This window comes from Prionailurus bengalensis, chromosome C2 (assembly GCF_016509475.1).
Source record: "Prionailurus bengalensis isolate Pbe53 chromosome C2, Fcat_Pben_1.1_paternal_pri, whole genome shotgun sequence".
NCBI classification, from domain to species: domain Eukaryota; kingdom Metazoa; phylum Chordata; class Mammalia; order Carnivora; family Felidae; genus Prionailurus; species Prionailurus bengalensis.
In genome coordinates this window covers 136,341,129-136,485,307 of record NC_057350.1, presented here as the reverse complement: position 1 = coordinate 136,485,307, position 144,179 = coordinate 136,341,129, and the positions used below count along the sequence as shown (strand labels likewise).

Here is a 144,179-nt window from a genome sequence, read left to right as displayed (position 1 = left end):
GTAGGAAGGCACAGAAAATCACGTTGTTCCAGTCACAATAAGAGTCACCTTCTAGGGAGGACGTTTTAGAAAGTGATTCTAAAAAGTGGTCCACAGACTTCATCAACTGCCAAAGGGGTCCATGGCATTACAATTTTTTTTAATTTTTTTCTTTTTTTATGTTTATTTTTGAGAATGAGAGACAGAGTGCCAGTGGGGGAGGGGCGGGGGGGCGCGAACCCACCAACCCAACCGGCGAGGTCATGACCTGAGCTCAACTCGGACACTCAACCGACTGAGCCACCTAGGCGCCCCCCAATTTTTTGAAAGTAAAGAATCTCTGATCTAGGTCAAGAAGATGTTTTCTGAGAAGATAAAAATCAGCAACACCAGCTCAGGAGGTGGGCAAAAGAACTGGGAGAGAGCAATAGTTGTAGGCAAAACTGAGGGCTTGTCAGAGTTACAAACACACACACACACACCATCACCCTTACCACTGTGAAAGACCTGTGCCAAAATACCATCAAACCCTCGAGGAACAGAGCATTTCTCTTATTTAAGTCCTTTTAGCAATTAGAGAAAGTTAACACAAACAAAAGAACATGCACCAATTCACTCCACAAATCAAGTAAAATGGCCGTGATATCAAGACTGAGAAACGTATGTATGTGCTGGACAACCATTGAAGCAATCTTACTTCTACAATTTCCTCAACGAAATCAAGAAAGCAAATAAACTTCCACCAGTGTGGCTAGAAAGAGGATGGGGAGGAAAGACAGGCATTTGAGAAGGTTTGTAAATTGGTATAGGAAGGTTGACACTTCAATTTTCTCTATGTTAAGAAGCACCACCCACCTCTGAGAGGAAAGCTGGAGAAGACTAGGGGAGCCTGCCATCGGAACGGAATGGAGGCAGTTGGAAATAACTGTGGCAGACAGTGGGAGGGCGATTTAACCAGAGAAATAATTAGGATTGCTGGGTAGTGTTGAGCGTCTATTGCCGCCTTTGGCGACATTTTCTTTCTTTTTTTTTTTTTTTTTCCATTTACATTTATTTAATTAATTTTATTTTTACTGAAGTATAATTAACATACAGTGTTATATTAGTTTCAAGTGTACAATATAATGATTCAACAATTTTATACAATGCTCAGTGCTCATCGTGGTAAGTGTTCTCTCTTTAAAAAAATTTTTTTTTAATTTTTATTTATTTTCGAGAGAGAGAGTGCATGTGTGTGCATTAGTTGGGGAGAATGGCAGAGGGAAAGAGAGAGAATCCCAAGCAGGATCCTGCTCAGCTCAGAGCCAGATCCCAGGACCCTGGGATCATGATCAGAACTAAAATCGAGTCAGGTGCTCAACCAACTGAGCCACCTAGGCACCCCCCACTGGGTGCCCTTCTTAATTCCATTCACCTATTTCACCCTCCCCCTCCCCCTTCTCTGATAACCACCTCTGTATTTAAGAGTCTGTTTTCTTTTTTTTCTTGTTTGTCTCTTCTTTTTTCTTTCTTTCTTTCTTTCTTTCTTTCTTTCTTTCTTTCTTTCTTTCTTTCTTTCTTTCTTTCTTTCTTTCTTTCTTTCTTTCTTTCTTTCTTTCTGTTAAATTCCACATACGGGTTTTCTTCAACACAGTTTGTCTGCTTGGCTATCAGCCATGGAGAGTTGTTTTGAAGATAGAAGCAGAAAAAGAGAGTCCAATGACATAATAACTATTTAATCTGGAAAAGGTGAGAAGTGAAGAGTTTATGCCAATAATCTAGAGATCTGGCTGTTGGAACAGAATGGCCTGGTGGAGAGTTATTGATAAGGAAGATTATTACATATTTCTATTATGGAATACTATGCAGCAATTTAAAAGAATGAAGTAGGTCAATATGCAAAACTATAAAACTCCCCAAGATGTACTGTTGAATATGTTGAATATTGAATATGGAAACCAAGAGATAGAAATGTGTGTGTGTGTGTGTGTGTGTGTGTGCATTCTGCCAAATCCAATTATAGGGAGGAGGGCTTATAATTTTTTGTTTTTATTTTACTTTCCTATGGTTTGAGTTTGCCACACCTAGCATGCATTTTAATTTTGAAAATATTTTTTAAAAAAGCTATTTCCGTGTTGGAAAAAAATGGTGCGCATAACTCCATCATACAAAGATACTGCTGTTAACACTTCTATTTGTTTTCATACAATATTTTTTGATGCAAATATCTTTTCTTTAACAGAAGGGAATCACATTGTGCATACTGTTTTTAATCAGCCTTTTCTACCTTTTCCATAGCATTAAATATTTCTCTAGTATCATTTTAGTGGCTAAATAAAACCTCGTTGTTAAATATTTATGTTTTATTCAGTTCTTGTTTCTACCAAAAACACTTCCATAAAAATCTTGTAGCTATAATTTTGCAAACATCTATGACTATTTTCTTAGCATGAATCCCCCAAAGTAAAAATGCTTGTTTAAAGGTTTTATGCAGAATTCTGAGGCATTCAATAGAAATGTCCAAACTGCCTTCGAGAAAGATTTTTAAAATTTACCATCTCACCAAGAGCATATGACTGGGAATTTTTTTCCAACACTGGGAATATGATTTAAAAAAAAAAAACAACTAGATTTATCATGAAATTAGAATATTTTTTCACTCTAATTCTATATTAAATGGCATTTTCAAACTTGAACACATTGTAATACTGACCTGAATACAGTTTGATTCTGCGGGATACAGAAATCAGGGCACTATTTATGTACTTTTTGCAGACTTTTTCCCTAAGCTTTTCTTCTTTGCCAGTCAGTTACACTAAAAGATTAAGGATTAGGTTTGAGAGTCTGGTTCCAACCTCCTTCGATGTAAAATTATTAAAATTTAAATATAAGTTTAAAAATTGTGCATTGGACCTTTGTGCCATCGAAGAAGGTCAAGTTCAAGCCCCTTATTTAAAAAAGACCTCTCCCTGAGAGATCACAAAAGGAAACCTATTAACATTACATCTTTCCCCTTTCTTTTCTTCTTTGTTCATTTTAAAACAAGGCTGATACTGACTGAAAGCTAAAAAATGCAGAAAACAGTCATGGCTTATTCTATATCGATACGGCATCAAAGTTGAGTATGCTCCCACTGAACTCACTGGACACGATTATTAGTAGAAATCCTTGATGAATTATCCATCTAAACAAAGCCCAGCTGTTTTGTTTTCTGAACAGCACTGGAGAGGACCCATTAAGTGATGCCAACTTGGGCACTGTGTGTTTCTATTTTCAAACAAGAAATTCAGAGTTTGGTATGGTTGGAGCTTGGTTACTAAACATTCTGTTATTCCTATAAAAGACAGTATAAGTTTTCAAACAGGAATGCCGTTTGAAATGCTTCAGTGCGAACCTTTGAGACTGTGAAAGGGTCTTTTGGGAAGAAAAGAATATATATTTGCTTGTTCTTGCTATAGTTGTGCTGTATGCATGCAAATAAAATAATCTACGGAGAGAAGATGGAGATGATGGTTGCAAGTGATTTTATTGTGTAGACACAACCATATTCTTCAAATTAATTATAGTGACAGTGTGAACTTTTATTGTTCATTCTCTTATGAAAATTGTAAAAATGCTACAATGCTGAAAAAAAGAGTAGTTGAGGGAGATCAAAGAGGATCAACAACAATTGAAACCTCTGGTGTCTCAGCAGTTATCAAAGGAGATCACACAACTCTTAAGACATCTAATACTTATTTATTTCATTAAAAAGCACACAGTTGAAGTCAAAAAAGAAAAAACAACAAGGTACCACAGTAAAACACTATTTTTGTCTGTAATTTCACCCAGGATCTTTTCAAATACTGAAAGGCCTCTATCTCTTATTTTAAAAATAATTACAAACCCTAAAACTAACCTTTTGCCATATCTACTAATTACCTATCCGCTGGCCTATTTCTTTCTTTCATTGCCATGTTCCAGTTATAAAAGGTCCACGGTAGCCATGTCGATTTCATTTCTTCCCAGTACAACGTTTTGTAATGTATCAGCTCTACCAAAATATTAAGGTGGTAGTTTCAGTTGAGTCACCACATTAGAGTAACGCCATCAGACAAAAGAGGTGCTAGACCATATGGAAATTTACAAAAGAGGGGTGCTGAAAACTACTTGCAGATTTCCTGGAACCCCTCACCCATGCCAAAGTTATAAAAGGTTCAGGTTTGGGATCTGGAAGCAGAATCTGTGAGGGGGATAACTGGAAAGGGAACTGCTCCTGGGTCCAGCTCACAAGAGGTGGGGAGTTAACCACTCCTACCTCCTTTCCCAAACCTAATCCGAGGGGCTTCAATGAGACCTTCTAAGCTACTGCTTGACATGTGTTCCTTGCAGTTGGAGGACACAGAGCACCTTCCTTGACTCCTGTCTGGGAAAGCTAAAGGGGCTTGGGCAGCACAGTGGGAACAGAACGGGCATTGCTGGTCTGGGAGGCGATTGTGCTTCCCACTGACAAGAGGTACAAGGTGCACAAATCCCAGAGTAGGTGAGTCAGGCTCCAGTAATTAAAACTTCTTCCCAAAAGGACCACAGAAAGCGTCTGTGTGAAGCAGACGGTTGAGGTAATTAAGCACCGGGTTGGGGCGGGGGGTGAGGGTGGCAGCCAAAGGAGACACTACCACATCAAGGGAGTTTCAGTCAGAGAGGACAAGCGGAGGAAGCTCTAAAGAACCGACCAAAGTGTCTATGAGGGAAAGTGTCACTTGTAAATGTCTGCCAGGCATAGAGAGGGCATCAGCATCTTAACATGGTACTGCTTCTCTGTTTCCGGCCCCTGGTGATAAAGTCGTGAGCAAGCTGGAGGACGAGGAGTAGCGGAAGAAAGAGTTAACTTTAAATCAAGTTGGATTCCTATCAGGACTGGATACACTAATTTCTCAGATGAGATTGTAACCAGAAGACTTTCAGTTGTATGAGAAAGAGCAGAAGAGTCAAGGAGCCTCTCCAAGTTTCTCAACAGGAGCAAGGGAAGACCACCTGAGCGGGTTTAATGCGCACGCAGAAAACATACATAAATCGCTTACTGTGATTCCATCGCACGAGTCCTAAATGCTCCATTTCTCTTTCGAAATCACTTTTGCAAAAATTGCCAATAATCTTTAAAAGGCAATGTAATGTGATGAGAAAATAAAGGGGTTTGGAATCACGAGCTCTGAAATAGAATTCTGAGTTTGCAGCTAGATAGTTGAGAGTCCTTGGCTAAGTCATTGAACCTCTCTGAACCTCATTAAAAAAAAAAAAACAACAACAATCTGTGTATTTAAGAGGTTAGAATAGTTCATCTCTAAAATTATTTCTTGGTCTTAATGCTATTTTAGTTTGGGTTCTCAAGAGACAGCCCCTGAGACAAGGATTCTAAGCATCCTGGGAATTCCTAAGATACTTAGTAGAGAAGCAGAAGAATGAGACAGGAAAGGAAGCCAATAGTGGGTGTGTTATCAAGCCAGTTACCACTGTGAGCGACAGGAGCTCGATTCCACTCTGGAACCCAGGGAGGACGTGTAGACCAGCACTGTCCAATGGAAACAGTAGTTTTAAATATTCTAGTAGCTGCCCTTAAAAAGGTAAAAAGACACAAGTGAAATTAATTTTAATAATTCTTTAACCCGTTAAACTCAATGGCTGAAATCCAATGAAATATCATATTTCAACACGTAAAAATTATTAATGAGATGTTAAAACTCTTTGAATAAGCCTTTGAAGTCAATTTTATGCTTATAGGACAACTTGACTTGGACATTAAATTTTCATCTTGATGTGCAGTTAGATTTTGCAAAATTATAGCTGGAGAAATACATTCAAATGGCCACGCTTTTCCAAATATACTTGAAAGTGTTCCAGTAAGTGAGGAGAATCATTTTAACTTAAATTAATTAAAATTAAATACAATTTAAAATTTAGTTCCTCGGTCACACTAGCCACATTCTGGATGCTCAATGGCCCCAAGTAGCTAGTGGCTACTGTATGGGACACAGATGTCGAACGTGCTTCAGAGTTATTCTATGTGAGGGGCAAAGAAGCTGGGGAGTGTATCCATCTCACGGGCCATCATTGGTTAATGGCTGTTTCTGGGGCCGTTGACAGCTGTGCTCATGACTGAGCTTGCTTACCACCAGAACAAAGCTTCTTGCAGAGAGGTGCAGGTGTTCACAGTAGAAGCCTTTTGCACGTAGAGGTGAATGCCAAGGGGATGTGGGCAGAGCGCTGACGGTGTCTGCTGCGCCACGTGACCTCCATTGTGTCATATGTTGTCGTTGCGATCGATTCTCTTCTTGATCTCTTGGAGGAATGTGACAGATCCATTTTTTGTTTCCAGTATCTCTCACAGTCAAATCTTTCCTTCCACTGCCATTGGTGGTGTACCGGGTGTCAGAGGCCCTGCCTTACCTAGCATAGTTTGCCACATTTGCAGCACTTTCATTATTGCTCATGGTGCGGTAATTCAGGCACGAAGGTGGATGCCGCCATATATTGGGAGCCGTGGTATTTATCGTGTGGCATGCCCCACCCTAGTCTCCAGAACCAAATCCGACATTAGGTAGGTTCCAACTTAATACTCCAGGACTTGGCATTTAAGTATCTCTACCCCTAGTTCAGCTAGAAGCTTGCTCTCGAGACTCTTGTACCTATGAGACTCATTCAGATTTGCACCATAGTTGATTCTCTGCTCTCTTCCCTTGAGCTGCAGCTTGGCTAATGTCTCTATTCCCTAATCTCAGGCAGAATGCAGTCCAACCGGCCAACTTTCCTGGTAACTGTGCCCTACCTGCTTGCCCCAGAAGCCTCTAGGTGCCTTGTGGCTCTGTCCCTACCCCCAGCTTTACTTTTTGGTGCTCCCTGATCTGTATCGCCTAATGCTTTCTGGGTTGTGTGAGGCTAAACCCTCTGTAAACCGTGTTCTGTCTGCCAGACCGAAACTCCTCCCATCTTTTCCCTCCTGGCCCGTGCCACCTAACTGTCAGAATTTCATTCCAGATCGCTGCCTCTACTACCCTATCCCATAACTGTGCAGTTAACCAGGTCATGTAAGATCACAGCCCCAAAATAGGATAACAACTGCTTTTAAGCCTAAATTACTGCATATAAGCTATTATCATTTCTCCTTTTTTTTTTCTAATCTATTCCGCATTATGAAGTCAGGTTCATTTCTTAAAATCTTGTATTTGACATGCCAAAATTTGCTAAAGAAAATCCATAACTGTCCTAGATGGAGTCAGGTGTTGGGGAGACAAAAGAAACATATGACAATGTTCCTGACTTCAAGTAGTTTTCAAGCAAATTTGAAAGGCAAGATTCGTATGTGTGACAGAATTAGCAAAGAGTGGAGAACAGAGATTGGCAAACTTCATCTGTTTTAAAGGGCCAGAAAGTTAATATTTTAGTCACCGTGGGCCATATATTCTTTGCTGAAACTACCCAGCTCTGCCCTGGTAGCATGAAAGCAGCAACAGGCAATACATGAATGCAGGGGCATGACTGTGTTTCAAAACAACTTCACTGGACACATTTAAATTTCATGTAATTTTTCCATGCTATGAAATATTCATCATTTGATTTTTTCCAACCATGTAGAAATATTAATACCACTCTTAGCTTGCAGACCACGCCAAAACAGGCAACGGGCAGGATGGAGTTAGCTGTCATCGCTTCTCAACCAGTAGTGCAGAACATAAGTAAGTACTTAGCTGGGTGGTTCAGATCCAGTGATACAGAAGTTTAAGAAAGAGAGACAGTCACTGAGATACTTTTTAAAGAGGCTCTATCCGGTCAGCAATAGCATAATCCAAGAGAGATGAGTTGAGTGCGATACGTTAGTTAATGAGTGATGGGTCTACACTGAATAGAGCAGAAGGTCCTTATTATCGACCAACTGTGGAGTATCTGTTGGATATATACACTTGGCCTTAAAGTTGAATAAATAAAATGTAGGCATTGTTTCTTCCCCCTAGTCTGTTCTTGTAGAACTGCTGTTAGAAAAAAAAAAAAATGGAACCTTCTTCTTCCAGCCTTCACAATTCAAACTCTCTTCTAAATTTTTCTTCTCTGTACTTCTTTGATCTTTATTCTGAATTCCCTCAGATCTGTTTTCTAGTATCTAATTCTCGTTATCAATGGTGTCTAATCTACTGTGTAATACTTCCATTGAGGTGTAATATCAGTGTGTTATTTCTAGAAGTCCATTTTTAAAATCTTCTCTTTTTAGTTTCATATTGACTTCTTCTTTAGTTACAGTATCTTCTTTTTCTCTTTAAGCAAATTAAACATACTTTATGCTAGAGATTGTTTTATTTTCTCTAGGGTTTAGGGTGCTAATTCTATTGTTTCTCATGATTATTTGTTTGTCTAGGCGGTTTATAATTTTGATAGTAAACTAATATTCAGTTTATCTGAATACCTGAGAGACCCTTGCGCTCTGGATTATGAAAGCATCCCTATAAAGTGGCTTTACCCCTGTTAAGCCCATAGGGGTTTTACCCATTCCGTAACAGTTTTTACATCAATTTCTTGGCTTCTGTACCACATAGGTAGTATAAATTTGAATTCCACAAGCACAGAGAGTGTAGGCTTGGGTGTGGTATCTTATGAGTGATGATTTTCTTACTTATGGTTCCTGGCATAAGGCACACTTCCTGGACACCTCTCCAGGCCAGTGGTTGATGTTTTCCAGTCCCTCTAGCTTCTTAGCTGACACAGGCCTGACCCTTCACTTCCTGTCCCAGCAATGGCATTACAACTTCACCCCCCTGCCTTAGGTCCGTGGGTCTCATGTCTATGGATCATTGCTTTGTTCTATCCATTTGATTTTACTATGTATTTTATTTATTTATTTTTTAAGCTAACTTATTTATTTTGAGAGAGGTAGCATATGCGTGACGGGGGAGGGCAGAGAGAGAGGAAGGAGAGAATCCCAAGCAGGCTCCGCGCTGATAACACAGAGCCTGATGTAGGGCTCAAACTCACGAACTGTGAGACCATGACCTGAGCCAAAATCAAGAGTCAGATGCTTAACCAACTGAGCCATCCAGGCACCCCAACCTATGTATTTCATTAAAAATGATTATATTTTATCCATCATTTCTGTACTTGGAGGACAAAGAGAGCCTTACAATGCATTTCAATGTGACAAATTCTTGTGAAGGCCCAGTGGTCTTTATTTCTAAGAGGAGGAAATAAAACATATAAGGACTAAGAGGATGAAGATTTTAATTTTTTTATTAATTTTTTTTAACATTTATTTATTTTTGAGACAGAGAGAGACAGAGCATGAACGGGGGAGGGGCAGAGAGAGAGGGAGACACAGAATGGGAAGCAGGCTCCAGGCTCTGAGCTGTCAGCCCAGAGCCCAACGCGGGGCTCGAACTCACGGACCGCGAGATCGTGACCTGAGTTGAAGTCGGATGCTTAACCGACTGAGCCACCCAGGCGCCCCGAGGATGAAGATTTTAAAGGTGGATGGGAAAAGTGTAAAGATGCTAAAAAAGAAAGATCCCTCCAGAGACACAGAGGATTGGGAGTTCTCTGTATATGGATATTTTGTTTGTCTTTAAACTTTTTATTTAGAAATAAATATTATTTATTTATATTATGTTAACATCATATTGACAGAAGACTTGCAAAGATAATACAAAGTTGCCACACACCCTTCAAAAATGCTACCCCTAACTTTAGCATCTTATATAACCATGGTACAATGATCAAAAGTAAGAAATTAACATTTCTTATGGCACAAATACCATAACTAAATTACAGACTTTATTCAGAATTCACCAGTTTTTTTTTTTTTTTTACCAATGTCCTCTTTCTAAAAAAATCTTTTTTAAGGTCTATTAAAACATTCAACAGAGGCAGAGTGCAAGTGGGGGAGGGGCAGAGAGAGGGAGACACAGAATCCGAAGCAGGCTCCAGGCTCTGAGCTGTCAGCACAGGGCCCGATGTGGGGCTGGAACCCATGAACCAGGAGATCATGACCTGAGCTGAAGTTGGATGCTCAACCAACTGAGCCACCCAGGCGCCCCACCAATGTCCTCTTCCTGTTCCAACGTCCAACCCAATCCAGGGTTTCACAGTGTATTTAGTTTTTGTGTCTTAGTTTTCTCCAATCGACAGTTCCTCAGTTTATCACTGTCTTCTGTGACCTTGACACTCTCAATGAGTACTGGTCAGGTATTTTGTAAAATGTCCCTCATGTTTTCCTGTGGTTGCTCGTGATCAAACTGAAGTTATGTATTCACGGGAATGATATCACAAAGGTGAGGTGCCCTTTTCAGCACATCAGATCAGGGTGTGTGTTCTTTTACCAGCACTGTTAACCTTGATCACTTGGTTAAGGTGGGATCTCCTATGCTTTTAATGACTGTAAATTTACTCTTTTTCCCTTTGTGAATAATAAATATTTTGGAAAGAATACTTTGAGGCTATGCAAATATCTATTTTCCCCTTGAACTTTTGCCCACTGATGTTAGCATTCATAGGTAGATCCTTCCTACAGCAGTGTTACGAGCGTTCTAATGAGGACTTACTGTTTCTTTCTTTCCTTTTACATTTATTAATTGGAATTCTTCTGTAAGGAGGAATTGTCCTTTCCCCATTATTTATTTAATAATTTATTTATATCGGTATGGACTTCTGGGGCGCCTGGGTTCAGGAGTTCAAGCCCTGCATCAGGCCTGCACGGACAATGTAGACTCTGCCTGGGATTCTCAATCTCTCTTTCTCTGCCCATACCCCACTTGCGTGCATGCTCTCTCTCTTTCTCTCTCAAAATAAAATAAACTTATATATATATATATCTCCATAGGGACTTCTGAGTATTTATCTTATTCTACTTCAATAACCAATATTTTATTTTGTGGCTGAAACAGTTTCAGCTTTGGTCTTTGAGAGCTCTTTCAGACTGCCTCCTGTGTCCTCTCGACTTGCCTCCGTCCCTAGTCCCGCCTTACTTTTTGGGACTGTAAGACCCTCCAGGCTCAGCTTGTATTATCCCTGCCCCAAGAAGCAACCATTTCTCAAGGACCTATGTAGATGTTTTAAACCACAGGAGCGGATAGTTTCTTTCTTTTTTTTTTTTTATTTTAGGGACAGAAAGAGACAGAGCATGAACGGGGGAGGGGCAGAGAGAGAGGGAGACACAGAATCGGAAACAGGCTCCAGGCTCTGAGCCATCAGCCCAGAGCCCCATGCGGGGCTCGAACTCCCGGACCGCGAGATCGTGACCTGGCTGAAGTCAGACGCTTAACCGACTGCGCCACCCAGGCGCCCCAGGAGCGTATAGTTTCAAAGGCTCTACTCTCATCCAGGAAAAGCACAGGGTCAGAAAAGAAGCTGAAGGATCGTGGAGAAGCCCAAGATTCAAAGGTTGAGTAGAGAGGGGGCTGGGACCCCACCAAGGACAGTCAGAGAAGTGGGAGGAACTCAGAGCATGGAGTCCGAGTAGCAAGAAAATACACCCCTCAGCTTTAACTTTGGGGTCCTGCATATAGCATGCTACCTGTTCTCTGCCATCTCACCTCCCCCCAGCCAGATATCCTTGTTGTTCTGTTGCCCTGTGGTAACCAAATCCCTAACTCTGGCCAAACTGCAGTAAGCGATCCCACAACTAACAAATTCAGCCCTGTGGACTTGGAACCTTCATCTCTATAACTAAAATGTCTTTTCCTTTCTTCCTCAGGCCCCAATCCCACTCATCTTTCCAAAGTCAGGGCAAATCACATCTTTTCCTGGAACCTTTTCCCAAACTTTCCTCCTATATTTATCACTTGCTTTTTATAAATACTCTGGTTCTTATCTCCTCAGTTAACTTAGTGTTTTTATTTTTTTTTAAATGTTTATATTTGTTTCATATTATTTATTTCCCAACAATACTGAAGCTCCTTTAGATCAGGGCTGGTATGCTCAGTCGTCAGGAACATTTAAATACTTAATAGACATTTAATAAATATATGTCAGTTTAACATGCATATCAATGAATCAGCTACTATACTGAGTCATCAAGGAAATAGTTGGGCACTGGAAGATTCCAGGAGCTGTCTTATCTATGCAGGAACGTTAAAAACTACTCCTTAAGATACAAGGTTAGAATAGCTATGCAAATCGCTTGCAGCTTCCATGATATTCCAGGAAAATGTCACCTGGGCCTGAGCAATTCCTACTTCTCACCAGGAAATAGTTCATCAGGATATTTATCTACTAATAAAGTAAGTCACTACAATATTTTACATGACCCTTTCTTGGTTCGTTTTAAAACAACTATCTGATGTGTTTCCATTTTTAAAATCAATTACCCGTTACAGAACGGTTAACATATAAAGCTATCAGATTTTCAAAGGACAAGTAGGAGAGTATTAATGGAATTCACTTATTTTTAAAGGTTAAATATCATTGTTTTTCTTATTAAAAACCATACATACATGTTGAGAAAAACCAGAAAATATAAACACACATGAACAATTTCCATAATCCCAACACCCAGAAAGATATGGTTAACATTTTTTCCCAGCTTTATTGAGATATAATTGACCTGTTAACATTTTACTGTATAACACACATATGTACATATGTATGGAGGTTGTGTGTATATGATCATTTCATACAAATTGTTTTCTAACTTACTTTTCTCACCTAATACTTCATGTGTCTCTCATCATTAAATATGTGCTGCATTATTTCTTTGTGATGATGAACAGAATTTTATAGGTTGGCTGTATAATAATTTATTATACTAGTCTTTATGTTTGGACACCAGAGCATTTCCAATTGTCCCCCAATATATGCCATGCCATGGCGAACACTGTGTTCATAATACCTGTGAACACACCCATATTTCCTTAGCATAAATTTCTTCTTCTTCTTCTTCTTCTTCTTCTTCTTCTTCTTCTTCTTCTTCTTCTTCTTTTAAGTTGGCTTCATGCCCAGTGTGGAGCCCAACACAGGGCTTGAACTCACGACCCTGAGATCCAGAGTCAAGGGCTTAACAGAGACTGAGCCACCCAGGTGCCCTGGTTAGCAGAAATTTCTAAAAGTGAATGCCTCTGTATGAATGACTACACACAGTTTAAGGTTTTTGGTTTTGTTTTTTACATGGCCATGGGCCAAAGTTGTGTCAAATGACCATCTAAATCAGTGATGGATAGTTAAAGCAACTTTCAAACAATATATCATGTCATATTTTTAAAGGAACTACGCTCACTTTTAGAGAGTCTTTAAGAAGATGATGAAATAAGGCTGTATTTCTTTTTTCTATTATGGGAGTGCCCTTTTCTCTGCAACATTGATTAATTTTTTAATATTTTGCTTTCTGATATAAAAAATGCAAAACAACACACATTATTTAGTGTGAGTTGCAAAGAAAGTACAAGGTCATCTGAAATAAAGAAGTCCAAGGGGGCATGGCTGCAGCTAAGGAGAACAATAGTGAAATTTATTAATTAGGCTCCTATTTATAAATCTCCTGTCAAGAACAATTATTTTTTTAAGTAGGCTTTCTTGCTTTCTTGGGTATTATTAGTATTATTTGCATGAAAGATATTTTGCACTTTTATTTCAGATTCACCAATTTTTCTTATACCCAAGAATCTGGCTCAGCCAACAGCTGAATGTGCACAGATAATTGAGGGATAGCTGTCACATTCAAAATAAAAAATTTCACAATGGAAATGTGGTCAGTAGTTATGTATTTGTACTTATTTATACGCTCACCACTGCACAAAGAGTTTGAGACAAGGATATGTTTCAAAATGATAAAAGTAACAAATAAAAAAAATTAAAATTAAAAACAGACCGACAAGGCCAAGAAAAAGGAAGATACGAATCCATCAGCGTGAAAGCTCTGCTTGAACTTTAAATTTGGTTTCGTGAATTGTTGTTTCCTGTTTGAGACATAAGTCTTTGTTGCTAATTCACATATCAGATTTATTTCACTTGAAACATTAAAATAGCAATTCTCTAATTTCCAATTATTAATATTCACTTCAAGAGAAAAATGAACAAAAGTATTGAGAGAAGTGGCTGCTACATACACGTTCCCGTATCTACGGATACGATCAGATAGCACAAGGTAGGCGATGGTTACTTTCCAACAATGGCAACAGTTTTGAAAAACCAGTCCCCTTTCTCTTTCAAAGATCTGAAAGGCAGAGGGGAAAACAAACCTACATTTTTCTTTCACTCGCCTAACATCAATCATGGGTGACTACATCTCTGCAAGGTTGCTTTCAATTGAACGGTCTTTAGACTAATACTGTATTCCTGAAGTATTCTTAAACTGATACTGTATTCTTAAAGTATAGAGACGATGAAGTTGGCATCTAGGAAAAAAGAAACACTCTATTGATCCCTGAAGAGACATTAGGGAAGCCAAAGATCGCATAAGCAGTCTGTCTGCCAGTGGCAACAGTGAAAGGGAAAGCTATTACTAAATAGGACTGTGCCCACCGGGATGCAGGAAGCTGCACACTAGATCTCATTTGCTATTTGCAATATTATTTATATTTTCTGCAAATTGGATAATATGTATCCGTAAGACAAGCAACATTGCTTCTTAAACAAAGAAATAGTGGGTCAAAGAACTAATAAGTGATTAGCAAAGCCAGATCTACTTTGGTCAAGTTCATCACAACATTTATAAATCGTGTCTAAGAATACCAGAGGGCCCATAGGTCCACTGAGCAAGGCTTCCAGAAAAACATCTCAGTTTAAATGCTGAAAAAGACAGTGAAAGTGCATGTGACACGTTGGAAGCTCCTCATGAGGTGGGGGTGAAAACATGCCGATGCACAGGCCTCACACTTTATTCTCTTGTAATGGTGTTTTGACTGGCATGAGTTGTCCCGTTGATACAGGCCAATTACCCGTTTTCCTAGCTTGAAGAGAACTTTCGGGGGAATTTTTTTTGTAGACTTAGCATATGCTTGAAAAAACGATATACTATTTTCCAGGAACTATCATCATTGGAAACGTTGGAGGAGGGAAGAGATTCATATACATTGGCACTGTACAATTCAGTAATTCTGAAAGCTGTAGTTCCTCTTTCATAGAAAATGTTGCATTTTTCCTGTGTAGTGAAAGGGAATGACTACATACAATGCTTCTTAGTTGGGGCTTCAAATTAAACTTCAAAAACAGCTTTACATGTCCAGTGACCTCCTGAATAGTCCTGCTTTCACCCCATCTCAGTATGTGCAATAATGTCATACTTTGATTAATGTGCGTCTTCTTTGTTTTAACTGCTTTATTTCTGGTCTTACTGTGCATTTCTTATGTGTCTTTAAGCCTCTGGCTGGTAAGCACTTGCCTTATGCCTACTGTGCCAAGGAAGAGGAAATTCCTCAGAAAGGACCCTTGACTCTTGCTACTCAGAGGCCAGCAGGCTGGCATTATCTGGGAACTTACTGGAAAATCAGGCTAATTTGGGATCCCCACCCCAAACCTATTGAAAAGGAATCTGCATTTTAACAAGGTCCCCAGATGAAGCAAATGCAAATTAAAATTGGAGAAGCATTGCCTTAGAGCACATTTCCTCTTCTCTGCTCAGGGATTTTTCTTCCTGGCTCTCCTTCCACTTAGAAAGAAATGTGGCTGTGTGAACAGTGGCCCATTTTCAGATCAACACAAAATAAAGGTGACATTTTGAATTTATATTAGTCTACTTTCTATGTCTTCTCCATCATCTGAAGATACCGCTTACAAACTTAGTTTTATTACAGCAAGATTACAAAGAAAGGGAAAGAAACAGTTAATGCTCAGCTTACAACATCCAAAATAATTTTTTTTTATTCTGCAAAAGAAAAAACACTTGAAACTAAAGCTTTTTATCTTTATCTAGAAAAAGATTTTATACCATCCCCATTTCCCCCCCTTTTGCAGATCACAAAGCAGGTGGATGCACATAGTAGGTTTTTTCCCATAGGATAGAAAAGATATCTATTACCTAGGTCATGAATTTTTCCCATCATTAGTTTTATTTAGAAATAACTGTATATTTACAGAAGAGCTGCACATATAATACAGAGTTCTCATATACCCTTCATCCAGCTTCATATGATGTTAACATTTTACAAAACAATGAAACAATGATTGAAATTAAGAAATCAACATTGGTACAATACTCAGACCTTATTTGGATCTCCTCAGTTTTTCTACCAATTTTCTTTCTTTTCCAGGGGCCAATCTATGATACCACAATGAATCTAGTACACAAGTCTCCTTCTCCAAGCTATGATTGTTTCTTGGTCTTTTCTTGTCTTTCACGATCTTACAGTTTTGAAGGGAACTAGGAAGAAGTTTTGTAGAATGCCCCTCAGTTTGGTCTCATGTGTTCTCATGATGAGAATAAATTTATATGTTTTGGGAAAGAGTGTCAGAGAGTAAAGTTAGGCCATGAATGTTCACCCTTAATGTACGAGGATAAACTGTGGAGGAAATAAAAAACCAGAAGATCAATTCTTCTGGTCCCAAGAGATGGTAGAGAGAAAAGCGAGATAAAAGTAGGGTAAGTAGATAAGATGACATCAAGGTTCTAGTATTCAATATCTCTTTCACAGATACCTTTCAGGAGCTAATCTTCAGGGGAAGAGCAGCTTTGTAACATCTATGTAAGTAAAGGGTGACTAGAGGCCAAGTGGATTAGTGGCTCACTCCCAGATTTAGGCTCTAAGCAATGGTGTGTTGGTAAATGTTTAACAACTGGCCTTGGGGAGGTGGAGATGAGAGAGAGTGGAACCCTGATTTATAATGTTTGCTCATTTCTAGCGTAAATACTCCTGCCTTGGCTGATTGGAAGCTCTCAACACGGTATCACCGAACAGGGCTTACAAGACCTGTGTGGCAGTACACGATTATACAGTATTTCTATCACACACATATGCTAAACATAGATTAACAGTCCAGCGCGGTAAAATAAATAGGAGGTGATGATTTTGTGTATTGGCTACCTTTGCTTTTAATATAACTTGTTTAAATGTATGTTGTTGTCCTTTACCTTTTAATAATGGCCACGCTGGACAGCTGGAAGGCCAAATTCCTGAAAAATTAACAACTGGCTGGGCTACAAGCTCCTTCCAGCACTACACTGCCTCTAGCGGTCTCTGGCTATTTGGCTCAACACCAAATCCCAAGGGGCTCAGAAGCAATGGTACAGAGGCGGCAGCAGATGGATGGATACACGGGACTCGGGAGGCATTCCTGCCTCCTGATGGCCTTTATGTGGGAAACAGGAGTGTCTGGAGCTTCTTACTCTCCCATGGAGACTACTGGTAGACTAGTGGCGGTCTAGGAGCAGGGACAGAGGCCGTGAAGATAGACCTTGGGTACTAAGGGATGTGTTCAGGGCTATGGCAGCAGTCGTGAGGACCGGCACACATCATTCCAAAAGATCAGGTGGGACCTACTTGCATTTCGGTGGTCCCCACTCCAGGGAAAGAATGAATCCAGCCCCTCAATAGGGAGGATCACTGAGTATCTACAGGATGGTGCATGATACGAGGCTGTCACAAGGATAAAATAAGACCCCCTCCCCCCCCCCCCCCCCCCCCCCCCCCCCCCCCCCCCGCCTTGCATACCCAAATGCTATCTTGGGAAAGAGGAGGAAGAAGGAGGTGAAGAATCTGAGAAAGACTGAGTCATCTAAACAGCATTACTCAAAATGTGGTCCATGGGCCAGTGCCAGTCGACAAACTACTACTGGTCTGAAGCAAGATAAATACAAGTGAGAGCTGCTTCTTAGAGATTTGTATCACAGATTGACCTTGCCAGGACATCCTAGCATGTGACCAAAGGACTTGTCTTGTGGAACAAGATACAGACCATTTCAGATGTGTTGAACCAGCAATGCGAGCATGCTTGTGCCACTGCATACCGGCCATACACAGGAAGACCGGGTTCTGGATCCAAGATAGAACAGAAGATCAACCAATCTGAGAAGCATTTTAAATCTAAGACCTTTGAAACCGTCACCTTTGGGAGGGAATAAAATGCCGAATACTTTGAATCAGAGGTTGTAAAGCTTGTTCCTCCAGACCAGTTATATCAGCATCAACTGGGAACTCCTTAGAAATGCAAATTCTAAGTTTCTACCAGATGTACTGAATCAGAAACCCTGGGGGTGGGCCCAGCAATCTGTGTTTTAACATGCCCTCTAGGTGATTCTGCAGCGCGTTCGAGTTTAAGAACCCCTGGTTAGAATGTTTAAAGTCAAAGAATTATGTTCAAGCGGGAAGAAAATGAAACACTATTAATTAAGTGCAAATTATTCCTGCTAGAATGCAGAGCTGGAGCCCATGAAGATCAGACCAGGTAGAGAAAAAGGGAGAAAACTGAACTTGCTTTGCATATCTGAGCAATATGCAAGTGAGTGAAGGCCAAGATGCTAATGCTGAGACTTTTAGTGGGTGATCCTTTTTTCTTCCTCTGCAAGCCTACCCACAATGCTGTGACTCCGCATTTCACATTTCCCAGCCCACATCAGCTTGTTTTTGTTTTTTGTTTTTGTTTTTGTTTTTGTTTTTACCGAAACAGGGTCACGGTAACAGGTACAGAAGAGTATTTCTCCAGCTTTACTCTCGCCACATAATAGCTGGATTTCTGGCTTTCCCACATTCCTACAACTACTACTATTAATAGTTCACGAGGCCCCTCTTGGCTAGTTTGTGTCATCTGTCCTTTTACCTCTCTGCTCTCAATTCCTGGTACTCCTTACTGTGTAACCTTCTCAATGCTTCTGCTCCTTGCCAGGTCCGGTTGATACAGTTTCAGTATAGAATCTGGCCGACCTGGACATTTGCCAGATCACAGCCAAGAAATTCTCTCTGCTCCCTACCAGTGCTACCTTTTCTTCCCCAGGGCGCACAGGATCTTCTAAAGCAGTCTTTCTCAACTCATGTGCCTGCAGATCACCTGGGGTTCTTCCTCTCCGGCAGGTATGATCCTGCAGCCTTAGTGTGGGCCTGAGAATGTACATTTCTAACAAGCTCCCAGGTGATACTGATGCTGCCAGTCTGTGGACAATATTTTGAGAAACAAGGTCTAGAGCGGTGACTTTTCTGCTGTCACATGGTCTTCAACACAGGTGAGGGAACACAGTTGTAGGGTGACCAGCTGCCCTGGTTTGACAGGGATTGTCCTGAACACCCTGTGTCTTGGGCAAACCCAGATGATTGGGCATCTGAGCAGTCCTTCTCTGAGAAGCCCTCATCCTTCTTCTCCCCGCTGTTTCCCCACCTGACGCTTGTATCTTGGGCTTCGAGACTCTTTCTTAAGGTAACTGTTTCCCCTTGAGGCTCTTCCGTTTTTCCTCCACACTGCCCTCCCCTTTGGCAGACCTGTCTCCACCAGCCCTAAATACGGAGCTGCATTTTCAGCCAGGGCAGCTACCTAGGCCAGTCTTAGGGAGAGCTGCCCATTTATCTTGGTCTGGAAGGTTCCACTTGAGGTTTCCCCACAGCTGGTCAGGACTAAGAGGGCTCTCCAAGATCAGTGAGGACTGGTATTTGATATATTTGACAGCTCAACATTCTCATCCCGCTGGGTCTCTGCAGACCAAGCAGGTTTCTCCAGTGCCTGGGGGCAGTGCCTGCTCTGCTCTGCCTCTTAGCTGATGATGTGCATATTATCAGGAAGTAGGAAAAACCAAAATCTGTCACTCTGGGGCTTGGCAAATACAATGTGTTTTCCAGTATCTCCAATGGTCCTTTTTACATTGAAGCCATAAATTCTTTTAGGCGAAGCTCCAAGACTCATCATCCTAGAAATACAGGTCTGATTATATCCATCCACAGCTAAAAACCTTCATTAACACTGAATGTACTTACAGGAGAATAATTTCCAAAGTCCCCATGTTAGTACAAAGCAATGGTTCTCAAAACTTTACTTTGTCTCAGAATGATCTACAGGGATTGCTAAAACACAGACTGCTGTCCCTACCTCTGACTTTCAGACTCAGCAGGACTGGCTGGTGGACCAGGAACTTGCATTTCTAATGAGTTCCCACAGGATACTCATGCTGCTGGTCCACGGACCACACTCTGAGAACACTGCGTCCATCCATCCTTCCATCTAGCTATGGATCATACTCCTAACACTCAGCTATACTGCATATTTTCAAAGACAACCCTTTATTCCTCGTTCATTTTGTAGGTTTTCCTACTCTGCATCTTTGTTTTGTTTCCTTCATTGACTTATTCATTTATTTTCTCACTTATTGTCATAGTCGGCTCAGGCTGCTATGACAGAATACCACAGGCTGGGCGGCTTAAACAGCAGATGTTTATTTTTTCACAGCTCTGGAGGCTGGGAGGTCCAAGATCAAGGCACAAGTACATTCAGTTCTTGGTGGGGGCCCTCTTCTTGGCTTGAAGATGGCTGCCTTCTCACTGTGTCATCATGTGGTGGAGAGGAAATGCTGGTATCTCCCCTTCTTGTAAAGGCACTAACTTGAGCTCCACCCTCATGACCTCATATAAACCTAATTGCCTCCCAAAGGCCCCACCTCTCACACTATCACATTGGGGGTTGGGATTTCAACATATGAGGTTGGGGGGTGGGGTGGGGCACAGACATTCAGTGCATAACATTCACGGATTCTTTAATTCCATCAGTGGTTCATTGTTTCATCAAAACTTAGCCCTCTTGGGGCACCTGGGTGGCTCAGTCGATTAAGCGCCCGACTTCAGCTCAGGTCATGATCTCAAGGTCTGTGAGTCTGAGCCCCGTGTCAGGCTCTGTGCTGACAGCTCAGAGCCTGGAGCCTGTTTCAGATTCTGTGTCTCCCTTTGTCTCTGACCCTCCCCTCTTCACGCTCTGTCTCTCTCTGTCTCAAAAATAAATAAATGTTAAAAAAATTAAAAAAAAAAACTTAGCCCTCTTTACTGATGTTTACTTGGCAAATAAAAATGGCAAATATTTAAGGTTTACAGTGTGATTTTTTTATATATATACTTCAAAAATTTTTAAAGACCAACATAACAGGCCCTGTCAAACATTCTCATGGCATTTATGGTACAAGGGAAGAGAGAAAAAATTTACCCTTTTGATTCACAGAGTGCTTCAGGGTTTCCAAAGAGATCTCACATGCAGGCTCCCCTTTGATCTTCTCCAGACCCCTAAAAGACCAGCGGGGCAGAGATTATTTTACACATTTCACAGATAAAGAAATTGAAACCCTAGATAAAATACTTTCTCCTTCTAACAAACGAAGATAATATTTCGTTTCTCTAATGGCATTTAATACATACATACATACATACATACATACATACAACCTCTTTCTAGACTCCAATCTCCATGAGAATACAATGGGTACTTCACTCTCCTTTTTGTCTCCCACAGCACTTACTTCTTAGCTTATAGTAGATGCTCATTAAAACTCTGAGAAATGAATAAAAGAATGAAGGTTGGAGGGATAAAAATTCCATTTATTTTCTGAATCAATGATTACATTCATAAAATAATCAATGAAGAATAATATATTTGAAGATGAAAGCAGAGTTCTGTGTTATGTATTTATTTTCTATCTAAATAAACAGTGGTAGGGAGGACTAGTGTTCGTGAAGTGATTGCTGGTTGTCAGGTGTTTCATGTTATAACATTTTGCCTTCATAACCTAACAGATTAATACTATCACTCCCATTTTCAAGTGGAGATACTGAAGAACAGAACTGTTTAGAAATATTTGCAGATTCAGACACAGATGGCATGTTAGAGAGGGGGCTCATCTCAATTCCGTTACCTCATGTGGCAATATGAACACTTGAAATAACCTCCAATAACACTATGACAATAAGAAATTGTCCAGCATTTATCTACATAAGAAATTAATCTTGAGGTCATTTTTCAGTAACATACTCTCTCACCTTATTATTGACTTGCCATTGATTCACCATTTGCTGGTTGAATCTCGTGATTTATTTTCATAAAAGGGGAAAGGAATTTCACTATTACCATGCTCTTCTCATCCTTCATGGGACCAGTCATCACTAACTGTGAAATGTTGACCTGTGATTTAGACAGTGAATGTCTTAACGAGTAGTCTTGTGTTAGAACATGACTATTAGGAAAGAGAGTGGGAAAGGTTTGGGGTAAACCCTGGAACAAAGTGGGGGTTTGTGTGCAAGCTCTTTAGCAACACTGTAAAACTCAGACTCGATTAGAGCGATTTGTTAGACATTTACCATAACAGACAGCTGAGAATTTTTAGAACGTTTAAGCAAAGGCCACTGACAGTGAACATCACAGGGTCTTGACAGAGGCAAGGAAGAGACAGACAACACTCAGGAAACAGCTAACTCACCGAGCAGGGTTCACACTTGGGTTCTGCAGCCAAAGTCTTACAAGAGCAGACACGTGCAATGTCCTGAAAACCAGAGACACACGTCAAAGGTGATCATTCTCACAAATGTGTGAAATACCAATCTGCATCCTTTTCTCTTACAGGTAATGCATTATTCTACCTGGCAAGCACCTGTTCATTTTTAATTGGCAGGGGTTATTGCAAGGTCTTATCATTTCATTAGCCATTAAGACAGCTAACAGTAAATCCTGGCATCTAACAGATCTTTTTTTTTTTTTTTCTTTTACAATTTCAATGAAACTGTTTTAAGGAATGAGGAAATTCTATAAAAATTTTCCAAACTTTTTGGATCGGCCAAGTGGGAAAAAGTTTTGAAGCACATTTTCAGTCCCTCTGGGGTGTTCAATTCAGAAAAATCAAGTTACAACAAGTGTCCTATTTCTTAAACAGCTTTCTGTTGTTACTTGGACTGTCAGATCACGGAGCCGGTAGAAAGTCATTCATTCAGAGAAGGGTAAAATTGGGGAAATAGATAAATATTTTCTCTAATTCACTGCTGATAATGTTCATGTAATATTGGCTTTAAGGGGTAGCTTCAATCACTCTTGTACAGGTCTCAGAGATGTGACACAGGCAAGGAGGCTGAACTTCTCTAACATAAAAAACACATCGGACATTTGATTATCACTGCTTCTTGGAAAGGGTTCGGAAGTGTCTCCTTAGCCAATGGTTCTTGGTTCCTAGACATCTCTGCATTGGGGAATTCATAGTAAGGACAAAGATCTATATACAGAAACAAAACTTGTTGCTAATGTATGTGCCTAGCAAAGGACTGGCAGGGGGGAATTGTCATTTTGTCTGGTCACTCAGGGTCTAAAACAATGAGTCCTGTTTGCAGAATAACAACACTAGATCATGCTTACATACTTCAGTTTCAGACACTGTTCTAAATACATTTTAAGCACATTTAATCCTTACAATTACCCTATCAGATACATACTAAAATTATCCTCATTTTATAGGATAAACTTAGAAACTAAGAAACAAAAGTTCAACAACCTGCCCAAGGTCACATACCTAGTAAGTGGTGACATAGGCACTCTGGTTCCAGAACCCAGGTTCTTACCCAATAAACTACTACTTTTTACATATAGGTAATGGTATTTTCTATATGAAGCATAATATATATGTATATGAAACACATCATTAAAATTTTGAGAAAATGAAGAATGGAAGAAGAGAAACAGAAAACTAGTGCTACTAACCTCACATAATTGTTACTAGCCTTTGGGGATATTTGCTTCCCATCATATTTGCACATATATTTTTTATTTGGTATAATTCTAGGATTTTGATTTTTTTCCCTCTTCGTATTATATCAGAATTATTTCGCATGTTGCTAAAAGTGTTGGTGATGCTCATTTTTAATACCTGCATAATATTACATAGACTGGGAGTATCACTTATTTGGCAAGTCTCCAGTTCTTAGCTATCTAGGTTGCTTCCAAAAGCCCAGGGCAGGTTCAAGTGCAAGCTGTGGAGGCAGGCAGCCTCGTTCAAACATTTGTTTCTCTACTCACTAGTTCCATAATCTCGAGCAAGTTACTTGACCTGTCAAGGTTTTATTGTTCTCATCTATAAAATGAGGGTATTAGTGGTAACAACCTCTACCTCCTTGGGTTTTTTGTGAGGATTAACTGCATAAATTGAAGTAAAGCACTTAAAACGTTGCACCCTGTAGTTAGTATAATGAGTAATTCTATAGTGAACATCTTTATACATAAAACAATTCACAGTAAAAAAATTATTTCTGTAGGGGCGCCTGGGTGGCTCAGTCAGTTGAGCATCCGACTTCAGCTCAGGTCACAATCTCGGGGTTTGTGGGTTTGAGCCCCGTGTCAGGGTCTCTGCTGATAGCTCAGAGCCTGGAGCCTGCTTCGGATTCTGTGTCTCCTTCTCTCTCTGCCCCTGCCTCACTTGTGCTCTATCTCTCTCTCTCTCTGTCTCTCAAAAATAAATAAATGTAAAAACAATTTTTTTTTAATTTAAGAAATTAAAAAAAAATTATTTCCGTAATAGATATTCCTAGACATAAGATTACTGGGTCAAAACATACAAATTTTTTTGTTTCTTTTTTAAAAAATATTTATTTATTTTTGGGAGAGCGCAAGTGGGGGAGGGGCAGAAAGAGGGGGACAGTGAGTCCAGAGTGGGCTCTATGCTGACAGACTGACAGCTGGGAGCCAAATGTGGGGCTCAAAGTCATGAACTGTGAGCTCATGACCTGAGCTGAAGTCTCAGCCCCAGACTGAGCCACCGAGGTGCCCCTCTTTTTTGTTCTAATATCTGATTTACATCACCAAAGCATTTCCAAAAAGTATTACATAGATTTACATGCCACAGTTATGTAAGAAGAAACCATTTTCCACTGTACCTTGCTAACTCTGGGTACTAACATTAAATTTTCTATTGCTTTGCCTTCCAGTTCATCAATCTGTTCTTCAGCTGTTTCTAATCTGTTCTTAAACCCATCCATTGAGTTTTTAATTTCTGTCAGTTTACTTCTTAGTTCCAGAATTTCCATTTGGTTTTTATACAGTTACCAATAATATGCAGAAATTCCCTATCTGCTCATCTAATTTTGTTAATTTATTAATTACAGATATTTTAAAGTCTGTTATCTGGTCTACAGGTATGACTGGTAATTTTATTGCCAGACATTGTGTATGAAAAATTGTACAGATAATTTGAGCCTCTGGGTGATATCTTTGTCAAGTGGTGTTTTACCTTCTAACAGGTAGTTGTGTAAGTGAGATCTCTCTTGGATTGCCTACTCTCTGGGTTTTTGGCTTCTCCAGTCCTCTCCACCTTAAAGCTCTAGGATGCTTTTAAACAAATATTTGCTAGATTTTATCCAGGTTTCCCACTTTCTCCAGAGGGTAAGTTTATCTAAATGAAAATAATCTGTATCAGCTGGGAATGGAAATCCTTGACATTAAAGTTAAAATAATTGATTAAGCCTAAATACAGCTTATTTTTGTTTTAGTATATATTCAATTGATTATCAGTAAGGCTGAATGTTTTTATGTTTGCAAATGTGTTATATTTCATCTTTTGTGAAATGTGATTTTAGTCTTATCTCATATATTGGCTAAATAGGATTCTATTTTATCTCGTGTATTAGTTTTTAGCTGTGGAGTTTGTATGAGCTTCTGTTAATAATATGATAATTAACCCTTTTGTTATGTTCAAATAATTGTACCTAGCCTACTGTTTGTTTTGTTGCTATCTTTATATAAATCAAATCTATTTTATTTTTCACTTTGCCATTGGTTACAGTATTCGAAATCTTTAAAACCAAGTCCCTTTAGATTTCCTATGGTTTAAGTGTTGCTATTTTGTGTATCATGAGTATATCAATTGTTTTTTTTTCAAACAGTTAATCAGTCCACACACTGTAAAATATTTTCCCTTTCCATTGGTTTGTGTTCTAACGTTATCAAATATTTTGTTATTATATAATTGTTAACCACTTATTTTTCCTAATTAATCTATTTTGGTGCCAGTATCACATGATTTTAGTTATTATAACTTTATAGTATATTTTAATATTTGATAAGACTAGTCTGCCCTCATTATCTTTCTTTCTCAGAAATGATTTCTACTATTCTTGCCTACTTTCTTTTCCAGATTTATGTGAAAATCAAGTTCCTCTCACCATTACCTCAAAATGTGAAAAACAAAAGAGACATGATTATTAGATTCCCCATTAAATCTATACTTTGGAAATAATTAACAATTTAAAAATGTTACCTTTTCAAAATCAGAAACCAATATTTTGATTAACTTAATATTTTTATAGCTCTCAAACAGTTTTATCTAGGTAGGTAACATATTTCTGTTTAAACTCAGAGTTTTACATATCTTGTAAAATAAATCTTTTAGAAGTTTATGTTTAAGCTAATGATTGCTAATATTTAGAAATACTATTGGTTTATGTGAAGAGTCATATGTCTTCCAAGATTTCACTAATTAATTAGGTCTATACACATTTTTGTTCACTTCTTTGGGTTTTCAAGCTATTAAAATATTTTTCCCGTCATAATGATAATGTATATTTTTTCACTCCTTATACCTTTTTTTCCTTTAGTATGTTTTATTATATTGATAAGGGCTTTCAAATAATGTTTAATAACAATTATTATGGAAGAACCACTATACCAACTTCTACCCCACCTCTGTTTTTAAAGATGTATATTTCTAGTATTTTTACATTAATTTTGACTATTGGTTAAACAAATTTATTATCATGTTAAAATACAGTTTATTTTTTCTTTTTAAATCATTTTATCAGGAACAAGTGTTAAATTTTATCCAACACTGTTTAAAACGCAATCTATCATAATAATCATTTACTTCTTATTTAATCTACCGATGTGAAATATTTCATTAGTTTAAGTTTCTAATTTTGTAAACTTTTGCACTGCTGCTTGGATATTCATTATTTTCACTGTTTTGCTCCATCATAAAAAGCATGCCAAAGGGTGCCTGAGTGGCCCAGTCGGTTAAGCATCTGACTTCAGCTCAGGTCATGATCTCACGGTTCCTGGGTTAGAGCCCCGACTGGGGCTGTGTGCTGACAGCTCAGAGCCTAGAGCCTGCTTAGGATTCTGTGTCTCCCTCTCTCTCTGCCCCTCCCCTGCTTGTGCTCTGTCCCTCTCTCTCCCTTTCTCTCTCAAAAATAAATAAACATTAAAAAAGTTTTTTAAATAAAAAGCACGTTAAATTGTTTTATGTTTTAAGTTATTTAATGCATTATTTTTCAGTGTCATTATTCCGTTACTAATGTTGTATTAATAATTATTATAAAATAGTCCCTTTTGTAATTCTGCTATTGCTTTATCTGATTTAGATGTGAGCATGTTAGGCTGCAAAATCTTTGCCCTTTTAAAAAGTATTTCCATGTCATTTATCTTTAAGTATGACTCTATTAAGCACCACCAAATCATACGACTTTCATTTTAATTTAATGTGAAGATCTTCCCATTTGAATAGAGAAATTTAAGACATTTATACTTGTCATAATTTTTGAGCTTGACTGCACTTATTTTATATTTTCTTCTTTTCAATAATTCCTTATTGTTTCCTTTCCATTTTGTCTTTTGGACTGTTTTGTTTATTTTTATCTTCTACAATTATTTATAAAATAGATATTTTTCTTCCCACTCAACTAGTGTCAATTTGAAATTGCTCATGACTATCCTAAATGCATTCTTATCTAAAGATTTAAAACTAGGGGCGCCTGGGTGGCTCAGTCGGTTAAGCGGCCGACTTCGGCTCAGGTCATGATCTCGCGGTCTGTGAGTTCCAGCCCCCCCGTAGGGCTCTGGGCTGACAACTCGGAGCCTGGAGCCTGTTTCAGATTCTGTGTCTCCCTCTCTCTGACCCTCCCCCGTTCATGCTCTGTCTCTCTCTGTCTCAAAAATAAATAAACTTAAAAAAAATAAATAAATAAAACTAAAGCAGCAACTTCTAAGGCTTTTGTTTTCTCCACCTTCTTTTTCCACATGGTGATTATTCGTTACAGGCTCTTCATTTAAAAATTTAAAAAACCTTTTAGGATTATTTTATTGAAAACATTGCTCCCTTAGTAAAGAAAAACATGTAGTGATCAACATCAATTCTTAATTCATTTCAATTTTCACTATATATTATTCATTTATTACTTTGCCTTGACCTTCAATGCTTAGTTAAGGCTGAACTTTTTCCTGAAATTTCCCATTCTTTTTTTTTTTAATTTTTTTTTCAATGTTTTTTATTTATTTTTGGGACAGAGAGAGACAGAGCATGAACGGGGGAGGGGCAGAGAGAGAGGGAGACACAGAATCGGAAACAGGCTCCAGGCTCCGAGCCATCAGCCCAGAGCCCGACGCGGGGCTCGAACTCACGGACCGCGAGATCGCGACCTGGCTGAAGTCGGATGCTTAACCGACTGCGCCACCCAGGCGCCCCTGAAATTTTCCATTCTTGATTTTTTATATATCTGACCACTGAGTGATCTGGATGATATCTCTGCAACTTTTGCAGTTAAGTACCCTTTGTTGTTATACTTTCTAACACCTTCCCAAGTTAAAATTTTTCTTCTGTTGCTTTTATGTATGAGCCAATAATTGGGTAGGCATAAAACTTAAAAAATCAAACTTGTTTTACTTAGAAGTATGTAAAAATTTACCTTTGGTCTTAAAAAAGCTCCAGTTCTGTAAAAGAAGTATGAAGACAAACTACAAGAGTATCTGTTTTCTTAGACACTTGCAGGAATTGTTTTGTTCGTTCTAGAAATTTAAAAATTTACCAGCCTGTGACTAGGCATTTATCTCTACTTCTTAGTTTTGCTCAAAATAAGTTTTACAATCTTACTGCAGTTTTTATACAGGAAAAGTTACAAACTTTGATTTTTATTTCTGATCCACATGCTCCGTTTTCGGAGGAACACCCATTATTTTATTCTTAAGTATAAGAAATGTTTGTCTAATACTAATAGCATATACTGTGTGTTAAGCCCTCTGTTAGGGGGAGTGTTACAATAATAAGATGTTTATTGCTCTCAAGGAGCTTACATTCTAAGTTAAATCTCCAAAATGTGTCTATTCAATTTCCTCTTACCCTTTTAACTTTTTTTCATTTCCTTTGGATGTTTAGACCAGTTATGAAGTTCTTCTTCTATATCCCTAATTTCTATTTCTGCAAATTGAAATTTCACTTCCTGAATTTTTCATCTAGTCACAATTTATTCTTATTTTTACCTGTTCTTGTTTAATTAAAAACAATATAGTCCATCCCACTATATAGTTATAATTACATTCCTAAAAAGCCTCATATTATCAGAAGGTTATTATAAAAACAATTATTTTGAGGCAAAAAGGGGATGGGGCTAAGTAGTTTCAAATGCAAGAAGATGTTTATGCAATAAGATAATTTTTACTACCATAATTTCAATAATAAATGTGTTTTTATGTTTCTAAGTGTCTGAAACTCAAATTGTAACTAACAAATTGGTCTACCAAAACCAGTCAATATGATTATCAACATTACTGACCAAGTAACGTAAGATTTAAAACATAAAGTAAAACCAGATCTTAGAAAATGGGTTACTAGGACCTTAAAATAAATTATATTATAGTTTGCAACTCTCCAAGGTAAAGAAAAAAACTATAACGCCAATTGATCAAGCAGCCATTAAACAAATCTATTTCAAATGTTTTTATGTAGTAACTGCATTTCTATATATATAACTATAGTTTTCTTTTTATTTATTTATTTTTTTCTTTAAAAAAAATTTTTTTTAACGTTTATTTATTTTTGAGACAGAGAGAGACAGAGCATGAACGGGGGAGGGTCAGAGAGACAGGGAGACACAGAATCTGAAACAAGCTCCAGGCTCCGAGCTGTCAGCACAGAGCCCGACGCGGGGCTCGAACTCACGGACCGCGAGATCACGACCTGAGCCGAAGTCGGCCGCTTAACCGACTGAGCCACCCAGGCGCCCCATAACTATAGATTTCAATACGCCATCATGTTAAAACTAATCATAGCAAGTACAACGCAAGGGACGTATCTTAATGTAGCCATGATGGTATCTCCAATTCTAGCTATAAAACCACAGGAAGTGGGAGAAATGATTGAACTTGCATATGGAAACGACCAACTTCTGGTACAATTCATGTGTTGGGATACGTTCACTGCTCTATTTCCAAAAACTGCAAGGAGACCCAGCAAAGTGGGAGCCCAAGGGGAGAAGATCCCACGTCGTCAGTGGGCTTCCACAAAAGTCCCCTTTTCTTGTAAGCTTGCAGAGTCAGCTTCTAGCATTTAGAATATATTTCAGGTCATTGGTACACAAGGCCCAAGAAGCCATCAAAGGGAAGTCTTCTGCTTGACCATTAAAATGCAGAAATGCAATTCTGGCTAGGAATAACTTTCACTCTGCTCGCACAGGAAACTCTCAAAGTGTGTCAGGGCCAGCAACATAGAAGGCCATAGGAGCAGCATGTTAGAGAGTAAATTGGAATTGATGAAGTAGACTCTTCATTCCTTCCAATCTCTAGAATACGCTTATTTCTTGTATCTTTATTGGTGATTCATAAAATTCTTTTTCAGGTGGTTCTAAATCCTTTAAAAAAGTAATTCACTGGAAGAATGTTCACATACTGCAACTCATTTGGTGTCTTCCCAGAAGTTCCCCAAATTGGAATCTTAAAATATGCATATTGGGATGAAAAAACAGCTTAAAAACAGTTTTGTTAAATGTCTGTTTTTTTAATTCAATGAATGATTTTAAAAATTAGCTTCATTGTTTTTTAATTTACCATCTGTTAACTCAATAAATATGAGTTCTTAAAGTTAACCTAATTGTCTTGGAATTTGCTGTTTTTGAAGCTGATTAAAGTTATTTAAATTAATTTTATTGTATATCCAGACTAGAACAAAGCATGTCTGCATTTGAATAGATCTTGGCTAATAATTTACAAATAAATGTGACCATTTTAAAAATGAACTAATTTTGTTTATGGTCCTTAATATATATCAGTCAACTGGCAGAGATGCAGAGATGCTGATATTAGATACTCAAAGGGATAGTGTATCAATACACCAAAACTAGTGGTCATTAAAAACTAACCAAGTACACACTTCCATCAACTCTGTCTTTTGTCAAGTAAAGAGGAAATGTAGAGAGACTATCAACTGGAATGCTTCTTCTTTTCAATCTATATTCCCATGGAAAAAAGGAGTTGCTATGCTTCTTAAATATCACCCTGCCTCTGGGTCACAGTTTATTAGACTAAGGGTGGTCACTGGATCCAAGTGAGCCAATCAGACCCATCCCTAAGAACTGTGAGGGACAGAAAGATGGGCCTTTTTCTGGGTGGCTTGACTGCAACACCTATAGCTCAGGAACAACTGGCAACCATGATCTGCTATGGAACTGAGGAAAGGAGGGTGCTGTGTTGCCATGAGAAAGACAGAGAAGAAATATGGACAGAGAGAAGACTGACTGGGTTCCCTGAAGCACCTCAATACCTCTATTCCTGACACCCCACTGTACCCTTGACTTCGGATTCCACAAAAAGCCCCGGTAGGCATTTCCCTTTTTGCTCAAGTTCACAGAGTCAGTTTCCATCACTTACAGGTCAACTTGAACTAACGCACAGGGGAGAAAATATCACTGGTGGTAATGATTGGTTTAATCATGGATCTTTAGGCTTTACTCATCCCCCTGTTTTCCTTCAGGTGAGAAGTTCTTAATTTTAACATGTAACTTAGCTACCCTTTCTTTTATTGTTTACTGCTGTTATGGCTTATCTAAGAAATTTTTTTGCATCTCCAAGTTATGTTTTCCTCGAAAAGCTTTATGGTTTTAACTTCTACATTTAGATCTATAATCCACTGTCAATGAACTTTTGTATATGGTGAGACAGAGGTCAAAATGTTCTGTTTGTTTGTTTTGGTTTTTGTTTGTTTGCTTTTGTCCGCATGGATATCTAGTTATTCTAGCATCATTTGTTGAAAATACTTTATTTTGTGTGTGGGGTTGCTTTGGTGGAGGTGAAAGTGGGGATCCAGAAATCCAAGTATAAATGAAGGTTTTGTTTCACTTTTTATCCTCCCCCCCAACACCACACACACACACACACACACACAAACTGGGGCCATCTGAAGCCATCTGAAACCAATGACTCAATACTAAAATGCTGATGCAAACTTATTTTATTTTTTGGGGCGCCTGGGTGGCTCAGTCGGTTGGGCGGCTGACCTCGGCTCAGGTCATATCTCGCGGTCCGTGAGTTCGAGCCCCGTGTCAGGCTCTGTGCTGACAGCTCGGAGCCTGGAGCCTGTTTCGGATTCTGTGTCTCCCTCTCTCTGACCCTCCCCCGTTCATGCTCTGTCTCTCTCTGTCTCAAAAATAAATAAACGTTAAAAAAATTTTTTTTTAATTAAAAAAAACTTATTTTATTTTATTGACCTTATTAATGAGGTTAAGAAAATAATAGTAACTTCTACACTTAACAGAAGAATGAGTTAATAATTCATCAGAATTCACTTCTTCCATAAACTTTCAGGTTAATATACCTAAAATTTATCTCATGACTAAAAGTCAGTTTTCTGTTCCATGCTGTTGCCAGCTTACCCTTTTCCATTGTCTGTATAATGTGCATCCACTTATGTTCCAAACATTATAAGGAGCCAGGCATGCTGAGATCTAGGCTAGGACCGTATCTCTTAGATGGAACAAACTATGTATGTCCAAGAATACTAAATAAAACAAAACTGATAACCAAGCCAAAGCAGGATTCAACTGCTGGTCCTGTGTGTTTGTCCCCCTTCTGTATACTATACCTGGAATGTTTACTGTCCTTTTGATTGCATAAACCAACTTCCAAGTTGTCTCATTGAGATCCAAAAGAAATAATATTATTGCATGTTTGAGATGACCTCAAAACACAATCTTAAAATCCATTGATTCCCGATGTGCAAGTCACAGATGACCTGTACACAAATCATCTTCACAGTGCATACAGAAAATGTTTAATATTTGCCAAAACCTCTGGGGTAAATGTATGAAGCAACTGGCTCAGGAACTCTGGGCATCCTAAGCCCTTCCCAGGTCCTGATGGGTCACCTTTGAAGCTGAAAGCTTCAATAACTCGGCACACTAGTTATACTTTGGCCACGGCAGTTGGCTCATTCTCATCTGAGTACTTCTAAAAAAATGTACAGTAGTGGATGAAAATCTATAGATTTGGCCAATAAGCCTTCCCTATTTCTGGAAAAATTACCCCTAACTTATCTTGGAGAACAGTACCTCCCCCGCTCCCAGGCGACACAGTTTGGGTAGGGTGGCTGTACTCCTAAATCCAAGGTGCACATCTGACCCAAAGCTGGCACGTTAAAGAAACACAGCCCCGGACCAGGGTGATAAATGCAGCTATGAGTACATGGTACAAGCTGATCCAGTCACAGTCAGGTCTAGTTCTTTTGCTAGAAACTGAGGAAGAGGAGTGCTCTTTGGTTGGAGTTTCTATGTCAGAAGAATGCAAGCTTGGAGGGACTAGCTTATTATAGTAAAGGGAAAACTAGATTAAGAATGAAGGTAAAACAGAAGTTGACACAGAAGAAAGGAGAAACAAGAGATAGTTGGTGACATTATTTAAGCAGGTTGATAGAATTATGCCTAAAATACTCTTTACACTGCATTTTCCAGTTTGTGTGTGTGTGTGTGTGTGTGTGTGTGTGTGTGTGTGTGTGTGTGGTGTTGGGGGGGGGGAGGATAAAAAGTGAAACAAAACCTTCATTTATTACTTGGATTTCTGGATCCCCACTTATTTCTACCAAATCAGAATTAATGAGCACGGAGCCAAGGTATGTGCATTTAAATAACCATTGCATTTAATTTCTATACACGCTAAAGTTTGAGATCAACTGGTATGTGGGAATTAAGAGTGAAAAGAACAAAGATCCCCACCCTGATGTTTGTTGTCATCAACAAACTAGTGGGTGAGTTATAGAATCAGAACTAGAGTCCAGTGCTCCTCTTTTCTTCTTGGTGACTTGATTTCCCCATGGTCATACTCTAATAGTTTTTTCCAACACATTTTTCATCTAAAATGTAAACATTTACTAATGGCAAAGATTCTACATTTGGGCAGCATTCATAGCATATAAAAGCAGGAGGTGCTTTAACAATTCAAGATAAATGTTACTAGAGGGGCACCTGGGTGGCTCAGTTGGTTGGTTAAGTGTCTGACTTTGGCTCAGGTCATGATCTCACAGTTTGTAAGTTCAAGCCCCCCATCAGGCTCTGTGCTGACAGCATGGAGCCTGGATCCCATTTTGAGTTCTGTGTCTCCCTCTCTCTCTCTCTCCCTCACCTGCTTGCTCTCTCTCTCAAAAATAAATAAAACATTAAAAAAATTTTTTTAAAGATGTTACTAGTGAATATGTTCTGTACTTTGCAAACATTTCCACAAAAGTTACAGAAGAGAGAAAGCATTCCACCGTATGTGTAGCTGTTTTAATAGAAAGATTATTTCTTCCAAAATCCTTCAGTAAAAAAATATTCCAGAAATAGAGGCCATTAATTATTCTCTGGCTTTGAGTCCCCTTAGCATACCAGCAAGCCACCCAGGAGGTACTTGCTTCTTTCTACCCCACTTACATTCCAGTCAATTCGTTTTCTTGTTTAAGTCCCTGGATTTCCTCTCTATTAGAATAATAATGCCAATAACAACATTAACAAAAGAAAACAGGGTTAGCCTCTATTGACTACTAGCTGTGTTGATGCACTGGTATTTGCTAATTCTAGGAGGGGAGTACAATTATAATCCCCATCACATGGATGAGGAAATAGAGGCAGAAAGCTAAGAGACTTGGCCAAGCATATGCAAGCAGTAACTAGTTGAACCAGAATTACAGTCCAGGTGCTTGGATTGTAAGGCTAACTTTGCCTATCTATCTAGCGACCTATTGATCTATCATCATCTATCTATATCTATCAATATCCATTTATATATAGTCTGTATGTATATTTTTCCTCTGAAGTTCACTTAAAATATTATAATTTGCTCATGTTGCTTCTTTGGATTCAAAACTCATGGAACACATAACATGGGTAGAGTTTATTGTCCATAAATCATACCTCAAGAAAGTTCAATTAAAAATGACAATTTGTAGAGCCAAACTGCTAAGACTTTAAAGACTTGATTGTCCAATGAACGGAGTGGCTTTCAGAATATGGATGTGCCCATGGGAACACACATAACCTACAACCAGTCAGCATACCTTAGGAAGAGTACCTAGTGTTTCTAACATTTAATGGGAGTTTATGAGAGAGTGCAGGGATTGGTGACTGCAGAGTGGCAGGTAAGTATGGTTTCAAAGCAAGAAAGAAGCTGGGAACAGTGTTTAGTGGATTCAATTTTTCTTAATTGAAAAATTAAACATAATCAAGACAGTCTTAGGCACCTGGCTCTGGGATGGATTGAACTATAATATACTCTGATGGGTAGTAATAAAGAGTTTGGCCTCCACTAAAAACCTGCATAAGCTATACACATGGGTCTGGTGGAGTTTTGCAGAGCCTGGGAGTACAGACTTTTAGGACCTGCTACAACAGACATGTGTTCAGCTGGAGTTCCTTTACAAGGTGGTAGGATCAGTAAGATCAGTCCTAGATAATAGACATTCTGATGCTGTGCTGATCTTTATGTCCTACTCTAAATGATTTATGCATCTTTAAAAACCAATAACGTTTATCACAGACAGATATAGAAAAATTACATATGATCAATATAAGATCATTGTGCTCTTGACAAAATAACGGTCTAACAAAGGAAGCATATGGTATAAGGAACCCTCTAAAAATGTGCCCTCCTTCTAAAACTTTAGCTTTTTTCTCTTCCATTCATCAGCTTTTCAAATATTTGTCAGTTGCCCCTATATGCATGGGAAGTTGTGTACTAAAAAAGGGCGGTGTTATAAAAGGCTTTGCATCACCCCTCAAATGACATTATGGAATATCAAGTACAGCCTACCAGGCTCCAGAATTTTCCTGTCCACTTTGCCACCACAGTAAACTTTCTAAAGAGGTCCGATGGTGTCACTCCCATCCTTACAACCTTTAATGGCTCCCTATCTCATACGGTAGGAGACATCTGACTGGTGGTCTTTAAGCTGATTTTGGTCTGTACACGTTTTCTCCCCACATGTGTACTTTAAAATGTGGTTAAGTTCTCAACATTTAATATTTCAATTTTTCATATAAATCCAAATTAGCAGCTTCTCTTTAACAACTAGAAGATCTGACATTGGGCATCATTGGCCCTGACTATCCCATTTGGACAGTCTCATATTCTCCAGATTGCCAGTCTCCACCACTGCTTACGGTCTCAACTTGGTCTGCTTAGCTCACTTGTACCCATGCTCGGCCCAGAGTAGACAGAAGGGTTTGCAATCCCTGATAGGTGGGCTAATGTCTAAATTCTACAGCACGTCTGCAAGATTCTTTACAATTTGTAGTTGCTTGATTTCATCCTTCACAAAGACCTCCTGTTCCAGCCACACTGAGTTCCTGGGTAGTTTCCTAAACAACAAGCTTTGTCATCCTCAGTGCCTTCACTCATATTGCTCTCTCTGCTTAAAATATCCTCTATCTTCCTTTCCCGACTAGAGAAGGCTCACTTACCCTCAGGACTTAGTTCAACTCCTCTACAGAACTTTCCTTAATCTTGCCAGAGAGTTCTTTGCTTCCTCGCAATTGTTCCCATAATACTTTATGCCTCTACTAGCATTGCAACGACTTTTCTTTCTGTCAGCCCAATTGGAAAATGTGTTTCTTGAAAAGAAGAACTCCCAATCATCTCCACATACCCGGTCCTTAATAAGAGTGTTTGGCATCAATAAATGAGTATTTATCGAATCAATAAAAAGATGGATAAGTAAATGAATGAATGAATACTTCCAAAAGACTGTTTTATTTGTGTTGCAACATTCTGATGGTTAAAATAAGGGAAGTAGCTACTCAAGACAAAATTTCAAAATTTGATAATGATCATGACATCTTCAGATAACATTTTTTCCCCCAGATAACACTTCTCAAAAGTTCTGTTCATCGTACCCTTTCTCGGAAAACAAGTCTTGAAAAAATAAAATACATATAATATTAGGGAATATATAAAGACAGACTTAAAATTGATAGGGCATTGCAATCTGTGGGGGAGGGGTGGGACTGGAGTCTTGTATTCAAAGAGAAAAGGCAGTGAAAGAAGTCACAGCATGTCTCCCCTGTAACGTGGTGGCCTTTCCTGCAGTATTTACCCTGGAGAATGGAACATCTGGGCCACAAAGGAGCAGGGTGGGATCACTTAGCTAAAGGATAACAGGGCACAAGGGTCCTTAAGAGTATGTTAGTCCTTAAACCTGTGCACCACAGCTCTCTACTTTGGGGCACAAGGTAGGCTGTACTATCTGGCCTCATTGTGATGATTCTATGGAGCCATCCAATTATTGTTGCCAGTCAGTTGTGAGCCCAAATGACATGTGTCACTTCCGGCCATAGCATTTAAATGACCTTCATTTTTGCCATAGCAACATGAAACATTCAAGATGGCAACTCCTCTGTCAGCCTGGGACCCTGAGTAAGGAGACGTGGAAGTGGCTGACTTACAATGAACTCAGCATGACCAAGAAAACAACTTCTGCCATTGTAGGTCACTAAACATTGCAATTGTTTGTTATTCCGCCATAAGATAGCCTATCCTAATGTAATAGATTTGCTCTGTTTTGCTGCAAATGGAACTTAGACTAACGTCTGGAAGTTTTAGGGTCTATAGGATTTAGGAGTTTTAGGGTTGAAAGTTTTAAGAAAGTCTGCATCAATTTTGTTCAATTTTTTAGAAAATGTAAAAAATTGTACAAAGATGGAATGAACTACTGAGGATATTCCTCATTTATATACACAATATACACTGTGGTAACTACTCTGGAGATAAAATCCCCACCTTTGGGTAGGTAAGTGGTAAATTCCCCTTTATTCAGGGTGTTTGCACTGATAGCCCCTGAAGGTTTGGCGGGCAAAGTAATTTCAAGAATACATTTCAACTTGGAACTGAAGGATGTCTATTTTCTCTGGTCTAAAAAAGAAAAAAAAATCTATTCTCTCAAATATTCCTTTGATTCCATCCATTCACTGATCCACTGAGTTGTGTTTTCACATTTTGATGTCATCTGGCCACCAAATTCCTTGCAGGCCGATACTGTTTTATCCCTCCTTTGTATCTGTCTCACACTATTTGATAAGCAATATTTGTTGTCTATTCTCCTAGGAAAATAATCAGCTTTTGACACTAGCTAGTATTATTAACCATTTGATATGTTTCAGATTTGGTCGTCTTTCAACCATTTAAATTAGATTTGGACTTGTTAAAAAAAAAAAAACCTAGGAGCAGAAATGTATTACCCTAATAACTTTCAGGCAAAATACCTTTCTCCTCTGGAAAAAAAAAAAAAAAAGCCTTACCCTAGTACCATTAACATCTTAATTCAGTATTTAATGTATTCCTACTATGTGCCAGGGGGCAAGGTTTACAAAAGAGTTTATCAAGTTATGTTACTTAATCTACTATGCCCATCATTACATAATTCTGTTTTATAATAGAGCCTGTGAGCTCTCTGTTCAAGACTATTTAGGGGAAGAAAAGCAATTCATAAGGTTGAGGCAAAATGTTCCCATGGTTTAATGCAAGGGAGCATATCACACCTTAAATTCGGCGGACTTAGTTGATGACCCTGCGGAATAAATGAGTATGTAAGAGAGAAAAAAAATCTTTTTTTTTTTTTTTTTGGTATTTCAATTTCTGTAAGCTTCATTTCAGCCTTTCAGAATTGGAGAATCAGCTGCCTGCTATAAGAAATTGCTAATAAGCAGTAATTAAAGACTGAGAATTCTTCCATTCCAAACCTGATGTCATTACCAGATGGAGATACTGATACTAGTTAGGCAATTCAGCATTTTGGTAAATTAAGGCAGGAGGAGTCGGTGCCTCTTGGGTCCTATGGATACACAAAGTGGTCCAGGAAGGAAAACTTGTGTTTTGTTTTTGCCCATGGCATTTGTCCCTTTTTGCTTTGCTTTTCAGAACTAGGAGTTGAGGTGGGCACTTGTGTCTTAGAAACGAGGGGCTAGTTCTCCAAAATAACACTAATGCGTAAACTTTTAATATTCTAATGTCTTTGGAATTGTTGTCTCTGCGTAAAATGACACTCAACTGAAAAAGACGGACATTCCAGTGAATCCAATACTCACTTGATAGGAAAAAAAACTGCCATATCAGAAAGCAGTGTGAACACAAGCACTACCCTCCTTTATTTAGAAAAAACCACACGGAAATACAGCACAGTTGATGTGCTGTTACCAGAACTTGAAAGTAGAATCAACCACTGTGTAAAAGATAAAATAAGACTGCACGGATAGGAGGATTTTCCCAGCGTGCTTTATTCATAGACATCTGACAGAAGAGGACCTAACAGAGCTTTTAGGAAAAACTGAATTCTCAGCCCACAGTCACTTTCCAGGAACTTCACTGCAAACAGTGCTCCGCGCTGGCGGGATGGAGATCTTAGCAATCTCCCTCCGGCTTCCATACTCTCCTTCTCTCTAAATACAATTATGTAGGGGGACTTAATGAGAGAGCAAGCCTTGTGTGAAAGGAACTCAGAAAAGTGCAGCTTCTAAAAATACACTGAGGCGGCCCGACAGTCCTTATTGTTACAAACTGACGTTTTGCAGTTCAAGGTTTGAACCTAACAACTACACACACGGAGAAAAAAAAGTAGACTGTTTTTTCCTTTCTGCAAACCCCTTAACTTTGAGTAAACAGTAGTAATTTTCTGTTGTCATACTCAATGCAAATTTCCCAAAGAAGGTACAACACAAAAGACCTGTTAGCTTCCTTGCAACTGGGTGGGGGTGGGGGTGGGGGTGGGGGTGGGTGGGGGTGGGGGTGGAGGGTGGCAGGAGGAGAGGGGCAAAGTTGGTGGAGTTCTCCTTTCTCCTTAGCCTGGGGTCCCAAACCTTCTAGTCACTCTGCTCTTGGAGAGGTTTTTGGAGTTTCATTCACCTTTTGGGAAGGTTCCCTTGGCCCTCTCGTCCGCCAGCTCCCTGTCATGAAATTGTCATCACCTGCCCCCTTTGCTTCCAGCTTTTTGGATTAACTGGACCTCAATTTAGGGGTCTCTTCTCAGTGGCTTGCAAAGAAGTGCAGCTGCCGACGGGAGAATACATATTAAACACACAGGCAGGGGCGCAGCGTGGGGGTCTGCAAGACTGCCCCCTCCTTCTCCCGCCGCCACGTGCTCCTCTGTTGGGGGCATCGCTCTTGGATGGGGTGCTGAAAGGGGCGAAGGTAGGGTGGAGGGAGAGGGACAGAGCAGGCTGTGAGAAAAGGAGGCCCCCTAGGAAAGATCTTCTCGGCCGAACATTGATAAGAGAAAAAAAATTGGCCCACATGCCTCTAGTGGGGAGCGATACACCCCATGCGGGCTGGGGGGGGGTGCGTCGGGGCCTCTCACCTGACTTCCTCCTCCGCTGGCACACACACTACAATCACCCGCTTCTCCCCCCCCCCCCCCAAAAAAAAGCCCAGCCAAACAACGAACAACAAGAGGAAGCCGCAGGCGGCAAGAGGAGGGGTGCGCGTGGTGGGGGCCCGGGAGAGGTGAGGGGGCAGGGTTGGCTGGCGTCGAGAACCGCGCCGCGCACCCCTAAGCGCACTCCCAGGCGCCCACACTTACCCCTAGCGGCTGAGGGTCCGGTCTTCGGCGCCAATCCCAGCGCGCGCCTCTCGCCCGCCCTCGTCCCTCCGGCCCGCCGCCCCCCACACCCCGGCCGGCGCGCTGGGAGGGAGCCTGGGAGCGGCGCGCGGCAGTGGCGGCGGCGGCGGCGGCGGCGGCTCGGGCTCGGCTCGGCTCGGGCTCCGGCGCGCTCAGTGTAGCCGGCGGCCGCTGAGGCTCCACCGCCAGGGGGAGAAGCCGGGGCGGGCGCTGGGGAGGCGGGCCGGGCCCTCGCCGCCCCGCCGCCCAGCCCGCGTCGCACAAGCTCGGGAGCGGCGGCGACGCGGGGTCCGCGGAGCCCCCGGGCGCGGCGTGCCCGGCCGAAGGAGCCGCGGCTGGATGCGCGCCCCGGGGGGCTCTGGGCTCCCGCGGGGGGCGCCCCGGCCGCTCCGGTGCGCCTCCAGACTGCGGGCGCGGCGACCGCCGAGCGGAGAGCAGCTCCCGCCGGCCCCTTCCCCCTCCCGCCCCCGCCGCCGCCCCCTCCCCCTCCTCCCCCGTTAACATCCCCTCCCTCCCCCCCCTTCCTTCCCTCGGCCCCGCGCGCTCGCTAGCTCGCTCCTCGCCTCGCTCTCCCCTTTAAACGCCCACTTCGGATGGGGAAAGAAGACAACTTGAAGTCAAGTTGCAATTAACTTCCGCGGCAGCCGCAGCTCCGGCGGCGGCGGCACCAGAGGCAGAAGCCGCCGCCTCCGAAGTCCGACGCCGGCGCGCCCGCCCGGGGAGCTGTTCCTGGTCGCGGGCCCGCACTCGACAGCCACCGCCGCCCCCAGCGCCCATGCCTGAGTGAGTTCTGCTCCTTTGCCTCTCTTCCCCCCCCCCCCCCCCATTCTTGATCTTTCATGTCTGTCTCCCTTTTTTCGGAATCGATCCAAACTTCTCCGTAGCACCCACCCACGGCGCCCCTTCCTGGGGCGGCGCGGCTCCCCTCTTGTGGACCTCCGGCGGCAGGGGTCCCCGGAGCCCCTTCCCTCGTGAGCAGTCGAACCCCGGAGGGGTGGGCGGGTAGAGCGTGGGAGAGCACCCGGGATGGGGGACTTGGAGATGCCATTCATTCTCTCTCAGGGTGTGGGCACACGAACACACCTGCCCAACAAATCCTGGCTGAACAAACTCCTTCAGGTCATCAGTGTGACCCCTCTTGGAAGAGAAAAGGGGAGCCGCAAAGACCGAAGGAAGCAAACGGGAAAAGGGAAAGCAAACCTCTCTCTGTGCGCCCTGAAGCGGGGCTGGCATAAAGGTGCCCGGCGGAGTAGACTGGGGGAGTAGAAACGTTCCCCGCCGGATCGCACGTAAGCTCAGCATCCTTCCCCGGTCCATCTCCTCCTTCCTCCGCCCCCCGCCCGCGCGACCGGGTGGGAGCGGCGGCGGAGAGGGGCCTAGGAAGTTAGTGGCAACTTCTCCATCCCGGGAACACTCGAGCGCCGGGGCGCTGAAGTTGGAGCCGGGATTTTGAAAGCCGCGACTCTCCGCATTGCGAGCCCTCGCTGGCGGTCGTGAGGTCGGTGCTGAAGGGACTCCTGGAGTGAATGTAGGTTTGGAGGAGGGCTGGAGGCGGGAAGCGGTGCTGCCCTCTTAGCAGAACCGAGACATCACAGGTGCGGCCTCGAGATCCGCACCTTGTCTCCCTCCGTCGGTCCCGACCCGAGCGTGGCGGCCTTTTCCGAGCGCTTCACTGCGGGGCGGCGGAGCGTGGGTCTGGGCAACCAAGATCAGAGGGACAAAGCAGGCAGGTGTCAGGTTCGGGGAGTGACACGCGCAAACCGGGGAAATGCACTGAGCAGGACTCTTGGGATGACCCCAGAAGACGGAAAGGGGCTTAGGGCTCTTGCTGGAGGTCTTGGCCCGGACCTCCACTGGGGCGTTGCAAATTTCACTTACTAGTGTCAACCACAGGATCGCCTCTCAAAGTGCCCTGCTTGGCAACTTTGACCTCTGCGCCCTTCCTCGGCGAACTTTCTCCGCGGCATTACAGATTTCCAGGCAAATATTGTAAGACTTGGACTCTACATGGGTTGTAAAAGAGACAGGGAAAGCAGAAAGACGTCCTATTCTCAAGAGACAACCTTTCTACCCGGACTGGCTGGGGTTCCCTGCTTGCATCCTTGGAGGCCAGGGGACCTGACTTTTCTAACAGGACAGAGGAGGTGTAAGAAATTAGTGAAAGGCGACTGATAGGTGTCAGGTTTTGTCCCAAGCAGTCCCTGAAATCTCCAGTGTCTGTGCTACCGACGAGTAAGTCATGCCGTTGAAACTTTATTGAAATTTACACCCTATCTAAAGTGGATTTTTCTGAGACGTCAGGAATGTAAGATTGATTCTATAGTAAAACGTAGCTGCAAAAGCCAACAACAACAACCAAAACCGTACTTTAAGACTGGAGAAAGCCAAGGTTGAGGTGTTAGCTCTAAAACCCTTTAATCTGCTGTGTGAGACTAATGCTATGATTTAGCAGCAGTCCTTTATTTCTATTGCATATTATTTTAGTAGAACAGTAGTACATTCATATACTGGCTGCTCCAGTCTGCTGGCAAACATTAGCATTCAAGCTTACATTTTTGACAAATGTGCAGACAGGAATAGCATGAATAGGCATCTTAAATATTAACAACCTAAGCATCTGTTGTGAAACAAATTTAATATATTTACTCTGTTTTTCTCACATTGTTAGAAAAGGTTATAATAAGTGCATAATTTCAACTTTAGTTAGCAGAAGTAACTGGCTGCATCTTTCACTACCCCTCCAAGTGTTTAACACAGTCACCAGACATAAATACTTTAATTAACTTGGCTAGGCACATTATTAAATATACTTTAGACCATGTGTACACTATGTAAAATGTAACAGTTGCAATTTATACGTATCCTATTTGTGCACGTTTTAAGTGACTATGCATTTTATAAATATACCAAGCATGTTTATTCTTCATCTCCATTTGACACTTATTACTTCATATTTTTTCTAATGGAAACAATATTTTAAATGTAGGGTTGTTCAGTCACATGTAATGCATAATATGTAAACAGTAGCTATAAAATACAAAGCATTGTTAAATTTAAGTATGGCTACATGTAACAAGATTATACAAGAGAAACAAAAATCACTGCTCAATTTTGTATTCCTTTCTGAATAATGAATACAAATGATGGATGAAAAAAGAACAGATAGGGATTTCCCTCCTAGAGCACTAGTGCCTTAAAATGTGTGTGGGGTAGGAGGTGGGGGGATCAAGGGGGAGAAGGGGGAAAAAAAGAGATAGAGAGAGAAGACCTAAAGAACTTCCAAAAAAGTCTGAATAGTTATTTCCAGAATCAATGCATTCCTCATTTTCCCACAAGCTGAAATATGTAATAAATAATAGTTCTTTGTATGTAAAAGTATTCAAAAGGAATGCCTTTTGTTTAGTTGTGGTAGTAAATTAATATATTCTTCAGTTGATAATCTACAAAAGTCGTTCTTTTGTCTCCCAGCATCTTAAACAAGAACAACAACAAAATGAGTATTGGTTTATTTTTGCAGAGCAGTCCGTTGCCAGCTATGTGAACCTGTGATTGAATCAGCTATGGTATGCTGAGTGATGGTTAAGAAAGACTACATTAAATTAGCAAAGACTGAAGTATCTGAAGGAGACTTTCAATTATTTTTCTCATGTGACAGGTTGTGGATTGTAAATTAGGCCTAAAAGGTCAGGTGACAGGCACCTGTTCCTCATTATTATAAAAATCTTTTGGTTACAAACACTATTAAGCTAAACACAACATGGATATACAGCAGGGACTCTATAAAGCACTCTAGTGGCTTTTTTTCTGCTCTGTAAATTTCCAAGAGGGCCATACGTAGATGTGCCCCTTACACAAACAAATCATTTCTTCCAAAACGTGTTGTCTTAGATGACTCTTATATGAGTACTTGGGATTGATGAAGTATATAAAATAAATGCATACGACTGAATCAGTCTTCAGACTATGTCGAGACATGTAGTTGAGTGCAAAACATTATTTTTTAGCCCCTCTCTTTCCTTTACAATCCACTGTTTAATTATCAGAATTTGTCCATATTTTAAATAGAAACCTCCCCGAATTGCCTTCTGTCCTTTTTTAGATGAGTTCCCATTTTAAATAATGCCATGAAATATTTTACTCAACACTTGTGTATAAGGAGAGAATTAGTTGCCATAGACCGTCATAGCTTTGTGGTATAATGAAAATGGGAAGAAATCCACATTTTACATGAATGCTGTTAGGAAGGGTATCATCATTTGATCTTCAAACTTGCCACGTCTCTCAGGAGAGCTCAGTGATATTTCTATTAGAATTAAGGAGTGTGATTTGATTTTTATGAGTGGTTACTTTGAGATATTTCAGAGAGCAGAATAAGCATACATATTGAACAGACCCAGGTAGCACAAGGTTGTGAAATATTAAAGGTGCTAGTTGTTTTTAATTAGCAAACGAGTAAGATCTTTGAGTAAATTGAGCATCGCAGATTATTAAGTTCTATATTTAAATATGTTCTTTGTCTCAGCTTTGTATAGTTTATGCTTATTATTTTAAGTATTCATTCTTAGCATTTGTGATCAGATTACAGAATGGTCATTACTCTTGCTTTTCAAATTGATTTGGTTTTCAAACTCCAGAACTCTGGGGTGATTTTAACAAATTGGTTTACATTTTGACAGAACAGAGTTAAGTTAATTAATAGATCAGGCACGAAAAATCATCCACGGTAGGGTGTATTTTCTGGTAAAATGAAAGTTATGTTTCAGCATCATGAGCATCAGGCTTCAGTAATCTGTTCCTCGTGTGGAATGAACACTTCCTACTTCGAGCTAGCAGGCACCTACTGTTTATTTACGCTGCATTAAACTGACAGCTCAGCAATCAGAGGAAAAATATTACTTACCTTCCTGAAGTAAATACCAGTTTATAGGTTAGCGCACGTATTTATATTCCTGTCACCACTAAATAACGGCTCTGTCTCCATTTTAATATCTACCTGTACTATAATCCAGGGCTTCAGGCTCTTCCTGGTTGGGGGTAGGGGTCGAGAGGAGTTTTTCTTAATCATTTACCAGTGGCAAAACTTTAAAGCAGAGTAATATCTTCTTATTTCTGTCGTGTGGGAACCGGTTGAAAGGCACGCTATGCACTTTTGCTTGACATACGTCAAATGTAACATCAAAACCCCAAAAGACTCTGCTTGCCACTTAAAATAGTCATCTTAGGGCAACCTCAGGACCAACGCATCCAAACGCATTGAAGTGTGTGTTTGTGACACTAACTTTCTGCAAAGTTCCAACGAGATTACTTAAACTATCTGATTACTTAGAGAATAACTTTGATCAAGTGTGGTAGCTCCCAAGTCTTAGATGAAATGGTTCAGTTGTTAATGGAGATCTGCCAACGTGAGGACAAAGTGGGGCTCACTGATTGATTGACTGACTGATACTGTTGGCTTTCCTCTGAAAATAGGCTTGCCCCCTTTGTCTTCTTGTTAATCTGCCACATTTAAGAGAGATTTCAACTTGGTTCTGATACTAAATGCACTTGTTGTCTTCTTTTTAAGTTAAAAGCCCCTTCTCTTTCAAGACTCCTGGAAATACTGCTCAATATACTGTGAAAGCTGAATTCCCAAACTTATGATTAACTTGTGAAAATGCTTATTTTCACTTATGTTCTATAAGTAGCTCTTACACCATCATCTACACACGGTTGTCAATCTCTAATCATATATTCCATTGACATCAGAGCAGAATGTGGTCTTAATACAGCATATAAATCAAATCTGTTACACAAGGTTCTTCTTCTTCACTATACCAAAGAAAAAGTGTCTACTATGGTAATTTATATCTCATTCCTAAGTGCTATTCTCAATGGTTAAGTCTATTTAAACTTGATGTCTTCATAGAGTGTGATCAACACATTAACACACATTATTTAGTACTTTTGAACTTACGCCAACAGTACCTTTTGCTGTTTATTTTTTTAAAGTCTTTTTTAAGATCAGATATTTCATTTCAGAGTAAATAGATACAGATTGTGTGTATATATATTCAGGGTGAGATTTAGTAGCAGAGCATTTCTCCAGCATATTGGCCTATTTTTATTCTTTTAAGTTACTCTGCCTCACTGCCACAGTTGTTGCTGTCTGAAGGTTCATAATAGAAATTCTAATCACCTCTTTCAGTGGACTTTCAAGGATGTAATTCAGTTTATGTGATGATCTAGTTTAGTTATGAGAGATGAAAATTAGTTAACTGGTACCCTAGCATTTATGTCCCTAGATTCTGCTGAAATTTATTCAGTCCAGTTATTTGACATTTGGTAGTGAAGTATCTTGTAATCAAAAATTAAGAGTTGGTTCAGTTTCCAGTGGAGGAAAGATCTTGCTGGATAAAACGTTTAACTGTGCAATATTTTATTACACTCATCACTCATTTTAGAGCCCGCTCATTGTCGCACAAATTTTTGAGGACCTTGGGGTGCAGGCTCCCCAAATGAAGCTGAAAACACTCACAGAAGGAGATGTCAGGCTGCACCTGGTCGTGCCTTTACTAGAATGTCTGTGGACCTGCATCGGCCCCCCTCCTCTGCACCCCTTCCTCCCCCCAGGTGTGCAGGAAGTGGAGGGCGTTGTGCTGGGTGAAGTGGGTGGACTCTACCCAGAGCTATGACCTGATTTGTGACGCACCCTCAGAACTGCAGTCATGGTCCAGCTGCTTCACAGGCAACTGGTAACACCTCATTTGGGGATGCTTCTGCCCTGCTAGCAGTGCCAGAGAGAACTTCGTCATTGTCACCTCATCAAAGACTACTTTTTGCGGGCTCTCCCATAGGGCTAGATTTGGAGAGCAGCCTCTGATATTTGGAGGGTAAGTGCCAAAAAAGTTCCTATCAGTTCCATATGGAGAATCAGGGCTACAGCCACAGGGGGAGACGGGGGCAGGTAGTGTTTCGGGGGAGATCTCTGTGTTGGGATGTTGCTTTTTCTCAGCTAGAGATGATTTGGGACCAGATACCAACAAAAATTCTTCAATGGGCATTCTTCTTTGGGTGGTGAAATATGGTAGGAGGCTCCCAGGAGACATTAGTATAGACCTTCTTTCCTTGAGATATTTAAAGAAAAGGTAGTAATCTGTGTGAGAGGGAATTCTTTACATGCTATTTTCCAGGAAGCCAGGCATACAGTGGAGTTGATTGCTGGAGGTTCCTTTCTAGTCTTACTCAATGGTTTCTGATATGCCGTTAAGAGCATATAAATGACAATTTGGCCTTTTAATGTTTGTAACGATAAGGACTTTAAGGTAAAAGCGGTTTTATGGTATAAATATTTTATTGTGATAATTATTGTAAATAAAATAGAATCTAGTATATGCAGATATCTTTTGAAATGGAGATAGTCTTGAATAGAGCGTATCCATAATTAGCTGTTTGATGTTGAATGCAATTGAGTTTTCCTGTTCCAGTGAACCAGACGATGGAAATCACTGGGGATTAACAACAGGACTATGGGATTCTTGAAATAGCAAACCTTGCCCCATTCACTGATAAACACATTTTATCAGTGAATGAAGAACTAAACTAAAATGCTTACAGTGTTCAATTTTAGCAGAATATATAGAATTGAGAAAATAAACCAGGTGTTTTCCCACTGTCTTTCCACCAACTGAGATGATGCCTGGATGTCCTGCTTCATGTTAGACAGATTTCTCCAGACTGTGAAAGGAAAGAATAACGTTTTAATAGCTGTTATTTAAGAAAAATCTTAAAGGTGGGCTCTCTTTGGCGTGGTTTAAGAGAACTCAAAAACAGTTTAGAACATTATCTTAAAAGTTAAAAAAAATGATAGTCTTACTTTGTATGGAGTCATTGTATGCTAATAATACTGTATGCTTATTAGTGTTATTAGAGCAGTAGACAGTTAATTACAGCCTTTTCTGAGACATGTTAACTGTATATTAACAGTCACGTTAAAAAAGAATGATGTACACTCTTGCATGCAAGTTGCTGCTTGCTAGACTCCTTTAACAATATTCCTTTAGAACGTATGGAGTCAGATTTTTCATCCAGAATCATCAAATTGTTTTCTACCACAATTAATTTTAAAACTTTTCACAGGATATAAAATTTTCTTCTTTTTTTTTTTTTTCTTTTTTTTTTTGTCTTTCCTCCTTTCTTTGAAATTGTTACTGACTTGGTCACTTTTGCCAGTGGCATTAGAATTTGTTGTCCTTCTGCAGCTTTATATTTCCCACATTGTATTTTGAGACGCCTACCTTTTCTTGTACTCTGGTGACTTTGGCCAACCAAAGCCATTAAAAGCTTCTGGAGTTGATTTAGCACCTCTTCATACTTCCTTTTGTAGAATGATTTTACTCACTGTTTCTTTAGCCAAGTTATGTTTGCTTACGATTCTCTATAACCTGATATTTAAGATACATTGGAGCAATTGATCACAGAGATACGTCTAAGCCTATTTCATGTTCCAGACATCAACCCTGGGTTTTCCTTTGGCTTCTGGCATGGCACAACAAAGGTGACCGCACTAGAATTTGAAGCTGGACTTAGCTTTACTTAGACGATGCTACCAAGTTGGTTAACTGTTTGAATTCCCTGGTTAATTTGGGTATGCAGACCTTGTAACCTTGTAATATGTAACATTTCAAAGTACACTAATATTCTCACTTTATGGATTTTTAGGTGCTGCTGTTATTTATTTCTACAAGGCATTAAAAGACCACAAAAAAGAAATTCAGTGTAAGATACATGTCTGTGTTCTATAAAACAGGAGAAACTTCATAGCATCCTTTGTCTTGTGTAGTGGGCGCTCATTAAAGATTTGCTAAACTAATAATCAAATGGTGAATTCGGCTTGGGCCGATAATGATTTAATGGGAAAAGAGACTTTTTTCCTCTAATTTTCTGTTTTTGCTGGGGTTATCTGAACACTTTATCTACACATGTCCCAGTTTTCTGGATAATTGAATGTGTTTCTTCTTTAACTATGTGCTGTCATTGTTTGACAATAGCAGCCGGGTCTATTTTACCGTCATCATCTGACCTTCAGGATTAGGTGACAAATCCCAGTGTAGGTCCATGGTCCTTTGGTGTTTGGTGTAGTAACGAACTGTACTGAAGTCAACACAGACCTGGGTGCAGGCAGGTCACCCATGTAATGGTCTTTGTGATATTGTGTAACCAAAAATACTACAGACTGCTGGCCCATGACTGATTGACCTGTACCTGTTCTTTACTAAAACGATTTTTTTTTTCTGGATCCCATTGAGTAAATATCTGTCATAATTATTGCATGAAAAGAAAATTTTCACTGTAGCTATATACACTGTTTAAAAATATTTTAAGATTTAGGGTACTTATTTTAACAAAGATTTCACTCCATTCCTTAGAATTCATGCGAGAGTTGCAGTAGGATTGCATTAGCCGCATCTAAAACGTTCTGAAAAGTTCTTTGAGAGTTATCTAAAAAAAGACTCCTGCTTTTTACATTTATTTTCTTTTTGAAACGTGTATGGAGCTGTTTGCAAGCCAGTCCTCTTTAGTTCCACAAAAGGAAGTATTCCTCAAGCGGTGCACTGCTGTGTGACCTATTACATTATCATGCACATTCTGTCTCTTTAAAAACAGTCTCCTCTATTTGCCCTATTAATTGTTGATATGTTGCCATCCACGAGACAAAAATTAGAGCTGTAATTAAATAATCATGTGATGCTCCTTAGTGCCAGTGAGAGCAAACTCATTTTTCCAGGCCCTGATGGTCACTGATTATTGTATTACTACTGGCTTGCTTTATTTTTTTTAATGATTCTCTATCTGTAGATTACCTAACTACTGTCCTTCTTTTCAAAATCAAAGAAAGTAGAGAACATTCAGCCAGTTAATTGGCTAGAGGTCCTCAGGGAAGTGAGGTAGACATACCTTACTTTTTTGCTTTTGGTCACCTGGTAGGTTCTTTGGGGAGGCTACATCAGTGGTGTGGTTGCCTGCCATTTAATTTACACTGGTGTTTTGGCTGGGATGGAGGCATATGGGGAATGCCAGGAGAATTACAAAAGGAGCCGGGTATTAAAATTCAGAAATGATTAAAATTGAAATAAAAGGATGCTGCTTCTTTGCCAGTACTCTGGCAGTCATAATGACACATAGAGATTAGTTTCCACCTTCATCTTTTCCTTCTTTCTCATTTCCTCTTGTTTATTGTTGACACATTTTCCTTCTGTCTGTCTCCCGTCTCTGTATCTTTTTGCACCATTATGCATTCCTACTTCTCCCTCTTTCCTTAAGCATGGAGAAGCCTACTTAACCTTATTATAACAATAACAGAATAGGCTATTAATATTTAATATGCACATGATTAAAATTTCTCTCCCTTAAACATAGGTCAGCTGTATTATTATTAACCGGCATGTAATTTTTCATTTAAAATATTCTTATTCTGCCCTTGCTGTTTCTAAAATGTAGTCTACTTTAGTAGTGATTTAATACCTAATGTTTAGAAAACTGTGGTCGGCTAGTGAGAAAAGAACTTACCAGTCATGGATAATCAATTATGCATGAATTCAAATGTAACAGATGGAATCTGGTGAGTTAAAGTTTCTCTTTGCCTTAGTGGGTTTTTTTCTTATTTGTTTGTTTGACACCTGTCTCTTACATAGAGATAAACATCTAATGTAGGGTGTGATAAATTTCCTTATATCTTTATGTTCTCTTTAAAGTGAACTTGGTTTTTTTTTTTTTTTTAGTTACATTTGAGGGCAGAGAATTTTTTATGTGGTCTAAAAGATGATCACATTCTTTTCTATCACTTTATAGATGCAGAACCCGATTCTGCTTGACTGAGGAAGGGTCACTCAGCGGGCTAGTAAAGGACAAAGCGAGACCCAAATCTCGGTTCCTTACCTTTTCTCTGCTATTCTTCCCACTATGTCATTTTTCCTCTTTTGTAGGAGTTACACTATCTCTGGGTTTTAAACATTTTCTGATGAAAAGTGTGATAGTTGTGTTAAATTACATAGTGTCCTATGGTGAACAAATGTTATCTGTGAACATGTATGATGTTACGATCTATGTATATCAGATACATGTATTCATACTTGGATGTTGGCCAAACAGTTGGATTTCCCAAATCTATTGAGAATGTCCCAAGATTTGGTTTATATCCTAAACTGTGGCATGTGCCGGCCGCGAAGATGCCTTTTCATTTGCTTGCAGTATTGTAAATGCTTAGTGACAAAACCCCTTTTGTGCAGAGTGAACTCAGAAGTTATTTTTGAGAGCCTTGTTACTTCCATGGAGAGATAAGTTTAATCTTCATTAAATATAATTTGAATATGTGTTTTTTTTTTCAGTGGTAGAAATAACAGAATAGTGGGTATTGTCCATTTTTAAAGCAGTGCAGTCTCAAAACAGTTACAAGCTGGTCCCCATCAAAATTTTTCATAAGTATGCTGTTTGTTTGTCTCCCAAGGGTGTGTGTGTGTGTGTGTGTGTGTGTGTGTGTATAAAACACAAATGAAAATAGTCTTTACAGAATAAATAAAAATAAATGATTAAAAAATAGCCTCCAGGCTCACTAGTTCTGTGTTTAAAGTTATGCTGTAGCATTATTTATCAACTTTTTGCTTCGTATCAGCTGGAAATTTGCATGTATATTTATAGTCCATTTAGTTATCTAATGAATTAAATTCCACAATCAACACACGAGTTAAGCAAGAGGCAACTACAAAATAGGTAACTGGATGTGCCCTCGCAATAGCTGTACTGTGCAACTATTTTTAAGTATTTTATTTATGATTTTATACATAATAAACATGTCATTTTAATTTGGCTTCACTGTGTATTCATATTTCCCTAGTCATGCATCCATCAGAAAAATACCTATGTGTAGGTATGAACTGCAGTAAGACATAAGTTTTACATAAATTTCTAATACATTAAAAATCCCATCATTAATATAAAAATCCCTAATATAAAATCAGAACAGATGATAGGAAACAGAATATAGGACAATATTTTAGAGAAAAAGATGATATTCTGCATTATTGCATGCAGAGGTCAATACTTTAATCCTAATTAGTATCACTAAAAAGTGACTGATAGAATTAAATTTGAAAGCCTTCTGGGCTCTTTATAACCAAAAGGTTATTTTCTTTTATTTAAAAAAAAATAGAATCTAAAGTCTTTATACAGAGACAGTTTACAAATTATTACATTGACTGCATTTATACTGTTGCCATACATGTGTGACTGTGCATGCAAGTGTTCAACACTCTTAAGTGCTCTTTAATTGGGAGAAGCTAGTATTTCATGAGTATAGTTCATTTTTATTCATTTGAAAACATCCAAAAAGAGTTTTTGGACTTACAGTACTCTTACTTGTTTGGTTTTGTCTATGTTTCTTTCTCTGCTGTTGCTAACGTGCCATCGTACAGAATAAAATCTGAAAAGAGAACCATTTTCTTGCATCAGAGGACCATCAAATTACCTACTTCGGGTGGGTTCTTGGTCTCTAATTACCAATCCATGTTAATTATCCTTGGGTCAGGTATTCATCATATGAATTAATTATCGAGCATAGACTGGACTGTGGCTGTTGGCGGGTAAGGACAAAGCAGTGGAAGGTTGGCGGTGAGGGGAGGTCTGTTCGATAGGTTGTAGCTCATTGGTTTTCTGCTTGGCATGATACTTTGATGATAATACATATCTGCCAATTTCAGGAATATATGTTTTCCTTTAGTTTTTTGTTTTTATTTTGTTGAAGTAAAAGATATATAACACAAATATTCCATCTTGACAGTCGTTAAGTGTACAATTCAGTGGCATTTAATTACATCCACACTCCTGTGCAACCATCACCACAGTCTGCTTCCAAATCTTCTCCCTCATCCCAAATAGAATGCACTTTAGTTTTTCTATTAAACTTCGCCTTTGCTGCTGCAACAAATTTCAAGCATTATAGCGGTATTTAGTCATTGTCCAGGTGTGATGCAGTTGTTCCTGGTTTTCTTTCCTGATGGACAGCCCCTCTCCAGTGCCCTGTGGCAGTGGGAATGGCAGGACAGTATCAGATGTTGCCTTTGGCTGATACTCCCAGAAACAATCTGGACAACGATTCAGGTCCATTGTAACCTCAAACCGTTCCTCCCTCCAATTAAACCAGGAAACGCGAGCAATAACATTCACATCACCAAGAAGATTTGGTTGATCTGTCTTGGCTGAAGGTTGATTGGGAACGGTTGCTGTTTGACTTCACTGGAATTAAAATCCCTTGAACTTCCCAAGGGTACTGCAGGGGCTGTGACGCCCCGCCACTAGCTCCTTGGCAGGGACAACGCGAATCCTTCGGTTCTGCTTAAGTGCAGGACTTAGTCTGGAAGCAAGCAGAACAGTTTTCAGCTGTTCAAGGGGAAACCCACTCCAGGTTGAAGTTTTCAGGGAGAAAAATTCATGCTCATCTATGTTGAAAAGGACTTAGAGGAAACTGGGATGGTTCTGGCTCCAGTAAATAATAGACTGGTCTTCGAGTTTAACTTCCATGTGTAATTTTGTGGTTAGTCACTTATGTCTATAATGATAAATCATATACCTGCACAGGATTTCTGGCACCTCAGTAAATCTCAGGCAAGTGCCCAAATGCTAATTTATCCTGGTTCCTCAAACACCATGACTATTTCACCCAATCAGTGGTCTAACAGCTTGCGCCCACCTTTTTTTGTTTGAAACAAGTAGCTTGCCTGCACATACATTCCCTAAGTTGGGGGGCAAGTGCTGGCTCCTAGAACAGCCTTGACTTTTCCAAGTGACCTGAGGATTGGGTTGAAAACTTCACTTTGAAGATGTCCTAGCAGGTTTATTTGACTTCCTATCTCCAAAACATTACCTTATCCAGCGAATGCCAAAGCTGGCTATACACGGGAATCACCTTCAGGAGCTCTAAACAACCAAATGCCTGGCTCCCACTCTCAGCCATTCTGATTTTTTTTTGCAGTGGGGTGCAGCCTGGCCATCTGGATTGTTGAAGGAGCTCCTTAGGTCATGTTAATGTGCAGCAAATTTGGGAAGCCACTGAGCTAACTTCTGATCCTGGCACCTGGCTTTACCTCCTGAGTTTGCAAGAATCGTCCTAAGATTCTTCTGAGTACTGTCTCATAAGAACAGTTCTTGGATTCCTTTTCCTGTGATGACACTGTGAGAGACTCCAGGAAAACAGACCCAAGTAGACCCTCAGAATGCTTAACGACTTGCAGTTCGGAGGAGCAGACAGGTAGAAACAGAATGTTGCACTGAAGGACAGGTAGTGTGCCGGAACATCAAAGGAAAAAACTAACAGCTGGAAAGAGGCTTCAGACAGAAGCAATGCCATCAAGCTGGCAGAAGGGAGGTCCCCAGGTGTGAAGGGGGAGGAAGGGCACTACAGAAGCAATGGGAGAATGAGGTAACCTGAAACTGTAAGTACTTTGGTGGTGATATCAACACTGGAGGACTCAACAGCAATGACAAGAATCCCTCTCCCTACTCAATTTTGGATGTGAGTCTAGATAGAGATACCAATCTTGATGGAATTATTACCGTGGAGACTTGTCAAGGTTATGATCCATACCGGCATCTATGAAAGGAAAGGTAGCTTTAAAAAATTTTTGTTCGATCAGTTCTTGTTAAGAAAGGTAGTATTTCTGGGTAAAAGGCCCAGATATCCTGTCAAGCTCTAGAAGCCATCTACAATGGCTGTTCATTTCCCTTATCCAGCACTCCCCAAACTGGCTTAAGCATTGCCTTTTCTTTGCTCAGTCTTAATAATGACCCTTGTCTATTAAGACCATATCCCAAGCTACCAGTGGGTATTTACATCTGCCCCAAGGTAATCAGGAAATAACTTTTGATCACTATCAGTCTGGCTATAACTGAAACCTCACTTATTAGGGAAAAAACAAAAACAAAAAACCTTAAGCCCCATGTTTAGAGTTCATTATCATTTCTCTTTTATCTCTCCTGAAACATAGTCAAGCCTTTTGCTATTGTTTCCTGCAGTACACCATTATTTGTTTGGTATCTGGAAGCCCTCCCAGTTTGAGTAGGTATCTACTTTAAAGCTTCCAAAAGAGCCATTTGTAATGGCAACTATACTTATTTAATTCTGGGGTGGGAATGAGGGTGGGAAATGACTCTGTGGTTTTTAACTTCACCTGTGAGCTATTTAAATGTTCATGGAAAGCAGCATTTGGGGTAAATGCATATTATTCCAAATGTACTACAGGACCCTTTCAGATACAGACATGCCTAGAAAGTTGTCTTAAATTTGTGTGCAGCGGCACACAAGCCTCATTTCCGTGCAACTTTATAGATCTATGGGCTAATTCTAAAATGGAAAATGATTTCAATTTGGACATCATTAGAATGTCTGAAAGCCATTCAGCACCTCTAAGACTCTTCCTGGCTAGGTCCTGGATTTACTTCGCTGTCTTTTATAGAAGTTCTCTAGATAAGTGCTGTCCAAGAGAACTTTCTGCAGGGGTGGAAGTCTTCTGTAAACTACATTGCCCAGCACAATGGCCACTAGCCACGTGAGGCTATTGAACATTTGAATCGTGACTGAGGATCTCAATTGTAAATTTTATTTAATTTCAGTGAATTCAAATATAAATGTTGTAGCCACTTTCTCCACAGTTCCCTCCTCCTCACTTCTGCGAACTCTAAAAGGAACTGTCATTGCATTTAGCAGGGGAGGCTGGTGGCAGGTGACACTGAGCTTTTTGCTCTCAATTATTTATTCATAATGTAAATACTGCAAGGACAGTGTATGAATTCCTGGTAATATGGCAATGGGCAAGACCGTCTCTGCTCTCATAAGGCTTACAGTCTGGTATGCAAAACATTTATTAAGTCAATAATTGTTAATTGATTAAGACTGCAATGACTTTCAGAAAGGAGCAATGCAAGAAGCTTTGAGGAATGGAGGCCATACCTTGTTGTGAGACTAGTGAGAAAGCTCAGTCGGAGTTCCATTTATTCACCAAGCAAGAAGAGCGTGACCTCCCCTTCCCCAACTTCAAGGCTGGACCCCAGGCTCAGAGTAGGGCAGCTAACATGTGTCATACCATGACCTCCAAAGATGTGAGGTCTGTTTGATTGAGCTGCATGCATCCGCATACTGCAAACTTCTGAACTTGACCAAGTAGATTCTCTCCTAAATTGTGCAGTTGTGATGATGTCAGTCACAGATAAGATGTGAGAAGAAGGGTGCAAATGTTTACAGGATATTGCATTTCCTCTCCAATATATGTTTTGACAAAGTTGTGTGAGTTCCAGCCCCAGCTTTTTCCTCTCTGCTCTTACAAATTTGTCTTTGGTCCATTCAAGAAACGATGTGGAAATCAGTCCTGACATTTCAGACAGACAAAATGAGACACATGACAGCAAAACATATGGCTCCAATAGACATCCTTATATGGCCAACACAGACCATATTCCCAGAAATTCATATATGGAAAACACCACCTGCAGCTAAAGCCAAAAAACAAAGAGTTGACACGATAAAAAGAGCAATATGCTACGTAAATTGTGCTGCTCGAAGAGTGTAGAGAGATAGCCAACTGTATTTGAATTTAAAAAGATGAAAAAACAAAACAAAACATGTCCTTAGAAAGTGCTATGGTGGTAAGCACTGCTTTGCTAACAGTCACTGGTGGAGTTGCCATATCTTAAAAGCGTTCAGATTCTAAATGCTTTCTCTGTTTATTACAAATGTATGTGCTATTCAGAACTCTGAATGTGTTTTAATGCTTTCGGATATCTCCCTGCATATTTATCTTAATATGGTGCCATCTGAAATATGCACTAGTCCTTTCATTATTAAGTTTTTTTAAAAAAAATGTGGTGTATCTTTTACAATATTGTATCTTTGCTACCTTTGTGTAGCCAGTTTGAATGCCTTCTCATGTGATAAAAAAAAAAAAGATGCACTGTGTTTTAACCATATATCCACGTGTTAAATAATAGCTCATGTATTTGACTTGTGATCTTTCATGTTCCTGAGGTTTTATATTTTGAGAGCTTAATTTATAAAGTTTACTTTAACTTTTTTTTTTTGCAATACTTGCATCTTTATTGACAAATATTAGATGCCTGTATGGAATAAATTGATGTTTTTCCCCCCTCCACCATAATTGTTTATCCTCACCTACGCCTAGGAAGGTGGTATTTTCCTAATTATATTTTTTTCTTCTTTATTTCAACCTGGGTTTACACTGGCCAACGCTCAGTGGTTATAATGAGTATTCTAAAGAGGGAGAGAATATATAGTAAGTAAGCTCATTAACGTACTATATACCATTGGAGGGCATAAGCTTTTGTGTGTCATTTTACTTACGTCATTTCTTATACAGTTCTGAAATAAAGAATGTACTTGAGGGAAAATTAGTATGTACATATGTCATTAATATACACATAATGATACCATATCGGTATTCTTTGTAATGAAGTCATTGTTAGATGTCACTGTCCTCATTTATTTTATCATTTTCCAAGGCCATGTCCATCCTTACTATACACTTAGGTTGTGTTTAAGAATTAGCTTGTAATTCCTAGTTAAAAGGTGCCATTCAGATTTAAAGACCGCTATTTTAATTCCCACATTACGCTAGTATTGGCCAAATCATTAGGAGACTAAGGCAATCAGGATCTTTTTGTCTTATTTATTTGTGTAAATGATAGGATAAACATATTTACAGTATTTTATTCCATTGTGTCCTAATGTTTTCAGTAACCCTTTTTTAGTCTTTTCTCTGCTCAAATTTTGTATTCCAACAACTTTCATTCCCTTCTTTTTTTTTTTTTTTCTAAAAATATTTAACTTGAGGTGAAGTTGCATGGATAAATTTTGTTTTGTAGTCCATTATAATTTTTCTGATTTTTAAAATTTTGCTCCCCTGGAAGTTTGCACAGCGTGATACTAGAATGCACTGTTCCTGCTGAAATCCAAGCAGGTTTCAGGGAAACATGTCAGGCATCACCAGTTTGAAGCAACTATTAAAATCTACATCTTGGAAATTCCTAATTTAACCTACCATTGCAAAAATCATTGTCATAGAGGTAATTGATGATAACCGGTTATCTGTGTTTTTCTTTTAAATACCCTTCTGAAATAAGCTTAAGCTCTTCCATCCACAATACCAACTCAGACACCAGTGCTACATTTTTGCCACGTTTGTATTTTTCCTTATTGATTGTATTTCTTATACTTCAATTACAAAATCCTCCTCCATATTTCCCCACCTTTCAGCTTTTAAAAATGTGACATCATGTGGGCTTTTTTGGTAAAGATTGCCTTATATTTATTTTCTTGCTTTCAATGTTGTGTTTTGTGTTTTATTATTACACGTTCTTCCTTTTGCTCAAGGCTTGGGTTTATATGTGCCAAGATTCACGGTTGCCTTCCTCGATTTTGACTAACCTTTCCGGTTTGTGGGTGAAACTTGGGTGCCATTAGAGTGATATATTTTCATTGTGTTTCTCCTAAACTTGTTCTCCCCAGGAGGCCATTATTTCCTATACTTTATCTTCTGCTTTACCTTCTGCTTTTCTTAGATTTCTAATGTAAACAGTGTCTCTAAGAGTGTATTGGTAGCTTTAAAGAGCTTAATTTGCATATTTCCCTCTTATCTCAGTACTTGTGCTAACTTGTTGCTTTTTTTTATGTGTAACAAAATGTTTATCTGACCGATTTTTCTCTTTTCCCTACTAGTGTACTCTGAAAAATAATTCTTACAACATTTTTGGTTTTGTTTAATGATTAACTGCCTTCAGGGTTCTAAGATGTTAGTATTGAAACCCAAGCGATAAACGCTGCATCTCTGTTTTGAATGAGATGGTAATGTTCTTCATTTTTATAGGAACTATATTTAATAGATTATCTAAATAAGAGGATCATACTTCTGTGCTAATGACCATTAATCTAACCGGGTAATTTACCCTAGATTACACAAGTATTTATTGCTACGACAGATGTATTTACCCATCCAAACTTTTCTTTTACTCGTCGTGAATTAATTTAAGAACGGTGGCATCTTCTCCTTTGTGATAACAAGTCAGATCTCTTTCAAGTGACCCAAATTGTGGCTCAGCCTCTATGGGCCACGTATTTCTTCCTCCAACGTGTTTTATGGCTCAGAAGTGAGGGAGTTTTGAACCTACCCCTGACTAGATACAGAACGCTCTTACTCATCTTTTTTTTTTTTTTTTTAATGTTGGCTCTCAATAGTTTGGGATTCATCCTCCTTTGAGGATAAATATTCGCGAGAGCTTTCTTTTCAAGGCTCCCGGCCTTTATTCCTGTGCAAACGTTTCTGCACCCTCCGCGCTTCTCCGCAGAGATCTTCCTCCAATTGTCTGTCCCCTTCAGCCACTTCTGAAGTCCCCCTACCTCTGTACTCCGTGCCCGTCACCTGTACGCCCGAGCCCCTCTCCCGCGGGGCCTTTGCGCCCTCCCCGCCTCGCCTGTCCCCCGGGTGCCCGCCAGCGACGCTCCCGACCTACTCCCTTCTGAGGCTTTTGCGCGCGTGGGTGGTTGGTTAGTTTCCCCCGGCGCCCTGCCCTCCCCTCCCCCCCCCCCGCCCTGGCCCTCGCCCCCTCCTCCCCCGCACTTTCTCCCCCCCCCCGCCGCCCCCCGCCAGTCGTGCCCCTCCTCCCGCCCCGCTCACTCTCGCACACCTGCCCCTGCCGCCCGCGCGCCGCGCGCTCCCCTCCCCGCCGAGGCGGCCGCTGCCAGGGAAGCCCCCTCTCCCCTCCCCTCCGCGCCCTCCCCGGCGCGCCTGGCGGCGGCCGGCGCTAGCCCTCGCGCGGCGCCCTGTTATTCTGGGTATTGTGTGTAATAAATGTCGGGCCGCCTCACTCTAATCAAGCTCATTACAAATTCTTGCGCGCCCTGGGCCGGAAATCGTGCGCTCCCCCACCCCCCCCCACCCCTTCCCTCACTCATTCACTAGTTACTTGTCTTTCTGCTTTTTAACTCGCCGCCCCCGCCCCCTCCCCCAATCCCGGCCCTCCAGCCCGGGTTTTAATCCCCATCCCTTTTCCGCCTTCTCCTTGCACCCTGCCCCCCCCCCCCGCCGCCTTCCTCCTCCGCTCCGCACCCCCTTCCTCCTCCTCTCCCTCCCCCCTCCGCCGCCGCCGCCGCCGCCGCCACTTTCTCGCTCGCTCCCGCTCCCCGGACGCGGCGGATGAGCCGGCCCCGCTGGGGAAGGGCTCGGGGCGGCGGCGGGCGGCCGGGAGGAGGCTGCGTGCTCGGGGCTGGGGCTGCGAGCGGGGTGATTTTGTATTAAAATGAGGAGGAGGAAGAAGCGGCAGCCACAGCGGCGGCGGCGGCAGCAGCGGCAGCAGCAGCGGCGGCAGGAGCAGCGGCGTAGAGGGCTGCAGCCCGGGCGGACGCGCGGAGCCGAGCTGGGCACGGCGGCGGCGGCGACAGCGGCCGGGATGAGTCAACTAATAATTTAATGGGGGCAGAGACGGCAGCGCGGGGGAGAGCGAGCGAGCGAGAGCGAGAGCGAGCGAGCGAGCCAGAGCGAGAGCAGCAGCCCCGTCCGGGGACTCGCGCTCACACGCACGCACACACACAAACACACACACACACACCTCTCCCTGTGCCACCCAGCAACAACCGGCCTCGTCACAACAACAGCAACAGCCGCCCTCTAGCCCGGCCCGGGGACCGAGCCTGAAGCCGGGGCGACTCCAAGGGACGCTTCCCACCCCTCCTCTTGCATTTCGGGAAACTCCTCATCAGTTTTGTTGGGGTTTCTGGGCTTCTTTTTCCCCCCTAAGTCCCAGTGCCATTGTGGTGCTCGTTGTTTACCTCGGACTCGGGCTGAGTGAGAGCTCGGCGACTTTTTGGGGGGAGGGGGCGGGGAGTTCGTCGCTGCCGAGGCGGTGGAGGTGGCTGGGGGGGTGCCTTCAGATTCCCTCCCCCTCCCCCCAGACCCTCTTTCTCTCTCTCTCTCTCTCTCTCTCTCTCTCTCTACTCACTCGGCTCCCCAGGCGCTCGCAGCCCCGCGTCAATGGGCTGGGAGAGGGTCCTCGGGGCTGCTATCAGCGAGGGCCGAGTCAAAAGTGGCATTTCAGTGCCTTTCCGGGGCTCTTTCCGCGACCTTCTGCCCCCCACCCTCGCTGTTCCCCGGTAGATGCCCTCCTTGGGGGTGCGAGGCTGTGGGAAGAAAGTTTAAGGTTTGTTAATAACCAGTCGAAATTGTTGGGGAGGGGGTGGGGGCCGTTGGAAGGGAGGCGAGGTGGCCTTCCCCTCCCCGCGTTCTCCGGGGTTATTGGAAAATAATACTGCAAGTGACAGCCAGAAGTAGACTTTCTGTCCTCACACCCAAGAACCAGAGCGAGCGGGAGGGAGGGAGGGAGGGGAGCGAGGGGACCTTTTTTTTTTTTTTTTTTTTTTTTTTTTCCTTTTTGGAGACCTTGTCCGCAGTGGGGTTTTTTTTTTTTTCTTTCCTTTTTAAGAGAATCCTCAGTCACCACCTCGCCTCCCCAGCACCACCACAGTGCACGGCTCATAACGGGTTTTGCTTTGTTTTTACGATTTTCCCCCCAACGAATCACTTGTCAGATCAATTTTATCTTCTCCCTCCTCCCTACTTCCCACTCTCCCCTCCTCCCCCATCGAAAACCCCGTTCTCCGAGGTTAGACATTTTACAAACCATATATGTTGTTTTTCGAATTCTGATTTTTTTTTTAACCCCCCTCTCCCATGGCTACTCTTCTAGACGTTTATTTCTGCCCTTCCCCCGCTTAGGGGGGCGGGGGTAGGGGAAGAGAAAATAATACAATTTCAGGGGAAGTCGCCTTCAGGTCTGCTGCTTTTTTTTTTTTTTTTAATTAAAAAAAAAAAAAGGACATAGAAAACATCAGTCTTGAACTTCTCTTCAAGAACCCGGGCTGCAAAGGAAATCTCCTTTGTTTTTGTTATTTATATGCTGTCAAGTTTTGAAGTGGTGAGTTTCAGGTCGGTTTTGCTAATTTCACTCAGTAAAACTGCAGTGTTTCTGTTTCTAGATAGTACTTTGCTTCTTTGTCTCTTTAAAAGGTCACAGTGAAAGCTTGGCCTGGATCGTGCCGGCCATATGGAATGGATAAGGGCACAATCTCTTAAAATGTGATTATGGGGTTCTGTGGGGGCAAGTGAGGTGATCCAGCAAGGAACTGGTTGAAAAAGATCCCACGTTGCAAAAAATAGGTTCTGGAAACCAGAATTTTGTGCTTTTCTTTTTTCCTTTTAGAGGAAATGATAGCAGTGTCTGAGTTCACGGTTTAATTCAGTAATGATCACATATAGACTTGTTTTAGAGAGAGGGAAACGGGATTTCGAGAAAGTAACCTGCATTCTGTGTGCCAACCAGACTTTACACTAAAATGCGTTTTAAAATGTGTAACTCAAAAGAAAACTCTTAAGCCTGGCATCTGTTGAGACCTTAGTTAGTTCCCGTGCTGTCAGTCCAGCAGGCCCCTGAAGGCTGCTCTTTGCAAGACCAAACTGAGGTTTGGTGAACTTTAGCCTTGGGCATAGAGTTTAAATGAGTAAATTGGGTGTTTTATGTGCATGTAATTTTGCTTTATAATGTAAAGCTTTTTACAAGATGACTGAGTGTTTAATAGACTCTTATAGGTGGGTATTGGAAGGATAATTTTGCATGACCTATATGATGTTTTGATTGTCAATACATTAACTAAATTATAATCTATCACTTTCATTTGCTGTACAGCTTATAATGCTGTTAAGCCTCATGACTACTTAATATGTTTTGTAGCATTAACTTTGATGCTGTTGTCTACTCCCCCCACCCCCACCTTTTTTTCTCAAATTGCCCCACGGGTTAAGTATTTTCTTTTCAAATCATATGTTTTAAAATTCATCATCTGCTCTAGGGTAAGGCAACCAATTTCAGAAAAAGCAGCTCTGTATTATAATCCACACGAAACATTATAAACAGTGTTTTGAATAAGTTAATAATCATCGCTCTCTAATTTTGGCTTTAGACGGTAGTAGTCTAATATAATGGAGAAGAGTAATCTTGATAAAAAGTGGTTAAAAGAGGCACATTTATTGTTAATGAACCTCATAACCAAAAACAGATGGGACCTCGATCAAGGGTAAACCTTTAGTTCTCAGCGTGCCACCCTAGAGTACAAGGATAAATAGCCATTATTTCTCAAACTTTATAGTTCCTCAATTGGTATTCTTAAGGTTACTTTTACTTTTAAACCTGCAGATTACCATTGTTACTTCCCCCTCCCACCCCAATTCACCTCTTTTCTTGATTATAATGAACAAAGTAATCTATGGTTAAATAGGCAAAAAATGTTTACAGAAAGGCCATGCTGATACAAGCTGGCTTTCAACAAACACAGATCTCAATAGCTTCTTTGGTGCAATAATTTTTTTTTTTTTTTAAGTACAAGATATGTTGAATTACCAGACAGCTGGAAGAAAGTGGTAATTATTATAGTCTCTCTGGCTTTCCTAAATATGATCCCCAACCCCTTAGTATTCGTGTGCTCCACACTTCAAGTCCCATGAAAGTTCATAAAATAATTCTACTAAATCTGTTCTTATCAGTTCCAGTTAAAAGTGTATTTTAGAAGTGACTTTGAGGTCATACTAATTGCTTTATTAGAAACTATGAAAATTGATGTCCAATGTACAATATAACTGAAAACAATGATCTGTTACACTTTTCCTAAAGTCAGTTAAGATGTTGACTTCACTGCATACTAAATGCTAGTGACTGTGTTTTACCAAAATCATCAAGATTTTTTTTAAAGTGAGTTTAGCACTTCAATCTAATGTGTATATACAAAGTATTTTCAAGTTTTTTTCTGGTGAACTTGTTAGCAGCATTCTATTACTGAGGGACGCCTAAATATTAACACTAAAACACATAAGTTGTAATGCTTCAGTACCTGAAATATTTGAAGAAAGCCTCCACCTTCCATTTTCTTAAGGGTGAAGGGATCCAATCACATGTTTGAGCCAAGACTTGCCTAGGTCTTTAACAGGTCATGTAAGTCCTGAAAATGGAAAACTTGAAAAGTAGAAAACTTTTTCTGTGAATCAACCTGTGAAGCCAATGAAGAGTTTAAAAAGCAGATATTTAGTACCTTCTTTTTAAGGTGGCATATATATATTTATTTTTCCTCATAAAAATTAAACTATGTAAAAATATAAACATACACATCAGGTCTAATTAATATTTTGGACTGTGACAATCTTCCCATTCTTGATTAAAGTGTTGCTATTGTGTTCTGTAATGAGTTTCTAATTTTTAAAGATTGGGAGTACATAAATATGGTATTTTCTTTTTAACTACACTGGTGGTAATTCTTGTTCTACAAGTAAGCCCATTTCCTCCAACTTAGTTTTGTTGGTAGGTGACAAATTGTGTTTTTATTCTAATGTGTGTTGCTACAGTCTCCACAAATTATTTTGTTAACTTGAATGGAAATGTAATACTGTGATCTAGAAATAGAATTAACATCTGCATTATATTATGTACCTAGTTAAGCAATTTTACAAGTATGTTATATTTGTGGAGAGAAATAGGGACAAAATATTTACTTGGTGTATCGTATATATATAGAGAGAGAGAGGAAGAGAGAGGAAGAGCTAGGGAGAGACCCCCACCCAATTATAACATGTCTTCTTTTTAAATTCTGGCAGGTGATCTTTAGAGGGTAACTGAGTATGGATCATTTGAACGAGGCAACTCAGGGGAAAGAACATTCAGAAATGTCTAACAATGTGAGTGATCCGAAGGGTCCACCAGCCAAGATTGCCCGCCTGGAGCAGAACGGGAGCCCGCTAGGAAGAGGAAGGCTTGGGAGCACAGGTGCAAAAATGCAGGGAGTGCCTTTAAAACACTCGGGCCATCTGATGAAAACCAACCTTAGGAAAGGTAAATACTTGGGAGCCCAATCCTGGAAAGCTGCAAGCCCTTGTGTCTACTCAAGGCCACTTTGTGTGGGGGTGGGAGAGGCAGAACGTGTCTCTGTATGTCCTTTTCCTTGATTCTCTTTCTGATGTGAAATGAGTTACATTCCAGGCTGCAGTGTCCGTCATGTTTGGAAAGTATAGGCTCTGTGCTTGAGTGCAGTACCTGAGTCTCCTATGTAGACTGCAGTCTTTGGCTGTTTGGGATGATAAGGACTGAGTTACATATAATGGCCCTCCTGACACAAGGCTTCCGTGGATAAGGTGTTGTGGTAGTAGAGAATATGTAGGTGGCTGTTGCTTAAACTAACCCTGATTGAGAATAAGACACTTAGATTGAGTACTGCTCTAGCTTTTTCAGAGGGTTACTAGCTGTAAGTCGTTTTCAGAGACCATGGGAACCTTACGTGATTCGATGGAAAAGTTTTGCGATATCCTTTTTTGTGGTTTGTTTTCTTAAGAGCAGATTTATTATTTAGCAGTGAAAAACCTGATGATTCTAGGTCTTTATTTCTGCTGCAGTTGAGTATTTTTGATAAACTTGCCTAAGTCTGCCCTTCCTTTATCGGGGGAAGCGTGTAACTGTGTGACTCCTTTCTACCAATTTTGTATTAAATTGATGAAGTTTAACAACTTTGTGTTCAGCACCGCTACTTGTGTAGATCAGTGCCTCTATGGGTAGAACGTGTGTGCCTCATAATGGTCTTTATTTCGTCTGTGAACAACTGTGCATAGGAGTCAGATTCTCCTTACATTTGCTAATAAGCCAAGGATAAAAATGCCATCTTTTAGCAACCGAGAATATTAAGTAGGTAAAGTTAGAAGGCAGAGGAATTTCATTGTGTTTGATGCATAACATTTATCATACAATCATTTATTTTTTTCTTGGTTTGGCGAAAACAAAGAATATATTGATCCTGAAATGAACAGACACAGCAGTCCGTATTGTTAGATCTTTATCTATTAAAAATGGAAAAACAGCACTTCAGCAAATTCTTTGGCCTCTACTCATGATTACCCTATTTATTGATTGTTTGCCAAGAATGTATGCATCTTAAGAAAGCCAGGGTAAGAGCATTAAAAATATAATTTATTACGGCTTTTCAAACTGAGTGCATTAATATTGTACTGTGAAGCACTGGGGCTCTATAAAAAAGACTTTCTGACGCCTGCAAACATATAAGTTCCATAAATTCCTAAATAGGAGATTTCAGCTGTCTCTGGTATTATGTGATATTTGCACAGCAAACTTTAATGCCAGGACAGTTTTAGACAAGGATTCTACAGACTTCACTGCTCCTTATGGCAGACGTGCTGTTTACACAGGCTCATAAACCTTCAGCAAAAGCTTCTAAGACTGCCTCCAGGTTTAAATCATGTGGTATTTTTAGCATTCAGCAGTGACCAGTGCACTCCCCTTTTAATGCTGGAAGGTTACGAAGTTGCTGTAGTTGGAAGTCTCGCCAAACACTAGCACTAATAATCAGACAGTTCAGAGAAGGCTCCTGTTCAGCGTTACTCCCAGTATCAGTAAGGCGACGGTGACAAGTTGGCTGGGAGGTTTAGCAGCTAGATTTGTAATTAAGTGATTCTGTTGCCCCTTATCAGTAGTCACCTTAATTATCTATAGGGTATCTCGAAATAAAATCCAGAGTAAATCCAATATGTTTCAACAGTTTGCAAAAGCGACAGTTACTTTCATAGGTCTAAGGAGCATAGAGTATAGAACACGGCTGTATCATTCTATAAGAGGAAAAATCAATGCGTGTGTTTTTGTTGCACTAACCCAACTCTTTGAAGCCATCAGAACAGGGGGAGGAGAAACCAAAGTACAGTAATTTCACTTCCTGCTCAATTTTTTTTTAAACACTGCTTTCACAGTGACATATTTTTAAAATCCAGTTTAATTGTAGAAGGTTCTCAGCTTCAAACAACAAAATTACTAAAGCTTTTTGGTGGTGATGATGTGTTGTTGTTGTTGTTGTTGTTTTTTCATCTCATTTTTCATGTGCATGGTTTCTGTTTGACAGGTGCTAGATAAAAATTGTGGCTGAGATGAGAAAGCACTACTTAAGAAAAAGAGGTTGGATGTTTTTGTTTATTTGTGTAGGAAATTTTGCCAAAGTACCTTCAAGCCAAGGAAGAAATCACCAGTTTGCATGTTGCTATTTTTGCTGTGGTCTTCCCAAGTCTTCTTCTGATCCCTGACAGGTTCTCTCTCTGGTATAAAACAGATGAATGAATGACAAGAATATTGGCAAGCTCTGTGGCTTGTTTTTCATGCCTAGCCTGTTGGGTACCTCCGAATGAGTTTGTGAGCTTTCCTAAGTAAACCTAAAGGGGTTTATTTGTCAGAGCTAGAATCTCTAGTGAACAGTTCGCTAAGGCTTTGGTGAAGATGCACATGTAGACAAATGTAGCTGTTTTACTGCCAGCTTTTGTTCAGCATAAACAAGAAAACAGAGCGTGTTGAAAGGGCATCGCTGGTGTCAGTAGGATATCCTGATTTTTAGCTCTGGTTGGTGTGTGCTAGAAATCTCCAGAAGTTGGTAGGATTGATTCTGGGAGTCCAGAGGGCAGAGCTTATAGAGGCATTAACGTTATAGGACTAATTGGGGATCCTGGGTGCCCTGTTAAAGTAACCCTTGTCATCATTTATGCTAAAGATGATACCCTCCTGGCAGTTTGCCACAGTACAGTTCAGACGCATCTGCTTTTAACCCTTTTCCGTATATCACTGGAAGTCTGACAGTGCGCTGCATAAACACCTTGAGGACTACAGCATTCCGTGATTTCAGTTTCTAGAAGCCTCTTTTCCAACAGTGGTGTGGCCTGTGCTTATTAATAATCATCTGGCTACTGAGTTATTACATGGATTAAAGTAAATAGAGAACACATCAGATCTGTGCAGATTCCTTTATCCGAATCTGTTATTACGAGGCCAGTTTCCTTTTCTCTGTCTCCTAACCTGTCACAAAGATTGTTTATTTTAAGGGCAGGTGGCCACTGTGATGTCTTTTTAGTCAGGTAGATTAAATGAGTAGCCATAAAGATAAATCTTAATTATTTGGATTATGCACATATTGAAATCACATATTTTGAACATCAGTTTGGTTAAGTTTTGTGTTTCTTGTATGGAACTGTTAAGTAACGATCTTTAAAAAGGAAGAAAAATGCTAATAATTTTATAGTCAAAGATCCTCTGGGCACAAGCAGGACAAGTTCAATATCAAAAAAAGCATGTAGGAAGCGGGAAGGTGGGTTCCTTTGAAGACCAGTGTAGTGAGTTACATTTGCACACTGTATACCACTTCTGGGAGATCAGACAAGATACTTCTCTCTCGTCAGCATTATTATTTGATCAAAAAGGTAATTCTGCGTTAATTGACTTTGGAAAATAGACTGTTGAGATGAAAACGGAGCCCAAGTTACCTTAGGACCAAGTTCACATTCTAGTTAAATATTTCTCTTACAACTTTAAAACCTAAAAGAACGTACACGTTTGTGTGTGCGTGCTTGTATTTCTGTGCCCTGTGTGCCTGGGAAACACAGTCTCCCCTTCTCTCAGTGTTGGGAAGATTTATTTTCATGGCTTAGTTTTTCCTCCCCCCGGATTGTGTATCTGAAGGCTGTCGGTTTGCGTCTCTCTTTCTCTGTCTCTTTGACAGGAACCATGCTACCAGTTTTCTGCGTGGTGGAACATTATGAAAATGCCATTGAATATGACTGCAAGGAGGAGCATGCGGAATTTGTGTTGGTGAGAAAGGATATGCTTTTCAACCAGCTGATAGAAATGGCATTGCTGTCTCTGGGTTATTCGCATAGCTCTGCTGCCCAGGCCAAAGGTAAATAATGCATCCGTGGGGTTGGAAAAATTGCTTGGCATCCTTTGTTTACTTTGCAGGGAAAGCACTGAATATTTTTATTCAAAGAACTGTAGCCTGTGTGTTGCACTCGTGCCTTATAGACTGTGGGTTTAAAAAATTGGCTTAATTCAGTTTGGTTTAGTTAACACACATTTTGCGCGTGTGGAATGTCGAGGTAGATTTTTTTTTTTAAATTACTTCAGCTGAATCATTAGTATGCTTATTGACCTTAATAATCTGCTCCACTGAGGACCCACAAGGAAGTGAGGAGCGTATTTGAGCAGATGGACTGTTGAGAGTCAATTTGCATTTATGACTGAATATCTAGTTCTGTTTCTTTTATTCTGTTTCTGATGGTTTTATGGGCTGTAAAGTATTTTTCAATGCTGATTCCCATTGCAATAGAGAATCTTATCTAAATCGTAAAGCCATTTAGAACTGGTTCAGCTATGTCTTATTAGAACTTCCTGTAAGTTAGGAAAATGTGGCCTGTGCATAGGTTTTATTGATGGGCTTTTATTTCCCAAATAATAAACAACCCTTCAGTCATTTACATAATTTTACAATTTGGAAAGCTAAGCTGTGAATATTTTCATTGACCTGCCTTTTAGAGGGAAGGGAATCATTCAAACAGAAATCACAGTATTGCTTGTGGTGGGGGCAGCGTAAAAAACAAGGACAACGACAACCTCCTGCTGGAAATATTATCTGAAGGGTACAATATTTAGTGATGTATTCTCTTTATCTGGAATAGGGCTAATCCAGGTCGGAAAGTGGAATCCAGTGCCACTATCTTATGTGACAGACGCCCCTGATGCTACGGTAGCAGATATGCTTCAAGACGTGTATCATGTGGTCACATTGAAAATTCAGTTACACAGGTGAGTCAGGACAGCAGTTCTAGGGCAGAACGTTTTCCGTGCCTGCTCTTTGGAAATAAAGCGTGTCTGGTCAGCCTTTGATGTGCATTTACTGGGTGTTTCAGAAAGGTAAATCCAAATTGATTTCATTGTTTTGCCCCTTCTGCTTTATTTTCCTAACTTCAGTGGATATTGAAAACCCGCTCCCCCCCCACCCCCAAATTTGTAGGTTTTATGCAGGATATCAAAAGACAAGACTTTTTATATTTAGTCAATTAAATGATGCATTACAAGAAGGCATTTTACATAAAGTTTACTTAAGAGAAAAATATTTTTGCATATCATGAACAGTGCCATCTGTGTACATTTTGTGAAAGAATGCCTTATTCACTATTGCCGCGATCTCATTTATTTATATATTTTTTTTTTACCATTTTAATTCGTATGAACGGAGTCACGAAAGGAAAATGGTTAATACGTTAATGCTTTTCACGATGGCTCGCGAGAAAGCAGTACACCTTAAATTGTCTTCCCAAGCGCATCAGAGCAGGAAGGTAGAAGTAACGTGAAAAAATAGCCACCACAGGCAGCTGATGTATAATTCATGCATCGATACAGCAGATGTGTTGTATAAAGTAATTAACTAATCGGAACAATCAGGAGACCGAGAGCAATCTCCAGATGCATCTGTTTGATGCGCAAAATGAAATCTGTCTGTCTTAAAGGAATGTTCTGCAGCGGGATGCAATCTTGTAATAATCCCCTTTCTAATCTATGTCTCAAATAGTTGCCCCAAACTAGAAGACTTGCCTCCCGAACAATGGTCGCACACCACAGTAAGGAATGCTCTGAAGGACTTACTGAAAGATATGAATCAGAGTTCGTTGGCCAAGGAGTGCCCCCTTTCACAGGTACTTAGCATAGCATGTAATAAATAATAAGCCATCATGGGCAGCCCTGATTTCAGGTTTGATGGGGCTCCATAGTCGAAAGCAACTGGTATCTGAAGCAGGTCTGTCAAAATTGCAAGGTGACTTGACCACTGGTGACTTGTAACAATATGCCTGATTTATTCTGGACAGCGCCGTTACCCTTTTTCTCCCTTGGGGAAAAGAGCAAAGGAGAAACAGCTCAGCAGAAGACTGCCTTAGCTTGTTTTTAGATCCCTCTTCTGAGTTCTCTGAGCATGGAAGCTGCATTCTCCTGAGTGTCCTTATGTAAGAGAGAGTAAAGGTTGTATAACCTCCAGGAACCTTTGGTGAGCGCGAGTGGCAGTGTAAGTGTTAATGGAAAACTTCGCCATGCTACCTCAATAAAAAAAAAAAAAAAAGAGGACAGTTTCTAGATATTTTATCCGTTACAAAAAAAGGAGGAAAAAAAGCATTTCGTATAAACAATCATAAAAATGAGAAGTTTCTTCCCTGTAACTAAAGGTTGAGTGGTGCTCGGGGTTTTGTCACCAGTTCTGTGGCATTGGTTTACTTGTTTTGCTTTGTTCTTTGGTGGAATTTTATTTTTTCCTCTGAGATTCCTGTCATGTTATCAGAGACTCTTGAAATGAGACAAAGATTTATTATCGTATTTGATATTTTAGAATGAATTTTGGTGAAGCGTAACTAAAACTCTAGATGGAGACTGCCCCTTTTTCTAAATTTCAAACCAAACATTTTTGATCACGCTTGGCTGATTTCACATAAGAAAGGGTGCTGTGAACCTGCTCTTCATGGGCTGCTTGTGTAGTCGCTACCTAATTGTGTCAAGATGCCATCCCCCGGTGTCAAACCCGATGTGAGGTCATCCCGTGATCTAGTATGATTCAAGTACAATCTGACGAGATTTTTACCCCATTTTGAAGTTTTTCTTTTATGTCACGTTCAGAATGTAATCCTGAGTGTTAGTCTGTCAGTCACTTGAATGTGAACTGTATGACTCTGCTATAAACATTTCTGCTCTTGAGATTTTCTCCAAATATACTTCCAGTGTGATGCTCGTGAAGGTACTGGTACCTTCAGAAGGAAGCTTGCGGGCTTTTGTGCTACTGTCTTATGGAAACTCCGTGTATCCCAGGTTGCTGCATTACAGTCCATCGGCTTTACTTTGATATTTGTTAACGATTATAGGAGTGAAGCAAGTGAATTAAATTTATAGTTAATTATGGCTTTCTATATTATAAGGTAAGCTGTAGCCATAGGTAAAAAAATTTTCATGTTGCAGGTGTCAGTTTCTTGGAATTCAGGGCAAATTCTTTTTGTCATTTAGCTTATTTCCTTCTATCTTCCCTCTCTCACCCTTGGAGTAGAGAGGATGTGCTCACCCTTGGAGTAGGGAGGATGTGAATTTATAACCATCGAATAAAAGTAATTTAAATTAATTAAACACAGTTAAATCAATAGGATGATATAATGAAGCAGGTGACTCTTACATCTGGGACTTTGGGTTTCGCAGACAACTCCAGATAATGTCATTTGGTTACTAGCATTTGAAAATTTGAAATGGCCTAGAAATAAACTTTTTTAGAATTCAAAGTTAAGACCTACATAGCCCCAGTATGTTGCTAAATGTCCCATTGATTTTGGAAGGAAATGCAGGCAACGATTTCAGGCATTTACTGTGAAGTGGAGAAGAGAATGCTAGTACAAGTATTTATTGATACAAGCAGTGAGAACTGATTGTTCAGTGACATCAACATTCAGCCAGTAAACTCTACCTCACTATAGCCTGTAAATATAATTGTGAACGTACTTAATGTTATCATGGGAAATGAATTGAATACAGACAATTATAACATTAAACAGAATGACCAAATGAAATTCGGGGCTTGGTTTTGGAGTCCTCCGTTGGTGAACTTCTGTGGAGATGCGTTTAGGAGAACATGTGGCTGTGTGTAAGCTGGAGCCCCTGCTGTAATCGTGAAGGGGTGAAACCAGGCTGTAACTTCAACATCAGTTGTAATTACAGTTGTCCTTTCTTTAAAAATATCTTTTGAAAAAACTACGTGTGGTTTACCAGTGGCAACAGATATTTGAGATCAATTTAATGCTTAATATGAAAAAAATGCGACCTGTTCTTTAAATGAGGGGGTTATTTCTCTCTCTAGAATGAGTCCATGGATCGTAATCCTTAATTTGGAACGTTGTAATAATGAACTGGTTTCCCTTTGCTTCTTTATTTTCTTTTCTGTCATAAGTTATTAAAGAAGAGAAAACCAGGCTCTGTAAGGCCTTAGCCCAAAATATATGCTGAGCTTGGCGAAACAACTCTTTCTCTCCCCTGTGGTTGAGATACAGCGATGAAGATGGCATTGTGAAAAATACCCTGCAAGTAAATATTGCCTCAGTTTTACACAAAATGGAACCTGACGTGAAGAAACACTCATGTTAAGACTTGTTTAGCCCCCCTCCCCCGCCTGTGGAGTTTTCATCTACTTGCTTGAGAATTTTGAGTATAAAAGTCTAGCATGCACATTTTGCTGTACATTGAGAGTTTTGTTTACTATGATAAAATACCTCAATAGCAAGTATAGCTACAGGGCCCCTTAATATTATGCTTAGCAGAATGTCCAGCCTATGGACGACCCTAGGTTGACTCCCTTTACAGAGTAGAGTCCAGGAGGGAAAACCAATGGGAATCCAGCAGGAATGTGCTTGGGGTGCCTGAGAAGCCTTGCCTCCAGTGCTCTTAGCAGGATTGCCCCACACTTGCTAGACAGATGTCCTTGGAATATTCAAACTAGGTTTTTATTGTACCCAGACTCTTCCTTGGACAGATGAAGAAGCCAATGAGCCTAGAGGTTAGTCAAAACACTGGTTAGTGTCTGACCCAAAAATCCTTTCCCAATGATAAATTTTAGAGTGTGTTGATTTTAAAATGCACACTTAATGTTTTTGTGCAATAATGTGTGATAATATTTGCAAGGTTTTCTCCAGCTGCAGAAATTCCATAAGGGTGCATGTGGTTTGATTTATAACTATGCCTTTATTTCTGTGACTGCTTTCCTAAATCATGAATCTGCCCAAATAGATTGACATCCATCTATTACGTTTTTGTACCACGTGTTTATTTTTGTAAAAACATGCTAAGATGCAAACACTTGGCTCCTTATGGAGCCGAAGTCGATCGCTTTCTTGGTCGCTTTCTTGTTACTTTTACTTCTTTCAGTGGATGTGGTTGGATAAGGTGGGCGTTGTATTCTGAACTGCAAGTAAGAAGGAGAGAATCAATCTGGCTTGGGGACAAGAAAGCCTGTGGTCATAAGAACATTGAGTGTATGGATTCGGGAGGTAAATGGGAACTTAAAAAGAAGTAAACATTTGATTTACAATAAAACATTTCATTTTCATTTTAGTTTTCCCTGAAGTTTTAGAAATTGAACTTAAGCACTGGATAAACATATATACATTCAGTATAAGGATACATTCATTTTGTTAAAAGGTCAATGGTTACTTCTCCCAGCCTAACTAAGGTCTTTCTTCTAAAAATGTTTAGATCAGATATTCCTGAGAAATTATAATCTGATATGTGCATTTTTACCACCCCTACTCCCCCCCCACACACACACTCACACATACTCACCCATCACGACTTTCACATTGTTAAGGGATTGGATTACTATTTCCTTTCTCGCCTAGAGATCAGTAGCTCCAGGCCCTAGTCCTACATGTAGTAAGTGAAAAGCATCATTTTTATTTTCAAGTAGCAAAATATATATAAAATGTATTTAAGTTTGAATGTTTCATTTATTTATTTTTTATATGAAATTTATTGTCAAATTGGTTTCCATACAACACCCAGTGCTCATCCCAACAGGTGCCCTCCTCAATGCCCATCACCCACCCTCCCCTCCCTCCTAAGAATGTTTCATTTAGAAGTTGTATTGAATAAAATCATCTTTCCTTTTCCTGAGAGCATCTAAGATCTAATATATGTCAGACTTTCTGTTAGGTATTGGTAGGACAGGTAAACCTGCCCTCCTGAAGCTTACCATTTGATCATGCTGATTCTACGAAACTTGACAGTCACTGCTGTAAGCATCTAATAGACCTCTGTGCTCAGTTGATTTTCAGTCTATATGATGCATAGCACCAGAGCAACAACTTAAAAATCCATATCAGTTATACTATAAATACGTGTTTTTTATTTTTATTTATTTATTTTTTTTTAATTTTTTTTCAACGTTTATTTATTTTGGGACAGAGAGAGACAGAGCATGAACGGGGGAGGGGCAGAGAGAGAGGGAGACACAGAATCGGAAACAGGCTCCAGGCTCTGAGTCATCAGCCCAGAGCCCGACGCGGGGCTCGAACTCCTGGACCGCGAGATCGTGACCTGGCTGAAGTCGGACGCTTAACTGACTGCGCCACCCAGGCGCCCCTAAATACGTGTTTTTTAAATTGCACTTTGCATTATTGTTTCATAATTTTTAGACTGAAATGACACTTTTGAAAATTTGTAAATAAGCATTAATAATCACTCTATAGAGGGAGCACCTGGGTGGCTTAGTCGGTTAAGCGTCTGACTTCGGCTCAGGTCATGGTCTCCTGGTCAGTGAGTTCGAGTCCCGTGTCGGGCTCTGTGCTGACAGCCTGGATCCTGCTTTGGATTCTGTGTGTGTGTGTCTCTCTCTCCCCCTCCTCCACTCACGCTCTGTCTCTCTCTCTCTCTGTCTCTCAAAAATAATAAACACTTAAAAAAAATTTTTAAAAATCACTCTCTAGACAGCACCCAACATCAATATTCATATATTGTATTTCATCTGAGAGTCTAACCCTATGAAATTTATTCACATGTTCACATACTTAACTCATTCAAAACTATGTATTGGCAGTCTGCTGTGTGACAGGCTTCCTGTTTTCTTTGTGGTAATAAGGATGATACACCTTCATAAGTGAAATAATAATTTTTATTTAGTGCTTTTGATGTAGGATGGGCAAGTCCATCACCCTGAGTGGAATATAGTTTGTGTTGTACTCACAGTGGAGGAACCCGAGGCAGCGTTTAAATGAGTCTCATGGTTACATAGCTGCTAAAGCAGAGGAGGGAGAATTCACACCCAGAGCCTGTGAGCTTAACCAAATATCCTTCTTGGTCATATATAGATGAAGGATTTTTTTTAAGGCTTTCTCAAATTAATTTGATGCGTTTTGTAAAATACTTCCATTTCCCTGAAGTACTGGTAACTACTTACAGTTTTCCAATCGCATTTATTCTCATTGCTGAAATTTTGGTTTAGCAGATGTGTTTTGATTTTGTTGTTTGCACGTTGACTTGCTTTGAAAGTATTATTGTTTCATGCCCCTAGTTTAGAAGTGAGAGGGTAGGGGCGCCTGGGTGGCGCAGTGGGTTAAGCGGCCGACTTCAGCCAGGTCACGATCTCGCGGTCCGTGAGTTCGAGCCCCGCGTCAGGCTCTGGGCTGATGGCTCAGAGCCTGGAGCCTGTTTCCGATTCTGTGTCTCCCTCTCTCTCTGTCCCTCCCTTGTTCATGCTTTGTCTCTCTCTGTCCCAAAAATAAATAAACGTTGAAAAAAAAAAATTAAAAAAAAAAAAGTATTTAAAAAAGAAGTGAGAGGGTAGTTTAGAGCACAGGGACTAACTTCTGGGATACGGGTGTTTTGGAGGTTCCAAAAGGCTTGAGTTTACTAGCTCTATGGCAGTCACTTCCTCCCCCTATCCTGTCACATCCATCTGGATCAATAGGTATAATTGAGCTAATGGGCCTTTATTTTGAACCCCAAGACAATGTTAAGAATTTGCATTGGAAATAGTGGGCACTTTAATTTCTTGAGTCTATTTGCAAGTATAGACCTTCCTCAGCCACTGGCCTGATATGATAGATGAGGATATAACTGCCCAACTCCATTTAAAAATAGAGCGTTTCCTGTTTGAGATGTGCTTGTAGGTTTTTGTACTTGCCCTTTCCTGATATAATACATAAATCTTATTGGATACATAAACTTTTTTAAATTCTAGGACTTTTCTCAGTCCTTACTCTACTGACCGTGGGTATCCAAGGTTATGAACGTCTGCTTTGCCAGGCACTGAAGTACTTGATACTGATTGGATTTTACTACCATTTTCAGCAATGAGATTCATAAAGGAAATGGTAAACCAGTCTTATATGGGTAGTAGTGTGAATTGCTACTTATTTTTTTCTTGCCTTCCTATTGGAACTAGTTATTCTTCATTCTCTTTGAACTTAATCATCGGCTCTGTGTTAATACTATAATGTATAGAATTTACAATAGAAGAATAAAAATGTGCTCCAAATTGCAAGTTTTCCTAAGTCTCATATAGCAGGCTCATTTTTAGCTGATTTAGATACATAAGGATTTTACTGTAGCTTGATGTTAGCTCTCTGTAACCTTTCAGATATATTAATCAAAAAAGCCAAACTTAATAAAGCATCTAACTTAAAATGGATTGATGTCAAATATTTTATAGCTGCTATCTTTTCACAATAGTAAAACATAAAAGAGTTTAAGCCATGCCAATTTAGAGAGTGCTTAACAATGTGTAAGTACTTCATTTTCACTTAATAGATTTTTACCTGTGCTTTGTTTTAGATCTGAACAGGTTTCCTTTGACCTCAAAATCACTAATGCAAGGAAAATTACCATATCATGAGAGCATTTCCCCTATTTTTTTTTTTTTTTCTGACTTGCAGAATAATAAATACTGCCAAGGTTGAGGAGTATAGACCTGGCCTGGAAAAAGCCTATTAAATGCTATTTTCTAATTTTTTTTTAAGTTAACCGAATCATGCTAATAAATCTGATTTTCTTGCTAAAACAGAGCTAGTTTTAGAGTGCTTTTGAGTGTCTTTTTTTTGCAACTACTACTTAAATTTCAAGTTGGGCTCTGTCTGGACTTGCTTTTTAAACCTGCTTTGTTTCGTGTCAGATTTGGCCAGACTCGTAAACAAATAAACAAAAGACCTTAAATTCGGAATAATCAAAACAAATAGATACACGCACCCAATTTTTTTTTTCCTGTTTCATTGGAAACTGCTCGATCATAACGTGTTCGGAGTATAAAAAACATAAGAGAGCCTTTAACATAACAGGAGAGAGCCTCAGCCCGGCTCTGCAGCTCATTGCCAATTGAAGTAAGGAACGCTCTGGCTGTTGGGACTTTTAAATCTAGACTTAAAAGTTATTTGTTCTGTTTAGCATTTTTAAAACGATTCTATTAGGAATTGTATGTGCTTCAGTTTTAATTTTAACTCATAATGATTGTAAAGCACCCTGGGATGCTTGCATGAAGGGCGCTTCAGAAATGTAAGATTGTATTGTGTTCTAATATGCAGTATTATTATGGGGTGCTGGAGTTTCATCACGGACAATTCATAAGGTTGCAGAATTCTTCATTGAAGGTAGCTGACATCTTTCAGACATCCTTCAGTAGTCTTTTTTTTCTTTTATTTTTACTCTAAAACTTTATCTTCTTTAGCCACCATCGTTTTCTTTACTTTCTTCTTTAAAAAAAAAATATTATCTTTATTGCAGTATTTTCCCATAAAAATGCTAATCTAATTTAGTTTCCTCAGAGGGGTTAAAGGTGCAAACCACATGATAGGTTGAAAGTTAAGAAAAGATTAACGCTTTGTTAGCACCCTTTGAGATCACATTTTCACTTCATCCTTGGGTACCACTGATTGTCCTAGGCTTGTCCCTTTCTACTGTCAATCCAGCCTTTATTCCCAGGCAGTTAAAAAATGTGGAGCTACCTGAAGCAAGTATTAACTTTATGAAACGACACAATAGAATTTCCAGATGTGTTGAAACTCCTGGGTTATGATAACATAGGACAGAGCCTAATTTCGTTTTCTTTTTATTTCTTAATGGAACTATTTCTTGGTGTGATATATTTCTTTAGCAACTTCATTCTGTCACTTTTTATGGGAGTCTTTGCGTGTCATTGCTCTTTGCCATCACTTTAATTAGTGAGCTTGTACCATTCATTACCTAGGAGTCAAGAATGTGAGCTCTGTCATTACTAGCTCTGTCAGCTCTGGGAAGTGACTCTCCATGCCTCAATTTCCTCATCTATAAAGTAGGAAGATAATAGCACCAATTTTTCAGGATTGTTATGAGAATTACGTGAAATACTACTTGTTAAACATTTGGAACATTGCTCAGTTCTAAAGTGTACAATAACTTTGGCTGTTTTTCTACAACATGATGATTGAGAGGTTGCAATTACACGTGGGGATGCTGTATAGTCATCTAAGAAACTGCTGCTCCAAAGAAGATTTTGATGCAGACTTTTTATGGAAACAACCAAGAACTTTTCACATGTGGAAAAAGCAGAGGACTGTGTTACAGTCCATTCTCACCTGTGAGGGGCACTTTTAGCATCATCCTTTGAATCATTATAAATTTCCCACGTATTTTTAAATGGAAGTGGGGAAAGGCTCAAACCTTGCACTTTAAATAAGTCCATTTGCAAGTTAAGCAAATAAGGTACCTTAGATTAGACAGTGTCCAAAAAGCATAAAGATGCCTCAGGGGACTGTCCTGTGGGTGGGAGCCTGTCTCGTGTCCTTTTGTGAACTCCCCTCACCCCCACTCCCTGAACTCAGGGCTCCATCCTGCCTTTGCGCACCCATCATAGTACTTTCCATGCTGTTCTGAGATTATGTGCAGACTAACTAGGCTCGCCTTACCTTGTGATTAACTGTCACAAAGGGACTAAGTTTGATTCATCATCACAGTTGTAAATCCTGGCACACAGTAGGATCTCAGGAGTATTTATGAAGCTGATGCCTCATAGGCTTTTTGTCGTGTTAATTTCATGAACCAATAAACTATGTCAGTAGTTTTATTAGTAGTAGTTTACAGATACTCTGATCTATAATATCCTACTGTACAAAATATTTCTCCTATTACACTTCTGAATTTTTAGTTTATCTAACTGAGAGCAAATTGTGAATTTTTCTGTAAGGAAATCTACTGATACTCCAAGCTGTCTTGTATTTTTGCTTATGTTATAATGTTCTTGAATATGTGTACAAATTTACATGTTTGTAAGCAGAACAGTGGTCTTGGAGATACAAGGGACCCAGAGATGTAAAATATGCTGCAAAAGATCTAATTATATGTCACTGTTAAGCACAGCCTTTTAACGATATATTTATATGCATGTCTGAAATTTTTCTTCCCTATCAAACATATATTTCAGCATGGCTAATACTTTTCATTTTGGGTCAATTGTGTTATATTTGAGATCCATGCTTTTTCACTGTTAGTTCCATTTGTCCATTTCTCGTGTTTCAAAATAATGTAAAGAAGGAAAATTTCGATAGCACAGTCCATTGATTTATATTCAAAGATGCTGATGCTGCCAACATAGAAATGCTAACAGTCAGTACCACCCCATATGGGCTCACAATGTCCATTCCTCAATTGATGTTCTCAAGTCCACATTTGGCATTGGAGACTCTGTATAGGGCTATAAACACATAATGTGTAAAAGTCCACTGTATAAAGGCCCAGAATCACCTGAATTTAGGGAGAGCTGCAAGTGTAGATAACTGTTCAGCCATTCCAGAATGGGCCCCAGGGACCCGGCTTGTCCACCCTTCTGCATGAGCACCAGCTCAGCCTGGAGCACATACCTCCAGTGATGGACGGGGCACATTATCTCTCGATGTCCAACCTGTGCAACATTTTTACTGTTTCACTATAACTCCTAAAGAGGTGATTACCAGAATATGGTAGTTTCCAAAACTGTGAAGCATTTTCATAATATTGATAAAGACGAGCCAGATTAATTTGATTTTCCTCTGTGACCTATTCCAGAGGTGACATTGGTTTATCTTTATTGAGTAGACATAGAAAGTCTTGGTTAACAACTAACAGTAACTTAAAAACACAGAAATCAAGGACATGATTTAGCTCTTAGTCTCCTGTGAAATCTTGGACCAGATATGAGGGGATCCATCAACTCTGTGATAGGCTTCTGAGGATTTGTGCAGACCCAGAAATTATAAGTTACTTTTGGGAGTGTATGTGGAGAGACCTTCCACAGGTTTCATGAGATTCCCAAAGAGAGTTTTGTCATTCCATAAAAAAGCTAAATTCTGGGCTGTCTTTTCTCCCCAAGTTTTAGGCAGTCTGGCTTAAAAATATTAATAGTGTTCATATGAAGAAAGAATGCAGAGAAGGAATATAAAATCTGCAAAGAGTTACAGAGCCTAATTCTAGTACAGTTGACCTTTGAACAACACAGGGTTGGGGACACTGACCCCCTGCATAGTCAAAAATCCACGTATAACTTTTGACTTCTTAAAAACTTAACTACTAACAGCCTACTGTTGACCAGAAGCCCAACAGATAACATATAGGTTGATTAACACATATTTGTATGTTACACGTATTATTTACTATATTCTTACAATAAAATAAGCTAGAGGAAAGAAAGTGTTAAGAAAATCATGAAGAAGAGAAAATGCATTACTGTACTGTAAAAAAGTCTGCATATAAGTGGACCCATGCAGTTCAAACCTATGTTGTTCAAGGGTCAACTGTATTTACTTTTGAAAAAATGGATTCTAACTACTTCAGTCCTTTTGCTCCGTGGCTTAAAGTTTTTCAGAATGCTTTATTTAGGACCCCTGGCATTTAACACAAATTTGTTACTTTTTCTTGTGCTGTGTCTAAGTACAGATACTAGAAGTTGTAATCTCCATAGAGGATGAGAGATTTAACGATGCAAGGACCATCAGAGAAAGAATAAGCAAGCATTCCTCAAGTTGCCAAGTTGGTGCAGACTGCTTAAAATTTAGAATCTTAGGAAACGATTTTTTGCTGTAAAATAAGTCATTGGATTTAGATTAATCTAATGAAAAACTCGTGAGAATTCTTTTTGGAGTAGGATAATGTTTAATGTATAATGATGGGTGTATTTTTAATAATCACATTATAAATAAGAAACCAGGGGACTTTAACCTTCCTAAAAATAACACTGTAGTTGGGGCATTTGCAGTGAATGCCTGTGAATGGCTGATGTGTATTACAGGTAAATCTTCTTAAGTCATTGAAGAAGACCCTACAGGACCTCTGTTTGGGAATACATGTAGATTTCATAGACTCTGAAAGCCATTAGAAGGGACCCTGGAGATTATCTAATTCAATCCCCTTCATGTTGCAGATGAACAAAGTAAGCCGCTGTGCAATTAATTTGAAATATTACATACCCTTAGTCATAATACACCTTTAACAAATATTTTCTAATTTAAGCTCTTTACTAATATATTCAATTAGTTTGAATAAGAAGGTTTCAGGATGGTAAACATTTCTAGAATAGGTACTTCTACAAAACAACAGAGTAGAGAACCTGGTCGAAGGTATTATCCGGGCCTTAGGTAAAACTACTTTATGTGGAAAAACCATGTGAACTGTGAGCCAACATTTTCTTTAAAAATTATGAATTGGGTATTTAAATAATTAAATACGATTTCTGTGCTTTGGAATGGTCACGTTTTCATCTTTAGGAACCGCCAGAAAATTCAAAAAGATTTAGATGTGTTCTCTTTGTGCTTCCTTTTGTATTGGAGGTTGGTACTGAGAGTCCATTTTTAGCATGACACAAGGGTTACTTTCTGTGAAGATGCCGTTTTCAGGCACTGGAATTGATCACGATGGCAAGAGCCATAACTATGACAACTGGAGTTTAAGTAAAATTTATAAGTGATTAGTCTCCTCTCAACAAATTGAGATTCCGAATATACCCCAGTTGTATCTCCCAAGAGAATGGCTTAGAAAGCAATAGAGGATCCAGAGGGAAAGATTTGGGGAACATAAGCTAACATGCACAAACAGAGTATTACACTTAGAAATCCTGCCATTTGCTTCTCATAAATTCAAGCCCATTTCCCTTCCTTCCCACCCCCAAATACCAGATGGGGGACTACCTGTTAATTTTCAACAAATTCGTTCCATGTCACCATCTCATATGATGCCTTTTAGAGCTTGTTTGTAGTATTTGATATCCTTTGGGATTAAAAGAAAATTCCATTTGCTGAGAATCTCCATTAAAATTGTGTTTGAACATGGAGTTGATTCCATTTGATCCAAAATTAAAGTTTGACCTTTGGGTTTTTCACATGCATATGAAAAACTGCTGTGAAATTCAGGCCACAGGCAGACAGGACACAGAGAAAGAGGAGGGGCGTCACAGTGTATGAAGTTACACTTCTCAAAAAATAAAAATGTAAAAGAATAGGGAGCCAGCAGTTTGACAGATTGTTCAGTAAATGCTCATTTTATTGAAAATTATAAAAAGGTGCTTAATGCCTCTGTGCCATTAATACAATACATAAAAAGGTTACTGTCAAGATTAGTGTTCCAGTCCTGAAAATTAACTATAGGGTTTTATGCATCACTCTGCATCGACTGAGAAGTTAAAGGTTTCTGTATATACATTTCACATGCGCGGGCATTTATTTCAGAAAACAATTATTTTAGACTTTATGCCAAAGACATTAGCAGTAATGTGCTTTCATTTAAAACATGGACATAGCAGATATATATTACAGACAAGGTAGAACCATGAAAATCGCCTTATAGAATTAAACCGGGGTGAGATTATTTCCCTTGCTGTCTCTAGAGTATTCCAATTCAAAACATACATTCCTTCCTACAGAAAAAGATATTCAGATTCCTTAGTTGAAATTAATTAGCATTCAGAAACCAGATAGCATGTTTTTGGGTATTCATGAGATCTCTGTTTGAAAAAAATGTTTTTAACTTGTAGAAATGTGTTGCAACACACAGATGGGAAGAAAAAGAAAAAAAAATCTCTTTAGCAAGCACTGTGTGTAAAAGGAATATTACATTTTGCACGCTCCTGATTGCTCTGTGTAAACAGTTTTTGACATCTGTCTTTATAGTTTTCGAGGAGAGGAAGACTTTGTTAAAAGAATCATTTTTATACAGCAGTCACCATTTCAGTCTTGCTTTACCTGTATTATGAAAGCAGATGGTCTGCATGTCTTTTGAATATTTATAACTATCAAAAACAATCTCTTGCTATTCACCCTTAGGCTTATGAGATGTCAGGACTGTTCTGGTTGAAAAAAATCATCCTGGGTGTTTACAGAAAGAGGATTACATTAAGCTGAAATGACTATACATTTTCCAGTTTAATATTTGTCCATCAGCTGTTTAATCGTATTTAGATAATTGTGTAAATAAGATGTTGTAGCCTTTGCCCTCTCTGCTGATGGAGCCTGAAAGCTTTAAACATGGGTGAACCACCATTTTGTAGATGCTCCTGCTACCTCCTCCCACCGCAGTAAAACCATCAGCAAGTCTTTAGTAAGTTTTGATCATGCTATCACGGTCCTGTTTGAAAAAAAAAAAAATAGTGCACAAAAAGTCAGTATGGAGATCAGATGAAATGCTAGGGAGCTTCTGGCTTCCGGGACAGGCTGTTTAGTTTATTAGAGTATATCGTAATATGCAAATATGGTACAGCACTTCAATTACCCTTTAAAGATGACGTGGCTTTCTCTTTATTCTTCACGAGTATTCGGAGCTTGGAGGGTATTTTGGAAAACTTTTGGTATAGTGGGGGTTAACTGTTTTTTGACTGGAAGCTGAGCAATCAGAGATAACAGATTTTGCTGTGGTTGGTTGATTTGGCAGAAAAGCATGAACAGTTTTGGTTTAAATGATTGAATAACCTGATTAGCATTGTTTTGGGGTGGGTTTTTTTGTTGTTGTTAAAGGCACAACAAAGCAATTTTAAGGGTAATCAGATCACTGCCTTTCCCCAGTTGATAAACCTTTTTTTTTTTTTTTTTTTTTTTTTTTCCAGAAGGCCTCACCTCTCCCTAAACCTCTTTATTGGCTACCAGGATGACCAAGTAGAAAAATAAAAACATCTTCTTTCAGTTTCTAAATGTGTTCTAAATATATACCTACAGCGTATGTTATATTCTAGTCGGGGGGGGGGGGTTGAAAGAATATATAATATGTTGAAAAATGATTTGACCTCAAGCAATTCCTTATGGGGTTTTTTGTTGTTGTTTTTGTTTTTCAAATTTGGAGACCTGCAGTATTGGAGAGCAAAGGTTTAGAATGTTCTAACTATATCTAAGTCAGGCTTTAGAAAAATTCCACCCTTACCTTTTCACAATTAGAAAGGTTATAAATAATGTATTTGGCTGAAAAGGAAGCTCAGCCTGTGGCAGATGGTATCATTCTAGAGTACTGGGGTTTCTGTGAAGATGGCATTCTTTCAGATCGGAACTTCAGCAGACTCTCAGAAAGAACCGAAGCTCTTCATAGGGAGCAGACATGTGCTTTATGGATCTTAGAAAAGCTTACAACTTGGCTCCTAGGATGAGAATATTGTGTCACACTGGGGTTATGAGACCCACAGCCAATTTCTGCCAACTTTCAAATTGCGTTTCCCAACACTGGAAGCTGTGGCCTATTCCTTGGCTGGTGTACTGTGTAGCATTTGAACTTGAGATTTGAGCTGCCTGAGTTTGGTCCGCTTGATTGTTTTATTCCCTGACCATCGGTGGTCTACACAGACCGGCCGCCGAGTAGGAAAACTTGCGATACAACTTGTGCCTTTTTCAAAGTGCTTTGGAGAGCTTGTATAAATAGACACCGAGAGAGAGAACTGGAATAACATAACCACCAAGCACTGCGACTTCCGAGACATCTGTGTGGATGTATTTTGAAAAACCTGGGAAGGGATCTCTTGCAAATTAATGAACAAAGTTTCTTTAAACTATGAGTCCTATCATGACAGCTAAAAATGATGCATCTGAAAAGATTCATGGGACGAGCTGCCATTACCTTTGACCCTTAGGAGCGAAAAAAAAAAAATTTTTGTTTCTGGTAGCCTCCAGTAACGGCTAATTCAGTGATCTTTGATCCTTTGATTGATCAGCTAATATATGCCCAGCCCCGTGGTGAGTCCAGGCCTTTCAGACATGCAACCCCAAGACTGACAGCAGCAGGAAGAGTGCTGGGAAGGTGCCATGTGCTGGATCTACACCAAGTCAGGAAAGGCTTTGCAGAAGCAAGGGTGCCTGAACTGTGTCCTGAAGAATGAGCTGCTGTTAGCTAGAGAGGAGAGAGGGCACAGCTCGAAAATCCAAGTCAGAGAAGCGGTAGATGTCTTCCTGATACCTGCTACTGGGTACAGGCCAGCTTCACAAGGATACTGCCAGATTGGAATATTGAAACAAATGGTGGAAATACTTTTTTTTCCCGGGGTGTGTTCTCTTGTTATCCCGTGACCCGAGTTAATAAATTTAATTAGTCTACTCTGTTCTTCGGAAGAAAATTTGACATAAAATAACAACATTTGAAAATTTTATCTGATGCTCTTCTGTTATTTAAAGCATAGTCTTTGGACTGATCTGAAATGTGATCATATAATAAAAGCCAGTGAGGAGGAGGCAGAGGGTTGTCATAGTAATTAACGTATCTTGAAGTCCATACTTGGTCTGTTCCCGGCTCTGTGCTAAGAGAACCATATTTATCTTATTTATTGTCTGTGTAAGTGTGGATAGTATGTCTCTTTGGGTCATTATTTTTCTAGGAACTTGCCTAGTGCTTGGCACCTAGTAGGAGTTCAGTAGATAACATGCTGAATGAATGGGAAAAAAATGCCTGAATGAATGGATTCTCAGAACAAGCCTGTGAAGTGAGTGTTGCTGTGATTCCCATCTAGTAAGGGGGATTATGATAGAATGAGTGGTCAGTTAATGTGACCAAGGTCACACTGCCTCTGTGCGACACATTTTGGACTTGAATGCAGATTTAGCTATTCTCTTTCATCAAATGAATATTTAGTGTGTATTTAGTATATGCCAGACATTTGGGGCTGGACAATAATATAGAGTCCCAGAGCTGTGTAAAGTACAATTTAGTATAATCTTTTTAAACCAAAGGCTTTTTTTTTTTTTTATCAACATAAGAATCCCAAGCCTCTTTCTTTCAAAATGTGGATCTTGATCTGCCTACCCCCTGCATATCCCCATCCCCTAGGCAGATAGTACCAACCTTGGCTTTGTTATATGTGTTCTCCAAATAATTGGTGTTTCTTTATGATTTTCTAAATTTAAGAACCAGTACTGAATATAATCTTTCTTTCTTTTTTTTTAATGCTTACTTATTTTTGAGAGAGAGAGAGACAGAGCGTGAGCAGGGAAGGGGCAGAGAGAGAGAGGGAGACACAGAATCTGAAGCAGGTTCTAGGCTCTGAGCTGTCAGCACAGAGCCCGATGCAGGGTTCAAATTCACAAACTGTGAGATCATGACCTGAGCTGAAGTCAGAAGCCCAACTGACAGCCACCCAGGTGCCCCTAAATATGATCTTTCAAATGCCATGTGACCCACAAGATTCTGAAATCTCTTTCTTGCCCTCAAAATTCATGGTCTAGTCTGATGCCACAGCTAAGTCTCCCAATAGGGATTTTACCACATGGAAAAAAAAAGTCCTGACGCAGTGGTACTTGAGCAATTTAGTAGTACAGATTACTACATATTGTTCTAATAAAAATAGAGGTCACCTCAAGTTACCTGAATTATGGAATATTCCCCAGCCCCCTGAAAGCACAGAAAGAATTTAAAAAGTGGCTTTGACATGTGTCATAACCTGTGGATTAGCCTTTTCATTTACATCTTGCTTAGGCTAATATTTACATTAATCAGAGTTTTTTAAGCACACATCACTTGACAGAGTAGAAAACATCCAGAAAGTCACTTAAGGACAGAGCCTACCGAATGGGGTTAAACAAGGGCAGGAAGAAGCTTTGATGATCATGCACATATGGATATTATTTTCCACATATGGATAATAATGAACTACATAGCACTATTGCATATGGGCTCTAATTTTATAAAAATATTTCAGATGGGTTGTCTTACCACGTACCGTGTATTCTTCCTTTTGTCCCCCCATATACTTTCCACTGTTGGTCTGCTAAATCACATTAAATTGAAGTAATCTGTTTATGTATCTGTCTTCCTAACAGATGGTAAACTTCTAGGCCGAGGCTGTGTCTTATCTGCCTTTGTGTCTCTAGTATCAGCTAGACACATAGTAGGTGTGCGGCAAAGAACAAATTTCATGTATAGAACTGCCGACAAACTGAAATAGACTGAGCGTCAAACCTCAGCGAAATTGAGATATTCCCATACGTTTCTGAAAACTAAGGCATAAACTACATCTACAACTTGTATGTACTATTACATTGACATTTAAGAAACTGCCAGAATGTCTAGGAACAAGAGTAATAATTTTTTAAAAATTGGACCAAAGTTGAAGAGCATCAACTGTCATCCATTTGCAGAATCACCATTATCCATCAGCGATCTGAATAGTTTTATTAGTGTCTGACTTTATTGATCCATTATTACAATAGAGTAAGTGTGATTGAAGCTGACGGATTGTTAACTGGATCAGGTAATCTTCTGGCTCTGGTTTTGGCAACCTTGCTAAGTATCTTTTTGTACTTTGGACTGAGGGAGGCTCTTAGTAGAATTACAAGCTACTGGATTAATGGCAGAGAATCACGAGCACATTAAGAATGTCTTTTTAGAGAAATGAAATGTAAAAATGACTATAAAGTAGAAAGTGTCCAAAAAAAAAAAAAGCTATCACGGTGTCTCTTATGAAAGATAGCCGTGTTTTACACAAATAATACAACTCTGGCTTATTTTTCACTGGAAGTTCTTTAAAGAGCCCCAAGAGTTAGATATTGCAGGAACTTGTGCATGTTACAAAATTAACACTGTATGGATGTCAGGAGAATCAAGAGTCACCAAAGAAACTTTAAATTAGAAGTAGCTTAAAGAAGATAATGATATAAAAATGCTTTTGTCCCCAAACTGGCTTTTCTGGTTGTTGCCTGCCTCCCAAACAATGCTGCCTTCTGTAAACTATTTCACCATAGACCAACTGAAGTCTGAAATGTAAGTTCTCATGTTTGTACACATAGGAGTGGAGGAAGGATTGGTGGCACAAGTCTAATTATTCCTAAAATGCAGCTGGAAATTAATTGAGCTGCTACTAGGTAATAAGGGCATTAGGGTTAAAAAGAACAACAAATTAAGGTACTGAAATTACCATAACCGAAATTTGCTGGGAAGCAAACACGTTTGTTTCTTGGAGATGAATTAAAAAAAAAAAAAAAAAAAGAACACCCAAAACTTCAAAATCATGGTCATTCCTCTCTTTATTTTTATCATGTTAAACCATTGATTCTGTCTTCAGGGTTTTTTGTTAAAAGCAGAGTGAAGACAAGTGACACAATTTGTCATTTTCTTTTTTGTGGTATCCTTGAGAAATTTAGTAGGCATGAAATGTGTATCTTTTAAAATTTTACGGTTAGTTTGGAATTCAAAATTCAGCTTTACTGTAGACGAAGCTAGCGATGAGATTGTAGAATGTTTCTTTCTCTAAATAGAGGGGCCCTGTGAATAGTGTATTCTTTTCCTTCAATGTGGTCAGTTCACCTCTGAAGAATGTTAGCGTAGTTAATGCACCTCCAGCTAAAACCCAAATAATAGTAGAAAGTACAAGTAGTATTTCCCAAACTTTATGCACACTCAAATCCCTTGGGGATCTTGGTAAACTGCAAGTGCTCATTGGCTGTGTCTGGGGTAGGGCCCACGATTATGCATTTCTAATGGACTTCCAGGTGATGCTAATATTGCTGGTCCCTGGGCCACACTTTGAGCAGCAACGATGTGTAGCCACTTAACCTCAAAGTAGTGTTTACTTACGAATTGCAGTCATAAAGTCATCTTCACGTATTGGGATTCAATAAATGATGAGTGAAAGTTTGTCAGCCTAAGAATAGATGGCATTGATGGAGGTTCCATGAGTACTAGAGCAAAGTCTGTTGGTTTGATAGCTTTATAGTGGTCTCAGGGGGCTGTTGCTTTCTACTTAAATAAGCGTTCGATGCGCTACTTAATGAATTTTAAGAAGTTGAGGCTTTAGGCCAAAGCGTGAAGCAAAAATGTATTGGTACTCAGTTGATTTAAAAAAATGCCATTTACACAATTGAAATGATTTTTGTGTTCCATCTTGTGCCGATATGTATTACAAATGTTTTCCCCCCTCTTCATGCAGAGTATGATTTCTTCCATTGTGAACAGCACTTACTATGCAAATGTCTCAGCAGCAAAATGTCAAGAATTTGGAAGGTGGTACAAACATTTCAAGAAGACAAAAGATATGATGGGTAAGCAAAAAACTGTTGCAGTGGTGACTACATACCATTATGTGTCACTTGGGGGTTTATCAAAGTCACATCTAAAGCCAGGTCTTGTGATTGCCCAATTAGAGATCAATTTAGAATGTTTCTTTGAGGGTGGGGAGTGGGTATGAGTATAATGAGATAATTAAATTCAATAAATGTTTGTGTTTAAATCAGCCAAACTGACTTGGTTGTCAGACATGCAGGAAATCGAGGCGGGAGGAGGGAAGCTGTCATTTCTTAACATCTCAGTGAAGACCTAACCAGGCCTTGAATAACTAATATTAGCTGTGATTTCGCTCAGAGATAAATCATGCTTTTATGTGTTTTGTTTTTGTTTGAGAGGAAGAGAAAGCGCCTATTTTTACACCCAATTTTTAAGGAAATTAAATTGTATTTATAGTTTCCACAGTTGAGATCAAGTGAATTTTATAGCTCTGATCCCCAGCCCTTCTAGATGGGCACTTCGGTGAGCTTTACCGCCCTGATAGCAGACACATCATTGTACCATTTCTCAACTTTTAATTCCAGTGTAGCATCCCATCTTAGCGTGCAACTCCAGGTCAATATGTGTTGCGCAGGAAATGCATTAAAAATTATCGGCAGTGTGAGACGACACATACAAGTTGTGTGCTGTACCTGAGCGTTTAGACGCCGATGTTTCTCCCTTTTGAGTTTGCTAATGTTGCCAAAGCAAACACTGATTAAGGTTCATGTTTTAATTTCTATTAATGTTTTCTTTCACATACTTGTACCTTCCAAACAATGCATTTTAAAATAATATAGGAACAGGATGTTTAATATGCATAGCATTACGTCGTGTTTTAAACCTGTGTCTCTTTCCTTCCATTGTGTTCGTTTAATAACAACAATAATGACTTTTCCTAAAGATTTTAAGAAACAAGAGAACCTGAATTTTGAGTGTGTTTTAGCTTTTAATATTTGAAGCAAAGCCATCCATCTACCAAAACAGATTCTTTGCCTTTTATAGCTTAGAGCTGTAATGAAGACAATGCATCATTTTTGGAATAATTGCTTGAATTACTATTCCCTGTGAATGGCCCACTTGGGCTGATATCACTGGTAGAAATGGAAGGTTTCTTTCCCAATTCTTAGTTATATTTTGCATATATCAGTGATTGTAGCAATATGATAAGTTCCTCTAAATACAAAGCCTGAATATTTAATAAAAAGAGAAATGACGATGGAAATCAAGCCAGAGTCTATACATGGGAGGTATGGTGTGCTATTTGGAAAAGACTCACCTATTTACATATAATAGCCGTGCTCAGCCTTTCCAGTCAGGAGCATCAAACCGGTCTCTTCCTTGCTACAGCAAAGCATTGGACACACTGACAGCTGACTCTCGGCCAGTCCGCATTAGGGACCTAGCCAAGGGAGAAGCATTCATCCTGATAGGTGGTAATAAATTGCAAAATCGTGACAGTATCACCGTTGCACCAGGATGATTCTCTGACCCTTCTTGAAAGATTGCTGATAGCCATAGCTTCTTCAAGAAACATTTGGCTCTTAGCAAAACTGGGTATACTGGCTTGCAGTACAGTAAACCAGTCGCTTCATTCTCCGGTGGATATACTTGCCACCGGTGATAGTTAGGATTAAATGAAACAAACCATATAGGATACTCAACAAAGTGTTTAGTATGCACTCAGTTATTATTACTTACTATGCTCACTTTATTATATTGATTCCTTCTTTACAATCCATGGCTAGGTAAAAATTGAATGCAGATAACATTTATGTCCTCTTTTTCCTTTCAAAACTTTTGCTTCGAGTAATAACAGTCAATATCTATCATGAGAAAATACCTGGATATTTCTTTTTTCTTTAGTGCATATATTTTCTTAGCCCAACTCTTTCTAGTTGCTCTTAAGCACATGGTGTTCTTCTAGAAGCTGTTTTTAAAAAAAAATTCCTTATAAGCCTTCTAGGGGGTAATAAGTGAGAGTGAAAAATAGTTTGACCCCAAAACTAGTCACCTGGAATTTGAAAATAATTGATTTTATGCCTTAAGTCTAAACCACATTATAAAATTAGATCTGAAGTATTGTATTGTCCCCCTTTCAAAGTTTGTGGAATTGTGCGGAAGAGGAAAGTAAATCCATAGCCAGTGGGTTCCATCTTAAAATTTTCTTTAGTTCAATTGGATTTTCAGCGTGCTCTGTGCCTACTGTCTCTATTTAAGAAATGATCAGAAATGCTTATCAATACCCATTACTGTTGGCTTAACATGGCTTTACTTTTGTCTACTTTAGTCGAAATGGATAGTCTTTCTGAACTATCCCAGCAAGGTGCCAATCACGTCAACTTTGGCCAGCAGCCTGTCCCAGGGAACACAGCTGAGCAGCCTCCGTCCCCCGCGCAGCTCTCCCATGGCAACCAGCCCTCTGTCCGGACCCCTCTACCGAACCTGCACCCTGGGCTTGTGTCAACGCCCATCAGTCCTCAATTGGTCAACCAGCAGCTGGTGATGGCTCAGCTGCTGAACCAGCAGTATGCAGTGAATAGACTTTTAGCCCAGCAGTCCTTAAACCAACAATACTTGAACCACCCTCCCCCTGTCAGTAGATCTATGAATAAGCCTTTGGAGCAACAGGTTTCAACCAACACAGAGGTGTCTTCCGAAATCTACCAGTGGGTACGTGATGAACTGAAACGAGCAGGAATCTCCCAGGCAGTATTTGCACGTGTGGCTTTTAACAGAACTCAGGTCAGTTTTGTTCTTTTTGGAATGGTTCTCTCTCTTTTTCTCTCTTCTTTCTTTGGTCCCAATTTTTTGCTAATGCTCATTCTTTTGCTCTATGCTCTTATTTTTTTACTCTACGCTTACTCTTTTCAATCCTTCTTGTTGTGTGATCATATTGTCTGTTCTTGATGGTGCCTAAGTCTTATCACTCCTTTCCCTATCATAAACCTCCTCTACCAAGAGCTACGTACAGATTGATCTTGACTCAGGGGCTTTGAAAGAATAAATTCAATATTGAATATATTTCAAACTGGCGTTACCTATGTTTTTACCTAATGAGGTCATAGACTGTTAGTAGTAGCAGGTTGAGAAAAGTTTCATGACTTGGTCAAGGCCATTGGTAAGACTCCAGGCTTCTAGCCTACTATCTTCCCCCTGTTATCCCCATATCAAGCATGAGTATATAAACATGCCCTGTTTAAGTTCCTCTACAACTTTCTGGAGAAAAAACAAAACAAAACATATTGTGAGACTCCATAGCAATTTCTGCCATTTAATTTGAACAGCCATTTGGGGGAAAAATATATGGGGTGTGTGTTTGTGTGTGTGTGTGTGTCGGGGGGAGGGGGGCTTATTAACATAAAATGTTTCTGAGCTTTGTCCTCTTCCCTCTTTACATTATTGTTAGTATTCCTTCAAACTTCATTCTTTAGATCAGAGATCAGCAAACCTTTCTGTAATTGTCCGGAAAGCAAATATTTCAGGCTTTGAGGGCCATCAGGGCCCTGTCAGGGTGTGGGTAGCATGGTCACAGCCAGGGACAATAGGTGAATGGATGCGGGGGTGATGGTGTTTCAGTAAAACTGCCTATAAAACAGGCCCCCTGGGAGGTTTGGCCTGAAGGCCTTAGTTTGCTGTCTTTTCACTGAGACCTGCATATACCCCTGTGTTCACACCTTTGTCCTCCTGGGCAAATACCTGTGAGGATATTATCAGCACAGAGGATGTTTAGAGGGACCTGGAGAAAGAGTGATATATGATATGAGAAGGCCTAAGATGAAAAGTCCTAAACCAATTCTATTAAATTGTAAATGAGAGGGTTTTTTAAAAATTTCTTTTTTTGGAAATTAGTATGGTATATATGGTGTTTATTTTTGGCCCAGGCACACTAAAAAAAGACAAAAGAACATGTAACTTTGATTAGAAATGAGGACATTACGTCCTTTCAACTTCGTTGTTTTACCAGGGTTCTTTTCTTTTGTCAGGTTTTTTTTTGGACTGACTCATACTTTCCTTTCATATTTAAGTTATTTTGTTTATTACGTGATTATAAGAATAAGATTCTGGTATAAAAATAATCTAGTATTAATTACTTGCTGGCAGAGTTTCCATACCTAGGAGAATCCCAGCAGTGACTTATTTTTGGCTTGCCTTAACTGGATTGAAAGTTAGGAGGCCTGACAAAGCCTTTAACTCAGTGTTTGTTTTCATTTTCTTTATCTGTTTTTTTTTTTTTGTTTTTGGGGTTTTTTTGGTGTGTGTGTGTGTGTGTGTGTGTGTGTGTGTGTATCATTTGTCTTTTTAAAAGGGTACTTGCAGAGGGTAATTTCTCAGGTTAGTATGATTTTAACTAATTTTATATTTTTACCACTTAAAAATGTTAATTAGTGGCTGGTAAATTTCATGACATTTATATCAGTTGGGAAGTTATTATTTAAAAAATTAAATGAGTGAATGAATCAAAAGTCAAACTTCTAGTTATCCTGTGTCTGGCAGCATTCGTTATTTTTGTAAATAGCAGTAACTGCTAGTATTTCTCAGTACTGGGCAAAAAATAGGTCTCTTCATAAATGATCAGTAAAATGTTTGTCAATTTAATTGAAAGCCCACAAAGACAACATTGACATAAACACAAATGAAATGCAGATTTGCTAAGAAGTGTTTTAAAAACTGAGCAAATTGTTATTTCTTAAAGCACTAAGGAATCTGCTTTAAGAAACAAGGAAATGAAATAAGAATGTATTTTATATGGTGAAGAATGACAAGGTCTTAAAGCACTAAGGAAAGTATTTTACACGGTGAAAAGTGACAAGAGAGTTTAGCTGAGGGATGTGTGAAGTCACTATCCATCTGTACGGTTTTTCTTCTCTTGGGTTATGATGTCACGCCATTACTCTGAAGGGTTGACCATTTGTCCTGCCTTTGGTTCCCACATTGGCTAATTCCATGGATATCTCTAGGATTTGTTGCTGGAAAGAAGGCAGAATTCTCTCTTTATACCATAGTAATCTCTTTAAAAAGACAGTTATCTCTGTGGTTAAAACACCAAAAACAGTGACTTAATTTTTCTGAGGCTGGTAGGGGAATGACAACAGTGACAGCCTCAGTACCAAGCTCTCTTTAGTAATAATAGCTAATTTAGAAAAAGTTACTACCATAAAAAATTATTTGGAGCCCCGGGTGATAGAGAGATTTGGTTTTAAACCTGTATATTGGTAATTGGTACGCCTGAGTCGAAGTGGATATTGGCCATATTTGAAGCTGTTTTACTTCAATAAGAGTAATTTTATATGTATATTTAAGTGTTCACTTTTTGGGAACGAGCTTTTGAACATGCAAGCATGCGTGTGTTTTTGGTGGTCATACTTAAAAACCACACACGCGCGCACGCACACACACACAGCTGCATTTATTTTAATGATTATACATTCATATGAATGCATGTAGTGTGTTTATTTCGAAGTGTATGCATTTCAATAAAAGCAGGTGCAGAGTGAGAGTGTATGGTGTGAGTGTGGCGTACGAAAATACACATGCTAATGCATATGTATAGGCAAGGAGCTCTGCAGAGTTAAATCGCACATCACACATTTGCGTGCACTTACTACAATGTGCAATTCCAACTCCGAGTTTTAAAAAATTAACGTAAAATATGTACATGCAAAGGCAAAGTTATATATGATCGAATAAAGAAATTGGTAACCTATAAAGAGTATTTTAAAACATTAATATAATAGATAATGCTGTTATGAGTTGAGAGTATTTTAGTCATTGACAGTTCTGTGCAACTTTAAAATCCTGGATTTCATGTTTTAACTCTTCACTGGAGAATTTTCTCGTCATCCTAATTGGGTCTCCTAAAACCCCTCTCTTAAGACTTTCACACGTGACTATTAAAAAAAAAAGTTTACCTTTTCTGAAAATTTATGGTGAAATTTATATAATTACTTGTTCTAAGGACTTTTTCCCCTTCTAAATTGATGGGCATATGTGCTTTAATTGCTACCAAAGGTACCAGCTTTTAGCATATGTCATTCATTCAGTTATACCTACTTGATGTCTTCTTAGTGGAAACCTATGGCTAAAAATAATTGTCGAAGCTTCTAGATTTATACTTTTCAGTTCACTTCCCTATATTATTGCTATTTAGGGATTGTGATAGAAGCAAATATATTTGTTCGTTAGTGCCTTTAAAAAATTAAAAAAAAAAAAAATCCAGAATCTAACTCTGATCCCATTCTGTGGCTTTTTTTTTTTTCCTTTTTTCTCCCCACACCCCTTTGGCACACTTTATTTTCCAGTAAAATAAAGAATGAAGATGGATTATTCAAAACTGATAACAGTAATGGACCATCATGTAATGTTTTATTGAATTTGAGTTCTGTAAATTATGTGGTGGAGAGAAATTTGCCTGCTTAAGTATAACAGAAATTGCTACTGTGTTCCTATAATTCTTCACAGTGTAATTTAAGGAAAGTCCACTATCCATATCACTATTGAATAAAAGGTAAAAAGGTGCTATTACCCCAACGTGACAGCTCTCGTTTAGCCTCCCAAGCGACAGAGATAAATGCGTCTGCTTATAACTTACTTGGCAGGCGTCCAAGGTAGTAGGTGGAGTTGAAAATAGTCTTTCACCTGGACATGTGATTAAAAATTCACAAAACAACAGAGGTAGGTAGTCTTGAAGAATATTCTACTTATTTTCTTTTTAGGGAGGGAGGTTTCATAAAATCCTGTTTTCCTTCTGAGGGCTTTGAAGTTCCACGAAGCTGATAAAATCTATTTGAATCAGTGATTATGTTCAAAGAGGAGACAAACGGGAGGCCAGACAGGCCTTTTGTTCAGATTGGCAGTCTCTTTCGCTTATCTGCTGTTTTAAAGAATTCATAATTAGCTTTTGGAAGTACTGATAATATTTATTGAAGGTTTTTTTCTTTCTTCTACAATTACTAATGAATTTTACTTGTAATAACTAGTAAACTCTTTTTGGAATGTAAAAAGGGTTTAGGAATTCATCACTAAGTTCACTAAGTGAAGAAAATTGGAATTCTCCCTTAACCCCTGTGCAATGACAATACAGAATAATTTTCTGTTTTTATGTACAGAGCACATAGTGCATTATTTGATGATGTAAAGTCCCAATGAAAAGCAGCTTCTCATTTAATATAATAAAATTAATATTCATTAGTTGTTGGTAACTTACTACATAACATACAAATTCTCAAGTTCTTTTCGGAGGCAAGAATGACTGATGATTTTGTTTGACTTTGTTCAGTAAGTTCATTGAGCACCTATGATCCACAGTACATGTTTTAGTCCTGGTGTTTTAGTATACTCTCTAAGATAGCAGGTAATGTACATGAAGAGCTTGACATATTATTTTTTTAGCATGAAGAAAAAATTTTGGTAGTAGATCCCTCGTACTCTGCCCCATGGGGGATTGCTACAAATGACCTTGATCTAAGTCTGGACTATATTTTTGACTACGGGATATGGGAAACGGGCCATGTACATCTTGAGTCTGTAAATGCAACCACTCACATAACAACTTGAACGGGGCCAGAACATGCATTCTCATATTCAGATTCTAAAGTCATTTTGCATACAGAATTATTCTCAAGTGACATGATTTTTTTTTTTTTTTTTTTTTTTTTTTGGTAATTAACACATTCTAATCAAAATATTTTCTAACAATATTTTCAAGCATTTCCACCAGGGGGCACTCCCCTCATTGAAAGCCTGGGCCAAAAAAAAAAAAAAAAAAAAAAAAAATCCAAAGGTTTCTACAACACCTGACAGTGTCTACACTCACTGCTTTAGAGCTCTTTGAGTGTTCCAAGATTCAAAATATTGCTTTAGACCTTAGCATAGTGCAAGCAGAAAAACTGTACTTGCTGCAGTGGAATAATTAAGTGGAAATAAATGCTCTGCCCCTAAAACACTTTATATGCTCAACTGGGAAGTCATGCCAATATCAAAATATGGGAAGAGGAAATTTTAAATTCTCTCCCAAGTGATGTGTTGTCTTCTACTTTAAGCACGCAGGATTGACTTAGTTTCATGTTAACATGACTTGATAGAGAACATTAATGTATTTTTTCATGTGTTTGCTTTTCTCACTATAGTTGTCTGCTATCTCAGAAAACATTTTTAATAGAGATGATACAATATTTTGTTACTTGAGATTTATAAATGTCTAATTTCAAGGTTCCCAAATACAGTGACAGCCTAAATATCTGTAGGATCCTTTTGACCTAATCTGGTTTTTTTAAATTATTGAACAGTTAGTGTAGATGAACATCTTACGTAGCGCCATGTAACTTTTCATTGAAGGCTTACTTTGATTAAATTAGTAATTGCCACTAAAATTTGCCCATGAGTAGCATATCTTGTTCTTGAGTTTCTATCACTCATTTACAATTTTTTCCTTTTGTGGTCTGAATACACGTAATTAATCCACTTAGTAAATGTTTATTAAACACTCATGTGATAGGCATTGTGCTGGGATGACAAATAGGAATATTAGGTTATTATGCTCAAGGAAGTGAGAGCACTGCATTTGTCTATAATGTACCTTTCTATCTCTTGATTTCTGTGTGGTTCACATATATTGCTTTGCCAGGCACATTGTTTTAATACGTAACAGTTGGTGGGGAAAAGTAGAGACCCAGGACTATTTTTTACACCTATTTTCAAGCATTTTTTGAGACCTGTATTTTTTGGTTTCAGTGTGACACATCCAAAACAGTCAATCTAATTAGTTGGCCTTGTGCAAATGAAATAGCTGGATGATTGACTGCCTGTTTGACTAAATTTTAGTTAAATTGACTGGATGTTTTATTCCTGTATAAACACAGTTGCAGCATTACTTGTCAGTATTATGCATGAAGGGACATGCACCCTTCATTCTTCAGTCACATTTCTTACGGTAAAACAAAGTTTGGTTCCCCTTTCCAGACCAAGTGAGAGACTAAAATTTAGCAGTAAGCCCCCGAGCCTATTGGAGGCTCTTTTTAATAGCAGCCTGTTCAAATCATCTTTAAAGTGGACCATGGTTTTATACTCTCTGCATCCAAGTGTTCTATTTGGACAATGTGGTACCTTATCCCCGAAGAATTAGGAACAAAATTAGGTTTGCATTTGTAGGAAGCCATGAAAACACCCAAATGTTATCATCTTTGGGCTCACTCGTTTTGATATGAAACTTTGCCTCCCCTTTCCCAAATGTGCTCTTTCACCATCTCTGCAGGGCTGCTGGAAAGTGAAATTTACAGATTATATGGAGATCTTGTCAACATTTTATTTCGAACTGTACTGTGATAAACTGATACTCTGGCTAAACGTTGAAGGCAAACGTGTCCTGGTATTCCAGGCATTATTTCATGCACAAGGTAGAACAGGTTAAAGGCTGCTCAGTCCTTATCGAATGGACAGAAAATTTTTGTAATCATTCTATTTCATATAATTCTTTAAACAAAAATGAGGAAACTCATTCATTGTTGAAAAGCTTCTCCTAAAAATTAAAAAAAAAAATTGGTTGACAATTCATGCTCTAGTATTTAGGGAGAGGGACACCTTAAAGGAGTTTACAATGGTTTGTAAATTTCTTCTATTACTAATAAAGACTTCTATTCCTTAAGAAATTCAGTAACTACAGAATTTGATAGTGTTCTTTTCCTGGGCATGTTATGATGGATTTTTGCAATGTAAATATGGGGTTACGTGTTTCAGATTTAATCAATGTTTTCTGAAGGTCAGAATTTCAACCTGTTACCCAGAGCATGACAGTATTTAGAATTTTTCGAGAGAGTCTGTATACTTTCCTTGAATGGTAGATACAAAGAATCACTTGTCATTGACTCTTAATTGAAAATTAAGGGATAACTTAAAGTACTGCCTGTGAAAACGTAGCATAAATCTTAGATGATGCTTTAGTAATACTCTTTTTCTAACAATTCATCTTCTGATACTCTCTTTGAAAGTTCTACTTCTCTAGTAGTAGCTTTGTATCTTTATGTATTGGGCTGTCAGCCTTCCACTGCCTTTGTCTAGGCAGCTTGAGAACTATACAGCTCAATGCTGTTGTATTATGAGCATTTCATTTATTCTTAACTTCGCTCGATCGTCTCTCTGTGAAAGATTTCATGGCAAGTTAAGCTACTCAAAGGAAGGAGACCAATTAGGCAGCTTCAGTTTGTGTTACACGTAAAGCAGATGCTTAATAAAATTAAGAATACAATTGAGGCTCTCTCCTCTTTACCACTTCAAATGTAACTAATACATTTCTATGTAGAACTGATGCTTCTGACTGTTCATTTTCTAAACAGAGTGGAGAAGGAGAGGGAAGGATCACCGCTGGCTGGGCAGAGCTCAGGAGCAAGCTCACCCTGTGCCTTTCATTCCCTGCAGGGCTTGCTTTCAGAAATCCTCCGAAAGGAAGAGGACCCCAAGACTGCATCCCAGTCTTTGCTGGTAAACCTTCGGGCTATGCAGAATTTCTTGCAGTTACCAGAAGCTGAAAGAGATCGAATTTACCAGGATGAAAGGGAAAGGAGCTTGAATGCTGCCTCGGCTATGGGTCCAGCCCCCCTGATAAGCACACCGCCCAGCCGCCCTCCCCAGGTGAAGTCTCCTGTGCTCTTTGCCCTTTTTCTTTTTCTTCTTCCTTCTCCTTCTCCTCCTCCTCCTCCTCCCTCTTCCTCCTCCTCCTCCTTCTCTTTTTCCTCTTCTTTTTAATGTCTGAGGAAGAATCTCAACAAGAAATTGGAAAGATAGATGAATAGATACCAATTTTTCTAAAAATAATAATTCATAGAGTTGCTTGAGGAGAATTTGGTCCCAAATCAGTGATTCTGATATAAAAACAATAAGCTACTAATTAGAGGAAAGAAAATTGCTTTCTGTTGCTTCCTTTTGGGGGTTCTTTGGGGGTGAAAAGTAGTCTTTAAATGGGATGTTTGTCTCTACTACTATTATTAAGTACAGAAATATTTTAAGCTCAATACGAGAAAAAGTAATAGTCCATTTTATCCCTCTGAGTTTTAGAACTGCCGTTTGAATAGTGAATAAATAAAAATAAATAAATAACTCCATTTGTATTTATGCTTTCCAATACGAACTGCAGCTGGTACCAATTACACATCATCTCGTTCGTAATCTTTCATAATTAAGTTTAATACAATCCTTGAAGGCAGCTTTAAATGGTGCTGATAAGGAACGCTATCCATATTCCCAGAAATGGGCACATTCTCTGTTTTTCTAAATTTTTGCACTTTTAGAAAAGACAAAAGTCACCATGCATTTGGAAGTAGGGACCTGTATGGGGGCCTGACTTTGTGTACATGTATCTATATTTATAGTTTTTAAATAGAGTTTTAAAGATAACCTTGTAATTATTATGAGAATTAAAGTTAAGTTGATTTGCAGTACAAACTCGTAGAGAAAAGTTTGATAATGGATTAGACTTCAAATCAATAGGCAAGTATATTTTTTACACATTTAATTTATAGCATGTGCAACTCTTAAAAATAAGGTCAGCTAAAGCTGGATCAAAACTGAATATGGGAGGCACCTGGGTGGCTCAGTCGGTTAAGCGTCCGACTTCAGCTCAGGTCACAATCTCACAGTTTGTGAGTTCGAGCCCCGCGTCGAGCCCTGTGCTGACAGCTCAGAGCCTGGAGCCTGCTTCGGATTCTGTGTCTCCCTCTCTCTCTGACCCTCCCCCCCTCACACTCTGTCTCTGTCTGTCTCTCAAGAATAAATAAACATTAAAAAAATTTTTAAAAAACTGAATATGGAACATAAAATATTCATATAAGGTCATCATGAAATTGTATTTTGATGTTAATTTCTTTCCATCAATAGTAAAAAAAAAAAAAAATTCCCACCTTTCCAAGTATGGAAATATAGAAAAAGCTCATTCAACACTAAAAATGAAATTGCCACAGATAATAACTTCATCAGTAAAAAATAGACATAATATTCAGCCACTTGTTGAGGTCCTTAAGCTGTACGTTGTAATGTTCTGAAATGAATCTTTTGTGGAAACATCCAGAGTTCGTTTTCTCCATTTTATGTAATAAAAATCATTCGGTCTTGATGTCTATAGGCACAGAGTGTAAGGAAGTCATTGCTGTAATTGTGAATAAGAAAGTCATGGGTCTCTAGCAGAGAATAATGATATTTATCTGCATGTATACATATCTACCTGTGTACACATACAGTTACTGAATTTGATCTGTAAAGCCTTCCTTAAAATATTTTTTAAGAAAAAAAATGCAGAATTCTTTATGTATATATGTGTATACATACATATATATGTATATGTGTGTGTGTATATATATATATATATATATATGGTTTTTAGAGAGTGATTAAACAAAAAAATAATGTACTTTGGACTTGGTTTAACACTTAGTTTGTGGTGTTTAGAGTTAATGCACCATCGTTAGTTAACTTTGCTTCTATAATCGTCACAGAAGGCCTCTGGGCAAAGAGTTATTTTACTTATCACTTAATCTGCAATACTAACAAAAGAATTGCTTACTTAAGATCAGTATGAACTTCAGCATTAAGCTGTTTCTTTTTTCTTTTTTTTTTAATCTAAATATTTGACTTAGTAGTTCCTTAAGACAGTTTTGTTTTCTAATATTTCTGTGATTTTAATGCTTTTGTTTTTTCTAATGTGATTCTGCTATCCTTATTCATCAAGTTTTTCCTTTAGCCACATTTACATTAATTCTTAAGTGGTATTTCTTTTCATATACCATTAAGATACTCTTGGGTAGCTTTCTTATATATACGTCTAAAGACTATGTCTGCTGGTAAGTTGGGAAGAAAATATAATTTATTTTGGCCTGCATTATTGATTAACTAGTTGAGCCACCCTTAGCTTTATTTGTTTGTTCTCAAAAGGGGTTGAGACCAAGCCCATAGCGGGGATACCCAGCCAACGATGAACATGTATGTAAAGTATGTAGATACCACAGATTCTTAGTGAAACTCTTTCAAAGGAAAACAGTTTCTGTTAATGCAGAATTACTAGCCCTCTAACCAAATTCCGAAATGATTATCAGATGTGTGTAATTTTAGTTCACTGCTCTAATATACATCTTCAAGTATCTTAACTTGCCTAAAAATCCCTTTTGCATGACTTAATATTATTTTAATAGAGCTCATAACCACTTTTTCCACCTTTTACCCTTTAACAATGACTTTCTGAATTAAATTTTAAGAACTCTTAAATGTATTAAAAGTATTATCAATGTGAAATGAGTACTTAAGATTTGGAAAAATGTGTTCTCCAGCAGCGGAGTTAGTATAGTTTTGCAACAGTTGAAATGGAACCAATACACCATACTTAAGGTTTTAATATGTTTATTACAAGTGATTAAAATGGAAGGGGAAAAAGGACAAAACCACAGATACAGAAACAAACTGCAGAATTTTATCTTTTTTAATTTTATATTTTTGACAAAGAGGAGTCTATCATCCCATTTCATTTCACCGTACAGGAAGAGATTCATAACATATTTTGAGACAAGTCTTTGGCTTGGTTTGGAGCCGAACCCTGATTTCTTTCTAAAGTACTGCTTTTTCAAAGGCAGAGGTCTCTTATGGCTCACAGGAGACCAGACTACCTTTAGGCCTGAGAAAGCTGGGTTCTCTTCCAGCTCCTTCCCTGTAGAGTTGAGGTCACACAGAAGATGATTGATGTTATATTTTTAAGAGAGAGAGAGAGAGAGAGAGCACGCAAGTAGGGGAGGGGAAGAGAGAGAGGGAGATACAGAATCTGAAGCAAGCTCCAAGGCTCTGAGCTATCAGCCCAGAGCCAGACACGGAGCTCAAACCCATGAACCGTGAGATCATGACTTAAGCCAAAGTCGGACACTTAACTGACTAAGCCACCATGGTGCCCCCGTACAGAGGATGATTGAGATATCTTCCCAAGGTCATACCAGACTAAGGACCTAAACTATTGAGTAACTTGGATTCTAAATTATCTTTAAGAAGGCTCTTCCCTGGTTTTAGTCAGGCCCCAAGTTTTATTCCAAGGAGTACTTCCCTGGGAAAATCTAGGCCAACCTCAGATATCACCAGAGCTCTTGGCTGGCTGCTGCCTAGGTGAGATGCCCCTGGTGCAGACCTGTCCCTTGTGCCTCAGTAGGGGCAACTGTGCCATGGGCTCTGTCCTCTGTCGGCGGCAGTTGGCTCTGGGCCCAACCTACTTGCTGAAAGCCTATTTTCATAACTTATGTTTTCCAATTAAAGAAATAAGAATACTTTGTACTTGATAATGGTTTCATAGTTCTCTAGCACCCTCATGCACGTTAGTTCATTGAATCCTCATTTCAACCTTTTGGTAGGAGAAAGAGGAAAAAAAAACAAAGTTAAGACTTTGTCAATTTTCACGACCCCTATTAAGTCTCTTGCTTTTTCTCCACACCTCAGGCCACCTCTTCAAAACGCAAACATTTTAGGAAGGGGAAAATGAAACGTGGGGACTTTTTCTGTTTGTCATGGAGGATGGGAAGTTTTATTTTTAGATTAGGAAGAGGAACACATGTGAGAACATTCTCCTGATACAATATGTTAAATGTTTGGCAAATGCTCTGCTTTTGAAGACTTCAGACAGTTAGGCATTTCTGAAATTGTGGAGAGAGTAGCCCTTTCCAAACTTTGTTCGTATGAAAATGTCCGGGGGAACCCAAACCCTCCAAAGCTCCCTGGTCTTAAAGTTTCTTTTCTGATTATGGTTAGCAAATTTAACAAATGAGTTTATAAGAGGACTTTGATTAATAATAATTAGTGATTATTTTCTGGGACTTGTCTGTTCCATGGAACAGATCAGTTTTAAGTTGATGACTTCTGTTTAGGTGTGTGCTTATTTGATTTTATTTGTGTGTTTCAATATGTGTGGCTTTTAGAGTTAGCAATTTCTGTTTCCATAAGGACTGTTTGAAAGCCTCTAATTACCAAGTTTAACTTATACATGAATTACACGATTATTTTTCTTATATTTTTACATCTCTTTATGTAATTCTTTAGTCTCTCCTGAAGAAAGATGGGATATTTTATAACAACATTAGAAAATGTCAAAAGTTCCTATTAGCCGTGTATAATTTACATAGTGGCTGCACCCTGCCGTCTCTTTACAGCAAAGTCTTCTATTATGTAATGAAACATGGCTTCAGCCATGGGCACTCAGTTAACATTGGATAAAAGTTTTGTTATGAATCACGTGGCCAGCATGATTTTAAGATCTTATGTGCTTATAAGATACTTCCCATTAACAGTCATCTTTTAAAATAACTAGAGGACTTTATAACGTCCGGATTAGGAAAATAATTAATATTGTTCCTAAAAAGAACAGAAAGAAAAGTAGCATGAAAAGAGAGGACCATGATATTCAAGACGGTGTTAATATATAAAAATTTAAGAATGGGGACCATTTTCTGTCACTGGTAAAAGTACTTCAAAACAGCACATTCCTTATATAACAATTCCAAGAAAACATCTGTAGTTTATATACCTTGACAAATAAATTCAGGTTGGATTACTCCGGGTAATAACTGAAGCAGATAAAGCCGTTAGCTAAAAATTAGACATTAATGAGCCTGACTCAGCAAAAGGCCACCAAAAAGCAGGTCCAGCATATCTTTAAAAAGTAAGAGTTTTTCCAAATAAAGAACTCTTGTATAACATCATGACCTCAGTATAGTGCAGTGGTTTCTAAAATAAGCATTAGCATTAGACAGACTTGAGTTTAGAGCTCATGTTGCCTTATGAATAAATCACTTCTTTGTTTTAGGAGAGTTTTCTCAATTTTCAACTGGGGCAATAATAGTACGTACTCGGGCCTGTTGTGCAGGTTAGAGCTAATGTACCTGAACGTGATGCCTAGCATATTAGAAACAACTAATAACTGCCAGCCTTTGTTATTACCGTAGTTACTGTTAAAACTACGACCAACTTTAATTGTGTGTGTGTGTGTGTGTGTGTGCGCGTGCGCGCGCGCACACGTGTGCACTAGGTGCTTGCAGGCACTCCCTCCTCCATCAACGAATCGTACATACACTGATCAGGACCACAGTAGAGTTCGTTTTGAGTAGTATGTATGAGGTAGGTGGCATGTATATAGTACCCAGAGTTCGTTTGCCCGCAGGATTCGATGCATTCAGCGATCCATGGAGAAACAAAATAGAATTTTCCTGGAAAACTTGCGTTCTCCTGCACAGATTTTAGTGAAATATAAAGCAGACCCCCGTGCTTGCACCCTGAGCTCACTTGGGAGGGTATAATCGTAGAAGCTCCGAATCTCAACTGCTTCCCCGGCGCCGCGGTAATGAGGGAGTAGCACACCCTACCTTGATAAAAGCTATTCGGAAAGCAACTGCATTTATTTTACCTCCTGTGCTATTTGCGGAGAAGAGCTGAAGAGTAGTTTGTTTTGCCTGGAATGAACTACTTTATGAATTTTAATGTGTGATATAATATTAAAAGCTAAACCAGGATTAACGAAGATTTTTTTTTGTACTAAGCTAAAATAGTACTTAGTAGAGTGAGGTAGAAAAGATTTTCGTTTCCATTTTTACCTGGGGAAAAATTCAGCTTTCATATTTTTGAAAAGCTGTCCAAGTCAGTTCCCCTTAAGCAATAGCTTGTGCTTAGGAAAAAATGTGATTCCAGAATTCTAATAGCTTATCTATGATAAGATACATATCTGAGCCAACAAGATGATAAAGAAAAGCTTTTCTAAATATTTTTTTAAATGAGTGATAGAGTTTCTTTATATTTTAAAAAAAATTGTTGCTCTAATTTTTTTTTTTCAGTTTTAAAGGTTTCGTCTGTACACCTTTTCCACTTTTGATTGTGTTGCCTACTAGGAAGCAGTTACTTGATTTTTTTTTTTAATGATTTGAAATTCTTGCTTTTTGGTTCCAGTTGAAATTGCTTTATTAAAAAAAATTAAACAGAAGAAATTTTTAGAAACCAGATCACAGGGTTGAAACAAATGATTATAGCCCACCTCAAAGATAAATTCTTAAACATAGTTTTTACAAAAGAATGACAATTATTTTAAAAACAAACTGAAACAAGTTTCCAAAGCCTGCTTCCTTAACTATGGCTAAGCAGATTGCTACCAAGGAACTTTCTTCCAATGTACTGGACTTCATGCCCCCATTTCCATAACATTCAATTTTCAAAGCGATTGAAATGGCTTTTCTTTTCTCTTTCATTTAAGCAGTGAGAAAAATAGGTATTAAAAGAGACCCCATGGGGTGATCAAATCTATCCTTCTGCCTCAAAGCAAGACCACCCCAGAGCAAAGTTGCGAATCTCACCAAAGCAACTTTGTAGGCAATTTATGGTAATGCTTTAACTCTTCTGGCTCCTAAAGTGGTATTTAGCAGATTATTGCTTCAAAGCCCCGTGTATGTTCTTAGTGGCCTCCAGTCGTTAATATACCTCCGAGAGTGCCCTTGCATTCTGGAGCCATAGAGCTGGAAGGGGCATTCTGGAAATCACGCTTCCACGCTTGCCATTCCCATCTCCAGCTTATAGGTTAGTAGTGGCAAATGAGGGCTAACCAGTTGGTGACTTACCCTGCCTTACTCTCTGTGTCCTCACTTGGGCCTGTGGCCCACCCATTTCACAGCATCATCCTTTCAGTGCCTAGAAGGGTAGTGTCCAAGTGGAAGAATCTCGCTGCCTCCTCAAGTTAAGCAAGTTAAGGGTGTTATTTTGCTAACTGGCTAGAAGTTAGGAGGCATGTTTTAAAGACTTCTATTTCCTCTCAAGTGCAGAGGATTGAATTGCTTTAGGATAACCTCTGCATATCTTTTGATAACCAAATATTAACGACGATTCTGGAAGATTTGCAGCGTGATTAAAAGGATGTATCATTTCATGACCAAAAAAAAAAAAAAATCATTCATTCTGGAATGGACTTCATTTTCTGTTGCTCATTGTATATGTGAGGAATTGTCCAAGATGGTAACGGAAACCTGGGCTCTGGAAGGGATCCTAAGAAATGTGGCCCTTAGTGAGTCATTTTGCTGGGAGAAGCAGGGTCCTGCATCTGTGGTGACTTCATTTACATTTTCCCCAATTTCCTGGTAAAAAAGCAACGACATCGTTTATATGTAAAAATTTCCAGGCTGATTCACATGACTGCATAATAAAAATTAAATTAGGAGTTTTAGAAATTAATAATAGTTATCAATAAATTTTGAGGTTGAGATTTTATTTTTACCCCCAAATTTTGTGTCATTTTCCTGCTGATACCTGCTTATTGTTATTACCAAAGGCATTGATGCTAATTTTTCACTCAAGATTATTCATTTTGAATATATTTATAAAGTCACCAATTCTATAATATGTGTAACTTGTAGTAATGTTCTGTTAAATATTGTGAAACATTTTCTTATTGTCTGGTTCCACAAGTCAAAAGGAAATAGTTACATACTGGGGTGCCAGGAGAAGATGAAATAATTATACAGAACAGCTCGGACATGCACGTGTAAAATGCAACCAGCCTTTATGATAATTAAACAAGGCACTCTACCTGTTTCATGGATGGATAGAAGATTTAAATATGCAGCCTTGCAAATGGCTTTGTTATGGAAGATTTTAAAAATGAAACATAAGAGGAACAGGCATTGAAAAAAAGAGTCTAAAATTAAAAAGGCCATAGTATGTGATAGCTATTAGTGATGCAATTGTCTATTAGGCACCGGGCACCCAGTGAAGGTACAGCACTGGGCATTATGATTTTAATTGTGAATTTCCTTTGTTAGAATTGCAATGGACAGTAATTGGGAAACAATTAGTTTAGGGTTTTCCAGTCTTTGAAACTATTCTGTTTTCCAGAAAACTTACTTTATGATGCTCTAATTCCTGTTTGTCAGCTGGCAATTGCTGTCTTATTACCGATGCAATCACCTGTGACAATGTGACTTTCTTAACTTAAGCAATCTGATCTCGGGGTAATAACTAATGTTGAATGACTGCACTGTTGATCACCTTGATCATAAAAGGAACAACAGTGTCCAGTTTGGATGCCGAGCCTGAAAAGCTTCAAAACAATTTGGCCAATGAAAAATGACAGTCATGTTGAAAATGTTTTGTAGGTGAAAACAGCTACGATTGCCACTGAGAGGAATGGGAAACCAGAGAACAATACCATGAACATTAATGCTTCCATTTATGATGAGATTCAGCAGGAAATGAAGCGCGCTAAAGTGTCCCAAGCACTGTTTGCAAAGGTTGCCGCAACCAAAAGCCAGGTAAGAGCCTCTGTTAGGCACTGAGAATGTTGATCCGCGATGCCTGTGAAAATTTCTTTCAGAGGGGTGTCTGTTTTCAGTATTGACCCTACTGAATTGACCCTATTGCAGTACTGACCCTATTGCATCCGTGAGAGGTCAGAGTCTCCAGGATTATTGACAGAGCTCTGTGATGAAAAAAATACGTTGTTCAGATTCAGGCAGTAGATAAGTGGTTCTGTTTCCTCCCAACACCTACTCTCCAGACCAAGGATTTCTCGGTAACTCTCTGGGGTCAGTTAATAGTTGTTTTCAGAAGGATATTGTAATGTAGAGGCAATTTCTCAATGTGGTCTATTGTACTGGTGCAAGTAACTTGAATTACTATTGTTTCATTATTACTTAGATGACCTTGATCTCCATCCTAAGATACTGCAAACATAATAGTTTCTTCTGTTCCAACTCAGCCATCTGCATCTATTAGGTGCACTCACTAAAACAAACCAGCTCGCCCACCAAACAAAACTTTGCACATTAATGACCCTCATTTTTCCATAGATACATGATATGTAAGACGTACAGACTGAATCGCAACTAGAAAAACTATCCAAGTCTGGTAAATTATAAATGAATAGAAATGAATTGGAAAAGTTACAAGTCCCCCACTAAACAAGATGAATACGTACAAAGGACAGAAAATGCAGTCCTTTATCAGTATAATTTTCATATATTGATAATTTGTGCCCATCAAAAGCAGGGTCATCCATAGGAACAAACTTATAATTACTTCTAAACCTTTGTTCAAAGCCACAGATACTTTTTAAAGGACCAAAAGAATACTGAACTGTCTTCTCCTTTACAAAATATTTGGTAACAAGATCAAGGTGGGGATTTAGAAGGCAGTCAAGGGCTCAGGTGAGATTTTAACAACTTGCAATTTTAGACAGACCCGTTTTCCCTATCATTAGTGAACTCTCCTTTGTAAAACGGCCTTCTTTGCTGCTGTCAACTTCTGATAAAAATACACAATTCTGAGAGTACTTACATTCACTGGATTGACTATACCATACTTTTTTTTTTTTTTTTTAGCTCTTCCTAAAATTTTTCTCTATCAGCATTAATCGTGGTACTTGATAGGAGTTTTGCTTTAGAAAAGGTTGTTCTTATTTAAGTTATAGACTGGTTGAAATACTTAAGGGATATCTTGGAAATGTTATATAAAAATGATTAAACTCAAGCTGTGGACTGTAAAAATTATAGCTTTATAGGCCACATGCCTGCCTACCCTTCAATCACTGTCAAAGTGATAATTTCTACAATAATATGTTTCTTTTATTGTGAGATTCTAAACATCAAGTGCTGTTTAAACATTAAACTGAATTGTTTATGTTAGTGCTGTACTCAGCGTGTCATACATCAGGCCACCGTAATCTCTCATGGAATGTAAAATTCTGTCATGAATCATGGCTTGTATATCGGAAATTACTGTAATTTTGATTGGAAATTACAGGGCTCTTGAAATGTTTCTAATTATGATAGAATGTTAGAGCCGCTTCAAACCTGTGTGCTTCTTCAGATGTCTTCATTTACATGCCAAGACTATGCATTAAGGAGAAATGTCCTGTTCTCCCTTTACCCCTCACCCACCCACCCTGCACGTTCTTGTTTGGGCTATTTAGTCTAATTATGATGAGGATCTCGTATTCAGACGTATATTATCTTGCCTTTCTTTCTGATCCTACATCTTTTCTGACCTGTCCAATTAAATTAGCAAGAACAACAGACTGGATCCCTATAGAGCCCCTTTCTCCACTCCCCAAAATAGATAAACAGAGAAACTAGGTGGGTATTATTGTAATATATGGGGTCAGCCTTAAAACATACAAAATACTAACACTTTTTGATAACTGTCGTTTCCTTGCTTGTCATCTGTCCTTGAATTCAGTGGCATTTCCTCCCTCCCCATTTCCTTTCCGAAACGCAGAGCTCCTTTAGGGTTGGCAGTCCCTTTGCTACCTTCATCCTTTCTTTCTCTTAAATGATGTCTCCACATCTGCCCAACTGGGCTGAGTTACTGATGTGGGAACTCTTTAGACAGTGGCGGCAGTTGGTTGGTAACGTCATGTGAGTGCTGTTCTGGCGAGTTTTTTAAACATCCCAGCTCTCTGCCCCTGTCCTAAGAAGCTCCTCGTGAGTCTCTTTCAGCAAGTGTCGATTGGCAGCTTCTGGGCCTCTGCCAGGACGGTGTGTTTCCCAGAACCCCTTAACCTGATCCCTCGTTACTGAAGAAGGAAGAATCCAGGGAGCCGGTGGTTGGCTGTGGGGTCCAGCATAGTGTTAACTTTCATTCTCTCGGATACTTATTCTTCCTAACTTCTACTCTCCTGTAACTTCCCAACAGAGGATTTTTGTAGTTTTCTCTTTGTTGGTCAGTTTAGGTGTTAGCACTGCCCTCATTATGAAACTATGTAGAAAGATTTGCGATTCCTTAAAAATAACCAGTCCAAAAACTGTGTATATATACCACTTGGAAAAGTGTGACTTAACAAGGGAAGTAGTCACTATTTAAGTTCTGTTCTGCCATGATTTTTGTGAAGGAAATGGAAAAACCAGCAAATAACCCCTCCCCCCCCCCCCCCCCGCTGAAATCTTCAAACTAGATTGACCTTCTCGTGGTCAAAATTTTAACCTCTAAAAGAGCGATTTACTTCTAGGATGTATGTGTCAAGGCTTGTCAGAGTGTGGCAGAGGTCCCTGAAAATGACGTGTGTGTAAAAAGGGAAGAACAGAAGTCTTTTATCTCAGCCCGTCTCACTCCATCTGCTTCTGGTTCTCTGGGCTAGCTTACCTTCCAGCACCGTCTTTGTACTTAGACTCCACTGTGCGTTACGAATGACCTACATTTAATTCTCAGAGTAACCTTTTGAGCTGGGCTTGTTTTCCTCATTTTATACGCGAGAGTCACCGGACTCATAAATAGTAGAGCCAATCCTAATTTCTCGATTCTCTGCATCTGGCCTCCTATTTTAGAATTTCCTTGGGGTTCTAGGTAGCCTCAGTCCTGAAGTGATACCCTGCTCCAGGAAAGAGGAATTAGGGGTGTTGGACTAATTTGATCGAGGGAACGGTGAGAACTTTCCTTTCTTCATTGATGTTTCCATGGAATATGGGTTCTTACCAGAATAGGGTCCTTGGAATCCAGGCTTTTTCATGTCCCATTGTGCTAGGGGGAGATCCATGGGGGGGATCCCCAAAGTAGGCTATGGTCCTGTCTGTATCACTGGTGTTATAATATTGAACAATTCTTTAACCTTTTTGAGCCCAAGATTCTTTTAACATGGGAGAAGGTCACATGCTACAATAGATGCAGAAGAGCTTCTAAATTATACAGCACTCTGCACAAATGGATAAGGTCTTATAATGTGCTACCCAAGGGGCTCAGACCTCTACACAGAGTGACTTCTTATTATCTGTGTATGTATCTGAAATACTTTCCATTTTAAACTAAAAGGTAAAGCTTTAGGTAGCTGGGAGGCAGTGTAATTATTTGAAAGTTTCCACGGTCCCAGAATGTTACGAAACCACACATATCACAGTTGGGCTATGTACTGACTAATGCACAAAGTATTTTCAGTAAAAGAAACCAACTCTGTGGATTCCACCATTTCACATGTATTACATGATCTCTTCTTTTCGATGAGTAATAGAAATGGGATTGTTTTTAACTCTAATAGAAATGTCTGAATAAAATATGCAAGTAAAAACTGAAGGTAGGCTACTTTCTGTGCTTGGGTAGGAAAGCAGGCTAATGCAAACTTTAAAAAGATGATATGCTTTAAACATAATGTGAATAGCTCCAAATGAATACACTTTATATTCTGGGTATTCAAATAAGCAGCAGTTTTTCCAAGTGAATCATATTGGAATTTTATCAAACATTTAGTCTGATAACATTCAAATAATTATGAGAGCAGAATTCGCTAATTTTACTGTTTAAAAAAAAAATAGTTGATTTGGGTAATAACCATTACGGTAGCAAGGTTCAGTTACTGTTCATTGGTTATAGTGTTTTCATATGGGAGATGGAAATGGAATTTTTTCCTTAATGGTGGCAGATGTTGGAATCTAATTTTATTCCACAGCAAACCCCCTGAGAGCTCTGAGACTTAAGGTGTATGTCCAGCAAGGGGACATTAGCGGCACCATAGGCCTTGCCTTGTACATCGAATTGTTACATTGATTTTCGTGTCTGCAGAGGTGGGGCTTCCAGATACAGTAATACAGGAGTACAGGGCTTTTATGGGCCGGTGCTGCATCGCCACTTGTGTTTAGAAAATGATTTCTCTCCGGTGCTTTATTGAACAGGGTATTTCTGTTAGGTAGAGCGACGGGATGATGAAAATTCTATCTGACTGAATATGACTGAGTATAATTTTTGGCACTCCCTCCCCACCAGTCCCGTACAGTTACAGGACTCTTTGCCTGCTACTGATAACAGCTAGTTGATAGGTATGGTTTTAGTGCTCAAAGAAGAAAAAAAGAAACAAAGTAGTTCTTTGCTTCTGCAAAAGACAGCACGACCAGTGGAAGAGACCAAATAATTTAAAGCCTTTTGCTTTCTTCCATTCACTCTTCCGACACTTTTGTCACCGAGGTTCAAAGCCTTTAGTGAGGGGAGCGAAGGGAGGGGGGAGTGGAAGAAAGAAGGAAGCTTTCGTGCATCTTTGTGGCCTTTGGGTTTGAAATTCTTAGATGGTGATTAGAATGTCTTAGATACAAGTACGGAGACATACCACGGATCAGTGGGGCTAGAAATGGGGCAAAAAAATGTAATTTTCATTGCCGGGGATAGGAATGCATAGTGACAAAATCCAGGGGGAAAAAAACCCACGGAACCATGATTGCATACTGTATTCCAGCATGTTAGTGAAGGCATCTTTTATTTTGTCAGAATTAAATTATACTTCACGGAAACTATACTTTGAAGCTCAGTGCTGATTCATTCTTTTGGAATGTTCATGCAACAGACTTTGCTGCAACACGATTTCACCTGTGTAGCCTCTTATTTAAGTCACAAAGGAGGCCCCTGCAGATCTGAGAGTCACGGTTTCTGTTATTTCTGGTGCCACATCCTTTTCTGGGAGTCTGTGGGATGATCTTTACATATTGTCCTCATAGCCCCTCCTCTCAGGCAAATCAAGTTTTCTTCAGCCAAGGTCTGAGGAGAGAACTGCCTCTTTACACACTCTCCATCTAGTGCTTTCTATTTTATTTTATTTTTTAATCTTTTTTTATTATTTTTTACTGGGTAGAGGTGATCCTGGGAGATATGGCTCAAATTTCCCTGAATCAGCATCCCTGGTAGAGAAAGGGTCAGAGAAGTACTTTGAGGGGAGAGCAAGGAGAGAAGCAAGACCACCCCGAGTGTAGCCACTTCAGCAACCTGCCCATGTGCCCATTAACACCCATGCGGGAGGCCCCCGTACTGCATTCTTGAATGACAAGGATGTGGTGTTCCATCTGTCTCCCATTTAAGGTGTTCTGTGTTGATAACCACCTAAAAACCTCTCATGTCTAAATACCGGGAATCCATATTGGATTTAGTTTTCTAAAATGTAGGCCTGTTATATTTCTAGTTGGTTGCTAAATAGGACTATTGAAATCAACGGTTTTGTTTTTATTCTTTTTAACTTAGTTATAAAAAGACAATCTAATTTGTTTTAATGAGCAAAATATTTTGACACTTATCAACAAAAGATATTCGAGTGGCCAAAAGGAAAATAAAAAGGCTATCCCATCATTCGCCATCAGAAAAATGTTAATTAAAGCCAAAAATATATGCCATATCAAATTCACTACAATAACTAGAAGTGAAAAGACCAAGTGTTAGTGATGGTGTGGAACATCTGAGAAACTCATACATTGCTGACCATGGGAATGTAAATGGTACAACCGCTCTGGAAAAGCTAGCAGTTTCTTATACAGTTAAACATACAGTAGTAACATGTGATTCAGTCATTCCACATATATGTATTTTCCAAGTGTACCAGTTACCAGCTTATTGACTCTCAGTTCCATATCTACATTTCATTGCCTGCTATATGATAATGGAACTGAATCCTATAGATAGTTCTCTTTTGCCAGATGGTACAATGGTAAGCTTTAGAAAGAAAGAAAGGCTTTCTCTTTCTGGTTCTGGTGTCCATCTCCCATCAGGCTCTTCAGTGCACACAGTTTTTTCTTGCAGGACCCAGTGGTCAAAGCATATGACCGCTGGGTACTGCAAGTAATCAACGGTTTGAAATACACAAATAGTGACAAGCTCCAACAGTTTAAAGGGTACATGATTGTATGTTTCACGATGCTTTTTGTTTCCTTTGTTTTAATTTTTTTTAATGTTTATTTATTTTTGAGAGAGACAGAGACAGAATGTGAGTGGGTGAGGAGCAAGTGAGAGGGAGACACAGAATCCGAAGCAGGCTCCAGGCTCCGAGCTGTCAGCACAGAGCCCGTCGCGGGGCTCGAACTCACGGAGCCACGAGATCATGACCTGAGCTAAAGTCGTACGCTCAACTGACTGAGCCACCCAGGCACTAGTTTTAAGAGCTAGTTAAATTTGTGGATCTGAATATCAGCCTCCCTACAGTATAAAGACAAGCATATGTTTTATAAATCTAGGTTTTATAAATCTAGGATTCGATCGAGGAAACCCAGAATTAAGTAGAACACTTGCTCAATATATTTTTGGCTACAAAATCATGTAAAGGGGTATTTTTCCTTCTAGACACTTGATGCTATCTATTTTAAACAACTTGGACAGATTTTCAGTTGTCTTCCTGCCGCTTTCAAATCATTTAAAATGTTCATTTTGGGGATGCCTGGGTGAAGTTGAGCATCAGTCAGTTAAGGGTCCGACTCTTGATTGTGGCTTAAGTCATGATCTTAGGGTTGTGCGATTGAGCCCCACGTTGGACTCTGTGCTGGGTGTGGGGTCTGCTTAAGATATTCTCGATGTCTCTCTCTATCTCTCTTCTCCCCCCCCCCCCGCCCCATATGCACTCTGAATAAATTAAGATAGATAAATAAATAAATAAATAAAATGTTGACTCTTTTCCCTTAAATTTAAAATTAATTAACTATAATCATGTAAATACATTTTCCTCATTGACCCGTTTAATAAGTTAACCGTTACAAATATAGTCATAAGTCATTAAGCCTATTTTCTCCATCTTTCGAAAATGTCGCAAGAAAATTGTAGACAATATTGGAAAGGAATCCATTTGTAGATACCGGGCCAGCTCTTTAAAGAGGATCACCGTCTGAGGAAGTCCAAGGAAGGTTACCACAAGAGTGGGTCACTTTAAAGTAGTTCATCATACACGTTCTAAAGCACAAGTATACCAATTATGTATTTATAGAATCTGTTTTAATTGAGGCCACCTTTTGTCCTTAAATGTTAGTGTAAGTTGAAAAGCGTGGACTGAGTATCTGAGGAAGATCCTTTTTTGGAAGCTCTTGTATTATACGATAGGTTTTGACCCTTCAAGAGTGAGTTCTTCAGGACAAGCTCAGGTAGCCACAAAACGGGAGCAGAGAAGAGAGCAAACCAGTGGGGTTTAACTCTTAAAAGCATTTAATCCTCAGGCTGCACGTAATTCTCTGACACTTAGCACATAACTGTAACACTGATACAATCCTTTCACAGACTACCAAGTTGAAAGAAAAAGCGTTTCCTCAGAAGTCTCAACAGTTGTCTTTTATGTTTTGGGTAGTAAAGGTAGGTTTTATTTTAGCTTTATCTTCTTTTTTTCCTCATATGAGAAATGAAAATAAAGGCCCTGCGAAATGAATGAACTATGAAAATGCATTTATGCAAAATGACAATAGAAAAATAGCTCTGGAAGAAACTGCACCATTAAAATTTCGCATCAAGGAAAGGTGCTAAGAGAAGGTTGGTAATACGAACCTAATGTGGATTTTTTTTTCTGTTCTGCCAGAATAATACCTTCAGTACCTTAAAAAGTAACCTTTAAGATTATTCGTTTTTAGACGTATAGTTGTTAAGCTTTTACACATGCAATTCTTTTGCATGACAAAACACAACAATGTCATAGACAACTCATGTAAAAATAAACGTATATATTTTAGAGATTAGTAGAAATACAGCCATTCTGTTGTAGTTTGTCACGAAATACCTTGTAAAAATAGAAGTTCCATCCTCTTTGGGAGTTGCCATGTTGTTAAATTGATGAAGTGGTCTTTTTTCTAAGTCTTAATCTACGTCCGTTGTATGTTAATAGAGAATCTATTCTCCTTTGATCGCTTGCTTCAACAACTCCAGTTGCCTTTGTGTATTTTTTTTAACAGTTCCCTTTTCAACCAGTATGCTTCAGGAATTGGGTTTAAACACACTGTTTCATAAACTGCCAGCCTCCTCGGCCGCCTCAGTGCCTCTGATTCCGTAAATCAGATCATAGGCAGCATGCTGTCATATAATAAGGTGTCTGATCCTTATTACCAGTTTGTTGATGCACAGACTCCTTCAAATTGACCATTGCAACACATGGTTTCCCCTGAAACTAGCTGTGATAATTAGCGTGGTTCTAATGAGACAGAATGTCACTGATCTTGTGCTGAACTGTCGAGTATCGGCGCTACGGATGGGAACTGTCAGAGCCTGCCATCTGTGACAGCGCTTGGCACATTCCAGTGGCAAGGTAGAGCATGCTCAATAGAGTATTTTCAAACAAATGGCCCTTTTCTTGACGAGGGCTCTGTATCCTGCTCAACTAGAAGAGCGTTTGCCCCAACTTTGGCCTACGAGACACCCATTTTGAGATCCAAATGTGAATGAACATGTAAATCTCTGTTCCGTGTGACATAAGAGAGGCATCTTTTGTTTAGCAGGTGAATTTGAAGTGGCATTGCTTCCCGGGATTTTCGACTCTCCCGATTGCCCCATGTTGTCAGTTAACAGGAAAGCAGTCATTTAAGATACTTTTCCCAATTTTAAAATCGCCTTGTTTGAAAGAGATTTGTTGGGAGTTGGGATGGCTCTTTGTGACAAAGCAGTCTGATTTGACGGAGAGAAAGGGGAAGGAAAAGAAATAGTTCTGAATGTGTATGGGAATACCCAAGTCGAATAGAAGAATTAAAATGGACAGGACACTTAGATCTGGAGGCTCCAGAGAGAAGTAGAGATTTTTTGCTAGACTAAAAGTCCAGCACTGCTTATCATTCCAAAATATGCTTTGTTGCTTTTTATTTCCTCCTCTCTGGCAGACCACACAGGGCTTGTTCTGAAGAACATTTTCACTAATCTGATCAGGCAGCCAAATACGCCGGGAAAACTGCTTTAATGATCCCACTAATTACCTCAAGTCAATATGAACTGTATTATTAGACTGAGGGAAAATATTCCATTAGGTCTCCCCCTTGGGAGTTTCTCCGCTTTGTGATGTCACTGAAGCCTTCACCCTCTCGCTTGTAATTAATTTTATTTACACACGCAGGCACGCACAAGGTCACACCTGCACAACCGGCGCTGGCCAGGGAGCTTGTGGCACTCCGGCTTAATCAGATCTGTCATAATTACCATTCTGCATGTTTCTGACACACGCTGTGAAATATTTCAATTTAACTGCCGCTACCAGCACAACCAGATGTAGTGCGAGTGTGGCTGCATTGGAAATATTATTCCTCAGGATAAACTCTCTCCTCCTCCTTTTTCCTCCCACCCCCCCCCCCCCTTACAGCTAATGTGGCACAGAAGCTGATGTATCCTGTAAATCTTGAATGCAGCGCTAGATTGATAACAGGCGATTAGACAGTTTAACCACAAACAGCTTGTTCATTTTTCACAAATGAAAACCACATGTGGTGTAACTAAAATTTCAGTCCCTTTTTTTTCTTAAGAGTTGGGGTATGTATGTGTGCGTGTTGAAGATGTGCTTAAATAAAAATAAAATGCAATGAAAAGAAGTTAAGTGTCTATAAAAATGGAGAAGTTGCCTGTTTTTTTCCAGGTTATTTTATCACAGTCTTCCTCAAATCCCGTTTTTCCACTTTCACCAAAACTCAAATGAGAAAAAGATTCTCCATGGGCCTTTCCATTATTTTCTCTAACGTTTATTTTGGATGGGAGGGATATTATCCCTTTGGTCTATTCCCTTGGTTTTGGTTTTGGTTTTGGTTTTGGTTTTGGTTTTGGTTTTTTTTTTTCAGGGTTAAACCTGTTATTTGAACATAAGTTCTGAAAGCATATTTACTGTTGGGCATATATAGCTTTTTAAAGGACAGTTTCCCTATTTTTTTTTTTAAAAGAAAAGTTGCTAGTTTAGGCTTCATGGTCATGTCCCAGGCAATGCAAACACAAAATGGGGCCAATCAGGAAATTTATTTCTTAGAGATGTCTGTTGATCTGCAGAACCAGTCCGAAAGGTAGAGTTGAAAACCAGTGATTTCTGTTTCTGTAGAAAAATTGGAGATAACCTGGCAGAAAGTACAGGCTCAGTAGGTAACCATATAAGGCCAGAGTTATCACCAGTCTCAGAAGAATCCAGCCATAAAAAAATTAAAGTATTGGAGCCATAAGAAAGCAAATAAGCCAGTAGAAAACTAAAATTAAGAGAGGAGAAAGAAATAGGATCAGTAGTGATTTAGAATCGTACCTCTGGAGAAGGTTCACCACAATCCACTTTAGAGAACATTTAAAACCATAGATACAGCCTAGTTAAAGGTCTTTTAATGCCAAATAAAATACACTCCTTTTCTTTTATCTTTACTTTTACTACTTCAGTTATGAACCTCACTTTTGGAAGCTTCCTAGGATTCTGTGGTGATTCCTATTATCTGATAAGAAGTGCCATTTCCCATAGACCTGTGGGCTTTTTATTCTTGTTCCCTTACTTTATTCATTTTCCCTCTTCCTTTGTTACTTTCTCACATTAAAAAACAAAACAAAACAAAAAACTTTGCAGTTTTTGACCAGAACTTTCTTTCCTTTTACTCTGGCTGTTTTCTGTGTGTTTTGGGTTTGCTCCGTGATCTCTTCCAACTGGAAATTTTAACATTTTCTGCCTCTTCATACTTTATTCTGGCTTGAATATCAATCACCTCCAAGGGAAAACAAAAAGTATTTGCCTTTCAGTTAGAACCCATCTCCCATCTCAGATGCTCAGCAGTTCACGTGGTCGATACCAAATTATTAGGTCAGTTTCTTTTCACAGTCTTCATCTGCCTTTGTAGTCATTTTGCAAGATGCAGATATCGAAGATTTGATTCGGTCCTCACCTAAGCAATCTGTCACAACAGTATCTCCTGTTGAATACAGATATCACCTCAAAAATCCTTCTTAAGACAAAGTTGAAGGTGCTGGTCACTAAATAGTAAAGTCAACCCACCACTGCTTCAGTCACTTGTATTTCAGGGTTCCCAAGAATACTAAACATAGGATGTATGGGGATGAGTCCAAGAAATACGAGAAGTGGAGGTAAGAAAAAAAATCCCGCACCTTATAACTTCATTGCTACTGTCCTGGTTTTAATAGCCCTGAAGTTTTTGCACAGCTGCCTCAAGATATGTTAGGGATAAGCCAGCATGCAAATTGAATCACATTTTGCAGTCATTAGTAGCGCTCACTAGGTAAAGGAAACTTGATTTGTTCCACAGCGAATGAAAGATTTCATTAACATTCTGAAAAATCATCCACTAGTTTTCCATGTTTGCAAACTTTTGTCTTTGTGTATTAGAATTTCTTTGTTCCCAGCACACCTGTTGATACAAAAGGGCTCAGGAAGGAGAGGGGGGAACAAAAAAGAGTTACTGTTTAGGGATGCTGTTTTATGTATGGAGTTTGAAAATTTTGAGTATGAGAGAAGAGCATGTCTTTTCATTCAAGTTAATTAGATTACAAAAATCCCATTGTTCAAAAAAAGATTACAGTTTTCTTTGTGGACCCTGCTCCACGACCCTCTCTAATAAAAGAACAGTTTTCATGTATCTGTTAACAAGTCATGGTTGAAGATTCAGTAGGAAGTAGTTCACAAAACTTTATCTTGCCCAACTCAGGCCACTTTCCCCAGCCACCGAGCAGCTGTTCTTTTGCATTGCTGTTGGATCCTCCTGAAAACATACAGGAAGGTAGAATTGGCTATATGCTGTTTTCTTTCGGACCCACTATTTGCATTTTTCATTGTTGAAATCACCGATATCATTTACAGTGAAGCTCATCTTTTTATTCCAAGCTGACAGGAATGGGAGGGCATGTTTCTGAATATCTATGGCAGATAGAGATAGGGCGATGGTAACTAATTTACAAGCTCACAGATGGTTTATATAACAACTTGGATGTAAACTTCATCTTTCAGAGAAAGCATTGAGGATTGCAAAGAGTGGTGATCGCAGTCCCACTGCTATCATGCCGTGTGGCCCCAGGCAAGTCATTTAACCTCTCAGGCTCTGAACTTCCCCTTTAGGAAGGTAAAATTGGTTGGGTCAGATTATGTCTGACCCAATGTCCCTTGCAGTTCCGACTTCTGTGTGTTTGTTGCTGAAACAGGTGCACAAGTATGAAAGAGGATGCTATTTTGATTGAAGGTACTGCCGACAGGTGTGTTAGTCTAGGAATGAGTCACAGAGGAGGTAAGGTTTTGAATAGTGACAGGGCTTAGTTTGGTGGGGGGACAGACAAAGTGCTATTTTGGGGCCTGTAGCCAGAAAGCATTCATAGGTGGGATGGAGTGGGGAGGATTGATTGTTTGAGATCCAGTGTGAAAACTTCATGTTGATAATAGAGGAACTGAGGCTCTCGTAAAGTCATCTGAGACTGGGTTATTACCTACCTGAAAGACCTCTGTCTCATTATCAAGGACCTAGAGGAACCAGTGCAATATGGACATGAGATGAGCTCAGTTCGGTTGGGGAACGAGCTTGGCTTAGCATGTGGCAGGGCAGTGGTTTGCCAAAACACTGTGACTGGAAGGTTGCTAAAGAGTGTCTTCCTTAAACACATTTTTTGTTTGTTTGCTTGGTTTTTTTTTTAACTGATGCCTGAAATTCTGCCTTTAACATCTCACTGTTTGGGGACTGGTGCAAGTCATGGGAAGGATAACACATTAAAGAGGAAAAACTATTCTTGGTCCATGAGAAATCCCAGGTTTGGAAGAGATGAGTGAAAGAGAAAGTACACCAGAAAAAGGAGGCAGGGAATGACAGCTCAGTTGAAGGAATAGCTTGAAGCCCGTGTTTGCAAGTTCATAAATTGGTACCTGTAGCATTTAATAGCTGCTGAGGAGTGCCCATTCCCCCATGTCTCCTTTAAATGTTTACCCATTTACTAATGGTGCCAGCACGAGTGCTACTTGTTATGGGTGCTACTTGGCTGGTTCATTGATGGAGTATTTGGTGGTTTAAATGAAATGTAGATTAGCGAAAAATAAATTACTTTCAATAAGGTCAAGGAAGTGAAAGCTGTAAGTAAAATATACATTCACAAACAGACAAATGCTATTAGGAAATCCAGCTCAGTCCATGCCAAGCTGTTACTGTCTAAATTGCCTTCTTTCTTCCTGGCTTGCAATTAATTTTTGCTTGTGTGTTTGGAGATTGGGGGAAGGGTAATAGCCTAATGGGTAATGATTTTATTTTAGTATTTTGATTAAAGAGACTAAATAACTTGGACCCTGGATAACCATAAGGACTAAAGCCTTATCCATCAAGCTTAATTTCTAGACAGAAAGTTGCGTTGTATTTCTGGATACATTGAGCATTGTGCTACATACATAGTGAGGAGACGGATGTGTGCTCGGGTATTTTCTCCCTGTCCCACCCCCAGCCCACCCCCCACCTACCGTCTTTCCCATTCACTTTTTTCCTTGCTTTAATCCTCTATTTGACTAGCTTCCTTCTTGCCCTCTCCTCAGATCTCAAAGGCAAATACTTTATAACCGTTTGCTCTTTGAAAAGTGGTGATGAGAGCAAGGGCTGCTTGCCTGGCGCTTTGATTACCCTGGTTTCCTAGCCTTTCATAGGTCCCCGCGCCCCATAGGACGCCCGTGTCACCGTTCTGTTCCTTTCCCTGCCTCCATCCTCTCTCTGCCCTGCTGCCTTATCCCCTTCTGTTTGGGAAACCCAGGTGTCTTCAGAAAACCCCATTAGTGTTCCTCTTTTGGCAGATGGACATTTCTCAAAGGATACTCTGCTAATCTTGTCCACCTTTGCAGTTACTCGGCTGGTAGGAAGTTAACTAAATTAGAATACGGTTGCTTTGTTCAGAGGTTGTGAACCGTTTTGTAAGTTTGTAACGGGACCAGGAAGAAAGAGTGAGGTATATATGTGCTAGCGTAATTGTGAATCAGAGATTTTTAAACTGGAAAAACTATGGTTTTATGAATGAAATCTCATGCAGCCCTGACATAAATAAATCAAAAGCCTTCCCCCATTTTGATTGACTTGAGGACTGGACGGAGGTGGGCCTTCTCATCGATCATGGCACTGTTGAGATGCCCTGATCGAAACCTGGGGCTCCTGAGGACATAGTCTGGGAACCATTGTGCTGAACTAGTGATTAACTCTTTTCCTCCAGCCGTCTCTAACAGGCTTGGTCGTTTAGTGGCAAAAATAAAATAAAATAAAATCTATTCCATGAATCCATAAATAACCAAAATTTTCTAAACTACTAGGAGCTTATAGAAGATAGCTGTAGAAAAATATTTGAAGTGTGTGTGTGTGTGTGTGTGTATTGGAGTATAAATGTGTGTATACACACACACGCACGTGGGGTGATGGGAGTTCTTAACTGTAGCCCACCTTCCCCCCAGGGGTCCATGAACTTGGATAGAAAAAGAAATCTTTATTTTCACTAACATTTTACTGAAGTTTGACATTTTATTCAACTATCAATATAGGCAACAAATCATAGTAGTATTATCAATACCTATGAATTTGTCACCAGTAAAAATCACAAATATTTTCATATCACATTAAGTTACTGCAGATATCTCAAAATATTATCTTTGCTCACCACTATAAAATCAGAGTAGTTATCAGATCTGTTGTTAGGTACTGTTATTGAGTGTGTTAATAAAGAAGCATTTATATCAGTGTATCGCAAATTTTTGATAACCGTATTTCAGCATAATTGGTTTTCTTCATAATCTTAGGCATTTTATTTCAGGCACATAAAAACATTGTTCTGGAAAGGCATCATCTGTGGGCTTTACCAGCTTGCCAGGAGGGTCAATGGCACAAAAGAAATGAGATCAATGATTAGATAAATTATATGTAGGGGGAAAATTAAATATTTTTTTTAGTACATTAGCTGAAGAATTCTTGAATTTGCAGGGGAAACCTTTGTTATTTATGACTTTATACTGTGCTTATTTTTCAAGGGCCCTTCACTTCAGAGCATGTAAGCAGGGGTTAGATTCATTGCCATAACATTTAAAACAACAACAGCAAAAACAGAAACCTATTGGCAGCCTTTTCTTCAGCATGCTGATGCCACACACAGATGACTTTGTGAGAAAGGGCCTTTGCCCTTCGGCTGGAGACTCTGCGTCCAGGGGGCTTCACCTTTAATATCAACTTCCAGCTGAAGTGTAAGCTGTTCTTTCCTCACTGGACTCTAAGTGCTGGCGGAAATGACTCCCTATTATATCTGTCCCCACATCTCCTCTTAGCCTGCACAGTAGGTGGCACATAGTTGGCACTTAATGATTATTTGTAGAAGAATAAAATGATTCAGAAGCACATTTCATCCGTTCTCAATTTTGCCCTCACAAAACCCAGCACATTCCTAAAGGAGCTCTGGTGGGAGGAGGGAGATTCTGTGCTCCGAAAGACAGAGTAGGGTCACACTCCTGTCCCCCTCCCCCGGGGCCCTCTCGGAGCCCGCCTTCCCCAGGTATAAGACAGTTTCAGTGGTCCTGAGGAGTGACTCAGTTGACCTGTGCAGAGAGCTCAGCCTCCCCTGTCTCCTTTTATTGGTAAAATTATAACCCGGCCATTGTCACTGGGATCCACGTGATGCTTCTAGAAATATTTATGCCTTCTTTTTTTGATGTGTCCTTGGGAATCACAAGATTTGAATCCCTCAATTAAGCCAACCTCTGATTAGTAGGTTTGCATAATGGATAAAATGATGTGGGTTTTGGCCACAAAATGGGTGTTACTTTATCAGCAAAATCATAAGCAACGGGAGCTCATAATGACCCTGCCCGCTTGATTGTTCCTCTTAGGATATGAGTCCCATAACTTTTACAATCCCGAATTGCCTTCCTCTGGTTTTAAAAATTCTTTGTTATCTTTCCTAGGATATCATAGAGGGAAGATTTAAATTTTTAATTCCTAGCCCCTAAATATGCATAATGGGACATATAGCTCATTCTAGGAGATGTCTGCAGTGTTGAAAAGTTTTATATAAACCAACTAAAAATGCATTGGAGGAAATATTTGTTTAAAATAACCTGTAGCAAATTATTTTTGTAAGCAGATAAATCCCTGTTTCAAGTAGATCGTCACCGAAAAATTATTTGTTTTATAAGCTCAAGTTTTTACAGGTTTGGTTTCTTCTTTTTTTTTGCACGTAGCATATATGGATATTCAGCAACATTCTTTTCTTCATGATCTTCACAGTTTTGAAAAGACAAATACACCCTGTAAAACTTTAATGGTGACTTTAGGGTACCGCATGATGAGACATTTGCTTCATAACATTGCTGTGTACGAGTCCGTATTTATTTGAGTTGAGGGGTTTGGGAAAAGTGAAGTTTCCCATTCAGCTTCTTGAAATAATCCGATGTTGTATTTGCTTTTGACAGAAGCCTTTAATCGTGCTACCCTGCCTCCTTAAACCTAGTAAGATGAGCTCAGTTTGCGTCTTAGTTTTTTTGAACTGCAGCATCATGATGAATGCAAGCTTTGGGACTTTGCTACAATACATGATACCCTCAGGAATTACAGAGAGGTATACGGTTTCTTGCCACTAACTAAATGGTCCAGATTGTGCAATTTTTACAGCTCTCTCTCTCTCTCTCTCTCTCTCTCCCTCGAACTTACTGCCACTGCAGTGTTACAGGGAATCCTTTGCTGCATTTTTACACTCACTCATTCAAGCGTGAGCCTCAGGGCATGTCCAGGCCCCTTAGATGAAGGAAAATGAAGACTATGTCACTCAAAGGGCTATTTGTGTGGACGTTTGTTTATGATAAATGTAATTCAGCTGAGATGGGGGGCGGGGCAGGGAGCTGAATTAAAGAAACCCATCAGCGTTAGTTCGTGGAAGAAATGCTCTGGCCTCAACCAGAGCAGTAGGAATGGAAAATAAGGAACCAATTCAAGAAATGTTCTGAAGGAGTAGAATTGGCAGGAATTCATCATGATTGTTCTCTTTATAAAGCAAGCAGACAAGAAATATCAGATTTTTAATTGAAGCTGTTTGCTAAGTTTTTTTATTGAAAACATACAGCTACTATAAAAAAAATGCAAGCATAAAGAAGAACGTAAGGAAATACTCAGAATCCTAAATTAACTAAAGATAGCCTGATTTATGTTCTTTATACACACATATGTATACGTATACATATATATGTGCACATGTATATATATATCTTACCTTTATTCATATGCTATACAGATCTTTTACTTTCCTACTAAGATAGATTTAAGTTATATTCTATGTTTCCTATCACAAATAATGCTAACATGAACGTTATTATAGTTAAATATTTGTATACCTCTTTATCATTTATTTATTTATTAAAAAAACTTTTTTTTTAAATTTTTTTTTTAACGTTTTTATTTATTTTTGGGACAGAGAGAGACACAGCATGAACGGGGGAGGGGCAGAGAGAGAGGGAGACACAGAATCCGAAACAGGCTCCAGACTCTGAGCTGTCAGCACAGAGCCCGACGCGGGGCTCGAACTCACAGACCGCGAGATCGTGACCTGAGCCGAAGTCGGCCGCTTAACCGACTGAGCCATCCAGGCGCCCCTTAAAAAAACTTTTTTAATGTTTATTTATTTTTGAGAGAGAGAGAGAGAGCACGAGCAGGGGAGAGGTAGAGAGAGAAGGAGACCCAGAATCTGAAGCAGGATCCAGGTTCTGAGCTATGAGCACGGAGCCCAACATGGGGCTCGAACCCACAAACCGTGAGATCATCCCTGAGCCAAAGTCGGACGCTTCACTGACTGAGCCACCCAGGCACCCCTCTTTATCATTTATTTAGAACCCATTCTTAAAAGTAGAATTATTGGATAAAAAAAGGCTTTTGTGTTTTAAAGGTGATTACTAGACATTGCTACATTCAACATTTCCACATTGCCCATCAGCAAGATTATACCAGTTTATACTTCAAATTACAGCCTTTCAGCCCAGGTGACTAGGTGGGTGTTGATGCTATTGAGTTAAACTACGTATGAGGAGAACATAGTCTATAAGAGGAAGATACTGGGTTCAGTTTGGGATGTGATAACTGAGCTGTTTTCATTAACTCCCCAGATACTCAAATTCCTTTGGATTATCTTTGTGATAGTGGCAACAATAATAAAAATAGTGAGAGCTGACATTCGTCATACTGCTTCTGTGTGCCGAACCCCTTGCACGGATTGTCTCTTTTAACTCACACAACCCTATGAGTAGTGGTAAAATTACCCCCATTTGCAGAGGAGAAAATTGAGGTCTAAAGAAGTTGAAAAGCTTGACCAAAGATACAGGGCTGGTAAATAGTGGAATAGGAATACATATTCAAACCCAGGCTTGCTTTTTTTTTTTTTTTTAACTTTGTTGCTTTTTTTTTAATGATTTTTAAAAATTTTGTTTTACTTTATTTTGAAAGATAGAGAACGAGCAAGCAGGGGAGGGGCAGAGAGAAAGAGAAGGAAAGAATCCCAGGCAGGCTCCGCACTGTCAGCACAGAGCCCAACATGGGCCTTGATCTCATGAAAAATGAGATCATGATCTGGGCCGAAATCAAGAGTCAGACACTTAACCGACTGAGCCACCCAGGCACCCCAAACCCCAGGCATTCTTAATAAATGGGTCTCAGAAGTACAGCATGTAAAGGAGGTGAGGTCACAGTACTTGAGTATTCTCAAGAAAGTCCAGTATGGGAAAGAGCTATAGCGAAAGAATGGTACACACAAGCAACTGATCTACCTATTTTTCCCAGCACACTGATAATTCATTTTCCTCCTTTTTTTCATTATCCTCACCATTTTATATATTGCCTATTTTTCAAGGCCAAGCCAATATCACTTTTCATCAGTGTAGAGTTTCTGGACCACACAGACCATCTCTTCTTCCTCGCCACTTGGATCGCCCTTGATGTCTGTCCATCATTGACCTTGATCACTCACTGCCTTGTACTGGCAGTTATTTTTGAATGCTTCCCAAATACACTGTGAGCCTTTTTAAGGCAAGTGCTTTCAATTTAAGTTCATCAGACCTTTTTGTAGTTATCATGGACCAGGCACTGGGCTGAATGTGTTCTATTTCATATGTACCAGTCACAGTCCTGTGAGATTAATACTCCTATTGTCTGCACTTCGTAGAGGAGGAGCTGAGGCTCAAAAAGGTAATTTGCTCAAGTTCACATACATTAATGCCTACATGGGATATAACCCTTTATCAATATACTGAGGTGTTTGAGCATTACTAGAAGGAGAGTGAGTGTTTGGATGGGCAGAAAAAAGGAGAAAGGGCTTTCCTTCAGTATGAAGGATGGAGAATAGAAAGTGGGGAAGTGCTGGGCAACAGCTCATAAATAATCCAGTGAATTAGGACATGAATGGGATTGGGAGTAGCCTTCAGGGCAGCCCCATGGAGTGTGAGCATTTTCTCTGTGATGGGAAGCCTTTGAAGGGCATTTTGAGCAGTAAGATAACTTTGGGCAGTTTGAAAGACCAGAGCAATGATTTTCATCCCAGCATCTCTTTTCTAAGAGCATCTCAGAGATGGCTAAGGGGATTCAAGAAAGCTTAGTTAAACCTGTGTATTTATCTGGCAGGAAGTTCCATAGGCTAAGCTAGACATCACATTTATTTGCTCCTTTAGGTGTCACAACTTCGTATGATAGCTCTAGTCATCATCGGTGCACTGTTTCCCCTGAGTTAAGAAAAAGGCATGATTAGTTAAATGCTTTTTTGTTCAGAAATCAAAATAATTGTCCATTTGGAGTAATTAAAAAGAATGCTTGGTACCTAAGAGCATACTTCAAGGGAGACGACTCCCAGGCTGACAAGGCAGTGGTGGACGACAGGTGGAAAGGAGTCGTGGATTCTGCACGATAGAAGAAAGGCTGACATTGATGGACCTTGGGAGTACTGACTTTTCTGTTTTTTAACGGCACTATTTATGGAGAGTGAGAGGAGAATAAAAACTTAAGTACGATATTAAGGCACAGTGTGTATAAATGTTAAACAGGAGCCAAATCATATCACTGACATTTATGTAGTGTCGAAAATACATCTTAGATTGAGGAGAGAAAACAAAAAAAATTCTTTTTGAGTCCATATTCAAGAAGCAGGCTTGTAAGCCACATTTTTGTTTGCTTCACTTAAGCCTTGAAGAAACGATCTTGAAAGCAGGTTAGTATGTGAAGTATAAGAAAAATTAAACTTTTAAGTTAGATATCTTCCAAATCTAATGTTTTTAAAGGAAAATTCAGCCTTTCTTTGGAAGTTCTCTGTTTCAATCAAAATACAAGATTATTTTCTTGCTAGCTAGTTTAATATGTTATCTACAATTTCATGCTTTTCTCTCATCCCTCCTTTTTTCCTACTCAGATTCTCCTTCCTGAAAATGTTCTTTAAACTGTAAGAGCTCCTTGTCTAACAACCTTTTAAAGTGGGAACCATTTTTATCCACTCTGGCCAAACTGTCATCTGATAATCTTACTACGGATCAAACAATCTGTAGCAAAAGAAAAAAAACCACTATATTTACGTGTGCCATAAAGCCAGTGGCTTTGACAAGGTAGAAAAGAAGGGAACATAAAAGCTATTTTCATTTTTTACTTAAATTTTAAGCAAAATTGCATGCTGAAGATTATTTACCAATGATTCTGATTATTCAAAATTCACTAAGTTTTAGTGGGAGCTTTTCCTCAGATTGTATGAGCATTTCTTTTTGCTACTCAGAAATCTCCAGAAACTCTGCTTGGATGTGTTTAACCTTTTAAAGATAAGGTGGCAAAAATTTACTCAGGAGAAATTGACCAGTAGCCACTGTATGTCCTGTTTCCACAGTACGGAAACCCACAGATTTTTGGCTGAGATACTGAGTCCCTTAAATAACCTGGAGAGGGTTTACAACAGTGCCAGTTTAGAAGTATAAAACTAGTAATAGTTTTAAACTATCATGATTTTTTTTTCTTTTCAGCAAATACAGGTATCAGAAACCATACCTTGAAAATAAATATATTTGGGGAATACATACACACGGGTATTCTATTTAAAATATGTTTCTTTTTAAAAGCCCTCTTTAAATACAGTGGATGTAATGTGCTACTTTTAGCATGAAAATTTATTGGTACGTCTCTGTTCAAACTTATTTCCCGTGTTTTCTTTAATAAGACCAATGTTAACGTAGCAGGAAAAGTTACTCAGCGCCTGCTGAGATTTTCTTCACAGAACACAAAGTAGATGTTATTAAACTGGGGAGAAAGATTAATGTATTTCCTACTAATTCCATAGAGGAGAACATGTATCTTTATTAATGTTAACGGTGGGGGCCTCTCATTATGTTATAGAATTATCTGCTTTAGCAAAGGTTTTTCTTCTAAAGAACTTCATAACATTTAAAGGTTAATATGTTAGGTAAAGAACAGTATCTTAAGATAAGTGTTTTTATTACAGGACATGATGGGATGGTTTTTATTAAATTACATGATGATTTGAATGGGGAAGAAGAAAAAGTGCCCTGCTTCTTGCCCTCAACTTTAATGCCTTTAATCAAATAATGACCTTCTGGAAAATAGTTAATTTTAAGCATTTGGAAAGATCAATACCACTTTGCCACCAAAAAATGGCCTAGACGATGAAATTTGATGTATTTAAAGTATCATTTCACCCTCTTAACCTAGTAAATAATTTAAAATGCTTTCAATATTGTCTTGCTACTGTTCTGTTTCCCGCTGTTTGAAGTGTTACGACTGTTCTTGAGGAAAAGAAAAAGGGTAGAAGTTGGTATGTGAAGCGTCCGGGCCTCCAATCTGGAAGTGGGGTTTTACCTCCATTGGGTCCTGTGTCTGCAGTAGGGCCCCCAAAGAGGTAATAATGTGTTACTACTGTATTTGAGGCAGAGTGTGGTAAAAGGCATAAAAAGTATGAAAATGGAACCCTTCTGGAATGTTAAAGGCATGGCTTCCGCCGCCATCAGTCGCGTTGCGTCTTTGTGATATCTGTAAACCTTCATGCTAAAGGTGAAAGATTGTGCAACTCTGACAATTAGAACCCATTTCCCCCCCAGCTTATAGAACATTGATATGAAATTACCCTTGAGTGCCGACAGCTTTGTAAATAAAAAAAAAAATTGCCCTCTATTAGCATGTTTGTGGGCAGATTAAAAACTGTCTTCATTAGCATAAGTAACACTTACGGATTCTTTTAAAAGTAGAAAATTATTTGCTGAATGATAAATTGCTAGCTTTATAGTTAGTTGTTGTTGAAAATGTACTCATTCAAAATGCCTGGTGTAGTTTAGTCTACAATACTGAATTTTTTGTGTTGGAAGTACTATTTAATGGATTATGTACTTAATCCTTGTTCCTACCACTTGCTAAAATGTAATTCATGCTTTCCACTAAAATGTTTGTATCAAATACGTCCCTATTTAGATTGATTTCTTTTAATATCATATATTATTATACTATATGCCCCAGAGATTGGAACAAAATACTCCTGCAAATAACACATAAAAGATGAGGGTGAGGGGGAATAAACACAGACTATAAAATGTTTTGCTTTTTAGAACTCACATTACCATTCCGTTTTTTAAAATGTATTTTTCCTTCTTAGTTGCAGCAAGAATTGTCATTTTCTTCTTTTTTCTTGTAGCTCTAGGATTTAAAATGTATATGCATATAACAATAACATATACGTATCTGTATATTGTATTAAATGATTTTTTTTTCCCTCAGAGAATACTGAAGCCTATTTTCCCCTGGAAAGCTCGTTGTGTTATGTGTTCCCAGCTCTGTCACAGAACAGGCCCTGTAAGGGTTCTCTTTTTATGTTTGTGAGACTGTATAGGTACAATAAATTCATTCAGGAAAGGAGGTTACTTTTCTGACTCAATTAAAATCATTGTGTACCCTTCTCCGTTCAGATGTTCGAAGTGAATTGACTTGAATTAATTGTTCTAAAAAGAGTGGAGTGGAAATCAGGGATCGAGTTGGGTTGGAAATTAGCAGCTGAGAGATGAGGGTGCCAGGATTTTTATTTAAATGTGGTACAACAAGATTCTGTCAGTAAAGCACATCATTAGAATATTGAGTTTAGAACTGCTAATTTTTCCTTTAAAATGAGCATACAGTCATGTGTTTCATGGACCATAATAAATTGCCATTGTGTTGTCATTGAGTTTGTTTTGCTTTTTTTCAGTACTGGTTTGGCAGTCATTCTGCGTTTTCTCTTTTCCTTCCCCACCCCTCCCCCCCCATCTTAGTTTTTTTTTTTTTTTTAATAGATCCCTCACCAAAACCAGTCCGAAGAATGTTATTTATTTCATGCGGTCTTAGGTTTAACATCTTCTGCACCGTTTTCTTGCTTACGGTAGCAAGACATTTGCAGATGGTTCTTGGTTACTATAAAGTACATAACAGTATTTCCTTTGTGGCAGATGGATTTAAGACTTTTAGTTCTCAATAAATGTAGGTTTACAATACATAACTTTACAGGATTTGTGTTGTATATAACAGGTTTGAACATATTATCTCAGAATTCATCTGCATGGCATTTTCAGCTTATTCAGGGTTCAAGCCAGTTTTTTTTAAGTAATGGGGGAGCGCTGTGATTGATAGCAACAGCTCAAGGCGTGATTTTGAATAGAAACAAAGGGTTTAGAACAGAAGGTGTCAAATTAAACTTCGTCAGTTTGAAAAGTAGTAACATCCTGAAAGTATTACTAATTTATTTACATGTGGCTACTGTTTATATTTTGCCCTCTTTATATGCAGTGTAATGTTGCTTGGCAAATTGACTACACTTAAAGTTTAGGTTGTTCCTTGTACCATTTTAGTTTTCTGAGCGTGGATTGGTCTTATTATTTTAAGGCTGTTACGCTCCTGTCTTTCCTACTGTACGGAACAGTTGTGATCTAATTTGATTTGGGGAGTAGCTCACTACTCCTGCCTATGGTCTTAGAATATTTCAAGTCCCAGAGACCTCTCTTAAAAATGTAATTATGTTCACATTTTGCAGCAAAGTCCTGCATTTCATTCCTTGCCTCTCCTCTACCAAGCAGATCTGTACATTTATCACTTAAAAGCCCATACAGTGCTTAGGGGAATCATCATTATTTGTCAGATATTGTAATATTCTGACATGTTGCTTGTCTTACCAAGTTTGTGGGCTCTAATAGTATCACTTATGGAAAAATGACCTAGAAAAAGGTATTGGGGAATTAGAAAGCATTTGGCTTTTTTAGTCACTTTGTGCAAAAACCTAGATCAGATTACTGTCATCGTTAATAGAGTCTCAGTCGATAGGATTTGAGGTAGTCAGAATATTCCAAGGTATTTAAATAGTATTAGAATAAATTAATCTTATTTTTGCCAGTGTAAATTGGGAATGAGCCAATGTCTCTGCTGACAAAGAACTAGCATATCAAAATGTCTGTTTTCCGTTATTTTTCAAGAGATACACACGTCAAGAAAAGCACTCCCCCTTTTTAATTTTTTTTTTCTTTTTGGAATACCCTTGTAGAACTAACAGTTCCCAGCTGCACCGTTAAATATTTTTCTAAGAAGCATCTGATTTCAGTCTCTTAAAATCATCATGTCTCTTGAAAGGCTAGCAGAGACAAGCTTCAAACTTATAATTCATCAAATTATTTTTAGATAAGGAATTAGAAGTATTATTTAAGGGCAGAGGTTAATAGCAAACTACTGGAAATGTTATGGTAGTCATGGGCAATTAATAAAAATAAGGATCCATTTCATCAGTATAGAGACACAGAAGTGACAATATGAGCAAAATATTTGTTGAATGAGTCACGGCTCTTTTTCTGAAATATTTGTTAAACCAGCATGAGTGTGATTGTTTAGGAATTAGCTATCATTATTAGCCATTTTAAAAGAACTAATGATTTTCTTTTCCAAAGAACATCTGTGATCCACATGTTTTTTCTCGTGTATCCGAGTGCTAACTGATCTCTGTGTTACTTTAAAAAGTTTTTCTAAAGGATTGGAAAAATTATTGGAGTTTTTCAGCTCTCTCCAAGAAGCTTTTCTTACGTGAATTATTCTTAATTTAACTTTCAGCAATTTTTAGTTACAGGCATTTATTTCTTAAAAAAAAAAAAAAAAAAACCTTAGCTACTCAATGTTTAGCACTTAGTGGGCCAATATACAATACTAGCTAAGTACAAAACCCCCAAAATACCAACTTTTCTGTTCTGTTTTTAATGAGCCCTCTAACATCTTGAAAGATAAATAGAACTGCAGTAGTTTGCTCCGTGTAGGCATGGGGGCCTGTCAATTGCCGTAGCTGAAGAATGGAGGAGGAAAGCCATCTTAACCATAGTTAATATTCAAGCCTACAGGAAGATATATATCTGAAACCTGCACAGCATCCAACTTAGAGGTAAAGTATAAAGAAATAGCTGAGATGTAGGAAAATATAAAATATTTTCATGGCTCAATCCAGATAGCAAATATTTGCCAATAAGAGCTAAATAAACATCTCCAGGGCACATGTGCAAGTGGGTCTCAAATACCTCAAATACTCAAATACAGTTTGAGAGTTAATGTTATACTCCTATAGAGCGAAAATATGACACATCATCATATTTTTCTGGAAATAAACATAGAATTGCCATGGTTAGAAAAGAAGCACATTCAGTGACATGCTCATCACAATTATTACTTTTTTTCACTAATATTCTTGCCGGTAAACCTTCAGTTTACTGCCTGCTCTCTCAGCCTTGAATTATGCATTCAGTGGCACTGAATGAGTGCATGATTGCGTGACCATCTCCTTGTACATATTTGTTTAATTAAGAGACCTGTTGAGTAGGGAAACAAATGTCTTAGAAAAAAATAGATCTCATGAGGTTTAGCAACAGTCACTCACCCTTGGCTGGTTAGTAGGTGGGTCTTGGGAAGCTAATGTTAGCAGCTCTCCATCTTGTCTTTTAAATTCTCTCAAATAGGCCATTTGGGGCAGAATGGGCCTTGTTTCTTTTCGCTGTATGTTGCAGTTAGAAGGGGAAGGGGAATTTTCTCCGGTAGTTCAGTATGGGACGAATGGAGAAAAGTCATACCATTCCCTGGTCTCACCCCGTACAACAACAGCAGCAATACACCAAAAAAACTCTCGTTGGCCGGTTCTAAAACGCAGATGATAAAGAAATTGTGCTTTTTCCACTCCCATCGAACTAATTTAGTTGGCATTTCCAAGAAATCCCTTCATCTTCGGTCAAGTCCCTAAAGCAGAGCCTAAGACAGGAATCAAGTGTCTAGGCTTTTATGAGAGACCTGGAAGGAGTGAGGGAGGATAGGGAAGAGGTAGGGGTCCGGTAAGAGGTATGGTCTCAGGTGGTCTGTATTGATGGGGGAAGGGAGTAAGAAGAATGGGGAGGGCCATCTCTGTTGAGTAAATTGAAGGGTTGAGTGAGTGGTCCCTTGAGGGGAAGAGGACAGGAACGTTGTACCACAGGGTCAGCCAGTCACTGGCCACCCCAGGGTGAGGGGGTCAATGAGGACGTGGAGGGACTGTCCAGGCATCTCCAGGCGAGATGACTCCAGACATCGCCCCAGAGAAGGATGTGGCTCTGAGCTGTTAGCAGGCAGCACGGCAGCTGCAGGTGGTTGCCTTGCTGGTGAAGGGGTTTGGGTGGGACACACGCTCCCTCTCGCCACCCCGTTGCTTAGTGTCCATCATGGCAGCCAAAATGAAGAACGTTTGGAATGGTGATTAGAAGATGTTAGACAGGGTCCTCTGTTGGACCACTCAGTTTTTGACAGATAATCTGAGGATCAAAAATGGGACCCTAGGGGAGGCATCAGAGAGGTTCAGGTTTGGGCCTTCATTGGACATTTCCTTCTCTCAGCCTAGGAAATCTGTTAAAATTCTTGCCTGATGAATCATATGTTGCACACTGCAGTGGGCAGAAAAAAACAGGCCCTGAGATGTTTTTCTGGAAAGTTGTTTCTGGGAGAATTCTTCTAATGCCCATTCTGAGCATTACGCTTACACTAGACAACGTTCTCACTCACGCTACTGCACATGTCTGTTCTCTCTCTCTCTCTCTCTCACACACACACACACACACACACACACACACACACACACAAATATTTGCACGTAGTTTCCTTCCTAATACAAGAAGTATAAACTTGAGGAATCCTTTTAGAAAAAAACTATTCCAAAAATCTGCCCTATCTCTTAAATACCTTCAGGATCTCAGACGGCCACTCATCAGACAAGAAAGTTGGGCACGACTAGACGCACACTCAACTTGGCTCTTCTCATGTTTCACATATTGCAAAGTCCGTGGTAAATGTGTCTTGCCCTTGGAATCTAAAAAATATGACCCTCCTTTGAGATGCAAATCTGAACATTTATTAGAAACAGAGCCTACCTCCCTGACACCTACAGCTATTCTTTCTTAACAGGTTAAAAAAAACCTTTTTTTAAAGCAGGTTGGAGTGTTTTGAGTGTATGAAAAAAAGTTAACTTCACAGGGTCTTTTCTTTTTAGCTCTTAATGGAACATACCAGCCCCCCCACAGGCATGAACTGACCTATTATGCCCTTGTCTCCAAGGGGTGGTTGTGTGAGCTGTTACGCTGGAAAGAAGATCCCTCTCCAGAAAACAGGACTCTGTGGGAGAACCTCTCCATGATCCGAAGGTTCCTCAGTCTTCCTCAGCCAGAACGTGATGCCATTTATGAACAGGAGAGCAACGCGGTGCATCACCATGGCGACAGGCCGCCCCACATTATCCATGTTCCAGCAGAGCAGATTCAGGTTCGTTTACCTTGGCCAATTCAATATAGCACTAAGTAAATAGAGCTTTACACTTAGCAGGGAAATTAGCGTTTCTCTTCTTCCCGCCAGTCTAAACATAGGCTTTAGCAAGAGATAACAATACGCTGCCATCTTGCTCAGGGGAGTAAAGGGAAATTAACACACTTTTTCCAACGTGTGTATTGTGTTCCTCTTCCCTCATCTCCCCACCCACAAAGTGGCAGGAACCCCCTTTTTAACACTTGTTTGGCAAGTGTGTTTTTGTTCGAATTGGGTGGTTTTGTGTGTGAGACCTCAAATTTTGTTTTTGTGTTTTGAAAATCAGAATCTAAAAAAAAAAAACCCACCTTTTTTCTAATGACTACCAACACTGCCCTTTAGGAAAGGGATTCCTGTCGTTTCTGTAGAGGAGGTCTGTGCAATCACAACGTTACACCTCCTTGGGTGCTGTCCAGGACGAGGAGGGGAGGGAAACCTAATTGGAATCTTGCTTCTGACTCCTTGGCCCTTCCTTCACCTTGTAGCTGTCTCCCCACACCCTCACAGAACACAGGTTAGGGGTGAGTCACGTCTGTTTGTCTTTCCTTTAGAGCCCCTCTCCCACCACCCTTGGGAAAGGAGAGTCTAGAGGCGTTTTCTTACCAGGCCTGCTGACCCCTGCACCATGGCTCGGTGCTGCTCCTCAGGTGAGCGGGCACAAGTTAACCTCTGCCAGCGAGAGGGGGTGGCGTGAAGACCTGCTCTCCCTTGGTCTGGATTTTCAGACTTGCAAAGGACATACTAACCATGGTGGTAGCCAAAGACCACTGTGCCCCAGATTCAGCCGTGTGCTGAGCTGGTCATGGGACTGGTCTCCATTCATCCACTGAGGGAACGCCCCTGTGAGTTTAGATTGGGAGGCTCTACGATCATGTAGTTTGTTGGTGCCTTATGGCCTTGATTTGTATGATGTATTTCTGTTAAATCTAAGGGGATATTTTTAGCTTTCCCATATAAGAGAAAATGCCATTGCTTTGCAGAGTCCTAAAATTCTGTCTTTGTTGAATCACCTGCATTATTTCTTGGTATTGCTGTGGAAAATGTGTGTGTGTGTATGTCTGTGTGTGTGTGTACACACACACAGACATACACACACACACACACACACACACACAGCTGAAAACAATAATAGGGCTATCCATCCACTAGGAAAAAAAAATCCTTGAGTGTGTATTAAAGATAAATTGGAAAAGAGAATCCCTTAGGATATCAAGCACTAAAATAATCATGAAAGCCTGAAAAACTTACTGTTTAGCAAAAAGAAAAAAAAAAAAAGAAAGGTGTATGTTAAGTAATAAAAATAGTACTTGTTTGAAAATGTAAATTGTTTTTAATAAAATTGTTTCTTAGGGGGATAAAAGGAAATGCTTAGGCACGGTATAAACGTTCTAATATTTCGCGGCTTACTCAGGTTGATTTGCTTTGATGATAAGAATTATGGATATAGAGTATACAGTATGTGCATGTGTCACACATTTGTTATGTATAATTGTGTATGGAAATTACAGCACATATACAGACACTAATTACGAAAAAGTGTCTGTATACACTAAATTTAAATCCTAATCACATCTCAGTTTACTATAGACAAAACAATTTGCTAGCCGTTGTATGGTGGATCAAACCTTTATTTTTCCGTAGGAAAAAAAAAAAAACTTGCAGTGTCAGCCTAGTGCAATTTGGTAAGTAATTGTGCGTGTATTAAATCGGAACAGACTGGTAGGAAACTCACAAAAGTGAGAATCCCAAAAATCCTCGGAGTCTTAGGGGATAGTGCTGAAAAAGAGCAGACGTTTATCTATTTTATTTGGAATTTAAATAAGACTTTCCGTCCTTGCTCCATGTTTTAGCCATGGATGAAATGAGGCAAAACACACATTTCTTTCCCCAGGGCTCTGTAGCTCTCCTTTCTAAAATGCCTTTGAAATCCTTACTCCTCAATCTTCGTTTTAAATCTTTGTTCATTATTTACATCATAATCTGCTTTGCTGTCTTCGTCTTTGATGCGTATCCTTCTGCTGAAGTTCATGGCTCATATTTTCAGCGCGCTGACTTTTCACTTCCGTGAGCCAGACAGAAAATGAAGGGCAGGGAAGGCTCCACTGACCTCCGATAATGCAGCCCAGCGGCTGCCTCCAAAATCCTAGTAATGCCTCCCCTCCCGGTTTTTATCATTTTGACTTCTTCCCCTGATGGCGTGGGCCATCTAGCCGGCCTCCCTTTTTGTCCTGAATCTTGTCCCCCTCGGAGAAGCTACTGGTGGGATTCCGAGCCACCTGCTCCCTCCCAGATGGCTTCGCGCGCCCGCCTGGGGAGAAGGCAGAGCTCTGACTGTCCGCTTGTTCCTTTGCAGCAGCAGCCGCAGGCGCAGGCGCAGCAGCAGCCGGCGCCGCCACCCCCGCAGGCGCAGGCGCAGCAGCCGGCCGGGCCCCGGCTCCCCCCGCGGCAGCCCACGGTGGCCTCGCCCGCAGAGGCCGAGGACGAGAACCGGCAGAAGACCCGGCCGCGGACGAAAATTTCCGTGGAAGCCCTGGGCATCCTCCAGAGTTTCATCCAAGACGTGGGCCTGTACCCGGACGAAGAGGCCATCCAGACTCTGTCCGCGCAACTTGACCTTCCCAAGTACACCATCATCAAGTTCTTTCAGAACCAGCGGTATTATCTCAAGCACCACGGCAAACTGAAGGACAACTCCGGCTTAGAGGTGGATGTGGCCGAATACAAGGAAGAGGAGTTGCTTAAGGATTTGGAAGAGAGTGCCCAAGACAAAAATGCTAACACCCTTTTCTCGGTGAAGCTAGAAGAAGAGCTGTCGGTGGAAGGAAACACAGACATTAACACTGACTTGAAAGACTGAGATCAAAGTATTATTTTCATTCAACAGTGCCACTGGTATTTACTAACGACATGAGAAGTCCACCTTGTATTCTCTCAGAAAACCTTTGTTGTTCATGGTTTGGCCAATGAATCTTCAGAAACTTGCACAAACAGGAAAGTTGAGAAAGGATAATACAGACTGCACTAAATGTTTTACTCTGTTTTACAAACTGCTTGGCAGCCCCAGGTGAAGCATCGAGGATTGTTTGGTATTTAAAATTAAAATTTGTGTTCACGGGTCGCATCGAGGTGCATACCCGTAAGCATGATACCAGTGATATCTTTTTTTTTTAAAAAAAAAATTATTCTGGAGCCTCAAACAAGCATTATAACTTCTGTGATTATTATTTCCTTCCTTTAATTATTTCTGTAACACTCCACACTGATCTTTGGAAACTCGCCCCTTATTTTAAAAAAAGAAAAAAAAAAGAGTTTGTTACTCTATTGTATGTTACAAAAGAACTATAGACTGTGGAATGCAGTTTAAAGATGACATATGCCAACAAATGCCTTGTATTATATGGCACTGCCGTAATTCAAATTTGTTTTTATTTTGGAAATAAAAGTTCACTGTAATTTTTTTTCATTCTCATTGTTACATGATTTTTTAAAAAATGAAAAGAAAATGTGAAACACAATTTAGTCCTCATTATTTATTTGTAGATCCTGCAGCATCATGTTGTAATTAATTTTTTGGAAGTTTCCGTTAAATGTAATATTGCTTCTCTTGTTACCATACTGATTCTTTTCTATTTATAAATGTATTTTGATGGGCAGTAAAACAAAGTGTCTTAAAAGTTTTAAATAGAGAAAATGTGCTTTACACAGTTGCCTATAAAAAGTGCTCTATGTTATCCAAGCAATTCATACTATAAGCTTCACTCTTATTGTTGTATGCAATTTTTACTATCATGCAAATAAGCTTAGGTAAATAAAACTAATAGATCACCTTAGAAAATTATGCAATTAATGTGAAAATAATGGATGTTTGCAATGTGTCTTCCTTTGGTTTACAATCAATTTTAAAGCTACATCTGTATAAAATTTCTGTATAAAGGTGTATTTCTTTTTTATGAGTTTATGGCTATGAAAACACCAGCTATTTTGTTACAGCTGGCTGTTTTTATAAGTGTATCACAATTTTCTTTATGCAGAAATGTTCTGATTAGGAGTGGTTATTGACTGTAACTACACAATTAAAATTGTTTGTATGGTATGACATGGTAGGGTTTGTCTGCTTATGTGAAGTAACTTGAAAGAGTCAAAGATGGCCCTCTCAGTTAGGTGCATGTTAATACTTTCTTGAGGATATTTTACCGATTTTATAAAGAGCAACTGAAAAGTCACTTGAAACACTGTAAATTTCAGTCACAAACGTGGTCATTTTTTAAGTTTAACAACAAAGACCATAACCTGTTTTTGCTTAACATTTTGCCTAACAGAGAGAGCAGGATGGTCAAAAGACCTGCCAACGAAAACATAAATCTAGTCTCTAGGAGTTATGCACTTAGGATGAATTCATCTGCATTTATTTCACAATATTTGATTATGGCAACGCTTTTTTTAAGCTAATGTATAAATATTTTAAAGGCCTTTACCAGTAACATAAAGTAAGTAGGGAAAAAATGGACCTTCTGTATAAAAACCTCATAGTAAGCAATGTATTTTTTTAAGTTCTAAGTGGAATATGAGTTAACTCGGAGCTCATTTGGTTGTGTATGTCATAACTATAGGAACTAAATGAAGAAAATAAGAATAACACACCTGGATCTTAAACACAGTCTTCTGAACTCTCGCAACATAAAGCTCTGTAAACTGCAAGATCTAGAATGAGATGTGCTAATCACGGTCGTGGAAGGGATTGAGGCCAGCGTTGCAGTTTTTGATTGTTAGTATTTTGTTTGTATTCACTTTATCTTTTGCTGCTTTTTAAGGTTTCCTGGATGTTAATAGGGGTAGCCGCCTGGTTTCCTTGATGGTTGGTTCTGAAATTGTCCAATCTCTTCCTGCCTAACGTTTTTCCAGGCCCTGATGAGCTCAGTGGTACGCAACTGGGCTGCTTTAATGTTGAACTTTTACTTAAGGAACTAGAATGGCATCATTGAAGACTCCCAATTCAGCCGTAAAAGTACTATTTACTTTTGAAGCACAGCTGAACTACGAAGGCAGCTGGTTTGCTGTAACTTAAAATTGCATTGAAAAAGTTTTCAGTTCTTTTTATTAAATGAGAAGACAACTTTTCAACATTTCTTGCGTGGAGTTCAGAAAATCACTTGAGCAAACGACATTTGAATTAATAAAATAGAAGCTAGATTTCATGTATTTAAAAAAGGAATACATAGAAACGAGTGTGCCATAAAGGTTTTTACAAATTCCTTTCTCCTGCTTTTTCTCCTGAGTTTAGGGGAGAAAGGTAGAGCAAAGAGTAGACTTTTATTTTTTTAACCAGCCCAACAGAATATAAGGTGCCAGAAATTTAATTTCTTTAGAACGAAAAATTGGGTTGCAAATACGATTTCGCCATTCACAGTAACCTCATTTCTTTTGAAATCACATTTTGAAAGAATTGATGAGTGTGTGTAAGAAATCAATACAATACTAATGAAAGGCTCAGACCCTTTAACTTAAGCAGCATAATCGTACTAATATGATATTTTAAGCCAAAAATTAAAATAAAAGCACATATTAAAAGAGAGTGATGGTCATGATGGAGTGAGCAAAATTGTTTCCAGGGAAGATGGCACAATTTGACAATGATTCGTTTGGGTGATCTTCCACATTGCTCCCCTGATGTTTTTTATTGTTAATACCAGTCCTCTTACTACAGGTGGCTATGGTAAAAACTCCTTGAACAAGCTTCATTGTGTCCAAGTATTTCAGAAACTTTTAAAAGCTGGGCATGACATAGCGCTTTGTGCTGTTAAGACCTTAGCAGAGTCAGGTAGTTTGCAGGTAATATTCAACCTTGTGCATCTGAATCTGTCATGGATTCCTTCCCTCAGCACTTTGCCACTAATTTGTATTACACTCTGTGGCCATATAATACTTGCACATTATGCAAAAAATAATGTTGACAGTATCTCCTTGGCACGTAATATGCAGAGTTGACACATAACCTTTGAAAACCAAGGTAACTAATATCTGTGCCCTAGTTGTATGGCACTTGGTTAAAAAGTCTGTACATATTATGTATAAAATGT

At 39.3% G+C, this 144,179-nt stretch overlaps 1 protein-coding gene across 10 annotated transcripts; it reads left to right on the top strand.

Moving 5' to 3' along the window:
- The first annotated feature begins 40,948 nt into the window (after window positions 1-40,948).
- Window positions 40,949-142,195, top strand: SATB1 (SATB homeobox 1). Of its 10 annotated transcripts, XM_043595491.1 has the most exons (13): window positions 60,863-61,888; window positions 62,563-62,662; window positions 65,386-65,620; window positions 69,324-69,500; window positions 70,276-70,402; window positions 71,169-71,292; window positions 90,489-90,600; window positions 92,892-93,346; window positions 101,015-101,227; window positions 109,738-109,893; window positions 137,860-138,063; window positions 138,654-138,749; window positions 140,456-142,195. In XM_043595491.1, exons 3-13 carry the CDS (start codon window positions 65,410-65,412, stop codon window positions 140,957-140,959), a joined length of 2,379 nt encoding a protein of 792 aa, XP_043451426.1. In that variant the 5' UTR covers window positions 60,863-61,888; window positions 62,563-62,662; window positions 65,386-65,409; the 3' UTR covers window positions 140,960-142,195. The 10 variants fall into 10 exon arrangements, with proteins under 10 accessions (XP_043451434.1, XP_043451428.1, XP_043451430.1 ...); XM_043595493.1 differs by lacking the exons at window positions 60,863-61,888; window positions 62,563-62,662 and adding an exon at window positions 41,340-41,443; XM_043595495.1 differs by lacking the exons at window positions 60,863-61,888; window positions 62,563-62,662 and adding an exon at window positions 41,765-41,949.
- The last annotated feature ends 1,984 nt before the right edge of the window (window positions 142,196-144,179 follow it).

Excerpts from the sequence above, each read along its gene's own strand:
- SATB1 (XM_043595493.1), top strand. The coding sequence starts at position 65,410 with ATGGATCATTTGAACGAGGCAACTCAGGGGAAAGAACATTCAGAAATG. Across the intron at positions 70,403-71,168 it reads TTGAAAATTCAGTTACACAG|TTGCCCCAAACTAGAAGACT; the intron begins GTGAGTCAGGAC and ends TGTCTCAAATAG. Across the intron at positions 71,293-90,488 it reads AGGAGTGCCCCCTTTCACAG|AGTATGATTTCTTCCATTGT; the intron begins GTACTTAGCATA and ends CTCTTCATGCAG.